The following is a 142,625-nucleotide window of genomic DNA, read 5'->3' as shown; positions in this document are numbered from 1 at the left end:
AAAGGGGGTTGCAACACAAAAGAGGAGCGGCAACTAAAAGTTCCAACAAAAGGTGGGATTTTATTTACAATGATTCAAACCAAGGAAACTAAAGGGTACAACTTAAAACATCCTGTGACAGCAGCAAAACCCACTATTTAACAAAACTCTAAAAGGGATAGCTCAAAACTTCCCAATATGGAAGAGATAACTTTCATAATACAAGAACACAAAACAGCTCTGTAATCACAGACAAAATCACTACAGGTTCTGTAACTCTACAACAAGTCAAAATGATCTAAACTGTTTTAAATTACTGCTTGTAATCAGAAATTACATACCAAACAAGGCTGCCCTCTTGAACATGCATGCAATGATGTTTTCTCATATACCATTCTGCATGACAACAGGGGCCCCGGCTGCTCCACCTGCAACCACACCTGTAGGTTCTCTATATCACAGAGCATTAAAAGTTATGGATTAAAAAAAAACCGTCATCACCTCTGCAATCCAATCTGATGAGCTTTGACAGCTTCATCAATTTCTCCTTAAGTTAATTTACAGATGTATCTATCATTTAGTACCTGAGCCTCTAATGTGGAGAATCCCTCTTGCTAATGTGTGGAGAGACGAAACAGCAGCAGAGTTACCAGAAGTGTGACAAACCACGACAGTAAGATCCCCTATTTTAGGACTAGTTTTGGGCAGACAGCCTTTCCTGTGATGAGTTCTAGGTTATGGACCGCGCTCCCAACAGACCTTAAGACCATACCGGATTTTAAAAAGGTTTACTTCCAGACTGAAGAACTGGATCAAGACACATCAGGCCTGGACTCACCTTTAGGATTGTAATTTTACATGTGGGTGGCAAAACGGTGGTTTAGATTGAATGTATGGACAATGTTCTTATTTCGGACTGAATTTTATTGACATCCTTGAATGTGTTTTATTTAATTTTACATTTTGGTGGAAAGATGCGTATTTGTATTTTGTATGTATATATAAAGGCACATATGTGTAACTTTTAATTTTCGCAATGCAATGTAAACTGTGTAAACTTTCTTAATGTGTGAAAGCCCAACTAGGGACGGGCATCGAACGTTAGCCTGCAGTATGTTCCAACATTCATGGAGCATACTTGTCCCGATCAAATAAAAATGAAATAAAAATAAATGTTTACATGTTTACATGTTTACGTGTTTACATGTTTACATGTTTACGTGTTTACATGTTTACATGTTTACGTGTTTACGTGTTTACATGTTTACGTGTTTACATGTTTACATGTTTACGTGTTTACGTGTTTACATGTTTACGTGTTTACGTGTTTACATGTTTACGTGTTTACATGTTTACGTGTTTACGTGTTTACGTGTACTTGCCAGATGCAACGTCACTATTGGACGACAGACTATTTATTTATTCATCAGAACTTTGAGTTGAAATAAAGTTTTCAGATTTTCACTATTTCTGCTCAAAAGCCTGAACTGGTCTCATGTGAACTGGTCTCATGTGAACTGGTCTCATGTGAACTGATCTCATGTGAACTGGTCTCATGTGAACTGATCTCATGTGAACTGGTCTCATGTGAACTGGTCTCATGTGAACTGGTCTGACGTGAACTGGTCTCATGTGAACTGGTGTCATGTGAACTGGTCTGACGTGAACTGGTCTCATGTGAACTGGTCTCATGTGAACTGGTCTGACGTGAACTGGTCTCATGTGAACTGGTCTCATGTGAACTGGTCTGACGTGAACTGGTCTCATGTGAACTGGTCTCATATGTACTGGTCTCACGTGAACTGGTCTCATGTGAACTGATCTCATGTGAACTGGTCTCATGTGAACTGGTCTGACGTGAACTGGTCTGACGTGAACTGGTCTCATGTGAACTGGTCTGATGTGAACTGGTCTGACATGAACTGGTCTCATGTTAACTGGTCTGATGTGAACTGGTCTGAAGTGAACTGGTCTGATGTGAACTGGTCTCACGTGAACTAGTCTGACGTGAACTGGTCTGGCGTGAACTGGTCTGACGTGAACTGGTCTGATGTGAACTGGTCTGACTTGAACTGGTCTGATGTGAACTGGTCTCACGTGAACTGGTCTCATGTGAACTGGTCTCATGTGAACTGGTCTGATGTGAACCGGTCTGATGTGAACTGGTCTCATGTGAACTGGTCTGACGTGAACAGGTCTGACGTGAACTGGTCTCATGTGAACTGGTCTGACGTGAACTGGTCTGACGTGAACTGGTCTGACGTGAACTGGTCTCATGTGAACTGATCTGACGTGAACTGGTCTGACGTGAACTGGTCTCACGTGAACTGGTCTGACGTGAACAGGTCTGACGTGAACTGGTCTCATGTGAACTGGTCACATGTGAACTTGTCTGACGTGAACTGGTCTCACGTGAACTGGTCTCACGTGAACTGGTCTGACGTGAACTGGTCTGACGTGAACTGGTCTGATGTGAACTGGTCACATGTGAACTTGTCTGACGTGAACTTGTCCCATGTGAACTGGTCTGACGTGAACTGGTCTCACGTGAACTGGTCACATGTGAACTTGTCTGACGTGAACTTGTCCCATGTGAACTGGTCTGACGTGAACTGGTCTGACGTGAACTGGTCTCATGTGAACTGGTGTCATGTGAACTGGTCTGACGTGAACTGGTCTCATGTGAACTGGTCTCATGTGAACTGGTCTGACGTGAACTGGTCTCATGTGAACTGGTCTCATGTGAACTGATCTCATGTGAACTGGTCTGACGTGAACTGGTCTCATGTGAACTGGTCTGACGTGAACTGGTCTCATGTGTACTGGTCTCACGTGAACTGGTCTCAAATGAACTGATCTCATGTGAACTGGTCTCATGTGAACTGGTCTGACGTGAACTGGTCTGACGTGAACTGGTCTGACGTGAACTGGTCTCATGTGAACTGGTCTGATGTGAACTGGTCTGACGTGAACTGGTCTCATGTTAACTGGTCTCATGTGAACTGGTCTGATGTGAACTGGTCTGACGTGAACTGGTCTCATGTGAACTGGTCTGTCGTGAACTGGTCTGACGTGAACTGGTCTGACGTGAACTGGTCTCATGTGAACTGGTCTCATTTGATCTGGTCTGTCGTGAACTGGTCTCTCGTGAACTGGTCGAAGTGAACTGGTCTCATGTGAACTGGTCTGATGTGAACTGGTCTCATGTGAACTGGTCTGTCGTGAACTGGTCTGACGTGAACTGGTCTGACGTGAACTGGTCTGACGTGAACTGGTCTCATGGGAACTGGTCTGACTTGAACTGGTCTCGTGAACTGGTCTGTCATGAACTGGTCTGACGTGAACTGGTCTCATGGGAACTGGTCTCATGTTAACTGGTCTGACGTGAACTGGTCTCATGTGAACTGGTCTCATGTGAACTGGTCTGACGTGAACTGGTCTGACGTGAACTGGTCTCGTGAACTGGTCTGATGTGAACTGGTCTCATGTGAACTGGTCTCATGTTAACTGGTCTGACGTGAACTGGTCTCATGTGAACTGGTCTCATGTGAACTGGTCTGACGTGAACTGGTCTGACGTGAACTGGTCTGGCGTCAACTGGTCTGATGTCAACTGGTCTGATGTCAACTGGTCTGGCGTGAACTGGTCTGACGTGAACTGGTCTGATGTTAACTGGTCTGACGTGAACTGGTCTCATGTGAACTGGTCTGATGTGAACTGGTCTGACGTGAACTGGTCTCATGTGAACTGGTCTCATTTGAACTGGTCTGTCGTGAACTGGTCTGTTGTGAACTGGTCTGACGTGAACTGGTCTGACGTGAACTGGTCTCATGTGAACTGGTCTGACGTGAACTGGTCTCATGTGAACTGGTCTGACGTGAACTGGTCTCATGTGTACTGGTCTCACGTGAACTGGTCTCATGTGAACTGATCTCATGTGAACTGGTCTCATGTGAACTGGTCTGACGTGAACTGGTCTGACGTGAACTGGTCTCATGTGAACTGGTCTGATGTGAACTGGTCTGACGTGAACTGGTCTCATGTTAACTGGTCTGATGTGAACTGGTCTGACGTGAACTGGTCTGATGTGAACTGGTCTGACGTGAATTGTCCTGACGTGAACTTTCCTGACGTGAACTGGTCTGACGTGAACTGGTCTCATGTGAACTGGTCTCATGTGAACTGGTCTCATGTGAACTGGTCTGACGTGAACTGGTCTGACTTGAACTGGTCTGATGTGAACTGGTCTGACGTGAAGTGGTCTCATGTGAACTGGTCTGACGTGAACTGGTCTGAAGTGAACTTGTCTGATGTGAATTGGTCTGACTTGAACTGGTCTCATGTGAACTGGTCTCATGTGAACTGGTCTGACGTGAACTGGTCTCATGTGAACTGGTCTCATGTGAACTGGTCTGACGTGAACTGGTCTGACTTGAACTGGTCTGATGTGAACTGGTCTGACGTGAAGTGGTCTCATGTGAACTGGTCTGATGTGAACTGTCCTGACGTGAACTGTCCTGACGTGAACTGGTCTCATGTGAACTGGTCTGACGTGAACTGGTCTCATGTGAACTGGTCTGACGTGAACTGGTCTCATGTGAACTGGTCTGACGTGAACTGGTCTGACTTGAACTGGTCTGATGTGAACTGGTCTGACGTGAAGTGGTCTCATGTGAACTGGTCTGATGTGAAATGGTCTGACGTGTACTGGTCTGACTTGAACTGGTCTGACTTGAACTGGTCTGACGTGAACTGGTCTCATGTGAACTGGTCTGACGTGTACTGGTCTGACTTGAACTGGTCTCATGTGAACTGGTCTGATGTGAACTGGTCTGACGTGAACTGGTCTCATTTGAACTGGTCTGACGTGAACTGGTCTCATGTGAACTGGTCTCATGTGAACTGGTCTGACGTGAACTGGTCTGAAGTGAACTTGTCTGATGTGAACTGGTCTGATGTGAACTGGTCTGACTTGAACTGGTCTCATGTGAACTGGTCTGACTTGAGCTGGTCTCATGTGAACTGGTGTGACTTGAACTGGTCTCATGTGAACTGGTCTGATGTGAACTGGTCTGACGTGAACTGGTCTCATGTGAACTGGTCTGACGTGTACTGGTCTGACTTGAACTGGTCTCATGTGAACTGGTCTGACTTGAACTGGTCTGACGTGAACTGGTCTGATGTGAACTGGTCTGAAGTGATCTTGTCTCATGTGAACTGGTCTCATGTGAACTGGTCTGATGTGAACTGGTCTGACGTGAACTGGTCTCATGTGAACTGGTCTGACGTGTAATGGTCTGACTTGAACTGGTCTGATGTGACCTGGTCTGACGTGAAGTGGTCTCATGTGAACTGGTCTGATGTGAACTGGTCTGATGTGAACTGGTCTGACGTGTACTGGTCATACTTGAACTGGTCTGACGTGAACTGGTCTGACGTGAACTGTCCTGACGTGAACTGGTCTGACGTGAACTGGTCTCATGTGAACTGGTCTGACGTGAACTGGTCTGACGTGAACTGGTCTGACTTGAACTGGTCTGATGTGAACTGGTCTGACGTGAAGTGGTCTCATGTGAACTGGTCTGACGTGAACTGGTCTGAAGTGAACTTGTCTGATGCGAACTGGTCTGATGTGAACTGGTCTGACTTGAACTGGTCTCATGTGAACTGGTCTGACGTGAACTGGTCTGACGTGAACTGGTCTCATGTGAACTGGTCTCATGTGAACTGGTCTGACTTGAACTGGTCTCATGTGAACTGGTGTCATGTGCACTTGTCCCATGTGAACTGGTCTGATGTGAACTGTCCTGACGTGAACTGTCCTGACGTGAACTGGTCTCATGTGAACTGGTCTGACGTGAACTGGTCTCATGTGAACTGGTCTGACGTGAACTGGTCTCATGTGAACTGGTCTGACGTGAACTGGTCTGACGTGAACTGGTCTGACTTGAACTGGTCTGACGTGAAGTGGTCTGACGTGAAGTGGTCTGATGTGAAATGGTCTGACGTGTACTGGTCTGACTTGAACTGGTCTGACTTGAACTGGTCTGACGTGAACTGGTCTCATGTGAACTGGTCTGACGTGTACTGGTCTGACTTGAACTGGTCTCATGTGAACTGGTCTGATGTGAACTGGTCTGACGTGAACTGGTCTCATTTGAACTGGTCTGACGTGAACTGGTCTCATGTGAACTGGTCTCATGTGAACTGGTCTGACGTGAACTGGTCTGAAGTGAACTTGTCTGATGTGAACTGGTCTGATGTGAACTGGTCTGACTTGAACTGGTCTCATGTGAACTGGTCTGACTTGAGCTGGTCTCATGTGAACTGGTCTTACTTGAACTGGTCTCATGTGAACTGGTCTGATGTGAACTGGTCTGACGTGAACTGGTCTCATGTGAACTGGTCTGACGTGTACTGGTCTGACTTGAACTGGTCTGACTTGAACTGGTCTGACGTGAACTGGTCTGATGTGAACTGGTCTGAAGTGATCTTGTCTCATGTGAACTGGTCTCATGTGAACTGGTCTGATGTGAACTGGTCTGACGTGAACTGGTCTCATGTGAACTGGTCTGACGTGTACTGGTCTGACTTGAACTGGTCTGATGTGACCTGGTCTGACGTGAAGTGGTCTCATGTGAACTGGTCTGATGTGAACTGGTCTGATGTGAACTGGTCTGACGTGTACTGGTCTGACTTGAACTGGTCTGACGTGAACTGTCCTGACGTGAACTTTCCTGACGTGAACTGGTCTGACGTGAACTGGTCTCATGTGAACTGGTCTCATGTGAACTGGTCTGACGTGTACTGGTCTGACTTGAACTGGTCTGATGTGACCTGGTCTGACGTGAACTGGTCTCATGTGAACTGGTCTGACGTGAACTGGTCTCATGTGAACTGGTCTGACGTGAACTGGTCTGACTTGAACTGGTCTGATGTGAACTGGTCTGACGTGAACTTGTCTGATGTGAACTGGTCTGATGTGAACTGGTCTGACGTGAACTGGTCTCATGTGAACTGGTGTGACGTGAACTGGTCTCATGTGAACTGGTCTGACGTGAACTGGTCTGACTTGAACTGGTCTGATGTGAACTGGTCTGACGTGAAGTGGTCTCATGTGAACTGGTCTGACGTGAACTGGTCTGACTTGAAGTGGTCTCATGTGAACTGGTCTGACGTGAACTGGTCTGACTTGAACTGGTCTGATGTGAACTGGTCTGACGTGAAGTGGTCTCATGTGAACTGGTCTGATGTGAACTGGTCTGACTTGAACTGGTCTCATGTGAACTGGTCTGACGTGAACTGGTCTGACGTGAACTGGTCTGACGTGAACTGGTCTCATGTGAACTGGTCTCATGTGAACTGGTCTGACGTGAACTGGTCTCACGTGAACTGGTCTCATGTGAACTGGTCTGACTTGAGCTGGTCTCATGTGAACTGGTCTGACTTGAACTGGTCTCATGTGAACTGGTCTGATGTGAACTGGTCTGACGTGATCTGGTCTCATTTGAACTGGTCTGACGTGAACTGGTCTCATTTGAACTGGTCTGACGTGAACTGGTCTCATGTGAACTGGTCTCATGTGAACTGGTCTCATGTGAACTGGTCTGACGTGAACTTGTCTGATGTGAACTGGTCTGATGTGAACTGGTCTGACTTGAACTGGTCTCATGTGAACTGGTCTGACGTGAACTTGTCTGATGTGAACTGGTCTGATGTGAACTGGTCTGACTTGAACTGGTCTCATGTGAACTGGTCTGACGTGAACTAGTCTGACTTGAACTGGTCTGATGTGAACTGGTCTGACGTGAAGTGGTCTCATGTGAACTGGTCTGATGTGAACTGGTCTGACGTGTACTGGTCTCATGTGAACTGGTCTGATGTGAAATGGTCTGACGTGTACTGGTCTGACTTGAACTGGTCTGACTTGAACTGGTCTGACGTGAACTGGTCTCATGTGAACTGGTCTGACGTGTACTGGTCTGACTTGAACTGGTCTGACGTGAACTGGTCTCATTTGAACTGGTCTGACGTGAACTGGTCTCATTTGAACTGGTCTGACGTGAACTGGTCTCATGTGAACTGGTCTTACTTGAACTGGTCTCATGTGAACTGGTCTGATGTGAACTGGTCTCATGTGAACTGGTCTCATGTGAACTGGTCTGACGTGAACTGGTCTGACTTGAACTGGTCTGATGTGAACTGGTCTGACGTGAAGTGGTCTCATGTGAACTGGTCTGACGTGAACTGGTCTGAAGTGAACTTGTCTGATGCGAACTGGTCTGATGTGAACTGGTCTGACTTGAACTGGTCTGACGTGAACTGGTCTCATGTGAACTGGTCTCATGTGAACTGGTCTGACGTGAACTGGTCTGACGTGAACTGGTCTGACTTGAACTGGTCTGACGTGAAGTGGTCTGACGTGAAGTGGTCTGATGTGAAATGGTCTGACGTGTACTGGTCTGACTTGAACTGGTCTGACTTGAACTGGTCTGACGTGAACTGGTCTCATGTGAACTGGTCTGACGTGTACTGGTCTGACTTGAACTGGTCTCATGTGAACTGGTCTGATGTGAACTGGTCTGACGTGAACTGGTCTCATTTGAACTGGTCTGACGTGAACTGGTCTCATGTGAACTGGTCTCATGTGAACTGGTCTGACGTGAACTGGTCTGAAGTGAACTTGTCTGATGTGAACTGGTCTGATGTGAACTGGTCTGACTTGAACTGGTCTCATGTGAACTGGTCTGACTTGAGCTGGTCTCATGTGAACTGGTCTTACTTGAACTGGTCTCATGTGAACTGGTCTGATGTGAACTGGTCTGACGTGAACTGGTCTCATGTGAACTGGTCTGACGTGTACTGGTCTGACTTGAACTGGTCTGACTTGAACTGGTCTGACGTGAACTGGTCTGATGTGAACTGGTCTGAAGTGATCTTGTCTCATGTGAACTGGTCTCATGTGAACTGGTCTGATGTGAACTGGTCTGACGTGAACTGGTCTCATGTGAACTGGTCTGACGTGTACTGGTCTGACTTGAACTGGTCTGATGTGACCTGGTCTGACGTGAAGTGGTCTCATGTGAACTGGTCTGATGTGAACTGGTCTGACGTGTACTGGTCTGACTTGAACTGGTCTGACGTGAACTGTCCTGACGTGAACTTTCCTGACGTGAACTGGTCTGACGTGAACTGGTCTCATGTGAACTGGTCTCATGTGAACTGGTCTGACGTGTACTGGTCTGACTTGAACTGGTCTGATGTGACCTGGTCTGACGTGAACTGGTCTCATGTGAACTGGTCTGACGTGAACTGGTCTCATGTGAACTGGTCTGACGTGAACTGGTCTGACTTGAACTGGTCTGATGTGAACTGGTCTGACGTGAACTTGTCTGATGTGAACTGGTCTGATGTGAACTGGTCTGACGTGAACTGGTCTCATGTGAACTGGTGTGACGTGAACTGGTCTCATGTGAACTGGTCTGACGTGAACTGGTCTGACTTGAACTGGTCTGATGTGAACTGGTCTGACGTGAAGTGGTCTCATGTGAACTGGTCTGACGTGAACTGGTCTGACTTGAAGTGGTCTCATGTGAACTGGTCTGATGTGAACTGGTCTGACTTGAACTGGTCTCATGTGAACTGGTCTGACGTGAACTTGTCTGATGTGAACTGGTCTGATGTGAACTGGTCTGACTTGAACTGGTCTCATGTGAACTGGTCTGACGTGAACTAGTCTGACTTGAACTGGTCTGATGTGAACTGGTCTGACGTGAAGTGGTCTCATGTGAACTGGTCTGATGTGAACTGGTCTGACGTGTACTGGTCTCATGTGAACTGGTCTGATGTGAAATGGTCTGACGTGTACTGGTCTGACTTGAACTGGTCTGACTTGAACTGGTCTGACGTGAACTGGTCTCATGTGAACTGGTCTGACGTGTACTGGTCTGACTTGAACTGGTCTGACGTGAACTGGTCTCATTTGAACTGGTCTGACGTGAACTGGTCTCATTTGAACTGGTCTGACGTGAACTGGTCTCATGTGAACTGGTCTTACTTGAACTGGTCTCATGTGAACTGGTCTGATGTGAACTGGTCTCATGTGAACTGGTCTCATGTGAACTGGTCTGACGTGAACTGGTCTGACTTGAACTGGTCTGATGTGAACTGGTCTGACGTGAAGTGGTCTCATGTGAACTGGTCTGACGTGAACTGGTCTGAAGTGAACTTGTCTGATGCGAACTGGTCTGATGTGAACTGGTCTGACTTGAACTGGTCTGACGTGAACTGGTCTCATGTGAACTGGTCTGACGTGAACTGGTCTGACGTGAACTGGTCTGACTTGAACTGGTCTGACGTGAAGTGGTCTGACGTGAAGTGGTCTGATGTGAAATGGTCTGACGTGTACTGGTCTGACTTGAACTGGTCTGACTTGAACTGGTCTGACGTGAACTGGTCTCATGTGAACTGGTCTGACGTGTACTGGTCTGACTTGAACTGGTCTCATGTGAACTGGTCTGATGTGAACTGGTCTGACGTGAACTGGTCTCATTTGAACTGGTCTGACGTGAACTGGTCTCATGTGAACTGGTCTCATGTGAACTGGTCTGACGTGAACTGGTCTGAAGTGAACTTGTCTGATGTGAACTGGTCTGATGTGAACTGGTCTGACTTGAACTGGTCTCATGTGAACTGGTCTGACTTGAGCTGGTCTCATGTGAACTGGTCTTACTTGAACTGGTCTCATGTGAACTGGTCTGATGTGAACTGGTCTGACGTGAACTGGTCTCATGTGAACTGGTCTGACGTGTACTGGTCTGACTTGAACTGGTCTGACTTGAACTGGTCTGACGTGAACTGGTCTGATGTGAACTGGTCTGAAGTGATCTTGTCTCATGTGAACTGGTCTCATGTGAACTGGTCTGATGTGAACTGGTCTGACGTGAACTGGTCTCATGTGAACTGGTCTGACGTGTACTGGTCTGACTTGAACTGGTCTGATGTGACCTGGTCTGACGTGAAGTGGTCTCATGTGAACTGGTCTGATGTGAACTGGTCTGACGTGTACTGGTCTGACTTGAACTGGTCTGACGTGAACTGTCCTGACGTGAACTTTCCTGACGTGAACTGGTCTGACGTGAACTGGTCTCATGTGAACTGGTCTCATGTGAACTGGTCTGACGTGTACTGGTCTGACTTGAACTGGTCTGATGTGACCTGGTCTGACGTGAACTGGTCTCATGTGAACTGGTCTGACGTGAACTGGTCTCATGTGAACTGGTCTGACGTGAACTGGTCTGACTTGAACTGGTCTGATGTGAACTGGTCTGACGTGAACTTGTCTGATGTGAACTGGTCTGATGTGAACTGGTCTGACGTGAACTGGTCTCATGTGAACTGGTGTGACGTGAACTGGTCTCATGTGAACTGGTCTGACGTGAACTGGTCTGACTTGAACTGGTCTGATGTGAACTGGTCTGACGTGAAGTGGTCTCATGTGAACTGGTCTGACGTGAACTGGTCTGACTTGAAGTGGTCTCATGTGAACTGGTCTGATGTGAACTGGTCTGACTTGAACTGGTCTGATGTGAACTGGTCTGACGTGAAGTGGTCTCATGTGAACTGGTCTGATGTGAACTGGTCTGACTTGAACTGGTCTCATGTGAACTGGTCTGACGTGAACTGGTCTGACGTGAACTGGTCTGACGTGAACTGGTCTCATGTGAACTGGTCTCATGTGAACTGGTCTGACGTGAACTGGTCTCACGTGAACTGGTCTCATGTGAACTGGTCTGACTTGAGCTGGTCTCATGTGAACTGGTCTGACTTGAACTGGTCTCATGTGAACTGGTCTGATGTGAACTGGTCTGACGTGATCTGGTCTCATTTGAACTGGTCTGACGTGAACTGGTCTCATTTGAACTGGTCTGACGTGAACTGGTCTCATGTGAACTGGTCTCATGTGAACTGGTCTCATGTGAACTGGTCTGACGTGAACTTGTCTGATGTGAACTGGTCTGATGTGAACTGGTCTGACTTGAACTGGTCTCATGTGAACTGGTCTGACGTGAACTTGTCTGATGTGAACTGGTCTGATGTGAACTGGTCTGACTTGAACTGGTCTCATGTGAACTGGTCTGACGTGAACTAGTCTGACTTGAACTGGTCTGATGTGAACTGGTCTGACGTGAAGTGGTCTCATGTGAACTGGTCTGATGTGAACTGGTCTGACGTGTACTGGTCTCATGTGAACTGGTCTGATGTGAAATGGTCTGACGTGTACTGGTCTGACTTGAACTGGTCTGACTTGAACTGGTCTGACGTGAACTGGTCTCATGTGAACTGGTCTGACGTGTACTGGTCTGACTTGAACTGGTCTGACGTGAACTGGTCTCATTTGAACTGGTCTGACGTGAACTGGTCTCATTTGAACTGGTCTGACGTGAACTGGTCTCATGTGAACTGGTCTTACTTGAACTGGTCTCATGTGAACTGGTCTGATGTGAACTGGTCTGACGTGAACTGGTCTCATGTGAACTGGTCTGACGTGTACTGGTCTGACTTGAACTGTTCTCATGTGAACTGGTCTGACTTGAACTGGTCTGACGTGAACTGGTCTGATGTGAACTGGTCTGAAGTGATCTTGTCTCATGTGAACTGGTCTCATGTGAACTGGTCTGATGTGAACTGGTCTGACGTGAACTGGTCTCATGTGAACTGGTCTGACGTGTACTGGTCTGACTTGAACTGGTCTGATGTGACCTGGTCTGACGTGAAGTGGTCTCATGTGAACTGGTCTGATGTGAACTGGTCTGATGTGAACTGGTCTGACGTGTACTGGTCTGACTTGAACTGGTCTGACGTGAACTGTCCTGACGTGAACTTTCCTGACGTGAACTGGTCTGACGTGAACTGGTCTCATGTGAACTGGTCTCATGTGAACTGGTCTGACGTGTACTGGTCTGACTTGAACTGGTCTGATGTGACCTGGTCTGACGTGAACTGGTCTCATGTGAACTGGTCTCATGTGAACTGGTCTGACGTGAACTGGTCTCATGTGAACTGGTCTGACGTGAACTGGTCTGACTTGAACTGGTCTGATGTGAACTGGTCTGACGTGAACTTGTCTGATGTGAACTGGTCTCATGTGAACTGGTCTGACGTGAACTGGTCTCATGTGAACTGGTGTGACGTGAACTGGTCTCATGTGAACTGGTCTGACGTGAACTGGTCTGACTTGAACTGGTCTGATGTGAACTGGTCTGACGTGAAGTGGTCTCATGTGAACTGGTCTGACGTGAACTGGTCTGACTTGAAGTGGTCTCATGTGAACTGGTCTGACGTGAACTGGTCTGACTTGAACTGGTCTGATGTGAACTGGTCTGACGTGAAGTGGTCTCATGTGAACTGGTCTGATGTGAACTGGTCTGACTTGAACTGGTCTCATGTGAACTGGTCTGACGTGAACTGGTCTGACGTGAACTGGTCTGACGTGAACTGGTCTCATGTGAACTGGTCTCATGTGAACTGGTCTGACGTGAACTGGTCTCACGTGAACTGGTCTCATGTGAACTGGTCTGACTTGAGCTGGTCTCATGTGAACTGGTCTGACTTGAACTGGTCTCATGTGAACTGGTCTGATGTGAACTGGTCTGACGTGATCTGGTCTCATTTGAACTGGTCTGACGTGAACTGGTCTCATTTGAACTGGTCTGACGTGAACTGGTCTCATGTGAACTGGTCTCATGTGAACTGGTCTGACGTGAACTGGTCTGACGTGAACTTGTCTGATGTGAACTGGTCTGATGTGAACTGGTCTGACTTGAACTGGTCTCATGTGAACTGGTGTCATGTGCACTTGTCCCATGTGAACTGGTCTGATGTGAACTGGTCTGACGTGAACTGTCCTGACGTGAACTGTCCTGACGTGAACTGGTCTGACGTGAACTGGTCTCATGTGAACTGGTCTGACGTGAACTGGTCTGACTTGAACTGGTCTGATGTGAACTGGTCTGACGTGAAGTGGTCTCATGTGAACTGGTCTGATGTGAACTGGTCTGACGTGTACTGGTCTCATGTGAACTGGTCTGATGTGAAATGGTCTGACGTGTACTGGTCTGACTTGAACTGGTCTGACTTGAACTGGTCTGACGTGAACTGGTCTCATGTGAACTGGTCTGACGTGTACTGGTCTGACTTGAACTGGTCTCATGTGAACTGGTCTGATGTGAACTGGTCTGACGTGAACTGGTCTCATTTGAACTGGTCTGACGTGAACTGGTCTCATGTGAACTGGTCTCATGTGAACTGGTCTGACGTGAACTGGTCTGAAGTGAACTTGTCTGATGTGAACTGGTCTGATGTGAACTGGTCTGACTTGAACTGGTCTCATGTGAACTGGTCTGACTTGAGCTGGTCTCATGTGAACTGGTGTGACTTGAACTGGTCTCATGTGAACTGGTCTGATGTGAACTGGTCTGACGTGAACTGGTCTCATGTGAACTGGTCTGACGTGTACTGGTCTGACTTGAACTGGTCTCATGTGAACTGGTCTGACTTGAACTGGTCTGACGTGAACTGGTCTGATGTGAACTGGTCTGAAGTGATCTTGTCTCATGTGAACTGGTCTCATGTGAACTGGTCTGATGTGAACTGGTCTGACGTGAACTGGTCTCATGTGAACTGGTCTGACGTGTACTGGTCTGACTTGAACTGGTCTGATGTGACCTGGTCTGACGTGAAGTGGTCTCATGTGAACTGGTCTGATGTGAACTGGTCTGATGTGAACTGGTCTGACGTGTACTGGTCTGACTTGAACTGGTCTGACGTGAACTGTCCTGACGTGAACTGTCCTGACGTGAACTGGTCTGACGTGAACTGGTCTCATGTGAACTGGTCTCATGTGAACTGGTCTGACGTGTACTGGTCTGACTTGAACTGGTCTGATGTGACCTGGTCTGACGTGAACTGGTCTCATGTGAACTGGTCTCATGTGAACTGGTCTGACGTGAACTGGTCTCATGTGAACTGGTCTGACGTGAACTTGTCTGATGTGAACTGGTCTGATGTGAACTGGTCTGACGTGAACTGGTCTCATGTGAACTGGTGTGACGTGAACTGGTCTGACGTGAACTGGTCTCATGTGAACTGGTCTCATGTGAACTGGTCTGACGTGTACTGGTCTGACTTGAACTGGTCTGATGTGACCTGGTCTGACGTGAACTGGTCTCATGTGAACTGGTCTCATGTGAACTGGTCTGACTTGAACTGGTCTGATGTGAACTGGTCTGACGTGAACTTGTCTGATGTGAACTGGTCTGATGTGAACTGGTCTGACGTGAACTGGTCTCATGTGAACTGGTGTGACGTGAACTGGTCTCATGTGAACTGGTCTGACGTGAACTGGTCTGACTTGAACTGGTCTCATGTGAACTGGTCTGACGTGAAGTGGTCTCATGTGAACTGGTCTGATGTGAACTGGTCTGACGTGAAGTGGTCTCATGTGAACTGGTCTGATGTGAACTGGTCTGATGTGAACTGGTCTGACTTGAACTGGTCTCATGTGAACTGGTCTGACGTGAACTGGTCTGACGTGAACTGGTCTGACGTGAACTGGTCTCATGTGAACTGGTCTCATGTGAACTGGTCTGACGTGAACTGGTCTCACGTGAACTGGTCTCATGTGAACTGGTCTGACTTGAGCTGGTCTCATGTGAACTGGTCTGACTTGAACTGGTCTCATGTGAACTGGTCTGATGTGAACTGGTCTGACGTGATCTGGTCTCATTTGAACTGGTCTGACGTGAACTGGTCTCATTTGAACTGGTCTGACGTGAACTGGTCTCATGTGAACTGGTCTCATGTGAACTGGTCTGACGTGAACTGGTCTGACGTGAACTTGTCTGATGTGAACTGGTCTGATGTGAACTGGTCTGACGTGAACTGGTCTCATGTGAACTGGTCTCATGTGAACTGGTCTGACGTGAACTGGTCTGACGTGAACTTGTCCCATGTGAACTGGTCTGATGTGAACTGGTCTGACGTGAACTGTCCTGACGTGAACTGTCCTGACGTGAACTGGTCTGACGTGAACTGGTCTCATGTGAACTGGTCTGACGTGAACTGGTCTGACTTGAACTGGTCTGATGTGAACTGGTCTGACGTGAAGTGGTCTCATGTGAACTGGTCTGATGTGAACTGGTCTGACGTGTACTGGTCTGACTTGAACTGGTCTGACGTGAACTGGTCTCATGTGAACTGGTCTGACGTGTACTGGTCTGACTTGAACTGGTCTTATGTGACCTGGTCTGACGTGAAGTGGTCTCATGTGAACTGGTCTGATGTGAACTGGTCTGATGTGAACTGGTCTGACGTATACTGGTCTGACTTGAACTGGTCTGACGTATACTGGTCTGACTTGAACTGTCCTGACGTGAACTGGTCTGACGTGAACTGGTCTCATGTGAACTGGTCTCATGTGAACTGGTCTGACGTGTACTGGTCTGACTTGAACTGGTCTGACGTGAACTGGTCTCATGTGAACTGGTCTGACGTGTACTGGTCTGACTTGAACTGGTCTGATGTGACCTGCTCTGACGTGAACTGGTCTCATGTGAACTGGTCTCATGTGAACTGGTCTGATGTGAACTGGTCTGACGTGTACTGGTCTGACTTGAACTGGTCTGACGTGAATTGTCCTGACGTGAACTGGTCTGACGTGAACTGGTTTCATGTGAACTGGTCTCATGTGAACTGGTCTGACGTGAACTGGTCTGACTTGAACTGGTCTGATGTGAACTGGTCTGACGTGAAGTGGTCTCATGTGAACTGGTCTGACGTGAACTGGTCTGAAGTGAACTTGTCTGATGTGAACTGGTCTGACTTGAACTGGTCTGACTTGAACTGGTCTCATGTGAACTGGTCCCATGTGAACTGGTCTGATGTGAACTGTCCTGACGTGAACTCTCCTGACATGAACTGGTCTCATGTGAACTGGTCTGATGTGAACTGGTCTGACGTGTACTGGTCTGACTTGAACTGGTCTGACGTGAACTGGTCTCATGTGAACTGGTCTGACGTGTACTGGTCTGACTTGAACTGGTCTTATGTGACCTGGTCTGACGTGAAGTGGTCTCATGTGAACTGGTCTGATGTGAAATGGTCTGACGTGTACTGGTCTGACTTGAACTGGTCTGACTTGAACTGGTCTGACGTGAACTGGTCTCATGTGAACTGGTCTGACGTGTACTGGTCTGACTTGAACTGGTCTCATGTGAACTGGTCTGATGTGAACTGGTCTGACGTGAACTGGTCTCATTTGAACTGGTCTGACGTGAACTGGTCTCATGTGAACTGGTCTCATGTGAACTGGTCTGACGTGAACTGGTCTGAAGTGAACTTGTCTGATGTGAACTGGTCTGATGTGAACTGGTCTGACTTGAACTGATCTCATGTGAACTGGTCTGACTTGAGCTGGTCTCATGTGAACTGGTCTTACTTGAACTGGTCTCATGTGAACTGGTCTGATGTGAACTGGTCTGACGTGAACTGGTCTCATGTGAACTGGTCTGACGTGTACTGGTCTGACTTGAACTGGTCTCATGTGAACTGGTCTGACTTGAACTGGTCTGACGTGAACTGGTCTGATGTGAACTGGTCTGAAGTGATCTTGTCTCATGTGAACTGGTCTCATGTGAACTGGTCTGACGTGTACTGGTCTGACGTGAACTGGTCTGATGTGACCTGGTCTGACGTGAACTGGTCTCATGTGAACTGGTCTCATGTGAACTGGTCTGACGTGAACTGGTCTCATGTGAACTGGTCTGACGTGAACTGGTCTGACTTGAACTGGTCTGATGTGAACTGGTCTGACGTGAACTTGTCTGATGTGAACTGGTCTGATGTGAACTGGTCTGACGTGAACTGGTCTCATGTGAACTGGTGTGACGTGAACTGGTCTCATGTGAACTGGTCTGACGTGAACTGGTCTGACTTGAACTGGTCTGATGTGAACTGGTCTGACGTGAAGTGGTCTCATGTGAACTGGTCTGACGTTAACTGGTCTCATGTGAACTGGTCTCATGTGAACTGGTCTGACGTGAACTGGTCTGACTTGAACTGGTCTGATGTGAACTGGTCTGACGTGAAGTGGTCTCATGTGAACTGGTCTGATGTGAACTGGTCTGACTTGAACTGGTCTCATGTGAACTGGTCTGACGTGAACTGGTCTGACGTGAACTGGTCTGACGTGAACTGGTCTCATGTGAACTGGTCTCATGTGAACTGGTCTCACGTGAACTGGTCTCATGTGAACTGGTCTGACTTGAGCTGGTCTCATGTGAACTGGTCTGACTTGAACTGGTCTCATGTGAACTGGTCTGATGTGAACTGGTCTGACGTGATCTGGTCTCATTTGAACTGGTCTGACGTGAACTGGTCTCATTTGAACTGGTCTGACGTGAACTGGTCTCATGTGAACTGGTCTCATGTGAACTGGTCTGACGTGAACTGGTCTGACGTGAACTTGTCTGATGTGAACTGGTCTGATGTGAACTGGTCTGACTTGAACTGGTCTCATGTGAACTGGTGTCATGTGCACTTGTCCCATGTGAACTGGTCTGATGTGAACTGGTCTGACGTGAACTGTCCTGACGTGAACTGTCCTGACGTGAACTGGTCTGACGTGAACTGGTCTCATGTGAACTGGTCTGACGTGAACTGGTCTGACTTGAACTGGTCTGATGTGAACTGGTCTGACGTGAAGTGGTCTCATGTGAACTGGTCTGATGTGAACTGGTCTGACGTGTACTGGTCTGACTTGAACTGGTCTGACGTGAACTGGTCTCATGTGAACTGGTCTGACGTGTACTGGTCTGACTTGAACTGGTCTTATGTGACCTGGTCTGACGTGAAGTGGTCTCATGTGAACTGGTCTGATGTGAACTGGTCTCATGTGAACTGGTCTCATGTGAACTGGTCTGACGTGAACTGTCCTGACGTGAACTGTCCTGACGTGAACTGGTCTGACGTGAACTGGTCTCATGTGAACTGGTCTCATGTGAACTGGTCTGACGTGTACTGGTCTGACTTGAACTGGTCTGACGTGAACTGGTCTCATGTGAACTGGTCTGACGTGTACTGGTCTGACTTGAACTGGTCTGATGTGACCTGCTCTGACGTGAACTGGTCTCATGTGAACTGGTCTCATGTGAACTGGTCTGATGTGAACTGGTCTGACGTGTACTGGTCTGACTTGAACTGGTCTGACGTGAATTGTCCTGACGTGAACTTTCCTGACGTGAACTGGTCTGACGTGAACTGGTTTCATGTGAACTGGTCTCATGTGAACTGGTCTGACGTGAACTGGTCTGACGTGTACTGGTCTGACTTGAACTGGTCTGACGTGAACTGGTCTCATGTGAACTGGTCTCACGTGAACTGGTCTCATGTGAACTGGTCTTATGTGACCTGGTCTGACGTGAAGTGGTCTCATGTGAACTGGTCTGACGTGAACTGGTCTGAAGTGAACTTGTCTGATGTGAACTGGTCTGACTTGAACTGGTCTGACTTGAACTGGTCTCATGTGAACTGGTGTCATGGGCACTTGTCCCATGTGAACTGGTCTGATGTGAACTGTCCTGACGTGAACTCTCCTGACGTGAACTGGTCTCATGTGAACTGGTCTGATGTGAACTGGTCTGACGTGTACTGGTCTGACTTGAACTGGTCTGACGTGAACTGGTCTCATGTGAACTGGTCTGACGTGTACTGGTCTGACTTGAACTGGTCTTATGTGACCTGGTCTGACGTGAAGTGGTCTCATGTGAACTGGTCTGATGTGAAATGGTCTGACGTGTACTGGTCTGACTTGAACTGGTCTGACTTGAACTGGTCTGACGTGAACTGGTCTCATGTGAACTGGTCTGACGTGTACTGGTCTGACTTGAACTGGTCTCATGTGAACTGGTCTGATGTGAACTGGTCTGACGTGAACTGGTCTCATTTGAACTGGTCTGACGTGAACTGGTCTCATGTGAACTGGTCTCATGTGAACTGGTCTGACGTGAACTGGTCTGAAGTGAACTTGTCTGATGTGAACTGGTCTGATGTGAACTGGTCTGACTTGAACTGGTCTCATGTGAACTGGTCTGACTTGAGCTGGTCTCATGTGAACTGGTCTTACTTGAACTGGTCTGACGTGAACTGGTCTCATTTGAACTGGTCTGACGTGAACTGGTCTCATGTGAACTGGTCTCATGTGAACTGGTCTGACGTGAACTGGTCTGAAGTGAACTTGTCTGATGTGAACTGGTCTGATGTGAACTGGTCTGACTTGAACTGGTCTCATGTGAACTGGTCTGACTTGAGCATGTCTCATGTGAACTGGTCTGACGTGAACTGGTCTGACGTGAACTGGTCTGACGTGAACTGGTCTCATGTGAACTGGTCTCATGTAAACTGGTCTGACGTGAACTGGTCTCACGTGAACTGGTCTGACGTGAACTGGTCTGACTTGAACTGGTCTGATGTGAACTGGTCTGACGTGAAGTGGTCTCATGTGAACTGGTCTGATGTGAACTGGTCTGACGTGTACTGGTCTCATGTGAACTGGTCTGATGTGAAATGGTCTGACGTGTACTGGTCTGACTTGAACTGGTCTGACTTGAACTGGTCTGACGTGAACTGGTCTCATGTGAACTGGTCTGACGTGTACTGGTCTGACTTGAACTGGTCTCATGTGAACTGGTCTGATGTGAACTGGTCTGACGTGAACTGGTCTCATTTGAACTGGTCTGACGTGAACTGGTCTCATGTGAACTGGTCTCATGTGAACTGGTCTGACGTGAACTGGTCTGAAGTGAACTTGTCTGATGTGAACTGGTCTGATGTGAACTGGTCTGACTTGAACTGGTCTCATGTGAACTGGTCTGACTTGAGCTGGTCTCATGTGAACTGGTCTTACTTGAACTGGTCTCATGTGAACTGGTCTGATGTGAACTGGTCTGACGTGAACTGGTCTCATGTGAACTGGTCTGACGTGTACTGGTCTGACTTGAACTGGTCTCATGTGAACTGGTCTGACTTGAACTGGTCTGACGTGAACTGGTCTGATGTGAACTGGTCTGACGTGAACTGGTCTCATGTGAACTGGTCTCATGTGAACTGGTCTGACGTGAACTGGTCTGACGTGAACTTGTCTGATGTGAACTGGTCTGATGTGAACTGGTCTGACTTGAACTGGTCTCATGTGAACTGGTGTCATGTGCACTTGTCCCATGTGAACTGGTCTGATGTGAACTGGTCTGACGTGAACTGTCCTGACGTGAACTGTCCTGACGTGAACTGGTCTGACGTGAACTGGTCTCATGTGAACTGGTCTGACGTGAACTGGTCTGACTTGAACTGGTCTGATGTGAACTGGTCTGACGTGAAGTGGTCTCATGTGAACTGGTCTGATGTGAACTGGTCTGACGTGTACTGGTCTGACTTGAACTGGTCTGACGTGAACTGGTCTCATGTGAACTGGTCTGACGTGTACTGGTCTGACTTGAACTGGTCTTATGTGACCTGGTCTGACGTGAAGTGGTCTCATGTGAACTGGTCTGATGTGAACTGGTCTCATGTGAACTGGTCTCATGTGAACTGGTCTGACGTGAACTGTCCTGACGTGAACTGTCCTGACGTGAACTGGTCTGACGTGAACTGGTCTCATGTGAACTGGTCTCATGTGAACTGGTCTGACGTGTACTGGTCTGACTTGAACTGGTCTGACGTGAACTGGTCTCATGTGAACTGGTCTCATGTGAACTGGTCTGATGTGAACTGGTCTGACGTGTACTGGTCTGACTTGAACTGGTCTGACGTGAATTGTCCTGACGTGAACTTTCCTGACGTGAACTGGTCTGACGTGAACTGGTTTCATGTGAACTGGTCTCATGTGAACTGGTCTGACGTGAACTGGTCTGACGTGTACTGGTCTGACTTGAACTGGTCTGACGTGAACTGGTCTCATGTGAACTGGTCTCACGTGAACTGGTCTCATGTGAACTGGTCTTATGTGACCTGGTCTGACGTGAAGTGGTCTCATGTGAACTGGTCTGACGTGAACTGGTCTGAAGTGAACTTGTCTGATGTGAACTGGTCTGACTTGAACTGGTCTGACTTGAACTGGTCTCATGTGAACTGGTGTCATGGGCACTTGTCCCATGTGAACTGGTCTGATGTGAACTGTCCTGACGTGAACTCTCCTGACGTGAACTGGTCTCATGTGAACTGGTCTGATGTGAACTGGTCTGACGTGTACTGGTCTGACTTGAACTGGTCTGACGTGAACTGGTCTCATGTGAACTGGTCTGACGTGTACTGGTCTGACTTGAACTGGTCTTATGTGACCTGGTCTGACGTGAAGTGGTCTCATGTGAACTGGTCTGATGTGAAATGGTCTGACGTGTACTGGTCTGACTTGAACTGGTCTGACTTGAACTGGTCTGACGTGAACTGGTCTCATGTGAACTGGTCTGACGTGTACTGGTCTGACTTGAACTGGTCTCATGTGAACTGGTCTGATGTGAACTGGTCTGACGTGAACTGGTCTCATTTGAACTGGTCTGACGTGAACTGGTCTCATGTGAACTGGTCTCATGTGAACTGGTCTGACGTGAACTGGTCTGAAGTGAACTTGTCTGATGTGAACTGGTCTGATGTGAACTGGTCTGACTTGAACTGGTCTCATGTGAACTGGTCTGACTTGAGCTGGTCTCATGTGAACTGGTCTTACTTGAACTGGTCTGACGTGAACTGGTCTCATTTGAACTGGTCTGACGTGAACTGGTCTCATGTGAACTGGTCTCATGTGAACTGGTCTGACGTGAACTGGTCTGAAGTGAACTTGTCTGATGTGAACTGGTCTGATGTGAACTGGTCTGACTTGAACTGGTCTCATGTGAACTGGTCTGACTTGAGCTGGTCTCATGTGAACTGGTCTGACGTGAACTGGTCTGACGTGAACTGGTCTGACGTGAACTGGTCTCATGTGAACTGGTCTCATGTGAACTGGTCTGACGTGAACTGGTCTCACGTGAACTGGTCTGACGTGAACTGGTCTGACTTGAACTGGTCTGATGTGAACTGGTCTGACGTGAAGTGGTCTCATGTGAACTGGTCTGATGTGAACTGGTCTGACGTGTACTGGTCTCATGTGAACTGGTCTGATGTGAAATGGTCTGACGTGTACTGGTCTGACTTGAACTGGTCTGACTTGAACTGGTCTGACGTGAACTGGTCTCATGTGAACTGGTCTGACGTGTACTGGTCTGACTTGAACTGGTCTCATGTGAACTGGTCTGATGTGAACTGGTCTGACGTGAACTGGTCTCATTTGAACTGGTCTGACGTGAACTGGTCTCATGTGAACTGGTCTCATGTGAACTGGTCTGACGTGAACTGGTCTGAAGTGAACTTGTCTGATGTGAACTGGTCTGATGTGAACTGGTCTGACTTGAACTGGTCTCATGTGAACTGGTCTGACTTGAGCTGGTCTCATGTGAACTGGTCTTACTTGAACTGGTCTCATGTGAACTGGTCTGATGTGAACTGGTCTGACGTGAACTGGTCTCATGTGAACTGGTCTGACGTGTACTGGTCTGACTTGAACTGGTCTCATGTGAACTGGTCTGACTTGAACTGGTCTGACGTGAACTGGTCTGATGTGAACTGGTCTGAAGTGATCTTGTCTCATGTGAACTGGTCTCATGTGAACTGGTCTGATGTGAACTGGTCTGACGTGAACTGGTCTCATGTGAACTGGTCTGACGTGTACTGGTCTGACTTGAACTGGTCTGATGTGACCTGGTCTGACGTGAAGTGGTCTCATGTGAACTGGTCTGATGTGAACTGGTCTGATGTGAACTGGTCTGACGTGTACTGGTCTGACTTGAACTGGTCTGACGTGAACTGTCCTGACGTGAACTGTCCTGACGTGAACTGGTCTGACGTGAACTGGTCTCATGTGAACTGGTCTCATGTGAACTGGTCTGACGTGTACTGGTCTGACTTGAACTGGTCTGATGTGACCTGGTCTGACGTGAACTGGTCTCATGTGAACTGGTCTCATGTGAACTGGTCTGACGTGAACTGGTCTCATGTGAACTGGTCTGACGTGAACTTGTCTGATGTGAACTGGTCTGATGTGAACTGGTCTGACGTGAACTGGTCTCATGTGAACTGGTGTGACGTGAACTGGTCTGACGTGAACTGGTCTCATGTGAACTGGTCTCATGTGAACTGGTCTGACGTGTACTGGTCTGACTTGAACTGGTCTGATGTGACCTGGTCTGACGTGAACTGGTCTCATGTGAACTGGTCTCATGTGAACTGGTCTGACTTGAACTGGTCTGATGTGAACTGGTCTGACGTGAACTTGTCTGATGTGAACTGGTCTGATGTGAACTGGTCTGACGTGAACTGGTCTCATGTGAACTGGTGTGACGTGAACTGGTCTCATGTGAACTGGTCTGACGTGAACTGGTCTGACTTGAACTGGTCTCATGTGAACTGGTCTGACGTGAAGTGGTCTCATGTGAACTGGTCTGATGTGAACTGGTCTGACGTGAAGTGGTCTCATGTGAACTGGTCTGATGTGAACTGGTCTGATGTGAACTGGTCTGACTTGAACTGGTCTCATGTGAACTGGTCTGACGTGAACTGGTCTGACGTGAACTGGTCTGACGTGAACTGGTCTCATGTGAACTGGTCTCATGTGAACTGGTCTGACGTGAACTGGTCTCACGTGAACTGGTCTCATGTGAACTGGTCTGACTTGAGCTGGTCTCATGTGAACTGGTCTGACTTGAACTGGTCTCATGTGAACTGGTCTGATGTGAACTGGTCTGACGTGATCTGGTCTCATTTGAACTGGTCTGACGTGAACTGGTCTCATTTGAACTGGTCTGACGTGAACTGGTCTCATGTGAACTGGTCTCATGTGAACTGGTCTGACGTGAACTGGTCTGACGTGAACTTGTCTGATGTGAACTGGTCTGATGTGAACTGGTCTGACTTGAACTGGTCTCATGTGAACTGGTGTCATGTGCACTTGTCCCATGTGAACTGGTCTGATGTGAACTGTCCTGACGTGAACTGGTCTGACGTGAACTGGTCTCATGTGAACTGGTCTGACGTGAACTGGTCTGACTTGAACTGGTCTGATGTGAACTGGTCTGACGTGAAGTGGTCTCATGTGAACTGGTCTGATGTGAACTGGTCTGACGTGTACTGGTCTGACTTGAACTGGTCTGACGTGAACTGGTCTCATGTGAACTGGTCTGACGTGTACTGGTCTGACTTGAACTGGTCTTATGTGACCTGGTCTGACGTGAAGTGGTCTCATGTGAACTTGTCTGATGTGAACTGGTCTGATGTGAACTGGTCTGACGTATACTGGTCTGACTTGAACTGGTCTGACGTATACTGGTCTGACTTGAACTGTCCTGACGTGAACTTTCCTGACGTGAACTGGTCTGACGTGAACTGGTCTCATGTGAACTGGTCTCATGTGAACTGGTCTGACGTGTACTGGTCTGACTTGAACTGGTCTGACGTGAACTGGTCTCATGTGAACTGGTCTGACGTGTACTGGTCTGACTTGAACTGGTCTGATGTGACCTGCTCTGACGTGAACTGGTCTCATGTGAACTGGTCTCATGTGAACTGGTCTGATGTGAACTGGTCTGACGTGTACTGGTCTGACTTGAACTGGTCTGACGTGAATTGTCCTGACGTGAACTGGTCTGACGTGAACTGGTTTCATGTGAACTGGTCTCATGTGAACTGGTCTGACGTGAACTGGTCTGACTTGAACTGGTCTGATGTGAACTGGTCTGACGTGAAGTGGTCTCATGTGAACTGGTCTGACGTGAACTGGTCTGAAGTGAACTTGTCTGATGTGAACTGGTCTGACTTGAACTGGTCTGACTTGAACTGGTCTCATGTGAACTGGTGTCATGGGCACTTGTCCCATGTGAACTGGTCTGATGTGAACTGTCCTGACGTGAACTCTCCTGACATGAACTGGTCTCATGTGAACTGGTCTGATGTGAACTGGTCTGACGTGTACTGGTCTGACTTGAACTGGTCTGACGTGAACTGGTCTCATGTGAACTGGTCTGACGTGTACTGGTCTGACTTGAACTGGTCTTATGTGACCTGGTCTGACGTGAAGTGGTCTCATGTGAACTGGTCTGATGTGAAATGGTCTGACGTGTACTGGTCTGACTTGAACTGGTCTGACTTGAACTGGTCTGACGTGAACTGGTCTCATGTGAACTGGTCTGACGTGTACTGGTCTGACTTGAACTGGTCTCATGTGAACTGGTCTGATGTGAACTGGTCTGACGTGAACTGGTCTCATTTGAACTGGTCTGACGTGAACTGGTCTCATGTGAACTGGTCTCATGTGAACTGGTCTGACGTGAACTGGTCTGAAGTGAACTTGTCTGATGTGAACTGGTCTGATGTGAACTGGTCTGACTTGAACTGGTCTCATGTGAACTGGTCTGACTTGAGCTGGTCTCATGTGAACTGGTCTTACTTGAACTGGTCTCATGTGAACTGGTCTGATGTGAACTGGTCTGACGTGAACTGGTCTCATGTGAACTGGTCTGACGTGTACTGGTCTGACTTGAACTGGTCTCATGTGAACTGGTCTGACTTGAACTGGTCTGACGTGAACTGGTCTGATGTGAACTGGTCTGAAGTGATCTTGTCTCATGTGAACTGGTCTCATGTGAACTGGTCTGACGTGTACTGGTCTGACTTGAACTGGTCTGATGTGACCTGGTCTGACGTGAACTGGTCTCATGTGAACTGGTCTCATGTGAACTGGTCTGACGTGAACTGGTCTCATGTGAACTGGTCTGACGTGAACTGGTCTGACTTGAACTGGTCTGATGTGAACTGGTCTGACGTGAACTTGTCTGATGTGAACTGGTCTGATGTGAACTGGTCTGACGTGAACTGGTCTCATGTGAACTGGTGTGACGTGAACTGGTCTCATGTGAACTGGTCTGACGTGAACTGGTCTGACTTGAACTGGTCTGATGTGAACTGGTCTGACGTGAAGTGGTCTCATGTGAACTGGTCTGACGTTAACTGGTCTCATGTGAACTGGTCTCATGTGAACTGGTCTGACGTGAACTGGTCTGACTTGAACTGGTCTGATGTGAACTGGTCTGACGTGAAGTGGTCTCATGTGAACTGGTCTGATGTGAACTGGTCTGACTTGAACTGGTCTCATGTGAACTGGTCTGACGTGAACTGGTCTGACGTGAACTGGTCTGACGTGAACTGGTCTCATGTGAACTGGTCTCATGTGAACTGGTCTCACGTGAACTGGTCTCATGTGAACTGGTCTGACTTGAGCTGGTCTCATGTGAACTGGTCTGACTTGAACTGGTCTGACTTGAACTGGTCTCATGTGAACTGGTCTGATGTGAACTGGTCTGACGTGATCTGGTCTCATTTGAACTGGTCTGACGTGAACTGGTCTCATTTGAACTGGTCTGACGTGAACTGGTCTCATGTGAACTGGTCTCATGTGAACTGGTCTGACGTGAACTGGTCTGACGTGAACTGGTCTGACGTGAACTGGTCTGACGTGAACTTGTCTGATGTGAACTGGTCTGATGTGAACTGGTCTGACTTGAACTGGTCTCATGTGAACTGGTGTCATGTGCACTTGTCCCATGTGAACTGGTCTGATGTGAACTGGTCTGACGTGAACTGTCCTGACGTGAACTGTCCTGACGTGAACTGGTCTGACGTGAACTGGTCTCATGTGAACTGGTCTGACGTGAACTGGTCTGACTTGAACTGGTCTGATGTGAACTGGTCTGACGTGAAGTGGTCTCATGTGAACTGGTCTGATGTGAACTGGTCTCATGTGAACTGGTCTGACTTGAACTGGTCTGACGTGAACTGGTCTCATGTGAACTGGTCTGACGTGTACTGGTCTGACTTGAACTGGTCTTATGTGACCTGGTCTGACGTGAAGTGGTCTCATGTGAACTGGTCTCATTTGAACTGGTCTGACGTGAACTGGTCTCATGTGAACTGGTCTCATGTGAACTGGTCTGACGTGAACTGGTCTGAAGTGAACTTGTCTGATGTGAACTGGTCTGACGTGATCTGGTCTCATTTGAACTGGTCTGACGTGAACTGGTCTCATTTGAACTGGTCTGACGTGAACTGGTCTCATGTGAACTGGTCTCATGTGAACTGGTCTGACGTGAACTGGTCTGACGTGAACTGGTCTGACGTGAACTGGTCTGACGTGAACTGGTCTGATGTGAACTGGTCTGACTTGAACTGGTCTCATGTGAACTGGTGTCATGTGCACTTGTCCCATGTGAACTGGTCTGATGTGAACTGGTCTGACGTGAACTGTCCTGACGTGAACTGTCCTGACGTGAACTGGTCTGACGTGAACTGGTCTCATGTGAACTGGTCTGACGTGAACTGGTCTGACTTGAACTGGTCTGATGTGAACTGGTCTGACGTGAAGTGGTCTCATGTGAACTGGTCTGATGTGAACTGGTCTCATGTGAACTGGTCTGACTTGAACTGGTCTGACGTGAACTGGTCTCATGTGAACTGGTCTGACGTGTACTGGTCTGACTTGAACTGGTCTTATGTGACCTGGTCTGACGTGAAGTGGTCTCATGTGAACTGGTCTGATGTGAACTGGTCTGATGTGAACTGGTCTCATGTGAACTGGTCTCATGTGAACTGGTCTGACGTGAACTGTCCTGACGTGAACTTTCCTGACGTGAACTGGTCTGACGTGAACTGGTCTCATGTGAACTGGTCTCATGTGAACTGGTCTGACGTGTACTGGTCTGACTTGAACTGGTCTGACGTGAACTGGTCTCATGTGAACTGGTCTGACGTGTACTGGTCTGACTTGAACTGGTCTGATGTGACCTGCTCTGACGTGAACTGGTCTCATGTGAACTGGTCTCATGTGAACTGGTCTGACGTGTACTGGTCTGACTTGAACTGGTCTGACGTGAATTGTCCTGACGTGAACTTTCCTGACGTGAACTGGTCTGACGTGAACTGGTTTCATGTGAACTGGTCTCATGTGAACTGGTCTGACGTGAACTGGTCTGACGTGTACTGGTCTGACTTGAACTGGTCTGACGTGAACTGGTCTCATGTGAACTGGTCTCACGTGAACTGGTCTCATGTGAACTGGTCTTATGTGACCTGGTCTGACGTGAAGTGGTCTCATGTGAACTGGTCTGACGTGAACTGGTCTGAAGTGAACTTGTCTGATGTGAACTGGTCTGACTTGAACTGGTCTGACTTGAACTGGTCTCATGTGAACTGGTGTCATGGGCACTTGTCCCATGTGAACTGGTCTGATGTGAACTGTCCTGACGTGAACTCTCCTGACGTGAACTGGTCTCATGTGAACTGGTCTGATGTGAACTGGTCTGACGTGTACTGGTCTGACTTGAACTGGTCTGACGTGAACTGGTCTCATGTGAACTGGTCTGACGTGTACTGGTCTGACTTGAACTGGTCTTATGTGACCTGGTCTGACGTGAAGTGGTCTCATGTGAACTGGTCTGATGTGAAATGGTCTGACGTGTACTGGTCTGACTTGAACTGGTCTGACTTGAACTGGTCTGACGTGAACTGGTCTCATGTGAACTGGTCTGACGTGTACTGGTCTGACTTGAACTGGTCTCATGTGAACTGGTCTGATGTGAACTGGTCTGACGTGAACTGGTCTCATTTGAACTGGTCTGACGTGAACTGGTCTCATGTGAACTGGTCTCATGTGAACTGGTCTGACGTGAACTGGTCTGAAGTGAACTTGTCTGATGTGAACTGGTCTGATGTGAACTGGTCTGACTTGAACTGGTCTCATGTGAACTGGTCTGACTTGAGCTGGTCTCATGTGAACTGGTCTTACTTGAACTGGTCTCATGTGAACTGGTCTGATGTGAACTGGTCTGACGTGAACTGGTCTCATGTGAACTGGTCTGACGTGTACTGGTCTGACTTGAACTGGTCTCATGTGAACTGGTCTGACTTGAACTGGTCTGACGTGAACTGGTCTGATGTGAACTGGTCTGAAGTGATCTTGTCTCATGTGAACTGGTCTCATGTGAACTGGTCTGATGTGAACTGGTCTGACGTGAACTGGTCTCATGTGAACTGGTCTGACGTGTACTGGTCTGACTTGAACTGGTCTCATGTGAACTGGTCTGACGTGAACTGGTCTGATGTGAACTGGTCTGAAGTGATCTTGTCTCATGTGAATTGGTCTCATGTGAACTGGAGACCAGACAACTGGAACTGCAGTTGTTGTTTCTCTTTTACCCCCCCCCCCCCCCCCATAACAGTGTAGCATCATTAACATGTATGTCTCCTGTCTCAGCAGGTCTCCCTGGCCGGGAGCAGCAGTTCCTGTTGTCTGTTGTCTTTCTGTCCTCTTCCCCCCACACAGCAGAGGCAGATGGCTGCCTGTCCTGAGCCGGGTTCTGCCGGAGGTTTCCTTCCTGTTAAAAGGGAGTTTTTTCCTTCCCACTGTCGCCAGTGTGCTTGCTCAGGATGGGAGATTGAGTTGGACTCAACTCAATCTGTTGGTTTCCTTATATAGGCTGTTATGAATTGGCTTTCATTATGTTTTCTTCTCTGTCTGTAAAGCGTCTTGAGATGGCATTGCCGTGATTTGACGCGATATAAATAAAGTTGAATTGAATTGAAAAGTTGAATGTCTCTGAACAACATTGCCTGCTGTAGCTTTAAAAATTCCTCTCACCTGTAAAGTGAAGTAAAATGTTCAGGCTATCATTGATATTTCATTTGTTACAAATGATAAAAGACCACCAAAAAAATATTATTTTTTTAATTATCCATTGTCACGGCACCGCCCAGGTAAGTTTGGCTGTCATGCTGTGGTGGGTGAGGCCAGGTGGGATTGGCAATCAAAATGATATATGCCGTTCCAGTGTGAGAGGTGCAGTGGATGCCAGGGACTCCCCCTGAAACTTCATGTGGATTTTTTAGTTTTCGTCTTTGTCCTAAATAAATTAGCTGATTGCATAATGGGCTGAGGTCTGCCGTCATAGCTAGCTGGAGTCAGCTCATTCGGATCCCATACCGGGAGGGGATTCAGAGAACGGACTCCCCGGAGAGGCACCTGCCACGACAGCTCTTGGAACCCCAGGTAGGCCCTTACCCTCCGCCGCAGTTGACAGCCAGACTTTTGTATGCATGGCATCAGCCCTAGACCAGGCCAGTGGCTAAAAAGCAGTTGACATGCCGGTGGAATGGAGTCGTGACACCATCCATCCATTTTTCGATCTGCTTGGACCAGCAGGAAGCTGGAGCCTATCCCATCATTATCAGCTATCATTGGGTGAGAGGTAGGGTACACCATGGACAGGTTGCCAGTCCATCACAGGGCTGTTTATTCATTATTTATATTGTTTTAAATTAATCGTCTGATAAAATCAGTTCATACGTTTTTATTCTCCCGAATATCACAACTGGCCTAAAATAATCCATATTCTTTGGGCCATATTATTAACATCACTACATTCTATATTAAAATTATTCCTATCAATTTTATAGCTTTGTATTAATATTGTTTAAATGTGTATTATTGTTTACTGCTGTAGATGTTTAATGTTGAGATCATTTGAAATGAATTAATATATTGTTGGGCAGTTTTAGCATTTGTCATATATTTGCATCTCAAGTCTTTCCTGTGACATGCAATCTGTTTTCAGCCTTTTCATGATGCATTTTCCGGCTGGGCATAGACGAGTTTTGGCTTAAGAAGTCACCCTTCAAAGGAAGACTCTTTATCACACATATTACCATAAATGGGGGGCACTTGGTTTCCACTCAGCAGGAAGGGTTTGAAATATGTAAGCAGCAATATAAAAAATGGACAGTAGCGGAGTAGAAAGTGGAGTATTCATCATAGGGCCCCATGCCTGCCTTCGCCCTGGGCCCAAAATGTCTTAAATCCGCCACTGGAGGTGCAGCCCCATTGCTGACCACCTAGTGGCGGAAACGCGCCAGATCTTCGCGTCCCAGCCGCCGAAAGGAGAAGAAGAAGAAGAAAGCGAAGAAGTAGTAGAAGAAAGCTAAGCAGCAGCTAGCCAGCTAGCGGAGCACGCGCTGCTTTGTTTGTTTGTTTATCTGTGAATGTTTCCGAGTTTCAGCAACAATGTCTTCAGTTCAGCATCTGAGAGAGTTTATCAGCGCGCGACTAACTGCTGCTGCTGAAGAAATATTCACAGAGTTTGAAAAAACCATCGTTCAGTACGAAGAAGAGATCGATCGTCAGCGCAGACTGCTGGACGTCACCTGGAAACCTCACGCGCACCTGCGCACAGGTGAGTCACGCGCCAGCTGCCGCAGAAACAGCAGCTTTCTGTCCGGGCCCTCTGGTTCTGTTTCTGGTTCTGGTCGAGCGGAACAGAATCTCAATGACGTCAACTTCCGGTCATGTTGGGACGTTTGGAAGAAAAAAAGACAGGAACCACAACCAGGTCCTCAACCAGGACCAGGTCCACAACCAGGATCAGGTCCACAACCAGGTCCTCAACCAGGTCCAGGTCCACAACCAGGATCAGGTCCACAACCAGGTCCTCAACCAGGACCAGGTCCACAACCAGGTCCTCAACCAGGTCCAGGTCCACAACCAGGACCCGGTCTGGAACCAAGACCAGAACCAGGTCCAAGACAGGTTCTGACCCCAGCAACCCGAACCAAACCCAACGTTTACAAACCGCTGGTTCCTCCGTGTCCCCGCCGGGTTGCCAGGTCCTCCGTGTCCCCGCCGGGTTGCCAGGTCCTCCGTGTCCCCGCCGGGTTGCCAGGTCCTCCGTGTCCCCGCCGGTTTGCCAGGTCCTCCGTGTCCCCGCCAGTTTGCCAGGTCCTCCGTGTCCCCGCCGGGTTGCCAGGTCCTCCGTGTCACCGCCGGGTTACCAGGTCCTCCGTGTCCCCGCCGGGTTGCCAGGTCCTCCGTGTCACCGCCGGTTTGCCAGGTCCTCCGTGTCCCCGCCGGGTTGCCAGGTCCTCCGTGTCACCGCCGGTTTGCCAGGTCCTCCGTGTCCCCGCCGGGTTGCCAGGTCCTCCGTGTCCCCGCCGGGTTGCCAGGTCCTCCGTGTCCCCGCCGGGTTGCCAGGTCCTCCGTGTCCCCGCCGGGTTGCCAGGTCCTCCGTGTCCCCGCCGGGTTGCCAGGTCCTTTGCAGAAAAATATTTAATAAATGCAACAATTGAACTAAAAGAGAAGTAAAACATGGAAGGCCTCCTCCTTCCACTCCTCCTGCTGTTCTCCACTTAATACTGTTCTCCTGCTGTTCTCCTACTGTTCTCCTCCTCCTGCAGGAGGTCTCAGTTCAGTGAGGAGGGGACTACCTTCAACAGGTCTCCAGGAGTCCTCCATTCTGCTGCTGGTGGTGTCCCGTCATGAGGACTCCCTTCCTTTTTCACCTCCAGCATCTCCTCCATGACTCCTCATTTTGTCTCCTCTGTGTCCTCGATGTGGTTCCTCCTCCAGGAGCCAGCAGGCTGCTGATGAACGTTCTGGTAGGAACGTTGATCTGGCTTTCTCCTGGAGAACTCTGCTCGTCTTCAGCTTGGAGCTCGATGTCAGTCCTCCTCTGGTGGACACTTCCAGTCGGGAGTTTCAGGACAGGTTTATCTGATGACACATAGTTCTCGCTGGACAGCAGATTGCTGAATTCAGCCGCAGGTTTAAAGCCGCGGCGACGGACTCGAGGACCGCGGCGTCGCAGGCGGACTCGAGGACTGCGGCGTCGCAGGCGGACTCGAGGACCCGGGGCGTCGCAGGCGGACTACAGGACCGCGGCGTCGCAGGCGGACTCGAGGACCCGCGGCGTCGCAGGCGGACTCGAGGACCCGCGGCGTCGCAGGCGGACTCGAGGACCGCGGCGTCGCAGGCGGACTACAGGACCGCGGCGTCGCAGGCGGACTCGAGGACCCGGGGCGTCGCAGGCGGACTACAGGACCGCGGCGTCGCAGGCGGACTCGAGGACCCGGGGCGTCGCAGGCGGACTCGAGGACCCGGGGCGTCGCAGGCGGACTCGAGGACCGCGGCGTCGCAGGCGGACTCGAGGACCGCGGCGTCGCAGGCGGACTCGAGGACCGCGGCGTCGCAGGCGGACTCGAGGACCGCGGCGTCGCAGGCGGACTCGAGGACCGCGGCGTCGCAGGCGGACTCGAGGACCCGCGGCGTCGCAGGCGGACTCGAGGACCGCGGCGTCGCAGGCGGACTCGAGGACCGCGGCGTCGCAGGCGGACTCGAGGACCGCGGCGTCGCAGGCGGACTCGAGGACCGCGGCGTCGCAGGCGGACTCGAGGACCCGCGGCGTCGCAGGCGGACTCGAGGACCGCGGCGTCGCAGGCGGACTCGAGGACCCGCGGCGTCGCAGGCGGACTCGAGGACCCGCGGCGTCGCAGGCGGACTCGAGGACCCGCGGCGTCGCAGGCGGACTCGAGGACCCGCGGCGTCGCAGGCGGACTCGAGGACCGCGGCGTCGCAGGCGGACTCGAGGACCGCGGCGTCGCAGGCGGACTCGAGGACCGCGGCGTCGCAGGCGGACTCGAGGACCCGCGGCGTCGCAGGCGGACTCGAGGACCGCGGCGTCGCAGGCGGACTCGAGGACCCGCGGCGTCGCAGGCGGACTCGAGGACCCGCGGCGTCGCAGGCGGACTCGAGGACCGCGGCGTCGCAGGCGGACTCGAGGACCGCGGCGTCGCAGGCGGACTCGAGGACCGCGGCGTCGCAGGCGGACTCGAGGACCGCGGCGTCGCAGGCGGACTCGAGGACCCGGGGCGTCGCAGGCGGACTCGAGGACCCGGGGCGTCGCAGGCGGACTCGAGGACCGCGGCGTCGCAGGCGGACTCGAGGACCGCGGCGTCGCAGGCGGACTCGAGGACCGCGGCGTCGCAGGCGGACTCGAGGACCCGGGGCGTCGCAGGCGGACTCGAGGACCCGGGGCGTCGCAGGCGGACTCGAGGACCCGGGGCGTCGCAGGCGGACTCGAGGACCTGCACAGAGCATCTCCTGTTAGATTTAGACTGAATTTTCTGGCCGTGCGATCTTCAACGCTTGTCGTTGCGTTCGTCACTGCCATGACCTTTTAGCCAAGGCAACTTCAACCTTTTCCTGTGATGTTTGCCCCGTTATCCGTAGTGATGCAGGCCAGCTTCTTCTCATCCCGGCAGAGAGCTTCTGACGTATGGTCAGACGTTTGGTTCTGGGGAACGAACACCGTTTCGAGGCATCGTGAAGATTCCAGTCCGTGGTCAGATACCGCACCGTTAGGCGCGTATAAGGAGTCATATTGACACTTGACCACATGTCAGTCGTGGCAGAGAAATACTCCAGATCTATGAGCTGGCTTTTCACCGATGCTCTTACCATGTTGTACATTTTTGGGACAGCAGTATCGGAGCTTTCAGCTTGTCAATAGCGCGGTTATTGTGACAGCACTAGTTAGGAGTCCCGTATCCAGGATTACTCTGGTTTATGTCGTGGTTGTCTCCTCAGGTCAAACGATCAGCTGATCTACTAAAGTCCCGTTTCTTTGCATATTTCCTTTGGCTCGTCTGGAGGCCGACCAACAAGATGCTGCGGCGTGATCGGTCCACCAGCGACCTCGATGCCGGGATTTTCTCCGTATGTCTGACCCCAGCGAGACGAAAGCTGTCTCACCTCTTCCTCGCCATAACAAGCTGGCCGTGGAGGTGGCCGAGCTGGAAGCACTTCTGTTTATTCAGAAAGTACCGTGTGGTGTTTGGTCAGCTGCCTGAATGCAGCGTGGTCCTGCAGGGAGTTGGCTGACTGGGAAAATGTCAGTTTCCCTTCAACCAGGTGCACAGCTCGGGTCTTCTGGCTCCTCCAAGGTTTGCAGTTAGATCAGCCGAAGCGCTCTGAATCCTGAGCTGTAAAATGTGAATAAAGTGCTTCAGACTGTCCAGAGTTTACTGTCCTGGAAGATGATGCCACCCATCGTACACCAAGGACATGAATACCAAGACCTGTGGCGGCAGCATCAAGGTCCCTCTGATTCTGATGGCTGCATAATTTGAGAAGAGGTTAACCTCAACACATTTCCAACAGCAGGACCAACTGGGAGCTGGAGTCTGGGTTAAACCACCCAGTGAGATTGGGAAAGTGGTTTGGTGTGGAAGCTTTTCTGCCTTCCAGCAGATCGCTGCTCAAACCAGCCAAGTACTCCCAGAGGAAGGTATGGTAAGGACCAGGAGCTGTTCAGCATGTTTAACAGTGCCTCAGTTTTCCCTTCTGCGTTGTCGGACTCACCAGGTCTAAGAGGAATCTGGATCTGAGTTATTGCCGGAGAAAGTCTCCAATCAGACACGGCTCCTTCCTTCAGGCGGTGCCATTGTCAAGAACAGAAAGCAGAGACCTCGGAGGCCTTCGGCATTTCATTAGAGATTTAATGTCTTATCGGCCTGTCGCACTTTCTGCCATGCTGTCAGTTGTCTGTGAGGCGTACGGCTGCAGGATACCTGCCAAGAGGAAACGTCTATACTGACGCCTCTAAAGGTTCTGCAACAACATATTCAGGGTTCCATCGTTTCTGTTTTGAGTTTATTTTTATTTAATTTTTGTTGAAGCTTGAAAAGCGGCGCCTGACTTCCATTTCATAGAATTTTTATTTATGACTTGTCTTATTTCTAGAACTGTTGTTTTTCTGTAAGCGACGCCCCTCACGGCGACGATGCTGCTGGTCTAGTTCATGAAACATAATCTCAGATGTTTACCTGGTTTTTGTCCCCTTGTCTTTGCAGACCTCTCCCAGGAACATGAGGCCAAGGAGGATGAGGAGATTCTACCTGTCCTGCAGAACACCTCCATTCTAGACCAGGAGGAACCAGAACATCCGCAGATTAAATGGGAAGAGGAAGAACGTTGCACTGGTCGGGAGGAGGAGCTTGTTCTGAAGGAGGAGACGGACGCCTTCATGGTGACTGTCGACTACGATGAGAACAAACCAGAACTGAACCAAGACCACCACCTCTATCAGGACCCTCCTCTCACCGAGGACCAAGAGGGAACTGAACCAGAAGCTTTGGCATCGATGAGCAAACTTCCCAGAAACGGAAGAGATGGTGATAATGTGGACGACTGTCCTGTGTCGGAGAGTCCAGGTAACAACGCTGGTAAAAAGCCGATAAAATGCGACTTCTGTGGGAAAGACTTTAAGTACCGATACCTGATGAGGATCCACCAGAGAGTCCACACCGGAGAAAAGCCCTATTCTTGTCAAATGTGTGACAAGAGCTTCTCCCAGCACAGTAACTTCAGCCACCACATGAGGATCCACACAGGTGAGAAGCCTTATACCTGCAACACCTGTGGGCGGAGCTTCAGTCAGAGCGGAACACTGACGGCCCACATCCGCACCCACACAGGTGAGCGCCCGTATCCCTGCCAGATGTGTGGGAAAAGCTTCCAGCGTAGCGATGACTTGCTGAATCATGTCCGCATCCACTCGGGCGAGAAGCCGTACTCCTGCAAAATGTGCGATAAAAGCTTCAACAAGCGATGCAACCTGAAGGTTCACATGCGAAACCACACAGGTGAGAGGCCGTACACCTGCCAGGTGTGTGGGCAGAGCTTCAAACGTAGCGACGACCTGCTCAGCCACACCAGGAACCATACCGGAGAGAAGCCGCACTCCTGCACCACCTGTGGGAAAAGTTTCACCCGCGGCTACCATCTAAATGCCCACATGAGGACCCACACCGGAGAGAAGCCGTACACCTGCAACACCTGCGGGAGAAGTTTCTCTGAAAACCGCATTCTGACTGCACACATGAGAACGCACACGGGAGAACGGCCTTATTCCTGCAAAATCTGCGGGAGGCGTTTCAGCCAGAGCGGAAACCTCAGCGTCCACATGAGAACTCACGAAGGACAGAAGCTGGACAACAGCAGCGCGTAGGACGTGTTTGTCGGGTGTTGTACGACATCCAGTAGGACGTCTCCGTGTCAGGTGTTGTACGAAGTCCGGTAGGACATCTCCATGTCGGGTGTTGTACAACGTCCGGTAGGACGTCTTTGTGTCGAGTGTTGTACGACGTCCAGTAGGACGTCTCCATGTCAGGTGTTGTACAACTTCCGGTCAGACGTGTCTGTGTCGGGTGTTGTACGACGTCTGGTAGGACGTGTTCGTGTCAGGTGTTGTACGACGTCTGGTAGGACGTGTTCGTGTCAGGTGTTGTATGACTTCTGGTAGGACGTCTCCGTGTCGGGTGTTGTACGAAGTCCGTTAGGACGTCTCCATGTCGGGTGTTGTACGACGTCTGGTAGGACGTGTCCGTGTCGGGTGTTGTACGACGTCTGGTAGGACGTCTCCGTGTCGGGTGTTGTACGACGTCTGGTAGGACGTCTCCGTGTCAGGTGTTGTATGACTTCTGGTAGGACGTCTCCGTGTCGGGTGTTGTACGACGTCTGGTAGGACGTGTTCGTGTCGGGTGTTGTATGACTTCTGGTAGGACGTCTCCGTGTCGGGTGTTGTACGACGTCTGGTAGGACGTCTCCATGTCAGGTGTTGTACAACTTCCGGTCAGACGTGTCTGTGTCGGGTGTTGTACGACGTCTGGTAGGACGTGTTCGTGTCAGGTGTTGTACGACGTCTGGTAGGACGTGTTCGTGTCAGGTGTTGTATGACTTCTGGTAGGACGTCTCCGTGTCGGGTGTTGTACGACGTCCAGTAGGACGTCTCCATGTCAGGTGTTGTACAACTTCCGGTCAGACGTGTCTGTGTCGGGTGTTGTACGACGTCTGGTAGGACGTGTTCGTGTCAGGTGTTGTACGACGTCTGGTAGGACGTGTTCGTGTCAGGTGTTGTATGACTTCTGGTAGGACGTCTCCGTGTCGGGTGTTGTACGAAGTCCGTTAGGACGTCTCCATGTCGGGTGTTGTACGACGTCTGGTAGGACGTGTCCGTGTCGGGTGTTGTACGACGTCTGGTAGGACGTCTCCGTGTCGGGTGTTGTACGACGTCTGGTAGGACGTCTCCGTGTCAGGTGTTGTATGACTTCTGGTAGGACGTCTCCGTGTCGGGTGTTGTACGACGTCTGGTAGGACGTCTCCGTGTCAGGTGTTGTATGACTTCTGGTAGGACGTCTCCGTGTCAGGTGTTGTATGACTTCTGGTAGGACGTCTCCGTGTCGGGTGTTGTACGACGTCTGGTAGGACGTGTTCGTGTCGGGTGTTGTATGACTTCTGGTAGGACGTCTCCGTGTCGGGTGTTGTACGACGTCTGGTAGGACGTGTTCGTGTCGGGTGTTGTACGACGTCTGGTAGGACGTGTTCGTGTCGGGTGTTGTATGACTTCTGGTAGGACGTCTCCGTGTCGGGTGGTGTACGACGTCCAGTAGGACGTGTCCGTCCTACTGGAAATCTTCAGCTTGCTGCCATGTTGCAAACAGATGAATCTTGCCACCGTAGAGTATCCTCTACGGAATACTGTAGAGGTAGGACGTCTCCGTGTCGGGTGTTGTACGACGTCTGGTAGGACGTGTTCGTGTCGGGTGTTGTACGACGTCTGGTAGGACGTGTTCGTGTCGGGTGTTGTACGACGTCTGGTAGGACGTCTCCGTGTCAGGTGTTGTATGACTTTTGGTAGGACGTCTCCGTGTCAGGTGTTGTATGACTTCTGGTAGGACGTCTCCGTGTCGGGTGTTGTACGACGTCTGTTAGGACGTCTCCGTGTCAGGTGTTGTATGACTTCTGGTAGGACGTCTCCGTGTCAGGTGTTGTATGACTTCTGGTAGGACGTCTCCGTGTCGGGTGTTGTACGACGTCTGGTAGGACGTGTTCGTGTCGGGTGTTGTACGACGTCTGGTAGGACGTCTCCGTGTCAGGTGTTGTATGACTTCTGGTAGGACGTCTCCGTGTCAGGTGTTGTATGACTTCTGGTAGGACGTCTCCGTGTCGGGTGTTGTACGACGTCTGGTAGGACGTCTCCGTGTCAGGTGTTGTATGACTTCTGGTAGGACGTCTCCGTGTCAGGTGTTGTATGACTTCTGGTAGGACGTCTCCGTGTCGGGTGTTGTACGACGTCTGGTAGGACGTCTCCGTGTCAGGTGTTGTATGACTTCTGGTAGGACGTCTCCGTGTCAGGTGTTGTATGACTTCTGGTAGGACGTCTCCGTGTCGGGTGTTGTACGACGTCTGGTAGGACGTCTCCGTGTCAGGTGTTGTATGACTTCTGGTAGGATATCTCCGTGTCGGGTGTTGTACGACGTCTGGTAGGACGTGTTCGTTTCTGGTGTTGTACGACGTCTGGTAGGACGTCTCCGTGTCGGGTGTTGTACGACATCCGGTAGGACGTCTCCGTGTCGGGTGTTGTACGAAGTCCGTTAGGACGTCTCCATGTCGGGTGTTGTACGACGTCTGGTAGGACGTGTCCGTGTCGGGTGTTGTACGACGTCTGGTAGGACGTCTCCGTGTCAGGTGTTGTATGACTTCTGGTAGGACGTCTCCGTGTCAGGTGTTGTATGACTTCTGGTAGGACGTCTCCGTGTCAGGTGTTGTATGACTTCTGGTAGGACGTCTCCGTGTCGGGTGTTGTACGACGTCTGGTAGGACGTGTTCGTGTCGGGTGTTGTACGACGTCTGGTAGGACGTGTTCGTGTCGGGTGTTGTATGACTTCTGGTAGGACGTCTCCGTGTCGGGTGTTGTACGACGTCCAGTAGGACGTGTCCGTGTCGGGTGTTGTACGAAGTCCAATAGGACGTCTCCGTGTGGGGTGTTGTAATACATCTGGTAGGACGTGTTCGTGTCAGGGGTTGTACGAAGTCCGGTAGGACGTCTCCGTGTCGGGTGTTGTACGAAGTCCGGTAGGACATCTCCGTGTCGGGTGTTGTACGACGTCTGGTAGGACGTCTCCGTGTCGGGTGTTGTACGACGTCTGGTAGGACGTGTTCGTTTCTGGTGTTGTACGACGTCTGGTAGGACGTCTCCGTGTCGGGTGTTGTACAAAGTCCGGTAGGATATCTCCGTGTCGGGTGTTGTACAAAGTCCGGTAGGACATCTCCGTGTCGGGTGTTGTACGACGTCTGGTAGGACATCTCCGTGTCGGGTGTTGTACGACGTCTGGTAGGACGTCTCCGTGTCAGGTGTTGTACGACGTCTGGTAGGACGTCTCCGTGTCGGGTGTTGTACGACATCCGGTAGGACGTGTTCGTGTCGGCTGTTGTACGAAGTCCGTTAGGACGTCTCCATGTCGGGTGTTGTACGACGTCTGGTAGGACGTGTTCGTTTCTGGTGTTGTACGACGTCTGGTAGGACGTCTCCGTGTCGGGTGTTGTACGACATCCGGTAGGACGTGTTCGTGTCGGCTGTTGTACGAAGTCCGTTAGGACGTCTCCATGTCGGGTGTTGTACGACGTCTGGTAGGACGTGTCCGTGTCGGCTGTTGTACGAAGTCCGTTAGGACGTCTCCATGTCGGGTGTTGTACGACGTCTGGTAGGACGTGTTCGTTTCTGGTGTTGTACGACGTCTGGTAGGACGTCTCCGTGTCGGGTGTTGTACGACATCCGGTAGGACGTGTTCGTGTCGGCTGTTGTACGAAGTCCGTTAGGACGTCTCCATGTCGGGTGTTGTACGACGTCTGGTAGGACGTGTCCGTGTCGGGTGTTGTACGACGTCTGGTAGGACGTCTCCGTGTCAGGTGTTGTATGACTTCTGGTAGGACGTCTCCGTGTCAGGTGTTGTATGACTTCTGGTAGGACGTCTCCGTGTCAGGTGTTGTATGACTTCTGGTAGGACGTGTTCGTGTCGGGTGTTGTATGACTTCTGGTAGGACGTCTCCGTGTCGGGTGTTGTACGACGTCTGGTAGGACGTGTCCGTGTCGGGTGTTGTACGGCATCTGGTAGGACGTGTCCGTGTCGGGTGTTATACGACTTTCTGTTGGAAATTATTTACGTATATGTAAGCAAAAGTTGTTTTTCAGTTGTGAATGTTTTCCTTAATAAAACAATAAAATTTGCGTAAACAAAGGAGTGGATGTCGTCATTGCATCAGAAGGAAGTCGCACACAAACCAGCGAATCAGAGCACATATTTCGGTGAGACGTGAGCAGGTATGTGGTCGACACATGACAAAGATTCTGACACCTGAAAGGTGGATTTCTGAATATTTTGACTCTAAATAAGTTCATATGAAGTGGTTTCATCAGGCCGTAATAAACCACGTTGCTTTTTGATAAGGGACTGAATGAATCTGATTTAAATGACTTCCACCAGGATTATTAAGAAGAAACCTGTTAAACTGTCTGTACCTGCGGAAAGGTCTTCATAAAAACGAATAATTTCACTGTAATTGGGATGATTCATCTTGTACATCTGGGAAATCCTTCTGGTTTGGAATCCTGAAGTAATGGAAGAGTAAAACCAAAGCGAACCGTAGCCTCCTCTTACATCTACAGGTAGATTCAGCCTCTTAATTTTGTGTCCAATTCAGTTTTATTTCTCCTGCTTGACTGAAAGTCATGTTTCTCATGTGAGCTGCCTCTGATCACGATCGTGAGTTTTTCTCTGTGACCGGTATCAAACGGTGGTCGGTGTAGTCAGCATCAGGCAGACTGGTGAAGAGAGATGTTAGGGTTGGGTTGTTCTGATTGGCTGTTAGATCCATTCAGTTAGTCAGGTGTGTTGGAGCTGGGATACGTGGAAACCTGAGGCCAGATCAGTCTCAATACTCGGGAAGGCACACACTCTGGTTCACAAATATAATATATTCAAATATAATATATAATTGGAATATAATCAAATCCAATTTCCAATTGTCTATTTTTTCTTGACTGTAAAGAAAAAATAATTACAAACCTCAAAAATTCTTTTTCCAAAAGTCTTCTATTGCAGTCAGGCTGGGAGTTTATCTGAATGTAAAAGTGCAACCAGACAAGTTTGTAGAAAGAGATGCAGGAGCTGCCGCTGTAAACATGTTTGCTTTTCGAGCTTCTCCACACTGAACTAGATTTTTAGTTTTCAACATGCATTTAAGAACACATTCACTTCACGTGTGTAACTTTATTCTAACATTAAAGAAAAAAATTAAATAAATCCAAGTGCTGGAAGAAAAGTAGTGACTCCTGTAGAGTATTTTGACAATAAATAACCAAAACAATTTCCCATTTTCGTAATGAGGTAATAAGATTAAAGTTTGATCACACTTGATAGGTTCCAGGTCACGTGACCAAGATTGCAGCTTAGCAGACTCTCCAAGACCGTGTATCTCTTTTTCTAACAAAACCCTTAATAAGCGGCCAACATTTTCTAAAAGCTACGAGCTAAAGCTATGTCCAAACCTACGGTTGTAAAACAGTGTGACATTTTCACCCGTGCAAACAAAAAACAAAAACGTAGCTGTCAACTTATTAACTTCTTTTTTCTTTCTTTTTCTTCCTCCCCTTCCTTTCTTCCCCTTTCCTTCTCTTCTTCCCCCTTTCTTTTCCTTTTTTCCTGTCCAATTACAACTTTTCAAAAACCGAACAGAGATGGTATATTGCATAAAAATTAAACTAAAAATAATGGCTGTCCATTATAAACTCTGAAATATCTGTTAACAACAGGTATAGCCTAACCTCTTTAATGTCTATAAATATACACCTTACTGCACCGTTCATTCCCTTGTAGCGTCCTGCGTCTCTCATGAAATTTCTTTGTAGAAATCTTCAGCTTGCTGCCATGTTGCAAACAGATGAATCTTGCCACCGTAGAGTATCCTCAATCTGCATGGTCCTGCGGCAAGACGACCAAAACATCTCCGCTAAGTCCTTCGGACACGAGTTCTAGCATGACAAATGCTAAGAAGGCTAGCATAGAAGAAGTTATGTGTGAACTCAAGTCACTACGATCAGATTATGGGACATGCTGGAGGGCATTGATCAAAAGCTCACGTGTATGATTACCACTCTTACAACGTTAGCGGGTAAAGTCACTGAGGTGAAACAAGAAGTTGTGCATAATGCAACAGGCATTGAACAGGCTGACGCCTGTATTGACCAAACCGAAGTCCGCATTGATGAGATGGAAACTGTGCAAGAGGAAAACGGGACTGCTCTGAAGCGAACCTCTGCTTTGGAAACCAAAACAGATGACCTGGAGAATCAAGGAAAGAGAAAAAACTTAAGAATATTTGGCATACGCGAAAGAGCAGAAGGAACGTGACCACTCATCGATTTTATACAGGAAAAGCTAACAACATGGCTTTAACTGCCACCTAAACGAAAGTTTACACTGGAGTGGGTTCACCGCACGCTGGCCAAAACCACCACCAACTGGAAGCCAAACACACATGGCGCTGTTTTGGTACGGTTTTTGAAATTTCAAGAAAAAGCTTGTCTACAGAGAGACGAGGAAGAAGGAAATCAAGCATGATGGGCTGAGGATCACGTTTACACAGGACCTTTTAGCAGAAACTTTACGTGTCCGCAAAGGGTTCCAACCGGTGATCAAACGCTTTGTTGACATCAACGCCTTCCATGGATTTCAGTACAATCCATGCAGATTGAGGATACTCTACGGTGGCAAGATTCATCTGTTTGCAACATGGCAGCAAGCTGAAGATTTCTACAAAGAAATTTCATGAGAGACGCAGGACGCTACAAGGGAATGAACGGTGCAGTAAGGTGTATATTTATAGACATCAAAGAGGTTAGGCTATACCTGTTGTTAACAGATATTTCAGAGTTTATAATGGACAGCCATTATTTTTAGTTTAATTTTTATGCAATATACCATCTCTGTTCGGTTTTTGAAAAGTTGTAATTGGACAGGAAAAAAGGAAAAGAAAGGGGGAAGAAGAGAAGGAAAGGGGAAGAAAGGAAGGGGAGGAAGAAAAAGAAAGAAAAAAGAAGTTAATAAGTTGACAGCTACGTTTTTGTTTTTTACTATATTCTTTATTGATAAGGGTTGAGTGAAATATTTTTCAATAACAAGGTCACGAGATGCTATTTTTGTTGGTTGGTCATGTTGAATAGTTGCTCCTCATTTTTGTGGATCAACATCCTGGTAACCCATTGTACATTAAGGGAAGGGGGGTGCTTCACTAGATGAAGTACAAATGTTCAGATTAGGTTTTATGTAGAATGAATGTGTATATGAGTGTTTTCTAGCATGCACTGTTGTTATTGTACCTTGCATTTTTTCAGGTTTCAAATTACTAAGATTTATGGAAAAGACAAAAGAAAAAAGGCATTCTGAAGTGATAATTACTAGTTGGAATGTCAGGGGAATGAGAAAGCTTATTAAATTAAAATGGGTACTAAACAGGGTAAAATACTTAAAATCCAAAATAGTCTTTATACAGGAGTCGCATTTACCTGCAACAGATGTTAAAATGTTGACTAAAAGATGGCCAGGCCAGGTTTTCCACGCTCCATTTATGAATCATGCAAGAGGGGTTATTATCTTAATACGCAAATCAATACCATTTCAGAAATCAAAGCTTATAGTAGATACAGGTGGTAGATATATTATGGTACAAGGAAATGTCCTGTCACAGAAAATCAGTTTCATTAATGTTTAATGGTCCCATTGAAGACTCACCATCTTTTTTGAAAAATTATTCTTAGATATTTCCAATTTAGAGGGACAATATGTTATAGGTGGAGATTTCAACTGGACCTTGGATCCAACACTAGATAGGTCTTCTCAAAAAGATAATACACATGTCAAAACCAGAAAACAACTTAATAACTATTTTCGAGATCTTAGATTAATAGAGAATTGGAGGGTTTTTAATCCAAACAACAGGCAGCTTTTCTCAAGAATCTCGAAAACACAGTCTCGTATTGATTACTTTATAATAACAATTGAATTGCAGTCTCGTGGAAAAATGTTGGTATAACAGCATTAACTTAAGCTATCATGCACCGGTCTCTATGAAAATACAATTGGATAAGGGAAATAGATATTCAAAAAGATGGAAATTGCAAACCTTTATGTTAAAAGACAAGACTTTTGTTAATTTTGTTGAAAATTGTATTGATTATTTTGAGCTTAATAAGAACGAAACATCGGCTTGTATCAGATGGGAAGCTTTCAAAGCATGTATTAGATGAGAAATTATTAGTTACACCAGTACCCAAGATAAAAAATATAATCAAGAAATTATCCAATTAAATAGTCAAATAAAATTGCTAGAAAATGAACTTTCTGAATGCAGTGATCCTGAAAAATTAAAACAATTACTGGTTATGAGAGCAAAATATAATAAACTAACAACTGACAAAGTAGCTAAAAGTCTAATGTGGACAAAACAAATGTTTTATGACCAGGGAGAAAAAGCAGGCAAACTATTGGCTTGGAGAATTAAAAAACAACAGGCTGAAAGAGTAATATTTAGTATAAAATCAACTGGAGGTAAAATTCCTAATGACCCAGTAGAGATCAATGAAAGCTTTTGAGAGTTTTATAAATTATTATACCAATCAGAATGTAGTCCAAATGAGGAAACCCAGAATTTATCAAATAAGTTATGATTTCGGACACTCTCAGAAGACAACAAGGTACTTCTTGACAGCCTTCTTACAACCAAAGAATTAATAGAAGCTATAGGAGAAATGAATAGTGGTAAAGCTCCTGGACCAGATGGGCTGCCGGCCGAATTTTACAAATTGTTTAAAAATAAATCAGCACAACCACTCCTTAATATGTTTAGAGATTCCTTTGATAGGGGTATACTTCCGGACACATTAAGACTAGCCACTATAACGTTCATTTTAAAACCAAACAAACCACCTACAGAATGTTCATCATACAGGGGGATCAGTTTAATGGGATGTGACATGAAAATTTTATCATCTTTTATATACAGTCTATGCTCTGAACTCATACAGGATTCTGTTTTTGACTTTCGAGTTCATAGACAGTTGCAACGCTGTTTATTTAACCAATTAGCATTGAGCTAGACTGATAACGATCCTGCAGCACATACTCAGTTGGCCCCTCCTACTTTCTGGAAGACAGTAGCCTCTTGCCATCATTCCTTCAGGGAGAACTCAAACACAAAGTAAAAAAGTATTTTTTTAAATGATTATTTTTTTGTGATAGCATCCAAACAGTGTGCATGAAGAACTTTACAGGTATAGTTTGAATATGCAGCTTCTTAGCTTCTAAAAGCCATTGGCAACATGTGCCAAAGCTAATGTTTTAAGCTAGCAGAGCTGGTTTTAAGATGGTCGTCAGGCAGAGGGACAGTTGCAACGCACTGTCAGGTCTCATGACCACAGTGGTAAAGACGGGACAGGAAACAAAACATAAGCTGTCTTAAAGAATGCAGCAGACTATTTTTCATGTGTCAGGTGGTTCTTTACATCAAATTGATCTTTATAGACTTAAACCAAGTTGCAGTTTATTCTTCATCTTCTGTTCCGTTTTGTTCCAGTAGTAGGCCACGAGACAGGAAAAAGTCAGAACGTTCTGTCCTTAGCGGCAGAGAGAGACAGAGAGCAGGACAGTGAGAAGTGTTGCAAAACAATTTGATATTTGCCACACCACCCTGTAACGCTTGATAAAAAAGAGCGAGTGGCTAGGACCAGGAGAGGAGATGAAGTCAGGGTACTGGGTTTTCTCTAGCCAGCAGGAGTATCACTGCAGACTATCTGCAAAAGGCAGCAGACCTATTCTATGGTCTTAGTACCAAAGAGGTAAGGAAGAAGAAGGTATGCAGCAAAGTGTAGCACCACATGTGAGCAATTAGGAAATGATGTAGGTCTATGTGAGTGTTGAGACTGATAAGGAGAATTACAAGTGCAGAGTGATAAAAAAGAAGAAATTGACATGTTTAACGTGAGAAATTAAGATTTTAGTTTTAGGATTTTCAGTTTCAGTAAATTGTCATTTCCCCTCTCTTTCTCAGGTCCGTTGCTTGGCTTTCCAGTTGACTACGCACCACAACTGCTAATTCCCTGACAGTTGGCGTCAATCCTCCTTGACAGGCCATGACTGGTTCTCGGGGTTTATGAAACCAAATCCAACCCTTCCCATACGGCGCCCTGAAGCTACAAGCCTCGGAGCATAAGTTTGAACCAACACAATGTTTCTCCATTTTTTGAAAACTTTGTCGAGGTGTTAGACAAATGTAAATTTGATGCAAAAGATGTGTGGAACATGGAGGAGACTGGTCTCCACAGTACAAGAGCCACAGCATTGTAGTTGCCAAGCACGGCATCAGACCGGTGGGGTCAGCAACATCTGGAGAGAGAGGGTCACTTGGGACAAGTGTGCAGCCAATGCATTGGGGAGCATGTTTCCACCTCGCTTCATCTTTGTCCGTGTCCATTTTAAAGATAATTTCATTCGTAATGGCCCACATGGATCCATCGTGATGGCCCGAGCCCTCCTAGTCCTCTTGGTCCTCTGCGTCCTCCGAGTCTTCCAGGTCCATTGAGCCTATCTTGGTTTTATTCCGGAACTGGGTCCGGAAACAGACGTTACTTTGTGACAGAAACCATGAAAACAGTTTAATTTAAAATCAAGTGTTTTTATTGGAAAGCAAAGCCCTGAGTCAGCGTGCTGCGTTCACTTCCCCTGGGAATTATCACCATTTCACATTAGAAGCTACAAAACAGCACTAACACTGTCCTCTCAGCTGATTGGCTCCCTGAGATCAGACCTGTTCGACCAATCAGAAGGGCACGACAACGCAGGCGCATCAACTCCCCACAGGAAGCGAACGCAGCGTGATTACACAGAAGAAGAAAACAGACGCTGAGAGGGAGACGTTCTCCAGCTACATGTTGCTACGGTTACTCTTATCCAAAGCCAATCAGGAGGCGTTCTTCTACAGTGGGCGGAGCCTAGCTGAGTATTTTGTGGTATGGGTAGAGCGGGAGGGAGGAGCTGAACGCTCTGATGTCACTAATGAAAGTGGCGTCCTGCAGCCGTGGCGACGAGGCCGGTAGAAAGGTCAGCTGACTGACTTCGCTATAAGCCGAGGAGGGGGTGGAGTCGGAAGTCTGGTCGGGGGGGTCGTTCTCCTCCACGCCGAAGCCCACCACCTGCAGAGAGCCGACGTGATGGATGCTGGAGAACAGCTGGAGAACAGCTGGATGTCTACTCACGTGCACGCTCAGCTTCCTGCTGCTGTCTCCTCGCTGCTCCAGGAACCAGGAGACCAGGTCCTCCTGAGTGAAGACCTTCAGAACCTCAATCTGCAACCGGACCGCAGTGGATCAGAACCAGAACCATGAGAAGCCTCGACCGTCCACAGACCTGGCGTCTCCATGGAAACCCACCTCTTTGCTCAGCCGGTCGAAGACATATTGCTGCGTCACCACCTCGAACCAGTTGCGGTCGACTTCTTCTCCCAGGTGAGCGTCCTCGCACTCCTTCAGCTTGATGAGGGCCGTCACCTGAGTCCGGAAGGCGTCCTCGCTCAGCGCCGCCAGACGCTCACCGAAGCTCAGCAGGAAGTCCTCGATCTTCGTCTCCACCAGCTCCGAGCTGCAAGCAGCCAGTTCAGTCTGCGAAAAAACCAGACCACACCTGCACAGCGGCCAGCTCACCTGAACTTGGTGGCCTGCGTTTCCACGGTGACGGAGAATCCCAGAACCCCCGAGGTGTTCCTGCAGGTCGGGTACACCTGGTACCTGTAAATGGCGTGTTAGTAGCGGCCTAAACAGCGGGTTCTGCTGGGTACCGGGGGAAGTTCTCACCCCAGCATCTGCTTGGTCCTCAGGAAGTCGAAGCAGGGCTCCTCCATGTGCATCTGGACACAAACAGAAGGTCAGCTGATGGTTCTGATGGTTCTGACTCGGCCCAAACATCAAGACTCACCACCATCAGCTCCATCAACGTGTGCTCTCTGAGCCTCTTTAGCCCTGACTGCAACACAAACACAGGGTTACATGTTGGGGGGGGGGGGGGGGGGGGGGGGGGAGGCGTGGCCTCGATGTGGGGGCGTGGTCAGCATGCGCCCACGCGGTCTCACCTGGAAGTAGACGGTGACCTCAGAGTTGGCGTCTCCTTTGTTGAGGGACTTGACCCTGCAGAGGTGGTGTCTGGGAGGCAGCTCCACCACCTGGAAGGAAACGGGGACCTCTGCAGTTGGGTGCTGGAACTGCAGCTTCCTGCAAACAGGAAATGCTGATCTGCGCCTGAACAGGTAAGGCGGACACCTAGACCAATCAGAAGCACCGATACTCACGCTGTGAGGAACTGCAGGAACTCTGTGGACTCCTGTTGAAGCAAAGACACAGGTGAGAAACAGACACCTGAAACGGGCGGGACCGTGGTGAGGAAGCTGCGGCGTCTCACCACGCTGGTGAAGTTTCCCTGCACCAGCCCTTCGGCGTAAAGTTCCGCCTTCAGCGCCGCGACGAACGCCATCAGGTCGTAAACAGCCAGCCCATCCGTCAGGACCCGGTACTTCTGGACGACCGACCACCGGCGGGGCTCCAGGATCATCAGACGGACGTCTCTGCGAACACACACACACACACACACACATCTGCCTTTTCACAACAAGCCCCGCCCCTGTCCTCCCATTGGTCACGGCGGTGTGCACTCCTGCCGCGTGTACGTACCTGGCGAGCCTGCCGGGGTTGATGAGGATGTTGAAGTAGGTTTTCCTGAGCTGCTCCGAGAACATGCTGAACACATCCGGGTCGGTCCTGAAGTCCGCCAGGTGGTCCACCACCAGATCCAGCAGCAGCTGTAACGGCCCACAGAAGTTAAGAGGACCTCCGGGTCCTGGTCCAGACCCAGACTGGTCCAGATCCTCGTCTATACCGAGACTGGTCCATGTTCAGGTCCTGGTCCTGTTCCAGGTCCTAATCCTGGACCAGGATGATGTTTTTTTCAGACTTTTGTATTTGTCTGTATTTTTAGTGGTTAAATTATGAGCTTTAAAATAGAAAAAATCTCTATTTGAAACTAATTTCTGTTTCTTCAATCTGGTGAGGAGCTGTCCTCCTCATTCAAAGCCCTTTTCACAGCTTTTGGTTCAGGATTGGTTAACTAAAACTCTCTCACACACACATTCTGATTTAACATGACTTTGTTGGCAGCTGGCTCGATTCTTCGTTCTGGTGTCGGACGTTAAAGGGACGGACGTTAAAGGGACGGAGGTGAAAGGGACGGACGTTAAAGGGACGGACGTTAAAGGGACGGACGTTAAAGGGACGGAGGTGAAAGGGACGGACGTGGAAGGGACGGAGGTGAAAGGGACGGACGTTAAAGGGACGGACGTTAAAGGGACGGGCGTTAAAGGGACGGACGTGGAAGGGACGGAGGTGAAAGGGACGGAGGTGAAAGGGACGGAGGTGAAAGGGACGGAGGTGAAAGGGACGGACGTTAAAGGGACGGACGTTAAAGGGACGGGCGTTAAAGGGACGGACGTGGAAGGGACGGAGGTGAAAGGGACGGAGGTGAAAGGGACGGACGTTAAAGGGACGGACGTTAAAGGGACGGACGTTAAAGGGACGGAGGTGAAAGGGACGGGCGTTAAAGGGACGGACGTTAAAGGGACGGACGTTAAAGGGACGGAGGTGAAAGGGACGGGCGTGAAAGGGACGGGCGTGAAAGGGACGGAGGTGAAAGGGACGGACGTGGAAGGGACGGAGGTGAAAGGGACGGACGTTAAAGGGACGGGCGTTAAAGGGACGGACGTGGAAGGGACGGACGTGAAAGGGACGGGCGTTAAAGGGACGGACGTGGAAGGGACGGACGTGGAAGGGACGGACGTGGAAGGGACGGACGTGAAAGGGACGGGCGTTAAAGGGACGGACGTGGAAGGGACGGACGTGAAAGGGACGGACGTGAAAGGGACGGAGGGTGAAACGGACGGACGTGAAAGGGACGGAGGTGAAAGGGACGGACGTGAAAGGGACGGAGGTGAAAGGGACGGACGTGAAAGGGACGGAGGTGAAAGGGACGGACGTGGAAGGGACGGACGTGAAAGGGACGGAGGTGAAAGGGACGGAGGTGAAAGGGACGGAAGTGAAAGGGACGGAGGTGAAAGGGACGGAGGTGAAAGGGACGGACGTGAAAGGGACGGAGGTGAAAGGGACGGACGTGAAAGGGACGGAGGTGAAAGGGACGGACGTTAAAGGGACGGGCGTGAAAGGGACGGACGTGAAAGGGACGGAGGTGAAAGGGACGGACGTGAAAGGGACGGACGTGAAAGGGACGGACGTTAAAGGGACGGAGGTGAAAGGGACGGACGTTAAAGGGACGGACGTTAAAGGGACGGGCGTGAAAGGGACGGGCGTTAAAGGGACGGACGTGGAAGGGACGGACGTGGAAGGGACGGACGTGGAAGGGACGGAGGTGAAAGGGACGGAGGTGAAAGGGACGGAGGTGAAAGGGACGGAAGTGAAAGGGACGGAAGTGAAAGGGACGGACGTGAAAGGGACGGAGGTGAAAGGGACGGACGTGAAAGGGACGGAGGTGAAAGGGACGGAGGTGAAAGGGACGGACGTGAAAGGGACGGACGTGAAAGGGACGGACGTGAAAGGGACGGAGGTGAAAGGGACGGACGTGAAAGGGACGGAGGTGAAAGGGACGGACGTGAAAGGGACGGACGTGAAAGGGACGGAGGTGAAAGGGACGGACGTGAAAGGGACGGACGTGAAAGGGACGGACGTGAAAGGGACGGAGGTGAAAGGGACGGACGTGAAAGGGACGGACGTGAAAGGGACGGACGTGAAAGGGACGGAGGTGAAAGGGACGGACGTGAAAGGGACGGAGGTGAAAGGGACGGACGTGAAAGGGACGGAGGTGAAAGGGACGGACGTGAAAGGGACGGACGTGAAAGGGACGGACGTGAAAGGGACGGAGGTGAAAGGGACGGACGTGAAAGGGACGGACGTGAAAGGGACGGACGTGAAAGGGACGGAGGTGAAAGGGACGGAGGTGAAAGGGACGGACGTGAAATGGACGGACGTGGAAGGGACGGACGTGAAAGGGACGGAGGTGAAAGGGACGGAGGTGAAAGGGACGGACGTGAAAGGGACGGACGTGAAATGGACGGACGTTAAAGGGACGGAGGTGAAAGGGACGGACGTGAAAGGGACGGAGGTGAAAGGGACGGACGTGAAAGGGACGGAGGTGAAAGGGACGGACGTGAAAGGGACGGAGGTGAAAGGGACGGAGGTGAAAGGGACGGAGGTGAAAGGGACGGGCGTGAAAGGGACGGGCGTGAAAGGGACGGACGTGGAAGGGACGGACGTGGAAGGGACGGACGTGGAAGGGACGGACGTGGAAGGGACGGGCGTTGAAGGGACGGAGGTGAAAGGGACGGACGTTAAAGGGACGGGCGTGAAAGGGACGGACGTGGAAGGGACGGACGTGGAAGGGACGGACGTGGAAGGGACGGACGTGGAAGGGACGGGCGTTAAAGGGACGGACGTGGAAGGGACGGACGTGGAAGGGACGGACGTGAAAGGGACGGACGTGAAAGGGACGGAGGTGAAAGGGACGGACGTGAAAGGGACGGAGGTGAAAGGGACGGACGTGGAAGGGACGGACGTGGAAGGGACGGACGTGGAAGGGACGGAGGTGAAAGGGACGGAGGTGAAAGGGACGGAGGTGAAAGGGACGGACGTGGAAGGGACGGAGGTGAAAGGGACGGAGGTGAAAGGGACGGACGTGAAAGGGACGGACGTGAAAGGGACGGAGGTGAAAGGGACGGACGTGAAAGGGACGGAGGTGAAAGGGACGGAGGTGAAAGGGACGGACGTGAAAGGGACGGAGGTGAAAGGGACGGACGTGAAAGGGACGGAGGGTGAAAGGGACGGAGGTGAAAGGGACGGGCGTGAAAGGGACGGACGTGAAAGGGACGGAGGTGAAAGGGACGGACGTGAAAGGGACGGACGTGAAAGGGACGGACGTGAAAGGGACGGAGGTGAAAGGGACGGACGTGAAAGGGACGGAGGTGAAAGGGACGGAGGTGAAAGGGACGGACGTGAAAGGGACGGACGTGAAATGGACGGACGTGAAAGGGACGGAGGTGAAAGGGACGGAGGTGAAAGGGACGGACGTGAAAGGGACGGACGTGAAAGGGACGGAGGTGAAAGGGACGGAGGTGAAAGGGACGGACGTGAAAGGGACGGACGTGAAAGGGACGGAGGTGAAAGGGACGGAGGTGAAAGGGACGGACGTGAAAGGGACGGACGTGAAAGGGACGGAGGTGAAAGGGACGGACGTGAAAGGGACGGAGGTGAAAGGGACGGAGGTGAAAGGGACGGACGTGAAAGGGACGGACGTGAAATGGACGGACGTTAAAGGGACGGAGGTGAAAGGGACGGACGTGAAAGGGACGGAGGTGAAAGGGACGGAGGTGAAAGGGACGGACGTGAAAGGGACGGACGTGAAAGGGACGGAGGTGAAAGGGACGGAGGTGAAAGGGACGGACGTGAAAGGGACGGACGTGAAAGGGACGGAGGTGAAAGGGACGGACGTGAAAGGGACGGACGTGAAAGGGACGGACGTGAAAGGGACGGAGGTGAAAGGGACGGACGTGAAAGGGACGGAGGTGAAAGGGACGGACGTGAAAGGGACGGACGTGAAAGGGACGGAGGTGAAAGGGACGGACGTGAAAGGGACGGAGGTGAAAGGGACGGAGGTGAAAGGGACGGACGTTAAAGGGACGGAGGTGAAAGGGACGGGCGTTAAAGGGACGGACGTTAAAGGGACGGACGTTAAAGGGACGGGCGTGAAAGGGACGGGCGTGAAAGGGACGGGCGTTAAAGGGACGGACGTGGAAGGGACGGACGTGGAAGGGACGGAGGTGAAAGGGACGGAGGTGAAAGGGACGGAAGTGAAAGGGACGGACGTGAAAGGGACGGAGGTGAAAGGGACGGACGTGAAAGGGACGGAGGTGAAAGGGACGGACGTGAAAGGGACGGACGTGAAAGGGACGGACGTGAAAGGGACGGACGTGAAAGGGACGGAGGTGAAAGGGACGGACGTGAAAGGGACGGACGTGAAAGGGACGGAAGTGAAAGGGACGGAGGTGAAAGGGACGGAGGTGAAAGGGACGGAGGTGAAAGGGACGGACGTTAAAGGGACGGAGGTGAAAGGGACGGACGTGAAAGGGACGGACGTGAAAGGGACGGAGGTGAAAGGGACGGACGTGAAAGGGACGGACGTGAAAGGGACGGACGTGAAAGGGACGGAGGTGAAAGGGACGGAGGTGAAAGGGACGGACGTTAAAGGGACGGACGTGAAAGGGACGGAGGTGAAAGGGACGGAGGTGAAAGGGACGGACGTGAAAGGGACGGAGGTGAAAGGGACGGACGTTAAAGGCACGGACGTGAAAGGGACGGAGGTGAAAGGGATGGACGTGAAAGGGACGGACGTGAAAGGGACGGAGGTGAAAGGGACGGAGGTGAAAGGGACGGACGTGAAAGGGACGGACGTGAAAGGGACGGAGGTGAAAGGGACGGACGTGAAAGGGACGGACGTGAAAGGGACGGAAGTGAAAGGGACGGACGTGAAAGGGACGGAGGTGAAAGGGACGGACGTGAAAGGGACGGACGTGAAAGGGACGGAGGTGAAAGGGACGGAGGTGAAAGGGACGGACGTGAAAGGGACGGACGTGAAAGAGACGGACGTGAAAGGGACGGAGGTGAAAGGGACGGACGTGAAAGGGACGGAGGTGAAAGGGACGGACGTGAAAGGGACGGACGTGAAAGGGACGGACGTGAAAGGGACGGAGGTGAAAGGGACGGACGTGAAAGGGACGGAGGTGAAAGGGACGGAGGTGAAAGGGACGGACGTGAAAGGGACGGACGTGAAATGGACGGACGTTAAAGGGACGGAGGTGAAAGGGACGGACGTGAAAGGGACGGAGGTGAAAGGGACGGACGTGAAAGGGACGGACGTGAAAGGGACGGAGGTGAAAGGGACGGAGGTGAAAGGGACGGACGTGAAAGGGACGGACGTGAAAGGGACGGAGGTGAAAGTGACGGAGGTGAAAGGGACGGACGTGAAAGGGACGGAGGTGAAAGGGACGGGCGTTAAAGGGACGGAGGTGAAAGGGACGGACGTGAAAGGGACGGACGTTAAAGGGACGGGCGTGAAAGGGACGGGCGTTAAAGGGACGGGCGTTAAAGGGACGGACGTGAAAGGGACGGACGTGAAATGGACGGACGTTAAAGGGACGGAGGTGAAAGGGACGGACGTTAAAGGGACGGACGTGAAAGGGACGGACGTTAAAGGGACGGAGGTGAAAGGGACGGAGGTGAAAGGGACGGACGTTAAAGGGACGGACGTGAAAGGGACGGAGGTGAAAGGGACGGAGGTGAAAGGGACGGACGTGAAAGGGACGGAGGTGAAAGGGACGGAGGTGAAAGGGACGGACGTGAAAGGGACGGAGGTGAAAGGGACGGACGTGAAAGGGACGGACGTGAAAGGGACGGAGGTGAAAGGGACGGACGTGAAAGGGACGGACGTGAAAGGGACGGACGTGAAAGGGACGGACGTGAAAGGGACGGAGGTGAAAGGGACGGACGTGAAAGGGACGGAGGTGAAAGGGACGGGCGTTAAAGGGACGGAGGTGAAAGGGACGGACGTGAAAGGGACGGACGTTAAAGGGACGGGCGTGAAAGGGACGGGCGTTAAAGGGACGGGCGTTAAAGGGACGGACGTGAAAGGGACGGACGTGAAATGGACGGACGTTAAAGGGACGGAGGTGAAAGGGACGGACGTTAAAGGGACGGACGTGAAAGGGACGGACGTTAAAGGGACGGAGGTGAAAGGGACGGAGGTGAAAGGGACGGACGTTAAAGGGACGGACGTGAAAGGGACGGAGGTGAAAGGGACGGAGGTGAAAGGGACGGACGTGAAAGGGACGGAGGTGAAAGGGACGGAGGTGAAAGGGACGGACGTGAAAGGGACGGACGTGAAAGGGACGGACGTGAAAGGGACGGAGGTGAAAGGGACGGACGTGAAAGGGACGGAGGTGAAAGGGACGGACGTGAAAGGGACGGACGTGAAGGGACGGAGGTGAAAGGGACGGAGGTGAAAGGGACGGAGGTGAAAGGGACGGACGTGAAAGGGACGGACGTGAAAGGGACGGAGGTGAAAGGGACGGACGTGAAAGGGACGGAAGTGAAAGGGACAGACGTGAAAGGGACGGAGGGTGAAACGGACGGGCGTGAAAGGGACGGAGGTGAAAGGGACGGGCGTGAAAGGGACGGAGGTGAAAGGGACGGAGGTGAAAGGGACGGAGGTGAAAGGGACGGAGGTGAAAGGGACGGACGTGAAAGGGACGGAAGTGAAAGGGACAGACGTGAAAGGGACGGAGGTGAAAGGGACGGACGTGAAAGGGACGGACGTGAAAGGGACGGACGTGAAAGGGACGGAGGTGAAAGGGACGGACGTGAAAGGGACGGAAGTGAAAGGGACAGACGTGAAAGGGACGGAGGGTGAAACGGACGGGCGTGAAAGGGACGGAGGTGAAAGGGACGGACGTGAAAGGGACGGAGGTGAAAGGGACGGACGTGAAAGGGACGGAGGTGAAAGGGACGGAGGTGAAAGGGACGGACGTGAAAGGGACGGAAGTGAAAGGGACAGACGTGAAAGGGACGGAGGGTGAAACGGACGGGCGTGAAAGGGACGGAGGTGAAAGGGACAGACGTGAAAGGGACGGAGGTGAAAGGGACGGACGTGAAAGGGACGGAGGTGAAAGGGACGGAGGTGAAAGGGACGGACGTGAAAGGGACGGAGGTGAAAGGGACGGACGTGAAAGGGACGGACGTGAAAGGGACGGACGTGAAAGGGACGGAGGTGAAAGGGACGGACGTGAAAGGGACGGACGTGAAAGGGACGGAGGTGAAAGGGACGGAGGTGAAAGGGACGGACGTGAAAGGGACGGAGGTGAAAGGGACGGACGTGAAAGGGACGGAGGTGAAAGGGACGGACGTGAAAGGGACGGAAGTGAAAGGGACGGAGGTGAAAGGGACGGACGTGAAAGGGACGGAAGTGAAAGGGACGGACGTGAAAGGGACGGAGGGTGAAACGGACGGAGGTGAAAGGGACGGAGGTGAAAGGGACGGAGGTGAAAGGGACGGACGTGAAAGGGACGGACGTGAAAGGGACGGAGGTGAAAGGGACGGAGGTGAAAGGGACGGACGTGAAAGGGACGGAGGTGAAAGGGACGGAGGTGAAAGGGACGGACGTGAAAGGGACGGAGGTGAAAGGGACGGACGTGAAAGGGACGGAGGGTGAAACGGACGGGCGTGAAAGGGACGGACGTGAAAGGGACGGAGGGTGAAACGGACGGAGGTGAAAGGGACGGACGTGAAAGGGACGGAGGGTGAAACGGACGGAGGTGAAAGGGACGGAGGTGAAAGGGACGGACGTGAAAGGGACGGACGTTAAAGGGACGGACGTGAAAGGGACGGACGTGAAAGGGACGGAGGTGAAAGGGACGGACGTGAAAGGGACGGAGGTGAAAGGGACGGACGTTAAAGGGACGGACGTGAAAGGGACGGACGTTAAAGGGACGGAGGTGAAAGGGACGGACGTTAAAGGGACGGAGGTGAAAGGGATGGAGGTGAAAGGGACGGACGTGAAAGGGACGGAGGTGAAAGGGACGGACGTGAAAGGGACGGAGGTGAAAGGGACGGAGGTGAAAGGGACGGAGGTGAAAGGGACGGGCGTTAAAGGGACGGAGGTGAAAGGGACGGACGTGAAAGGGACGGAGGTGAAAGGGACGGGCGTTAAAGGGACGGGCGTGAAAGGGACGGACGTGAAAGGGACGGAGGTGAAAGGGACGGAGGTGAAAGGGACGGAGGTGAAAGGGACGGACGTGAAAGGGACGGACGTGAAAGGGACGGAGGTGAAAGGGACGGACGTGAAAGGGACGGAAGTGAAAGGGACAGGCGTGAAAGGGACGGAGGTGAAAGGGACGGACGTGAAAGGGACGGAGGTGAAAGGGACGGACGTGAAAGGGACGGAGGTGAAAGGGACGGACGTGAAAGGGACGGAGGTGAAAGGGACGGACGTGAAAGGGACGGAAGTGAAAGGGACAGACGTGAAAGGGACGGAGGGTGAAACGGACGGGCGTGAAAGGGACGGAGGTGAAAGGGACGGAGGTGAAAGGGACAGACGTTAAAGGGACGGAGGTGAAAGGGACGGACGTGAAAGGGACGAAGGTGAAAGGGACGGAGGTGAAAGGGACGGACGTGAAAGGGACGGAGGTGAAAGGGACGGACGTGAAAGGGACGGACGTGAAAGGGACGGACGTGAAAGGGACGGAGGTGAAAGGGACGGAGGTGAAAGGGACGGACGTGAAAGGGACGGACGTGAAAGGGACGGAGGTGAAAGGGACGGAGGTGAAAGGGACGGACGTGAAAGGGACGGACGTGAAAGGGACGGAGGTGAAAGGGACGGACGTGAAAGGGACGGAGGTGAAAGGGACGGACGTGAAAGGGACGGAAGTGAAAGGGACGGAGGTGAAAGGGACGGACGTGAAAGGGACGGAAGTGAAAGGGACGGACGTGAAAGGGACGGAGGGTGAAACGGACGGAGGTGAAAGGGACGGAGGTGAAAGGGACGGACGTGAAAGGGACGGACGTGAAAGGGACGGAGGTGAAAGGGACGGAGGTGAAAGGGACGGACGTGAAAGGGACGGACGTGAAAGGGACGGAGGGTGAAACGGACGGAGGTGAAAGGGACGGAGGTGAAAGGGACGGACGTGAAAGGGACGGAGGGTGAAACGGACGGAGGTGAAAGGGACGGAGGTGAAAGGGACGGACGTGAAAGGGACGGACGTTAAAGGGACGGACGTGAAAGGGACGGACGTGAAAGGGACGGAGGTGAAAGGGACGGACGTGAAAGGGACGGAGGTGAAAGGGACGGAGGTGAAAGGGACGGACGTGAAAGGGACGGAGGTGAAAGGGACGGACGTGAAAGGGACGGAGGTGAAAGGGACGGAGGTGAAAGGGACGGGCGTTAAAGGGACGGAGGTGAAAGGGACGGACGTGAAAGGGACGGAGGTGAAAGGGACGGGCGTTAAAGGGACGGGCGTTAAAGGGACGGGCGTGAAAGGGACGGACGTGAAAGGGACGGAGGTGAAAGGGACGGAGGTGAAAGGGACGGAGGTGAAAGGGACGGAGGTGAAAGGGACGGACGTGAAAGGGACGGAAGTGAAAGGGACAGGCGTGAAAGGGACGGAGGTGAAAGGGACGGACGTGAAAGGGACGGAGGTGAAAGGGACGGACGTGAAAGGGACGGAGGTGAAAGGGACGGACGTGAAAGGGACGGAGGTGAAAGGGACGGACGTGAAAGGGACGGAAGTGAAAGGGACAGACGTGAAAGGGACGGAGGTGAAAGGGACGGAGGTGAAAGGGACAGACGTTAAAGGGACGGAGGTGAAAGGGACGGACGTGAAAGGGACGAAGGTGAAAGGGACGGAGGTGAAAGGGACGGACGTGAAAGGGACGGAGGTGAAAGGGACGGACGTGAAAGGGACGGACGTGAAAGGGACGGACGTGAAAGGGACGGAGGTGAAAGGGACGGACGTGAAAGGGACGGACGTGAAAGGGACGGAGGTGAAAGGGACGGAGGTGAAAGGGACGGACGTGAAAGGGACGGACGTGAAAGGGACGGAGGTGAAAGGGACGGACGTGAAAGGGACGGAGGTGAAAGGGACGGACGTGAAAGGGACGGAAGTGAAAGGGACGGAGGTGAAAGGGACGGACGTGAAAGGGACGGAAGTGAAAGGGACGGACGTGAAAGGGACGGAGGGTGAAACGGACGGAGGTGAAAGGGACGGAGGTGAAAGGGACGGACGTGAAAGGGACGGACGTGAAAGGGACGGAGGTGAAAGGGACGGAGGTGAAAGGGACGGACGTGAAAGGGACGGACGTGAAAGGGACGGAGGTGAAAGGGACGGACGTGAAAGGGACGGAGGTGAAAGGGACGGACGTGAAAGGGACGGAGGGTGAAACGGACGGGCGTTAAAGGGACGGACGTGAAAGGGACGGAGGGTGAAACGGACGGAGGTGAAAGGGACGGAGGTGAAAGGGACGGACGTGAAAGGGACGGAGGGTGAAACGGACGGAGGTGAAAGGGACGGACGTTAAAGGGACGGACGTGAAAGGGACGGAGGTGAAAGGGACGGACGTGAAAGGGACGGACGTGAAAGGGACGGAGGTGAAACGGACGGGCGTTAAAGGGACGGACGTGAAAGGGACGGACGTGAAAGGGACGGACGTGAAAGGGACGGAGGTGAAAGGGACGGACGTGAAAGGGACGGAGGTGAAAGGGACGGACGTTAAAGGGACGGACGTGAAAGGGACGGACGTTAAAGGGACGGAGGTGAAAGGGACGGACGTTAAAGGGACGGAGGTGAAAGGGATGGAGGTGAAAGGGACGGACGTGAAAGGGACGGAGGTGAAAGGGACGGACGTGAAAGGGACGGAGGTGAAAGGGACGGAGGTGAAAGGGACGGGCGTTAAAGGGACGGAGGTGAAAGGGACGGACGTGAAAGGGACGGAGGTGAAAGGGACGGGCGTTAAAGGGACGGGCGTGAAAGGGACGGACGTTAAAGGGACGGAGGTGAAAGGGACGGACGTTAAAGGGACGGACGTGAAAGGGACGGACGTGAAAGGGACGGAGGTGAAAGGGACGGGCGTTAAAGGGACGGACGTGAAAGGGACGGACGTGAAATGGACGGACGTTAAAGGGACGGAGGTGAAAGGGACGGACGTTAAAGGGACGGACGTGAAAGGGACGGACGTTAAAGGGACGGAGGTGAAAGGGACGGAGGTGAAAGGGACGGACGTTAAAGGGACGGAGGTGAAAGGGACGGAGGTGAAAGGGACGGACGTGAAAGGGACGGACGTGAAAGGGACGGAGGTGAAAGGGACGGAGGTGAAAGGGACGGAGGTGAAAGGGACGGACGTGAAAGGGACGGACGTGAAAGGGACGGACGTGAAAGGGACGGACGTTAAAGGGACGGAGGTGAAAGGGACGGAGGTGAAAGGGACGGACGTGAAAGGGACGGACGTGAAAGGGACGGAGGTGAAAGGGACGGACGTGAAAGGGACGGAGGTGAAAGGGACGGAGGTGAAAGGGACGGACGTGAAAGGGACGGAGGTGAAAGGGACGGACGTGAAAGGGACGGAGGGTGAAACGGACGGGCGTTAAAGGGACGGACGTGAAAGGGACGGACGTGAAAGGGACGGACGTGAAAGGGACGGAGGTGAAAGGGACGGAGGTGAAAGGGACGGACGTGAAAGGGACGGACGTGAAAGGGACGGAGGTGAAAGGGACGGACGTGAAAGGGACGGACGTGAAAGGGACGGAGGTGAAAGGGACGGAGGTGAAAGGGACGGAGGTGAAAGGGACGGACGTGAAAGGGACGGAGGTGAAAGGGACGGACGTGAAAGGGACGGACGTGAAAGGGACGGAGGTGAAAGGGACGGAGGTGAAAGGGACGGACGTGAAAGGGACGGACGTGAAAGGGACGGAAGTGAAAGGGACGGAAGTGAAAGGGACGGACGTGAAAGGGACGGAGGGTGAAACGGACGGAGGTGAAAGGGACGGAGGTGAAAGGGACGGAGGTGAAAGGGACGGACGTGAAAGGGACGGACGTGAAAGGGACGGACGTGAAAGGGACGGAGGTGAAAGGGACGGACGTGAAAGGGACGGACGTGAAAGGGACGGAGGTGAAAGGGACGGACGTGAAAGGGACGGAGGTGAAAGGGACGGACGTGAAAGGGACGGACGTGAAAGGGACGGAGGTGAAAGGGACGGAGGTGAAAGGGACGGAGGTGAAAGGGACGGACGTGAAAGGGACGGAGGTGAAAGGGACGGACGTGAAAGGGACGGACGTGAAAGGGACGGAGGTGAAAGGGACGGAGGGTGAAAGGGACGGAGGGTGAAAGGGACGGACGTGAAAGGGACGGACGTGAAAGGGACGGAGGGTGAAACGGACGGACGTTAAAGGGACGGACGTGAAAGGGACGGGCGTGAAAGGGACGGAGGTGAAAGGGACGGAGGGTGAAAGGGACGGACGTGAAAGGGACGGAGGGTGAAAGGGACGGAGGGTGAAAGGGACGGACGTGAAAGGCCAGACCGGGGGTCACGAGGCCCAGCATTGATAGCAAGTAACGGCGGCGTTGGCCAGGGAGGGCGGTCCTTTCGCGGACGCCGTCATAACTTCTTCAGTTCTAATTTAATTTATGTGTTTTAATTTTTTTAAAATTTATTTTATTGTTTATTTCACCTTTTTCTAAATCATTGTGTATTTGCTCGCTTTATTCTTTTTTTGTTTTCTGCAGACCGAGTTGTGCTGATGGAAGAAAACCAGGTTTAATAATGGTTCTGTTTCTGGTATGGAGTCTCATGGATCCTGTATCACCTGACCTGAACACACCTGTGTGTGTGTGTGTGTGTGTGTGTGTGTGTGTGTGTGTCCTCACCGGCAGCTTGTGATTGAAGCCCTTCAGTCGGATCATCAGACCGTGTTCTCCAGCTACCAGCTTGTACTCCAGCTGGGCCACGTTGGCATCGTAGGCCGGTTCTGCCAGGTTGTGGGCCAAGATGTTGACCAAGAGGTCGAACAGAACCAGACTGAGGAGGAGGAAGAGGAGGAAGCATAATCTTCACCCAGCAGCATCATTGTGTCCCTGAACCGGACCTGAATCAGGACTAACCAACCCAGTTATCTCCCCGTTATCTGGTTAACCAAGACATAAGGTAGCTGCAATATAAGTAAATGTAGAAATGAATTTGAGTCTAACATGTTTGATTGTTTATTAATGCATTTGGATTTATCTATTTTTTTCTTATTTTTTACATTTATTAATTTATCACTACATACAGTAGGACAAAATATAAAAAATAAAGTATTTTACCAAAACTGTAATTCAGAAGTTACCCAGAAAAACACTCGATCAGCGTAAACCTCCACCAAGACCTTCCTGGATCCAAATGGTGATAACCTCCTTGATTCTGTTCTGGACTCTGGTCTGGTCTCTGGTCTTGATTCTGTTCTGGACTCTGGTCTGGTCTCTGGTCTTGATTCTGTTCTGGACTTTGGTCTGGTCTCTTGTCTTGATTCGGGTCTGGACTTTGGTCTGGTCTCTGGTCTTGATTCTGTTCTGGACTCTGGTCTGGTCTCTGGTCTTGATTCTGTTCTGGACTCTGGTCTGGTCTCTGGTCTTGATTCGGGTCTGAACTTTGGTCTGGTCTCTTGTCTTGATTCGGGTCTGGACTCTGGTCTGGTCTCTGGTCTTGATTCTGTTCTGGTCTCTGGTCTGGTCTTCTTGATTCGGGTCTGGACTCTGGTCTGGTCTCTGGTCTTGATTCTGTTCTGGACTCTGGTCTGGTCTCTGGTCTTGATTCTGTTCTGGACTCTGGTCTGGTCTCTGGTCTTGATTCTGTTCTGGTCTCTGGTCTGGTCTTTGGATCTAAAACCCCGTGAACGTTTTCCACTTCTGTTCTGGACATGAACTGGTCTGGGATTCTGTAGACCACCAGCAGGGTTTTAGGGTCTCCCACTGAAAGCTGGTGTAAAGATGGTAAACTAGTCTTTAGTTCCAGTTAAAACCAGCAGCATCTGGATCAGCTGCAGATGTTACTGGTCTTACTGGGAATTGGATGGAGTAGGTGTTGACATAACGCTGTGCGTTTAATTCCTAATTAATTACCTGATATGCGCATCATCAGACGTTTTCCCATCAGTTTAGTATAAAACGATTAGCTTTGATTAGCGCAGTCTGCTACATCTCAGGGTGACGTTATAAAGATGTCGCTGGACATTTTGTCCTCACGACGACAAATATTTAGGTTATTGATCACCATAGAAATAGTTTCATTCCACGTCAGGCTTATTTTGATAGTTAGGTGGTGAGAAAAATACTTTTATGCTCCTGGAAAAAAAACTTTATTTTGGAGAAGAGAATTTTCCATCTATACTATATGAAAAAGACTATCTGAAAAATCAAACCATCACCCAGAGTTGAAGCAACACCGTTGCCATGGCAACAGCAGGAAGTCTTCGTCTATGACATAGTTAACACCATTACTTCATCATTATTAATTATTAATTATAATTATAATTAAACCACTTCCTATCTTAAGCTCCTCCCACAACCAACCTGGATGGGATCTCATTGGTCAGGAGGTGAGCAGAACATAACCAGCTCTGAAGCTGGTTAAACGTTAAGCGGAAGTAACCATGGTGATTTACCCGGGAACAAACCCTGAAGTTACGTTGATCAGGGAAAATCCAGCTTCCTGTTTAGTGTCTATGATGTGTGTGTGTGTGTGTGTGTGTGTGTGTGTGTGTGTGTGTGTGTGTGTGTGTTCAGGTGTGTGTCCTACTTCTCAGGACTTTTCTGGACCGTCGGCGAGATCAGGTGGAAGCGGATGTACGCTGGAAAACACCGAAACATAAACAGAGGTCACACAGAGAAAGCAGCTGCTCCCACAATGTTCCCAAGTGTCGGGACGACGTTCCCACGTGACGGGACGACGTTCCCGTTGGGACGACATTCCCACGCGACGGGACGACGTTCCCTTTGGGACGACATTCCCACGCGTCGGGACGACATTCCCACGCGACGGGACGACGTTCCCGTTGGGACGACATTCCCACGCGTCAGGACGACATTCCCACGCGACGGGACGACGTTCCCTTTGGGACGACGTTCCCTTTGGGACGACATTCCCACGCGTCGGGACGACATTCCCACGCGTCGGGACAACATTCCCACGTGACGGGACAACGTTCCCACGCGTCGGGACGACGTTCCCACGTGACGGGACAACGTTCCCACGCGTCGGGACGACGTTCCCGTTGGGACGACATTCCCACGCGACGGGACGACGTTCCCACGCGACGGGACAACGTTCCCACGCGTCGGGACGACGTTCCCGTTGGGACGACATTCCCGTTGGGACGACATTCCCACGCGACGGGACGACGTTCCCACGCGACGGGACAACATTCCCACGTGTCGGGACGACGTTCCCGTTGGGACGACATTCCCACGCGACGGGACGACGTTCCCACGCGACGGGACAACATTCCCACGCGTCGGGACGACGTTCCCGTTGGGACGACATTCCCACGCGACGGGACAACGTTCCCACGCGACGGGGCAACGTTCCCACGCGTCAGGACGACGTTCCCGTTGGGACGACGTTCCCACGCGTCGGGACGACGTTCCCGTTGGGACGACATTCCCACGCGACGGGACGACGTTCCCACGCGACGGGACAACGTTCCCACGCGTCAGGACGACGTTCCCGTTGGGACGACAGTCCCACGCGTCGGGACGACGTTCCCACGCGTTGGGATGACGTTCCCACACGTTGGGACAACGCTCCGAAGATGGAGATTGTAGGAATCGCCCAATGAGCTTCAATTCAGCTCTTCAGAAAGCTACAGGTTCCTCACGAAGGCTCCGCCCATCTTTTGTTTACAGTCTATGAAGAAATCAGAATAAACTTTTCCGATTGATCAATGAATCAATTGATTATAGCATCTAATTAATCAATTGCAATCGATAGCTGCAGCGTTAGTGGGGACAAAGCTTCCAGATGTCCTCTAGACCTCAGGTGAGGACTCACCTTTTGGGATCTTGAACTTGTTGTCCTTCTTGTACCACAGAGAGCCGCGCTCGTCGTCCACAATACGAAGCGGAAACTCCGAGTCGGGACAGTCGGATGTCTTCAGGGTGAAGTCCGTCGCTGTGGAAACGAGAATTAAAGATTCAATTCAATTCAATTCAACTTTATTTATATAGCGTCAAATCACGGCAATGCCATCTCAAGACGCTTTACAGACAGAGAAGAAAACATAATGAAATTCATAACAGCCTATATAAGGAAACCAACAGATTGAGTTGAGTCCAACTCAATCTCCCATCCTGAGCAAGCACACTGGCAACAGTGGGAAGGAAAAAACTCCCTTTTAACAGGAAGGAAACCTCCGGCAGAACCCGGCTCAGGACAGGCAGCCATCTGGGGGGGGGGGGGGGGGGGGATAAAGAGAAAAAGAAAGAAGTCTTCAGCCTAGCAAGATAAGTACGGACACAAGTCCTTTGTCTGAGGCCATAAGAAGGTCATTAGTAACTTTCACCAATGCCGTCTCAGTGCTATGATGAGCTCTAAATCCTGACTGAAACTCCTCGCATAAATTATTTCTGCTCAGGTGGGCATGTAGCTGAGCTGAAACTATTTTCTCCAGAATTTTGGACATAAACGGGAGGTTAGATATAGGTCTATAATTTGCTATCACCTCTGGATCCAGAGATTGCTTTTTAAGTAAAGGCTTGATTACAGCAGTTTTAAATGATTGTGGTACATATCCTGTCACTAAAGACATATTGATAAGATTTAGTAGTGATGTATTAATTAAAGGGAAAATGTCCTTAAAGAGGCTCGTTGGGAGAGGGTCTAAGATACAGGTGGATGGTTTAGATGAAGCTATTATTTTAGTTAATTCAGAGGGTTGGACAGGACAGAAACTATTGAGACACAAGTCAGATCCTGGTTCTAAGGATGCTTCGGAGACCACAACAGACTCAACATTATAAGTAGAAGGAAGAATATTGTGAATTTGATCTCTAATAGTATCAATTTTATTCCTGAAAAAATACATGAAATCATCACAGCTAAGTGAGAAAGGAATACATGGCTCCACAGCTCTCCGGCTCCTAGTAAGCCTAGCTACAGTGCTGAAAAGAAACCGAGGGTTGTTTTTGTTTTCCTCTATCAATGATGAATAATAAGCTGTTCTTGCCGTACGTAAGGCTTTTTTGTATACAATTAAACTTTCTTTCCAGGTTAAGTGAGACTCCTCTAATCCTGATGAACGCCATCTGTTTTCCAAACGCCTTGATGCCTGTTTTAGAGCTCGAAGCTGGGAATTAAACCAGGGAGCCTTCATAATCTTACCTAATTTCTTCTTCTTTAGGGGAGCAACATTATCCAAGGTTGTACGCATTGAAGCTGTTATAGTATCAGCATGTTGATCAATCTGAGCAGGAGTAAGGCTTAAAGGGGGACTCTCAGTCATGCTAACACATGGTAGAGGGGAAAAAATTGATTCAATTGATTGTTTAAATTTTGTAATAATATTGTCTGATAAACATCTACTATAGTAGAATTTATTTTTGGTCAGTGAGTAATCAAATGAAGTGAATTCAAAGGTTAATAAGAAGTGATCGGACAAGACAGGGTTTTGAGGAAATACTTTGAGCTTATCAGTCTCAATACCAGATGTTAGAACCAGATCAAGAGTATGACCATGAGAGTGAGTGGCTCCATGGACATTTTGTGAAAACCCAACTGAGTTTAGAATAGAGCTAAAGGAAATGTTTAAACTATCATTTTCATGGTCAACATGAATATTAAAATCACCTAGTACAATGACTTTATCAGTAGTCAGCACTAACTCAGACAAGAGATCAGAGAATTGGGTCAGAAACTCGGAGTAAGGTCCAGGTGGGCGATACACTAATGCTAAAAGGAGCGGTTTCTCTCAATTCCATTTTGGATGAGATAAATTTAATGTCAGGAATTCAAAGGATTTATAGTTAGTTTTGAGCTTAGGACTAATTAATAATTCTGACTGAAAAATAGCTGCAACACCTCCTCCTCTGCCTGTAGTTCTAGGAATGTGAAAGTTTAAATAGTTAGCTGGCGTAGCTTCATTAATACTAACATAATCCTCTTGCTGTAACCAGGTTTCCGTAAGACAGAATAAATCAATGTGGTGATCACCTATCAAGTCATTGACTAATAAAGACTTATTTGGGAGGGATCTAATATTCAGTAGGCCACACTTTATTGTCTTATTTTCAGATTTTATTAGATCCATTGTTTTTATTTTTATGAGGTTTTTACGATTAACCCCAGAAGTGTTTTTGTGTTGTTTAATTCTTACTGCTGGGAAGTTGTATAAGGTCGGATGGAGGCTGTTCAGGACGGGTGCTTCCAGCTTTACCTGCGACAGATTCAGCTCTTCTAAACGTCATGAACTCCACGCTAGAAGAGTCGAACGGTCAGTGAAAGACCGGGAACCGGAGGAGAACTTACCGATGAACTGGTTCTCTGCAGGAAGGTGGAGATCCGGGTGCAGAGGGAAGTCTCCCGTCCAGCGCCGGGTCCACTCCTCTGGGAGATCTGCAGAGACCAGCCTTTATAACAGGAGAACTGGACCGGTAGACTGGACCTGGACCAGAGAGCTGGACCAGCAGGGTTGGTGGGGTCGTACCCTCGCAGCTGTAGCTGGTACCGAACCACTTCTCCCTCAGAGGACAGAGACCGTGGTTCTCCGGAGACAACAGCAGCAGGTTGCACCTGTCTGGAGTCAGCAGGGACAGGACCGCTCCGATCACCTGAAGCCACCGTTTACAAGGGAAACACAACCAGAACCTGGATCAGAACCTGGACCAGAATCGGGAGCAGAACCTGGACTGGACTCACTCCTACGCACCTCTGGGTTGTACTGGAACATGAGCTGGTCTCCGGTCAGGAAATCCTGTTTGGGGAACAGCTGCATGTTCTCGCAGATGTTCTCCACGAACTCAACGGGGTCGGTCTGTTGGACAGAGAGGGCACCATGTGACGCTCAGCGACCAATCAGAAAGCTGGCAGTGTGTCTCTGAACACACACCTGCTCCTGGTAGCGAAACTCGTTGGCTTCAATCTTCTGAATCTCCTCATAGATCCTGAAACCACACACACCTGTGAATGGCCGTTTCCACGGCAACAGATTCAGACAAGTGAAACTGGATCGGGAAGTGGCTGAACCCGATCTACAGCGGTGTACGCCACGGTGGTCTCTGACCTCTGCTGGGGTCCCAGAGCCTGCAGCATCTTCAGGTACTGGAACACAAAGTGGACCACCTGCACATAGGACCGCAACAGGATCAAGACTGACATACCTGCTGTTGCCATGGCAGCCAGCATCCTGCAACCACCTGGCTGCTTTACCTGGTAGAAGTTCTGGAAGCCCTGGTCGGTGAGCGTTACGGAGATGGAGAAGATGGAGTACGTAGAGTTCTGGTCAAAGCCCGTCTCGCTGTTCCCTCCAAACAGGGCCAGAGCCCAGCACCTAGAAAAACACAAGGACCCGGTCTGACCCGGTCTGATCTGGTCCAACCCAGTCTGACCCGGTCCAGAACTTACTTCTTCCTGAGCAGAGAGAGGATGCTTCCAGCTCCTTCGTGTCCGATCAGCCAGGAGATGTAATGAAGAGGTTTCACTCTGACGGAGACACAGACGTCAGCGGACATCACCCCTGATCTGGAACCAGAACCGGGCCGGACTCACCTGTAGTGTTTCCCTTGTGGTGGTACGGCCCAGCTGATGGTCAGAGCATGAACCTTCCTCACAGGAACCACTGAAACACAGGCAGACAGTCTTCATCACGCTGTGGTGAAGAGGAGGAGCGTCGCTACGTAACGTCAACAGACCTCTGTAGAGCCTGGTGAAGGAGGGCGTGTCGAAGGGCTGCTGCAGGTGGGAGAAGTCTGGCTGGAGTTCCCCACTGGAGAGAGACCGCAGGTTAGATCCCCCCTGTCCTCCCCCTGTCCTCCCCCTGTCCTCCCATTATCCTCCCATTACACACCCACTGTCCTCCCCCTTTTCATCCCATTACACTCCCCCTGTCCTCCCCCTGTCATCCCATTACACTCCCCCTGTCCTCCCATTATCCTCCCATTACACTCCCACTATCTTCTCAATGTCCTCCCCCTGTCCTCCCATTACACTCCCCCTGTCCTCCCCCTGTCATCCCATTACACTCCCCCTGTCCTCCCCCTGTCATCCCATTACACTCCCCCTGTCCTCCCCCTGTCCTCCCATTACACTCCCCCTGTCCTCCCATTATCCTCCCATTACACTCCCACTATCTTCTCAATGTCCTCCCCCTGTCCTCCCATTATCCTCCCATTACACTCCCACTATCTTCTCAATGTCCTCCCCCTGTCCTCCCATTACACTCCCCCTGTCCTCCCCCTGTCCTCCCATAAATTAAACAACACAAAAACACTTCTGGGGTTAATCGTGAGAACCTCATAAAAATAAAAACAATGGATCTAATAAAATCTGAAAATAAGACAATAAAGTGTGGCCTACTGAATATTAGATCCCTCCCAAATAAGTCTTTATTAGTCAATGACTTGATAGGTGATCACCACATTGATTTATTCTGTCTTACGGAAACCTGGTTACAGCAAGAGGATTATGTTAGTATTAATGAAGCTACGCCAGCTAACTATTTAAACTTTCACATTCCTAGAACTACAGGCAGAGGAGGAGGTGTTGCAGCTATTTTTCAGTCAGAATTATTAATTAATCCTAAGCACAAAACTAACTATAAATCCTTTGAATTCCTGACATTAAATTTATCTCATCCAAAATGGAATTGAGAGAAACCGCTCCTTTTAGCATTAGTGTATCGCCCACCTGGACCTTACTCCGAGTTTCTGACCCAATTCTCTGATCTCTTGTCTGAGTTAGTGCTGACTACTGATAAAGTCATTGTACTAGGTGATTTTAATATTCATGTTGACCATGAAAATGATAGTTTAAACATTTCCTTTAGCTCTATTCTAAACTCAATTGGGTTTTCACTAAATGTCCATGGAGCCACTCACTCTCATGGTCACACTCTTGATCTGGTTCTAACATCTGGTATTGAGACTGATAAGCTCAAAGTATTTCCTCAAAACCCTGTCTTGTCCGATCACTTCTTATTAACCTTTGAATTCACTTTATTTGATTACTCACTGACCAAAAATAAATTCTACTATAGTAGATGTTTATCAGACAATAATATTACAAAATTTAAACAATCAATTGAATCAATTTTTTCCCCTCTACCATGTGTTAGCATGACTGAGAGTCCCCCTTTAAGCCTTACTCCTGCTCAGATTGATCAACATGCTGATACTATAACAGCTTCAATGCGTACAACCTTGGATAATGTTGCTCCCCTAAAGAAGAAGAAATTAGGTAAGATTATGAAGGCTCCCTGGTTTAATTCCCAGCTTCGAGCTCTAAAACAGGCATCAAGGCGTTTGGAAAACAGATGGCGTTCATCAGGACTAGAGGAGTCTCACTTAACCTGGAAAGAAAGTTTAATTTTATACAAAAAAGCCTTACGTACGGCAAGAACAGCTTATTATTCATCATTGATAGAGGAAAACAAAAACAACCCTCGGTTTCTTTTCAGCACTGTAGCTAGGCTTACTAGGAGCCGGAGCGCTGTGGAGCCATGTATTCCTTTCTCACTTAGCTGTGATGATTTCATGTATTTTTTCAGGAATAAAATTGATACTATTAGAGATCAAATTCACAATATTCTTCCTTCTACCTATAATGTTGAGCCTGTTGTGGTCTCCGAAGCATCCTTAGAACCAGGATCTGACTTGTGTCTCAATAGTTTCTGTCCTGTCCAACCCTCTGAATTAACTAAAATAATAGCTTCATCTAAACCATCCACCTGTATCTTAGACCCTCTCCCAACGAGCCTCTTTAAGGACATTTTCCCTTTAATTAATACATCACTACTAAATCTTATCAATATGTCTTTAGTGACAGGATATGTACCACAATCATTTAAAACTGCTGTAATCAAGCCTTTACTTAAAAAGCAATCTCTGGATCCAGAGGTGATAGCAAATTATAGACCTATATCTAACCTCCCGTTTATGTCCAAAATTCTGGAGAAAATAGTTTCAGCTCAGCTACATGCCCACCTGAGCAGAAATAATTTATGCGAGGAGTTTCAGTCAGAATTTAGAGCTCATCATAGCACTGAGACGGCATTGGTGAAAGTTACTAATGACCTTCTTATGGCCTCAGACAAAGGACTTGTGTCCGTACTTATCTTGCTAGGCTGAAGACTTCTTTCTTTTTCTCTTTATCCCCCCCCCCCCCCCAGATGGCTGCCTGTCCTTGAGCCGGGTTCTGCCGGAGGTTTCCTTCCTGTTAAAAGGGAGTTTTTTCCTTCCCACTGTCGCCAGTGTGCTTGCTCTGGATGGGAGATTGAGTTGGACTCAACTCAATCTGTTGGTTTCCTTATATAGGCTGTTATGAATTTCATTATGTTTTCTTCTCTGTCTGTAAAGCGTCTTGAGATGGCATTGCTGTGATTTAACGCTATATAAATAAAGTTGAATTGAACTGAATCATCCTTCCACCCTCCTCCCATCACACACTGATGTGTGTGACTGTGTGTTCTTACTTGTTGGGGATCTTGATGAAAATGTCCTTCACCCAGTCCTCCAGTGTGTCCAGAGTCTCTGAGGACACAGTCAACTTTTTCACCAAATAACATTGGTGTAGTTCTGTCGGGTTCTGGTGGTGTGTGGTGTGGTTCTGTAGGGTTCTGGTGGTGTGTGGTGTGGTTCTGTAGGGTTCTGATGGTGTGTGATGTGGTTCTGTAGGGTTCTGGTGGTGTGTGGTGCGGTTCCATTGGGTTCTGGTGGTGTCTGATGTGGTTCTATTGGGTTCTGGTGGTGTCTGATGTGGTTCTATTGGGTTCTGGTGGTGTGTGATGTTGTTCTATTGGGTTCTGGTGGTATGTGGTGTGGTTCTATAGGGTTCTGGTGGTATGTGGTGTGGTTCTGTTGGGTTCTGGTGGTGTGGTTCTGTGGGGTTCTGGTGGTGTGTGATGTGGTTCTGGTGGTATGTGGTGTAGTTCTGTAGGGTTCTGGTGGTGTGTGATGTGGTTCTGTTGGGTTTTGGTGGTGTGTGATGTGGTTCTGTAGGATTCTGGTGGTATGTGGTGTGTTTCTGTCGGGTTCTGGTGGTATTTGGTGTGGTTCTGTAGGGTTCTGGTGCTATTTGGTGTGGTTCTGTAGGGTTCTGGTAGTATTTGGTGTGGTTCTGTAGGGTTCTGGTGGTATTTGGTTTGGTTCTGTAAGGTTCTGGTGGTATTTGGTGTGGTTCTGTCGGGTTCTGTAGGGTTCTGGTGGTATTTGGTGTGATTCTGTAGGGTTCTGGTGGTGTGTGGTGTGGTTCTGTAGGGTTCTGATGGTGTGTGATGTGGTTCTGTTGGGTTTTGGTGGTGTGTGATGTGGTTCTGTTGGGTTCTGGTGGTATTTGGTGTAGTTCTGTAGGGTTATGGTGGTATGTGGTATGGTCCTGTAGGCTTCTGATGGTGTGTGATGTGGTTCTGTTGTGTTTTGGTGGTGTGTGATGTGGTTCTGTAGGGTTCTGGTGGTGTGTGATGTGGTTCTGTTGGGTTCTGGTTGTTTGTGGTTCTGTAGGGTTCTGGTGGTGTGTGATGTGGTTCTGGTGGTATGTGGTGTAGTTCTGTAGGGTTCTGGTGGTGTGTGATGTGGTTCTGTAGGGTTCTGGTGTTGAAGTTCTGTAGGGTTCTGGTGGTGTGTCATGTGGTTCTGTAGGGTTCTGGTGGTGTGTGTGGAGTGAGAAACCTTGGAGTAATATTTGACCCTGACCTGTCCTTTGGTCCACATATTAAGCAGGTTACTAAAACAGCCTTCTTTCATTTACGTAATATAGCCAAAATTAGGGACATTCTGTCTCAGAGTGATGCAGAAAAACTGGTTCACGCTTTTGTTACTTCGAGACTAGATTACTGTAACTCTCTATTACTGGGCTGTCCTAAATATGCCCTGAAAAGCCTTCAGCTGATCCAGAATTCTGCAGCCAGAGTCCTGACCAGAACCAGCAGGAGAGATCATATTTCTCCAGTTTTAGCCTCTCTTCATTGGCTGCCTGTTGAATCTAGAATAGAATTTAAAATCCTTCTCCTTACATATAAAGCCCTCCACAACCAGGCACCACTATATATCAAAGACCTCATAGTTCCTTATATACCAAGCAGAGTACTTCGTTCGCAGACTGCAGGCTTACTTGTGGTTCCTAGAGTCTCAAAGAGCCGAGCAGGAGGCAGAGCCTTTGGTTATCAGGCCCCTCTCTTATGGAATAAGCTCCCAGTTAGTGTTAGGGAAGCAGACACCCTCCCCACCTTTAAGACTAGGCTGAAGACTTATCTTTTTGATAAGTCCTATAGCTAGGGATGGTTAGCATCCCTTAGTTATGCTGCTATAGGTTTAGACTGCTGAGGGACATTTCCTGATACACTGAGCTTCTTTCTTTTTATCTTTCTCTTTTATCCCCCCCCCCCCCCCCCCCCATAACAGTGTTGCATCATTACCATGTATGTCTCCTGTCTCAGCAGGTCTCCCTGGCCGGGAGTAGCAGTTCCTGTTGTCTGTTGTCTTTCTGTCCTCTTCCCCCCACACAGCAGAGGCAGATGGCTGCCTGTCCTGAGCCGGGTTCTGCCGGAGGTTTCCTTCCTGTTAAAAGGGAGTTTTTTCCTTCCCACTGTCGCCAGTGTGCTTGCTCAGGGTGGGAGATTGAGTTGGACTCAACTCAATCTGTTGGTTTCCTTATATAGGCTGTTATGAATTGGCCTTCATTATGTTTTCCCCTCTGTCTGTAAAGCGTCTTGAGATGGCATTGCCGTGATTTGACGCTATATAAATAAAGTTGAATTGAATTGAATTGAGTGTGATGTGGTTCTGTAGGGTTCTGGTGGTGTGTGATTTGGTTCTGTTGGGTTCTGGTGGTGTGTGGTTCTGTAGGGTTCTGGTGGTGTGTGGTTCTGTAAGGTTCTGGTGGTGTGGTTATGTAGGGTTCTGGTGGTATTTGGTGTGGTTCTGTAGGGTTCTGGTAGTATTTGGTGTGGTTCTTTCGGGTTCTGGTGGTATTTGGTTTGGTTCTGTAAGGTTCTGGTGGTATTTGGTGTGATTCTGTAGGGTTCTGGTGGTGTGTGATGTGGTTCTGTTGTGTTTTGGTGGTGTGTGATGTGGTTCTGTAGGGTTCTGATGGTGTGTGATGTGGTTCTGTAGGGTTTTGGTGGTGTGTGATGTGGTTCTGTTGTGTTCTGGTGGTGTGTGATGTGGTTCTGTAGGGTTCTGGTGGTGTGTGATGTGGTTCTGTTGGGTTCTGGTTGTTTGTGGTTCTGTTGGGTTCTGGTGGTATTTGGTGTAGTTCTGTAGGGTTATGGTGGTATGTGGTATGGTCCTGTAGGCTTCTGATGGTGTGTGATGTGGTTCTGTTGGGTTTTGGTGGTGTGTGATGTGGTTCTGTAGGGTTCTGGTGGTGTGTCATGTGGTTCTGTAGGATTCTGGTGGTGTGTGATTTTGTTGGGTTCTGGTGGTGTGTGATGTGATTCTGTTGGGTTTTGGATGTGTGTGATGTGGTTCTGTTGGGTTTTGGATGTGTGTGATGTGGTTCTGTTGGGTTCTGGTTGTTTGTGGTTCTGTAGGGTTCTGGTGGTGTGTGATGTGGTTTTGTTGGGTTCTGGTGGTGTGTGGTTTTGTTGGGTTCTGGTGGTGTGTGATGTGGTTCTTTTGGGTTTTGGTGGTGTGTGATTTGGTTCTGTTGGGTTTTGGTGGTGTGTGATGTGGTTCTGTAGGGTTCTGGTGGTTTGTGGTTCTGTTGGGTTCTGGTGGTGTGTGGTTCTGTAAGGTTCTGGTGGTGTGTGGTTCTGTAGGGTTCTGGTGGTGTGTGGTTTTGTTGGGTTCTGGTGGTGTGTGATGTGGTTCTTTTGGGTTTTGGTGGTGTGTGATTTGGTTCTGTTGGGGTTTTGGTGGTGTGTGATGTGGTTCTGTAGGGTTCTGGTGGTGTGTGATGTGGTTCTGTAGGGTTCTGGTGGTGTGTGATGTGGTTCTGTTGGGTTCTGGTTGTTTGTGGTTCTGTTGGGTTCTGGTGGTATTTGGTGTAGTTCTGTAGGGTTATGGTGGTATGTGGTATGGTCCTGTAGGCTTCTGATGGTGTGTGATGTGGTTCTGTTGGGTTTTGGTGGTGTGTGATGTGGTTCTGTAGGGTTCTGGTGGTGTGTCATGTGGTTCTGTAGGATTCTGGTGGTGTGTGATTTTGTTGGGTTCTGGTGGTGTGTGATGTGGTTCTGTTGGGTTTTGGATGTGTGTGATGTGGTTCTGTTGGGTTTTGGATGTGTGTGATGTGGTTCTGTTGGGTTCTGGTTGTTTGTGGTTCTGTAGGGTTCTGGTGGTGTGTGATGTGGTTTTGTTGGGTTCTGGTGGTGTATGGTTTTGTTGGGTTCTGGTGGTGTGTGATGTGGTTCTTTTGGGTTTTGGTGGTGTGTGATTTGGTTCTGTTGGGTTTTGGTGGTGTGTGATGTGGTTCTGTAGGGTTCTGGTGGTTTGTGGTTCTGTAGGGTTCTGGTGGTTTGTGGTTCTGTTGGGTTCTGGTGGTGTGTGGTTCTGTAAGGTTCTGGTGGTGTGTGGTTCTGTAGGGTTCTGGTGGTGTGTGGTTTTGTTGGGTTCTGGTGGTGTGTGATGTGGTTCTTTTGGGTTTTGGTGGTGTGTGATTTGGTTCTGTTGGGGTTTTGGTGGTGTGTGATGTGGTTCTGTAGGGTTCTGGTGGTGTGTGATGTGGTTCTGTAGGGTTCTGGTGGTGTGTGGTTCTGTAAGGTTCTGGTGGTGTGTGGTTCTGTAGGGTTCTGGTGGTGTGTGGTTCTGTTGGGTTCTGGTGGTGTGTGGTTCTGTAAGGTTCTGGTGGTGTGTGGTTCTGTAAGGTTCTGGTGGTGTGTGGTTCTGTAGGGTTCTGGTGGTGTGTGTTTTGTTGGGTTCTGGTGGTGTGTGATGTGGTTCTTTTGGGTTTTGGTGGTGTGTGATTTGGTTCTGTTGGGTTTTGGTGGTGTGTGATGTGGTTCTGTAGGGTTCTGGTGGTGTGTGATGTGGTTCTGTAGGGTTCTGGTGGTTTGTGGTTCTGTTGGGTTCTGGTGGTGTGTGGTTCTGTAAGGTTCTGGTGGTGTGTGGTTCTGTAAGGTTCTGGTGGTGTGTGGTTCTGTAGGGTTCTGGTGGTGTGTGGTTCTGTAAGGTTGTGGTGGTGTGTGATGTGGTTCTGTTGGGTTTTGGTGCTATGTGGTGTGGTTCTGTAGGATTCTGGTGTTATTTGATGTGGTTCTGTAGGATTCTGGTGGTATGTGATGTGGTTCTGTAGGGTTCTGGTGCTGTGTGGTTCTGTTGGGTTCTGGTGGTGTGTGGTTTTGTTGGGTTTTGGTGGTGTGTTGTTCTGTAAGGTTCTGGTGGTGTGTGGTTCTGTACGGTTCTGGTGGTGTGTGGTTTTGTTGGGTTTTGGTGGTGTGTTGTTCTGTAAGGTTCTGGTGGTGTGTGGTTCTGTAAGGTTCTGGTGGTGTGTGGTTCTGTAGGGTTCTGGTGGTGTGTGGTTCTGTAGGGTTCTGGTGATGTGTGGTTTTGTAAGGTTCTGGTGGTGTGTGGTTTATTTGAGTTCTGGTGGCGTTTGGTTTTGTTGGGTTCTGGTGGGGTGTGGTTTTATTGGGTTCTGGTGGCGTTTGGTTTTGTTGGGTTCTGGTGGGGTGTGGTTTTATTGGGTTCTGGTGGCGTTTGGTTTTGGTGTTTGGTTTTGTTGGGTTCTGGTGGTGTGTGGTACCTCTGGATTGCACGGCAAGGGTCATGTAATGAGCAGAGTAGAACCTCTTCCAGAAGTCTCGCAGTCTCTGGTAGGTGTTGATCTGGTTCTGTTTGGGTTCATGTTTTAACGTCTGAGCATTACCTGTCATGAAAACACACAAACCTGTGAGGAACCACACACACCTGGGCTGCAGAACCTTCTGTAGCTCCATCAGCTGACAAACAGAACCATTTAAAGGCGTCCATCTTACCCCAGCAGAATTTACTCATTGGGTGACCCGGTTTGGCAAGACTCCCAAACAGCATCTCCTTCCGATGGGAGTCCGACGGTCTAGCTAGCTGATACTCTGAGGAGACCACAGACAGAAGATCCAGTTTGAGTTCTGACCAGAACAAGAACCCGGTCTGAGTTCTGACCATCTGGACTCACCACTGTCCACAGCCTCCACCTCTCTGTCAATGGCGTCCTCAATCATTAGAGGACAGATGAAGAACTGAGCCCACCTGGAAGAACAGTACCGAGTCAGAACAAACCGGAGCATGCAAGGATGTTGCCATGGTAACAAAACCCTTTGGTTTGTGGGTGGAGCCAGACATTATAAACCCTAACTGTCAGTCACAGCACAGCCCCGCCCACGAGTACAATGACCTAATTTAATCCTATACTATAATATACTAGTACTGTCAAACTTATACAGTTTGCCTGTACTTTCTGACTTGTAACTTTACAAGTACTTTTTGATTTGTTAAACAAAAAACCAATTACATGTAATTACTGTTAAAAATACGAATGTGTCTTACTTCTGAACACCTCCTTCAACAGCTCCCATTGCTTCTGACCATAGACTGTATATAAAAGAGATGGGCGGAGCCTCCGAGACCCCCACCCCCAAAGGTTTCTGAAGAGCAGAATTGAAGCTCGGTGGCAAGCTAAGAGCTAACGCGGACCTAACAGCAGCTAACCAGCGAACGGAGGTAAGCGGGCTAAAGCTAAGTCACGTTGTTAACCAGCTAAAAACCACGGTTGTTCTACGTTCTTCTGATTTAAAGAGGGAGATCGGGTACCTGTCAATCAAAAGGACACGCCCCTAAATATGCAGAGTTTCAAGATGAAATTACTTTTAAACGGGCGAGTGAGAAAAGAATTCACTCCTCCCACAGTTGTCATGAAGGTAAAAGCTGACCTATTAAACTTAAAATGGATTTTTGTACCAGGCTGTAAACATGTTTATTTCTGCCGTAAACATGTTTATTCCTGCTGTAAACATGTTTATTCCTTCTGTAAACATGTTTATTTCTGCCGTAAACGTGTTTATTTCTGCCGTAAACATGTTTATTACTGCTGTAAAAATGTTTATTTCTGCTGTAAACATGTTTATTTCTGCCATAAACATGTTTATTACTGCTGTAAAAATGTTTATTTCTGCTGTAAACATGTTTATTTCTGCCATAAACATGTTTATTTCTGCCATAAACATGTTTATTTCTACTGTAAACATGTTTATTCCTGCTGTAAACCTGTTTATACCTTCTGTAAACATGTTTATTTCTGCCATAAACATGTTTATTTCTGCTGTAAACATGTTTATTCCTGCTATAAACCTGTTTATTCCTTCTGTAAAAATGTTTATTTCTGCTGTAAACATGTTTATTTCTGCCTTAAACATGTTTATTTCTGCTGTAAACATGTTTATTCCTGCTGTAAACCTGTTTATTCCTTCTGTAAAAATGTTTATTTCTGCTGTAAACATGTTTATTTCTGCCATAAACATGTTTATTTCTGCTGTAAACATGTTTATTCCTGCTGTGAACATGTTTATTTCTGCTGTAAACATGTTTATTCCTGCTGTGAACATGTTTATTTCTCCATGTTTCCTGCAGATGGCGCTCACCTATCCAGGGCCTCTCTGAAGTACTTCCTCTGGACGTCAAACTGGAAGATGGTTCTCTCGCAGTCCGTCGAAGCGTTGTCGCTTCCTCCGTGTTTCTTCAGAAAGGCATCAAATCCGTTCTCGGCCGGGTATTTTTCACTGCCCATAAACACCACTGGAAGAGGACAATCAAGATCAGGAAGCAGATCCGGATCAGCAGCATGCAGACTCGGAAAACCGGGGACTCACTGTGCTCCAGGAAGTGGGCCAGACCAGGAAGCTCATCCGGGTCGCTGAAGCTGCCGACACCGATGCAGAGCGCGGCAGCGGCCTGGAAACACATCCACAGCGTTCCACAGACACCTTCCAACATCCCCGTCCCCATGACAACCGTTTCACCATAACCAAGAGCTTCATCACTCCTCTTCCTCCTACCTGCTTTTCAGAGCTCTTCATCTTCTGTGCTGTATTTTCCTCGTTCGGATCATCAAAGTCACTTCCCTGATCTTCCTCTCCCTCTTCCTCCTCCGAGCCATCACCAGAGTCTTCCTCCTCCTCCTTCTGTTCCTCCTCCTGCTCCTCACTACATTCCTTCCTGTCGCTGCCACTGAAGTCAGAGATGAGGAGCGCTCGCAGACCGTTGCTCAGCTCGATGTACCTGCAGAGAGAAGAACTGTGAACACCTGGACTCCAGGTAAAACCCAGACCTGGACTCCAGGTAAAACCCAGACCTGGACTCCAGGTAAAACCCAGACCTGGACTCCAGGTAAAACCCAGACCTGGACTCCAGGTAAAATCCAGACCTGGACTCCAGGTAAAACCCAGACCTGGACTCCAGGTAAAACCCAGACCTGGAATCCAGGTAAAACCCAGACCTGGACTCCAGGTAAAATCCAGACCTGGACTCCAGGTAAAACCCAGACCTGGACTCCAGGTAAAACCCAGACCTGGACTCCAGGTAAAACCCAGACCTGGACTCCAGGTAAAACCCAGACCTGGACTCCAGGTAAAGCCCACACCTGGACTCCACGTAAAACCCAGACCTGGACTCCAGGTAAAACCCAGACCTGGACTCCAGGTAAAACCCAGACCTGGACTCCAGGTAAAACCCAGACCTGGACTCCAGGTAAAACCCACACCTGGAATCCAGGTAAAACCCAGACCTGGACTCCAGGTAAAACCCACACCTGGACTCCAGGTAAAACCCAGACCTGGACTCCAGGTAAAACCCACACCTGGAATCCAGGTAAAACCCACACCTGGACTCCAGGTAAAACCCACACCTGGACTCCAGGTAAAACCCAGACCTGGACTCCAGGTAAAACCCAGACCTGGACTCCAGGTAAAACCCAGACCTGCACTCCAGGTAAAACCCAGACCTGGACTCCAGGTAAAACCCACACCTGGACTCCAGGTAAAACCCACACCTGGACTCCAGGTAAAACCCACACCTGGACTCCAGGTAAAACCCACACCTGGACTCCAGGTAAAACCCACACCTGGACTCCAGGTAAAACCCAGACCTGCACTCCAGGTAAAACCCAGACCTGGACTCCAGGTAAAACCCAGACCTGGACTCCAGGTAAAACCCACACCTGGACTCCAGGTAAAACCCAGACCTGCACTCCAGGTAAAACCCACACCTGGACTCCAGGTAAAACCCACACCTGGACTCCAGGTAAAACCCAGACCTGCACTCCAGGTAAAACCCAGACCTGGACTCCAGGTAAAACCCAGACCTGCACTCCAGGTAAAACCCAGACCTGGACTCCAGGTAAAACCCAGACCTGCACTCCAGGTAAAACCCAGACCTGCACTCCAGGTAAAACCCACACCTGGACTCCAGGTAAAACCCAGACCTGGACTCCACGTAAAACCCATACCTGGACTCCAGGTAAAACCCAGACCTGGACTCCAGGTAAAACCCACACCTGGACTCCAGGTAAAACCCACACCTGGACTCCAGGTAAAACCCAGACCTGGACTCCAGGTAAAACCCAGACCTGGACTCCAGGTAAAACCCACACCTGGACTCCAGGTAAAACCCAGACCTGCACTCCAGGTAAAACCCAGACCTGCACTCCAGGTAAAACCCAGACCTGCACTCCAGGTAAAACCCACACCTGGACTCCAGGTAAATCCCACACCTGGACTCCAGGTAAAACCCAGACCTGGAATCCAGGTAAAACCCAGACCTGGACTCCAGGTAAAACCCAGACCTGGACTCCAGGTAAAACCCACACCTGGACTCCAGGTAAAACCCACACCTGGAATCCAGGTAAAACCCACACCTGGAATCCAGGTAAAACCCAGACCTGGACTCCAGGTAAAACCCACACCTGGACTCCAGGTAAAACCCACACCTGGACTCCAGGTAAAACCCACACCTGGACTCCAGGTAAAACCCACACCTGGACTCCAGGTAAAACCCACACCTGGACTCCAGGTAAAACCCAGACCTGGAATCCAGGTAAAACCCAGACCTGGACTCCAGGTAAAACCCACACCTGGACTCCAGGTAAAACCCACACCTGGACTCCAGGTAAAACCCACACCTGGACTCCAGGTAAAGCCCAGACCTGCACTCCAGGTAAAACCCACACCTGGACTCCAGGTAAAACCCAGACCTGCACTCCAGGTAAAACCCAGACCTGGACTCCAGGTAAAACCCAGACCTGGACTCCAGGTAAAACCCAGACCTGCACTCCAGGTAAAACCCACACCTGGACTCCAGGTAAAACCCAGACCTGGACTCCAGGTAAAACCCAGACCTGGACTCCAGGTAAAACCCACACCTGGACTCCAGGTAAAACCCAGACCTGCACTCCAGGTAAAACCCACACCTGGACTCCAGGTAAAACCCAGACCTGCACTCCAGGTAAAACCCACACCTGGACTCCAGGTAAAACCCACACCTGGACTCCAGGTAAAACCCAGACCTGCACTCCAGGTAAAACCCACACCTGGACTCCAGGTAAAACCCACACCTGGACTCCAGGTAAAACCCAGACCTGCACTCCAGGTAAAACCCAGACCTGGACTCCAGGTAAAACCCAGACCTGGACTCCAGGTAAAACCCACACCTGGACTCCAGGTAAAACCCACACCTGGACTCCAGGTAAAACCCAGACCTGCACTCCAGGTAAAACCCAGACCTGGACTCCAGGTAAAACCCACACCTGGACTCCAGGTAAAACCCAGACCTGCACTCCAGGTAAAACCCAGACCTGCACTCCAGGTAAAACCCACACCTGGACTCCAGGTAAAACCCAGACCTGCACTCCAGGTAAAACCCACACCTGGACTCCAGGTAAAACCCACACCTGGACTCCAGGTAAAACCCACACCTGGACTCCAGGTAAAACCCAGACCTGCACTCCAGGTAAAACCCACACCTGGACTCCAGGTAAAACCCAGACCTGGACTCCAGGTAAAACCCAGACCTGGACTCCAGGTAAAACCCACACCTGGACTCCAGGTAAAACCCACACCTGGACTCCAGGTAAAACCCACACCTGCACTCCAGGTAAAACCCACACCTGCACTCCAGGTAAAACCCACACCTGGACTCCAGGTAAAACCCACACCTGGACTCCAGGTAAAACCCACACCTGCACTCCAGGTAAAACCCACACCTGGACTCCAGGTAAAACCCAGACCTGCACTCCAGGTAAAACCCAGACCTGCACTCCAGGTAAAACCCACACCTGGACTCCAGGTAAAACCCACACCTGGACTCCAGGTAAAACCCACACCTGCACTCCAGGTAAAACCCACACCTGCACTCCAGGTAAAACCCAGACCTGGACTCCAGGTAAAACCCACACCTGCACTCCAGGTAAAACCCAGACCTGCACTCCAGGTAAAACCCAGACCTGGACTCCAGGTAAAACCCAGACCTGCACTCCAGGTAAAACCCAGACCTGGACTCCAGGTAAAACCCACACCTGGACTCCAGGTAAAACCCACACCTGGACTCCAGGTAAAACCCAGACCTGCACTCCAGGTAAAACCCAGACCTGGACTCCAGGTAAAACCCAGACCTGCACTCCAGGTAAAACCCAGACCTGCACTCCAGGTAAAACCCAGACCTGGACTCCAGGTAAAACCCACACCTGGACTCCAGGTAAAACCCACACCTGGACTCCAGGTAAAACCCACACCTGGACTCCAGGTAAAACCCAGACCTGCACTCCAGGTAAAACCCAGACCTGCACTCCAGGTAAAACCCAGACCTGCACTCCAGGTAAAACCCACACCTGGACTCCAGGTAAATCCCACACCTGGACTCCAGGTAAAACCCAGACCTGGAATCCAGGTAAAACCCAGACCTGGACTCCAGGTAAAACCCACACCTGGACTCCAGGTAAAACCCAGACCTGGAATCCAGGTAAAACCCACACCTGGAATCCAGGTAAAACCCACACCTGGACTCCAGGTAAAACCCACACCTGGACTCCAGGTAAAACCCAGACCTGGACTCCAGGTAAAACCCAGACCTGGACTCCAGGTAAAACCCACACCTGGACTCCAGGTAAAACCCAGACCTGGAATCCAGGTAAAACCCACACCTGGACTCCAGGTAAAACCCACACCTGGACTCCAGGTAAAACCCAGACCTGCACTCCAGGTAAAACCCAGACCTGCACTCCAGGTAAAACCCACACCTGGACTCCAGGTAAAACCCAGACCTGGACTCCAGGTAAAACCCAGACCTGGACTCCAGGTAAAACCCAGACCTGCACTCCAGGTAAAACCCAGACCTGCACTCCAGGTAAAACCCACACCTGGACTCCAGGTAAATCCCACACCTGGACTCCAGGTAAAACCCAGACCTGGAATCCAGGTAAAACCCAGACCTGGACTCCAGGTAAAACCCAGACCTGGACTCCAGGTAAAACCCACACCTGGACTCCAGGTAAAACCCAGACCTGCACTCCAGGTAAAACCCACACCTGGACTCCAGGTAAACCCCACACCTGGACTCCAGGTAAAACCCAGACCTGCACTCCAGGTAAAACCCACACCTGGACTCCAGGTAAAACCCACACCTGGACTCCAGGTAAAACCCAGACCTGCACTCCAGGTAAAACCCAGACCTGCACTCCAGGTAAAACCCACACCTGGACTCCAGGTAAAACCCAGACCTGGACTCCAGGTAAAACCCAGACCTGGACTCCAGGTAAAACCCAGACCTGCACTCCAGGTAAAACCCAGACCTGCACTCCAGGTAAAACCCACACCTGGACTCCAGGTAAATCCCACACCTGGACTCCAGGTAAAACCCAGACCTGGAATCCAGGTAAAACCCAGACCTGGACTCCAGGTAAAACCCAGACCTGGACTCCAGGTAAAACCCACACCTGGACTCCAGGTAAAACCCAGACCTGCACTCCAGGTAAAACCCACACCTGGACTCCAGGTAAAACCCACACCTGGACTCCAGGTAAAACCCAGACCTGGACTCCAGGTAAAACCCAGACCTGGACTCCAGGTAAAACCCACACCTGGACTCCAGGTAAAACCCACACCTGGACTCCAGGTAAAACCCACACCTGGACTCCAGGTAAAACCCAGACCTGGACTCCACGTAAAACCCACACCTGGACTCCAGGTAAAACCCACACCTGGACTCCAGGTAAAACCCACACCTGGACTCCAAGTAAAACCCACACCTGGACTCCAAGTAAAACCCACACCTGGACTCCAGGTAAAACCCAGACCTGGACTCCAGGTAAAACCCACACCTGGACTCCAGGTAAAACCCACACCTGCACTCCAGGTAAAACCCAGACCTGCACTCCAGGTAAAACCCACACCTGGACTCCAGGTAAAACCCACACCTGGACTCCAGGTAAAACCCACACCTGGACTCCAGGTAAAACCCAGACCTGGACTCCAGGTAAAACCCAGACCTGGACTCCAGGTAAAACCCACACCTGGACTCCAGGTAAAACCCACACCTGGACTCCAGGTAAAACCCACACCTGGACTCCAGGTAAAACCCAGACCTGCACTCCAGGTAAAACCCAGACCTGGACTCCAGGTAAAACCCAGACCTGGACTCCAGGTAAAACCCAGACCAGGTTTCTATGCCAATTAAATGGTGTTGGAGCGTTTCTGCAGCATCTCTAGTGAGTAATGGGGGGGGGAGGGGGGGCTCTGTAATATATTTCTGGAGGATCTCTCCAGAAAGCTGACAGAATGTAAACCAGGATGGAAAATGAGTAATTGTCTTATTAATCATGTGAGGTCTTCTCCTGTCTGCTTCCAGTTCAGGTCTACAGCAGCCGCTTGGGGTCTGAGCAGGTTCTGGTGAGCAGCATGACGTGGTGTATGATCCTGTCAGGGAGCTGGAAGCACCGAGGATCACTAAGCAGAGCAGGAGTCTCATGTGGTGAACAGAGTAAAATATCTGGGCCATATAATCAGAAACGATGATGATGATGATGATGATGATGAAGATAAGGTGGGAAATATTCTGGCGGGAAGGTTGAACGTGCTTGTAGATGTTGCTTCCAGGATGGGCGAGTGCACGTCACGTGCTTGTTCCTGCCTCTCATGCTGTGGAGGAAGTCCACGTACAGTTTCATGTGTCTGTTCAGGTTCATGGAAAACTGGAGGAGTAAAGTACGGGACACAACGTGTTCCTCCGCTTTCAGGAATCAATGTCCGTCTCTACGGACGCTTTGAGAGTAATGATGTGTGTTTTCCTCTTTTATTATTAACTGCTGATATGGAGCGATGTGTGGAGGAGGCTCCTGGACTGCAGGGAGAACCCAGACCCCCCCCACCCCTCAGACAAGAAGAAAGTGTCTTACCTGTACTCCTTTGGGTCGCTGGGTGACTTGGTGATCTCTGGGTCTCCCTGGTCTTGTCCATTGTCCCGTCTGTCTCCATCAGCCGTCCTCCTGTCCTGAGGATGCAGGGAGTCGTCCTGGTCCGGGACGGGAACCTGACCTGGAGTCCCAGCGCTGCTCACGGACATGTTGGTCTGAAGCATCGGATGGAGGGATGGAGGGATGGAGGGATGGAGGGATGGAAGGATGGAAGGATGGAGGGATGCAGGGATGGAGGGATGGAAGGATGGAAGGATGGAGGGATGGAGGGATGGAAGGATGGAAGGATGGAGGGATGGAAGGATGGAGGGATGGAGGGATGGAGGGATGGAAGGATGGAGGGATGGAAGGATGGAGGGATGGAGGGATGGAAGGATGGAGGGATGGAGGGATGGAAGGATGGAGGGATGCAGGGATGGAGGGATGGAAGGATGGAAGGATGGAGGGATGGAGGGATGGAAGGATGGAAGGATGGAGGGATGGAGGGATGGAGGGATGGAGGGATGGAAGGATGGAGGGATGGAGGGATGGAAGGATGGAGGGATGCAGGGATGGAGGGATGGAAGGATGGAGGGATGGAGGGATGGAGGGATGCAGGGATGGAGGGATGGAAGGATGGAGGGATGCAGGGATGGAAGGATGGAGGGATGGAAGGATGGAGGGATGCAGGGATGGAAGGATGGAAGGATGGAGGGATGCAGGGATGGAAGGATGGAAGGATGGAGGGATGCAGGGATGGGGGGATGGAAGGATGGAGGGATGGAGGGATGGAAGGATGGAAGGATGGAGGGATGCAGGGATGGGGGGATGGAAGGATGGAGGGATGGAGGGATGCAGGGATGGAGGGATGGAAGGATGGAAGGATGGAAGGATGGAGGGATGGAAGGATGGAGGGATGGAGGGATGGAGGGATGGAAGGATGGAGGGATGGAAGGATGGAGGGATGGAGGGATGGAGGGATGCAGGGATGGAGGGATGGAAGGATGGAGGGATGCAGGGATGGAAGGATGGAGGGATGGAAGGATGGAGGGATGCAGGGATGGAAGGATGGAAGGATGGAGGGATGCAGGGATGGAAGGATGGAAGGATGGAGGGATGCAGGGATGGGGGGATGGAAGGATGGAGGGATGGAGGGATGGAAGGATGGAAGGATGGAGGGATGCAGGGATGGGGGGATGGAAGGATGGAGGGATGGAGGGATGCAGGGATGGAGGGATGCAGGGATGGAAGGGTGGAGGGATGGAAGGATGCAGGGATGGAGGGATGGAAGGATGGAGGGATGCAGGGATGGAAGGATGAAGAGATGGAGGGATGCAGGGATGGAGGGATGGAAGGATGCAGGGATGGAGGGATGGAGGGATGCAGGGATGGAGGGATGGAAGGATGGAGGGATGGAGGGATGCAGGGATGGAGGGATGGAAGGATGCAGGGATGGAGGGATGGAAGGATGGAGGGATGCAGGGATGGAAGGATGGAAGGATGGAAGGATGGAGGGATGGAAGGATGGAGGGATGGAAGGATGCAGGGATGGAGGGATGGAAGGATGGAAGGATGGAGGGATGCAGGGATGGAAGGATGGAGGGATGGAAGGATGCAGGGATGGAGGGATGGAAGGATGGAAGGATGGAGGGATGCAGGGATGGAGGGATGGAAGGATGGAGGGATGGAAGGATGAAAGGATCGAGGGATGGAAGGATGGAGGGATGGAAGGATGGAGGGATGCAGGGATGGAAGGATGGAGGGATGGAGGGATGGAGGGATGCAGGGATGGAGGGATGGAAGGATGGAGGGATGCAGGGATGGAGGGGTGGAAGGATGGAGGGATGGAAGGATGGAGGGATGCAGGGATGGAAGGATGGAGGGATGGAGGGATGGAGGGATGCAGGGATGGAAGGATGGAAGGATGGAGGGATGGAAGGATGGAGGGATGCAGGGATGGAAGGATGGAGGGATGCAGGGATGGAAGGATGGAGGGATGGAAGGATGGAGGGATGGAAGGATGGAAGGATGGAGGGATGGAAGGATGGAGGGATGGAAGGATGGAGGGATGGAGGGATGGAGGGATGGAAGGATGGAGGGATGGAGGGATGGAAGGATGGATGGATGGAGGGATGGAGGGATGGAAGGATGGAGGGATGCAGGGATGGAAGGATGGAGGGATGGAAGGATGGAGGGATGCAGGGATGGAAGGATGGAGGGATGCAGGGATGGAGGGATGGAAGGATGGAGGGATGGAGGGATGGAAGGATGGATGGATGGAGGGATGGAAGGATGGAGGGATGGAGGGATGGAAGGATGGAGGGATGGAGGGATGGAGGGATGGAAGGATGGAGGGATGGAAGGATGCAGGGATGGAGGGATGGAAGGATGGAAGGATGGAGGGATGGAGGGATGGAAGGATGGAGGGATGGAAGGATGGAAGGATGGAGGGATGGAAGGATGCAGGGATGGAGGGATGGAAGGATGGAGGGATGGAAGGATGGAGGGATGCAGGGATGGAGGGATGGAAGGATGGAGGGATGGAAGGATGGAGGGATGGAGGGATGCAGGGATGGAAGGATGGAGGGATGGAAGGATGGAGGGATGCAGGGATGGAAGGATGGAGGGATGGAAGGATGGAGGGATGCAGGGATGGAAGGATGCAGGGATGAAGGATGGAGGGATGGAAGGATGGAGGGATGCAGGGATGGAAGGATGCAGGGATGGAAGGATGGAGGGATGCAGGGATGGAGGGATGCAGGGATGGAAGGATGGAGGGATGCAGGGATGGAGGGATGCAGGGATGGAAGGATGGAGGGATGCAGGGATGGAGGGATGGAAGGATGGAGGGATGCAGGGATGGAAGGATGGAGGGATGCATGGATGGAAGGATGGAGGGATGCAGGGATGGAAGGATGGGGGGATGGAAGGATGGAGGGATGGAAGGATGGAGGGATGCAGGGATGGAAGGATGGAGGGATGCAGGGATGGAAGGATGGAGGGATGCAGGGATGGAGGGATGGAAGGATGGAGGGATGGAGGGATGCAGGGATGGAGGGATGGAAGGATGGAGGGATGGAGGGATGCAGGGATGGAAGGATGGGGGGATGGAAGGATGGAGGGATGCAGGGATGGAAGGATGGAGGGATGCAGGGATGGAGGGATGGAGGGATGCAGGGATGGAAGGATGGAGGGATGGAGGGATGGAAGGATGGAGGGATGCAGGGATGGAAGGATGGGGGGATGCAGGGATGGAAGGATGGAGGGATGCAGGGATGGAAGGATGGGGGGATGGAGGGATGGAAGGATGGAGGGATGGAGGGATGGAAGGATGGAGGGATGCAGGGATGGAAGGATGGAGGGATGGAGGGATGGAAGGATGCAGGGATGGAAGGATGGAGGGATGCAGGGATGGAAGGATGGAGGGATGGAGGGATGGAAGGATGGAGGGATGCAGGGATGGAGGGGTGGAAGGATGGAGGGATGGAAGGATGGAGGGATGCAGGGATGGAGGGATGGAGGGATGGAAGAATGGAGGGATGGAGGGATGGAAGGATGGAGGGATGGAAGGATGGAGGGATGCAGGGATGGAGGGATGGAGGGATGGAAGAATGGAGGGATGGAGGGATGGAAGGATGGAGGGATGGAAGGAGGGATGGAAGGATGCAGGGATGGAGGGATGGAAGGATGAAAGGATGGAGGGATGCAGGGATGGAGGGATGGAGGATGGAAGGATGGAGGGATGGAGGGATGGAAGGATGGAGGGATGGAAGGATGCAGGGATGGAAGGATGGAGGGATGGATGGATGGAAGGATGGAGGGATGGATGGATGGAAGGATGGAGGGATGGAAGGATGGAGGGATGGAGGGATGGAAGGATGGAGGGATGCAGGGATGGAAGGATGGAGGGATGCAGGGATGGAGGGATGGAAGGATGGAGGGATGGAGGGATGCAGGGATGGAAGGATGGAGGGATGCAGGGATGGAAGGATGGAGGGATGGAGGGATGCAGGGATGGAAGGATGGAGGGATGCAGGGATGGAAGGATGGAGGGATGGAGGGATGGAAGGATGGAGGGATGCAGGGATGGAAGGATGGAGGGATGCAGGGATGGAAGGATGGAGGGATGCAGGGATGGAGGGATGGAAGGATGGAGGGATGGAGGGATGGAAGGATGGAGGGATGCAGGGATGGAAGGATGGAGGGATGCAGGGATGGAGGGATGGAAGGATGGAGGGATGGAGGGATGGAAGGATGGAGGGATGCAGGGATGGAAGGATGGAGGGATGCAGGGATGGAAGGATGGAGGGATGCAGGGATGGAGGGATGGAAGGATGGAAGGATGCAGGGATGGAAGGATGGAGGGATGGAAGGATGGAGGGATGCAGGGATGGAGGGATGCAGGGATGGAAGGATGGAGGGATGGAAGGATGGAGGGATGCAGGGATGGAGGGATGGAGGGATGGAGGGATGCAGGGATGGAAGGATGGGGGGATGGAGGGATGGAAGGATGGAGGGATGCAGGGATGGAAGGATGGAGGGATGCAGGGATGGAGGGATGGAAGGATGGAGGGATGGAAGGATGGAGGGATGGAGGGATGGAAGGATGGAGGGATGCAGGGATGGAGGGATGGAAGGATGGAGGGATGCAGGGATGGAGGGATGGAAGGATGAAGGGATGCAGGGATGGAAGGATGGAGGGATGCAGGGATGGAGGGATGGAGGGATGGAAGGATGGAGGGATGCAGGGATGGAGGGATGGAAGAATGGAGGGATGGAGGGATGGAAGGATGGAGGGATGGAAGGAGGGATGGAAGGATGGAGGGATGGAGGGATGGAAGGAGGGATGGAAGGATGGAGGGATGCAGGGATGGAGGGATGGAAGGATGGAAGGATGGAGGGATGGAGGGATGGAAGGATGGAAGGATGGAGGGATGCAGGGATGGAAGGATGGAGGGATGGAAGGATGGAGGGATGGAAGGATGGAGGGATGCAGGGATGGAGGGATGGAAGGATGGAAGGATGGAGGGATGCAGGGATGGAAGGATGGAGGGATGGAAGGATGGAGGGATGCAGGGATGGAAGGATGGAAGGATGCAGGGATGGAGGGATGGAAGGATGGAGGGATGCAGGGATGGAAGGATGGAAGGATGGAGGGATGCAGGGATGGAAGGATGGAAGGATGGAGGGATGGAAGGATGGAGGGATGCAGGGATGGAAGGATGGAAGGATGGAGGGATGCAGGGATGGAAGGATGGAGGGATGCAGGGATGGAAGGATGCAGGGATGGAAGGATGGAAGGATGGAAGGATGGAGGGATGGAAGGATGGAGGGATGCAGGGATGGAAGGATGGAAGGATGGAGGGATGCAGGGATGGAGGGATGGAAGGATGGAGGGATGCAGGGATGGAAGGATGGAGGGATGCAGGGATGGAAGGATGGAGGGATGGAGGGATGGAGGGATGGAAGGATGCAGGGATGGAAGGATGGAGGGATGGAAGGATGGAGGGATGGAAGGATGGAGGGATGGAGGGATGGAGGGATAAAATAGTTTTACTGATACTAAACAATAATTACACCATAAAAACATCAGTTATTTAAATCCTTGTTTGGTTCATTTTTCATATGAAAATAAATAAATAAAAGATGTTTTAGTTTAACAGGGAATGAAAACTGGTTTTACTGCTGGACAGGAATCCTGTTTCTGTTCAGAAAAACCTGAAGATGTGGATCCAAACGGATCCGGACCTCCTTCTGGTTTCACAGCGTTTCTAGTCAATCTGTGGGATTCAGGCTTTCCAGGACTGAGCAGAAGTTCTGGTGTTCAGCAGGACGGACCGGATCTGCTGCCCAGACCCAGATCCCACCTGGTGACCAGAGCTGGAAACCAGCTGGTAGCTCTGGAAACTGGTTAGCCGGCCGTTAACCTGGTTAACTAACCCAGTGAAGGGAAACTGGTTAGCCGGCCGTTAACCTGGTTAACTAACCCAGTGATGGGAAACTGGTTAGCCGGCCGTTAACCTGGTTAACTAACCCAGTGAAGGGAAACTGGTTAGCCGGCCGTTAACCTGGTTAACTAACCCAGTGAAGGGAAACTGGTTAGCCGGCCGTTAACCTGGTTAACTAAGCAGCTAATCCTGCTAATGTCTGGCTCTGCTCTACCTCCCGGTCCGGTTCGGTTCTGCCAACAGATGAGCCGGTCCACCTCAGCCCGGGCACGCGCCGTTGTTCGGACTGTTGGCAGGTCAGCTGCAGGTCGCGCGCGTGCGTGTCGGACAGGTGTTGCTGAAATTTGGCGCTAAAGCAGCTTCTCTGCAGCCAAACTGCATCTGGTCAGAGCCGAGAATCTGATTGGCCGAGAGCCCGTCAATCACAGCGCCATGGGCTTCCTGATTGGTTGGATTTTTGACAACAACGTGAGGAATCAGTTCTACAATAAAGTCAACAAAGATGTCTGCTTCAAAGTCTGTCCTCGTGCTTCTGTGATGGACTGGACCTGTTCAGGGTTCTCCGCTTCCCCACGACCCTGAAGCGTTCCCACGACCTCTGGTCCAATAAATGTGTTGTGAGATGTTCCGCACTCATGCGCAGGTTATGCAGCTCAGTCTGTGCAGTATGTATTAACGAGATGTGCTTAAGCGCGACCGGATGTTCATGACCGGAAGTGTGTGTGTGTTTGTGTGTGTGTGTGTGTGTCTATGTAGGCGTGTAGTTCGCGGTGAGTGAACTACACGCCTTCCTCCTAAGAACGGAGTGAGGACCCGAGGAAGTTACTTCCGGAGTTCTGGAACATCCACTAGCCACGTCAGTCGGCCCGAGAAGTCACGGATCTTCTTTTTCCTCCGACCGCAGCTGGAAGAGAATCCGAGAACGCTTAACACCTGGATAACCTTCCTGGTTCTGGTCCTGATGGAGGTTTTCCTTCCCGGTTCTGGTCCAGATGGAGGTTTTCCTTCCCGGTTCTGGTCCCGATGGAGGTTTTCCTTCCCGGTTCTGGTCCCGATGGAGGTTTTCCTTCCCGGTTCTGGTCCAGATGGAGGTTTTCCTTCCCGGTTCTGGTCCAGATGGAGGTTTTCCTTCCCGGTTCTGGTCCCGATGGAGGTTTTCCTTCCCGGTTCTGGTCCTGATGGAGGTTTTCCTTCCCGGTTCTGGTCCCGATGGAGGTTTTCCTTCCCGGTTCTGGTCCCGATGGAGGTTTTCCTTCCCGGTTCTGGTCCAGATGGAGGTTTTCCTTCCCGGTTCTGGTCCAGATGGAGGTTTTCCTTCCCGGTTCTGGTCCAGATGGAGGTTTTCCTTCCCGGTTCTGGTCCCGATGGAGGTTTTCCTTCCCGGTTCTGGTCCAGATGGAGGTTTTCCTTCCTGGTTCTGGTCCTGATGGAGGTTTTCCTTCCCGGTTCTGGTCCTGATGGAGGTTTTCCTTCCCGGTTCTGGTCCAGATGGAGGTTTTCCTTCCCGGTTCTGGTCCAGATGGAGGTTTTCCTTCCTGGTTCTGGTCCTGACAGAGGTTCTGATGGCTGTGGACTCCATCTGGACCTAATTCACTGTAAAACTGCATGCTATCAAGTATAGAACAAAAATAGATAAACATTAATATTGTGTTATAGGCCGATTTCCAAGTTGCCTTTTTTTATCTAAAGTCTTGGAAAGAATAGTTTATAATCAGATAATTGTCCACCTGCAGCAGCGTGATGTTCTTGAGACTTTCCAGTCAGGTTTTAAATCAATGCACAGTACTGAATCCGCACTTCTGAGAGTTTTTAATGATATTCTTTCATCATGTGACTCCGGTAACTGTGTGATCCTTATTTTATTGAACTTAACTGCTGCATTTGATACGGTCGATCATGATATTTTAATCTCACGTTTGGAACATTGTGTCGGCATAAAAGGTGTGGCTCTGGATCGGTTCAGGTCCTCTTTAAATGACCGAAGTTTTTCAGTTTGTCTCGGGGACTATGAGTCCTCCAGTGCGCCACTAGCATAAGGAGTCCCACAGGGATCCATTCTGGGCCCAGTTCTGTTTTCTTTATATTTACTCCCTTTGGGCTCCATTCTTAGGAGACATGGCATCTCCTTTCATTGTTACACCGATGACTGCCAGATTTATCTCCCTATTAAGAATGATGGGTTTTCTCTCGATTCTCTTCAAACATGTCTGAAGGACGTCAAATCTTGGATGGCAATGAACTTTCTTAACCTAAATGACTCCAAAACAGGGATGGTGGTGTTGGGTTCTGGGTCTGCTAATGTACCACCTATCGATCTGGACCATTTTAATTCATTTTACAAGCCAGAAATTATGAGCCTGGGTTTAAAATGGATTCTGAATTAAAGCTTGAAGCCAGATTCGGTCAGTGGTGAAAACAGGTTTCTTCCATCTGAGGCAGCTGGTGGAAGTTAAACACTTTTTAGCACGTCTGCACTTTGAGGCAATAATCCATGCCTTTGTAACGACCCGGCTGGATTACTGCAACGCACTTTATTTTGGGGTGAGTCAGTCGTTTTCATCTCGACTGTAGCTGGTACAAAATGCAGCTTCACGTCTTTTATCTGGAACACGTAGATATGAGCACATCACCCCGGTTTTATCACCTCTTCACTGGCTGCCCGTGCACTTTAGGATCCATTCTAAGCTGCTTTTATCTGTTTTTAAATGCGTGAATGGCGCTGCCCCGCGGTACCTCTCTGAGCTCCTCCATCCCTACACACCCTCTGGTCTCTCAGGTCGGCTGACCAGCTGCTTCCATCAGTACCGAGGAGGAAACGGAAGCTCAGAGGGGACCGGGCCTTTACACCTAAATTGTGGAATGTTTGTTTCAGCTGCTTTCTGCACAATAAGTTGACTTTTTACATCTGATTTTATTTAGATTGTTTTCATTTGATTGCTTTTATTTTTTTATTGTTTTTAGATGTCTGAAATTTTTTTTAAGTTGTCCTGATGTATGTTATTTGTTCTGTTCTTTTTAACCCCCACAATGTGGCACTTTGGTCAACATTGTTTTTAATGTGCCTTATAAATAAAGTTGTATTGTTTTTACACATGTGGGACTAAGAGCTTTGATATCATTTGACTCATTACTTTCTAATTAGGGATCATTAAATATGCTTTTGAAATGACAAAATGTTTCAAACTGAAGAAAATGTCCGTTCTGGAATCAGAAAAGAATAAATTAGAAACGTGAAGTCAGATACGAAGAAAACAGACGTGATTGAGATTTTCATTTTATTAAATTGAATCTATTAGATACAAACTTCTCTGTCTGGAGCGAAGACAACAAGTTTACAGAAAAATAAACCAACGGGTCTACTTCTATCATTTACAAATTCACATCAGTATCACCACGTGGATATTATGGGATGTTTCATCAAGATGGACACACACAAACGTGCGCTGCAGTGGAGGCGGTTCTACAGTCTTGATATCAAATGTTCCTCACAGTCTCACGATAAATATCTTCACCACATAAACAACAACACACACACATTACTACACCTGCTAGGGGCGGGGGGGCCTGGACTCCTGGGCTATGAATGGACAACGCAGGACTGGTGGACCAGACCAGACCAGACTATACTGGACCAGACCAGACTATGCTGGGCCAGACCATACTGGGCCAGACCAGACCATACTGGGCCAGACCGGACTATACTGGGCCAGACCAGACTATACTGGACCAGACTGGTCTATACTGGACCAGACCAGACCAGACTATACTGGACCAGACTGGTCTATACTGGACCAGACCAGACTATGCTGGACCAGACTGGTCTATACTGGACCAGACCAGACCAGACTATACTGGACCAGACTGGTCTATACTGGACCAGACCAGACCAGACTATGCTGGACCAGACTGGTCTATACTGGACCAGACCAGACCAGACTATACTGGACCAGACTGGTCTATACTGGACCAGACCAGACTATGCTGGACCAGACTGGTCTATACTGGACCAGACCAGACCAGACTATACTGGACCAGACTGGTCTATACTGGACCAGACCAGACTATGCTGGGCCAGACCATACTGGGCCAGACCAGACCATACTGGGCCAGACCAGACTATACTGGGCCAGACCAGACTTTACTGGGCCAGACTGGACTATACTGGGCCAGACCAGACTATACTGGACCAGACTGGTCTATACTGGACCAGACCAGACTATGCTGGACCAGACCATACTGGGCCAGACCAGACCATACTGGGCCAGACCAGACTATACTGAGCCAGACCAGACTTTACTGGGCCAGACTGGACTATACTGGGCCAGACCAGACTATACTGGACCAGACTGGTCTATACTGGACCAGACCAGACTATGCTGGACCAGACTGGTCTATACTGGACCAGACCAGACCAGACTATACTGGACCAGACTGGTCTATACTGGACCAGACCAGACTATGCTGGGCCAGACCATACTGGGCCAGACCAGACTATACTGGGCCAGACCAGACTTTACTGGGCCAGACTGGACTATACTGGGCCAGACCAGACTATACTGGACCAGACTGGTCTATACTGGACCAGACCAGACTATGCTGGACCAGACTGGTCTATACTGAACCAGACCAGACTATGCTGGGCCAGACCATACTGGGCCAGACCAGACCATACTGGGCCAGACCAGACTATACTGGGCCAGACCAGACTTTACTGGGCCAGACTGGACTATACTGGGCCAGACCAGACTATACTGGACCAGACTGGTCTATACTGGACCAGACCAGACTATGCTGGACCAGACTGGTCTATACTGGACCAGACCAGACCAGACTATACTGGACTAGACTGGTCTATACTGGACCAGACCAGACTATGCTGGGCCAGACCATACTGGGCCAGACCAGACCATACTGGGCCAGACCGGACTATACTGGGCCAGACCAGACTATACTGGACCAGACCAGACTATACTGGACCAGACTGGTCTATACTGGACCAGACCAGACTATGCTGGGCCAGACCAGACTATACTGGACCAGACTGGTCTATACTGGGCCAGACTAGACTTTACTGGGCCAGACCGGACTATACTGGACCAGACTGGTCTATACTGGGCCAGACTAGACTTTACTGGGCCAGACCGGACTATACTGGGCCAGACCAGACTATACTGGACCAGACTGGTCTATACTGGACCAGACCAGACTATGCTGGGCCAGACCAGACTATACTGGACCAGACTGGTCTATACTGGGCCAGACTAGACTTTACTGGGCCAGACCGGACTATACTGGACCAGACTGGTCTATACTGGGCCAGACTAGACTTTACTGGGCCAGACCGGACTATACTGGGCCAGACCGGACTATACTGGACCAGACTGCTCTATACTGGACCAGACCAGACTATGCTGGGCCAGACCAGACTATACTGGACCAGACTGGTCTATACTGGACCAGACCAGACTATGCTGGGCCAGACCAGACCATACTGGGCCAGACCGGACTGTACTGGGCCAGACCAGACTATGCTGGGCCAGACCAGACTATACTGGACCAGACTGGTCTATACTGGGCCAGACTAGACTTTACTGGGCCAGACCAGACCATACTGGGCCAGACCGGACTATACTGGGCCAGACCAGACTATACTGGGCCAGACCAGACTATACTGGACCAGACCAGACTATACTGGACCAGACCAGACTATGCTGGGCCAGACCAGACTATACTGGACCAGACTGGTCTATACTGGACCAGACCAGACTATGCTGGGCCAGACCAGACTATACTGGACCAGACTGGTCTATACTGGGCCAGACTAGACTTTACTGGGCCAGACCAGACCATACTGGGCCAGACCGGACAATACTGTACCAGACCGGACTATACTGGGCCAGACCAGACTATACTGGGCCAGACCGGACTATACTGGGCCAGACCAGACTTTACTGGGCCAGACCAGACTTTACTGGGCCAGACCGGACTTTACTGGGCCAGACCAGACCATACTGGACCAGACTGGTCTATACTGGACCAGACCAGACTATGCTGGGCCAGACCAGACTATACTGGACCAGACTGGTCTATACTGGACCAGACTAGACTATGCTGGGCCAGACCAGACTATACTGGACCAGACTGGTCTATACTGGACCAGACCAGACTATGCTGGGCCAGACCAGACTATACTGGACCAGACCAGACTATACTGGACCAGACTGGTCTATACTGGACCAGACCAGACTATGCTGGGCCAGACCAGACTATACTGGACCAGACTGGTCTATACTGGGCCAGACTAGACTTTACTGGGCCAGACCGGACAATACTGTACCAGACCGGACTATACTGGGCCAGACCGGACTATACTGGGCCAGACCGGACTATACTGGGCCAGACCAGACTTTACTGGGCCAGACCAGACTATACTGGGCCAGACCGGACTATACTGGGCCAGACCAGACTTTACTGGGCCAGACCAGACTTTACTGGGCCAGACCGGACTATACTGGGCCAGACCAGACTTTACTGGGCCAGACCAGACTTTACTGGGCCAGACCGGACTATACTGGGCCAGACCGGTCTATACTGGACCAGACCAGACTTTACTGGGCCAGACCGGACTATACTGGGCCAGACCAGACTTTACTGGGCCAGACCAGACTTTACTGGGCCAGACCGGACTATACTGGGCCAGACCAGACTTTACTGGGCCAGACCAGACTTTACTGGGCCAGACCGGACTGTACTGGGCCAGACCAGACTATACTGGGCCAGACCAGACTGGAGTAAAAGAATCTCACCTGTAAACAGTGAGGAAAGTGGCACCTTCAGAAGCAGGAGACTGTAACATCTGCACCGGAACTGGAACATCTGAATCGGATCTGGAACATCAGAACCAAACCGGAACATCAGAACCTGATCTGGAGTCCCACATATGTTGAAAACACATTTCACCATTTGAAGACCTGCTCTGAACAGAACAAGATTGGAGCAACATCTAGACCAGATCAAAATCAGAAATCAATTTAGAACCACATCAGAAACCAGATCAGTACCTGATGAAGATTTTAGTTCTGACCAGGCCGGTTCTGTTTGATCACAACTGGACCAATTCTTCATCCTGTCATTGGATCAACTAACCCGCAGTCCGCCAGCATACTTTCTGCCAGCTTCCCAACCTCAGACTGAACCGAGATAACAGACATTCGCAGAGATTACTGACATGACTGAAGTTGGGGGAGGGGCCAATGTACAGCTGGGGCAGGGCGGGGCTTATATGGGCGGAGCCACTGTACAGCTGAGACAGGGCGGGGCTTATATGGGCGGAGCCACTGTACAGCTGGGACAGGGCGGGGCTTATATGGGCGGAGCCACTGTACAGCTGGGGCAGGGCGGGGCTTATATGGGCGGAGCCACTGTACAGCTGGGGCAGGGCGGGGCTTATATGGGCGGAGCCACTGTACAGCTGAGACAGGGCGGGGCTTATATGGGCGGAGCCACTGTACAGCTGGGGCAGGGCGGGGCTTATATGGGCGGAGCCACTGTACATCTGAGATGGGGCGGGGCTTATATGGGCGGAGCCACTGTTCAGCTGGGACAGGGCGGGGCTTAAATGGACCAGGCTTCATTTTGCCAAGGTCTCATTTGAAGGATGGCTCTAAGGGCAGGGCTTTACTACAATAAGGACTATCCGGGGCAGGCCTTCACCAGGATGATGGTTCTGTGGAGGCCGGTCAACACCAGGAGCCTCATTTATCAACCTGTACGTAGCAACGCTGACTACAGGTGGCGTACGTTCGGAAAACAGGAAATACGGAGCAAAGAAACTTCCCGATTTACAAAGTGGTGCGCACGTCCTACGCCTGTTTCCTTCATAAATCAGGATCAACACTAAATGTTGCCACGTGAGGAAACATCTGGCCACGCCCACATGTTGGCCATAAAAGGTCAGGCCGACGCCCTGATAAATATTAATCCATCTCATTTCCATGACGGTTCTGCAGGAAAAAAGAGGAATTTTCTGGAAAATGAGGAAGAAATTCTAACAGATAAAGTTGTAAAATGTAAAAGTATTTTATCTGGTGGAGACGGGATGGACATCACCACCACCAGAAAGACAGAGGAGGTCAGCAGGGGACAGATGCTGTCAGCGTCTCATCAGACCACCGGACTTATCCAGAAAGGACAAATAAAGTGGTCAGACAATAAAATGTAGGGAGAAAGTGCATCTTGGTCCACAGGAGGAGGAAGGGGGGCGCTGCCCACTCCCACAGATTAGAAGCTGGCGGGAAAATGAAGGAGTCCAGAGATACGCTGGAACAAAATGCTCCAGATGATGCTGGAAGTGCTTCATTCCTTTGTTTCAGATTATAAAATGAACGGACATAAATGAGACGTCTCTGACTCCAGTTTATTTACTGGGAACATACTGGTGTTCCTGTGTGTCCCAGCTGGGTTGCAGCGCTGCAGATGTGGTCGGAGAGGGGGGGGGCAGTGGGTCCACCTTGTCCCCCCAGCAGGCGTGTCCTGGCAGAGGAGGAGGTGCAGGAGACGGAGACATGAAGACAGAAATGAGACTAAACCTGTGAATAAATGAGAATTGTCCACCTCTGATGTGTTGCATCACTTCTAGACGTTTGGCAGCAGCGTTTGGTTCCAACATGATGGTTGGAGGTCGGGGACAACAGCGCTGGTCGCAGCTGAACGGGACACGTTACCATTTAGTAGCATGTTATGTAGCGTCTCCACTATCTGCACACATCTGCAGCTGTACAACAGGTTTCCTCCTGGGCATGGAGGCACCTCCACCTGCCTCCATCTGCCCGATGGCCGCTACACCACGTCTGGCTGTGGAGAACATCGTTCTGTTCCTCTGCTCTGGGTTGGGAAAAGGAGCGGACCCGACCGGTCAGTCCCTTCCCTTTGGAAGGTGCCGGACTGGAGTCCAGAGTCTCCATGTTCCATGTCCACCAGCAGGGACAGATAAGCCACGTTGGGGAGCATTTTATATCCAACCATCACTTCATGTTCTGTATCTGCAGGTGGAGGAAACACCTGAGCAGCCTGATGATGGGCTGTTGTCATGGCGACACATCATTTTAATGCAATTATTCATTTCAACTTTTATTATTAATGCAGCTTCTGTACGACTTAACTGTGTGAAATGGTTTTTATAACACATAGAACTGCTTGGTTTCAGAACAGATTTTAGTGGTTGATGTTTTACGTGCTGGAGGAACGATATCAAACGTGCGTTTTTTTTGTTTTTTTTGCAAATGCTGTTTATGTACGGCGTTCTGCATAAAGGTTTATATTGGATTTTGAACAAATGTCTCAAATTTCCCACCATTTCTTTGCTTTTATTTCCTGCCTTTGGTGTCGCCGTTTCCCGTTTCTCCAGATGTTGTGCGTAGGGTCAGAGTTGGCGTGGAGGTCGGGACGTTTTACTGCCAAGTCCTGGTTTGACTATAAGTGGACTATAATCGGTGGACGGCGGGTTTTGTGCGACAGCTTCGTAAATGAGGCCCCTGGTCCTGGTTTATGTAGAAGCTGAGTTTCAGGGGGTGAGGGCGCTGTAGGGGCGGTGTCTAATTGGCATGAAATGTGGGGTGGGATTTCATTGAAATAAGGGCTCTGAAGGGGTGGGGTTTATTGGTTTATTTGGAATAAGGGTTCTGATAGTAGGGCTTCATTAGGTTGTGGGTTATGGGAGTGCAGGGTTTAGGGGCGGCGAGGGTTTGAAGGGAGGGGGCAGACGATCAGCAGCACTTCTGAGGTAGCTGGGCGGGCTTGTCGGTCAGTCTGGTGGTCTTATTTCCAGGAGCTGTCGGCACCTCCACGTCCACACGCTCAGACATCTTCACACAGATGATGTCCACCAGGCGCTCAAAGACCTGCCGGACATTGATGTTCTCCTTGGCGCTCGCTTCGTAGTACTCGAAGCCTGCAGCAGGAAGAGAAGCTTCACATGACCAAATATGGAAACAATCTGTTCTGTTTGGTCAATAAGAGAAGACGAGATTTCCAGTTTCATCTAAAACATTTTTCTGAGCCTTTGACGAGGAACATCTACATGTTCCTGTGCTGGTGAACCTCACAGTTCTGCACTGGGTCCGTTTTGATTGGGTTTAAAGTGACCCGTTCTACAGAAAAGTCGTTGCTTTGATGTTTGGAGAGGGTCTCACCGAGCTGGTCCGCTAGGTGTTTTCCTTTCTCCGGAGGTACGACTCGCTCCTCGTCCATGTCGCACTTGTTTCCCACCATGATGACCTGAGCGTTGTCCCAGGAGTACGTCTTGATCTGCGTTGCCCTGCAGACGGAAAGATTCTGCTCATTGTGTTTCTCTCTGTCTTTGTATTCAGCCAGTTTTCCTCTGAAGATCCTTGTCCGGATCTTTCAGACGCGTAAATCAAAACAACATTAAACACCTAAAAACAGGTCAGTTATTACTTCACATGTTTTTACTTTAAATGCAAATATTATGATTCTAGATATTATATCTAAATATAAATGTTGCACGTCAAGTGTTTTATCTAAATCTAAATATTTCACATGAATCTACATGTTATTTGTTAAAGCTGAATATTTAAGATGTTGGAAATATAAATATTTTACTTTCAAATCAAATATTTTTATTTTCCAAATAAAATTTTGGTTTTGAACTCGGTTTATATGAGAATAAACGCAGTTAATCAGCTGATTTATCCTTAGTCCTTCCAACCAATCACGTACCAGTCCTGGACAGCGTTAAACGACTCCTCGTTGGTGATGTCATACATGAGAATGAAGCCCATGGCGCCGCGGTAGTAGGCAGTGGTGATGGTCCGGTAACGCTCCTGTCCTGCCGTGTCCTGAAAAAAAACACACTTCAGAACCAGACCAGGGTCCAACAAGAACCAGAACCAGAGCTGAGACCCAACTGGGACTCCTCAGGTGGAAACTCAGACATCAGAGCTGCTTTCGTTTCCATGGCAACAAACCGCCTTAAAGCTGCCTGCCTTGTACTTTCATGTTGCTGTTCATCCTCCTCTTCCTCATTATCTGGTTCTACAGAGCCACAGAAGAACCAGAACATCAAGAAGAACCAACCAGCTCGTCTGCTCAGCTGATGGTTACCGCGGTGACGGGTTCACCTTGAGTATTTCTTCTGTTGATTTATTGCATGTGACAAACATGTTTGAACTGAATGAAACCACATTTGATGGTTGATCCGGATCAGGTTCTGAAGACCCTGCTCAGGTTTTGTTGGACCCAGATCGTGTTGTGTGGGACCGAGATCAGGTTCTGAATACACAGATCAGCTTCCATTGGACCAAGTTTTATTGGACCCAAATCAGGTTCTGTTGAAACCAGATCAGGTTCTGAAGACCTGAATCACGTTTCTGAGAACCCAGGTTAGGTTTCTGAACCTGAAGGTTGACCCGGATCAGGTTCTGTTGAACCAGACTGTCTGCAGACTGGTGTTTCTGTCATTGGGGAGATGAAAACATGGAGTCATGCAGATCAGGTCTGGATCCAAGCCATGATTTGATCAGTTGGTTGAACTAAACTATTGATTATATAAATTGATGTCTTTATAAAATGTGGCAAGAGGACGTTGTTGTGAAGTGGCGCTGTAAATCTGAATTGAAATGGACAACAATGATGTGAACAACAGTGGGTCGTATAACTCCAGGTGAGCAAATCCGAACCTCAGTGTGTGGCATAACGACATGACGTCAGCTGGCGGAAATGCTCTCATGTCCGAACACTCTCTCTCTGTTTCTCCAAAGTCAAAGACACAGACTGTCTTTGACTTCAGGTGATGACAGAATAACTACAGCTCCCATGATGCTCTGCTGCAGGAGAAGCTGCACCTCCTCCACACAGCTGAGCTTGTAAGTTGAGTCTATTTTTACACTTCTCCCTGTTTGAATCTCACACACACATTCCCGTTTAAACGCTGAGGGCTGAATTAATGTGCCTGCGGAGTTAGAACCTCCCTGTGCTGCACCGTTGACTTTATTGAGTCACATTAACACAGTGTTTATACGTGCGAAGGCATGTGTGGTATGTAGCTGCTGATATCTGGAAGCCATTAGAATTAAATCAAAACATGTCCTCGCTTTGCAAAACTGTCCCTACTTTACCAGTAGAGAACATTCGGTGGTCCCTATGGTGATAGCAAGACAAACACATCCGCTTGCACACACACACACACACACACACACTCCAGCTGCGTCTCTTCACCCTGAGGCGTCCTTTAATGTCCACCAGAGATGACGTTGTGAGGGTGCATGTGTGTGTGTGTGTGTGTGTGTGTGTGTGTGTGTTAAACTGAGCGAGAGTGAAAAGCTGTTGCCATGGAAACATCTCCACTGACAAATAGAGCGGCAGTCAGAGCCAAATGCATGACTGTGTGTTATAACACACATATTCTGACGTCACACCTGCTTCACATCCACTGGTTCCCACCACCAACCCACCAAGGCACCGTCCCGGTCCACCAGGACCAGAACCATCCCCTGGTGTTTGTCCTCACCCAGATCTGCAGTTTGATCCTCTTGTCGTTGCGATAAACCGTCTTCACCTTGAAGTCGATACCAACGGTGCTGACGAAGGAGTTGCTGAAAGAGTCGTCGGCGTAGCGGAACAGGAAGGACGTCTTCCCCACGCTGCTGTTCCCGATGATCAGTAATTTGAACATGTAGTCGAAGTTCTGGTCTGACCCGTCCCGCTGCCCGAAACGCTGGTCTGCCTTCGCCATCTGAGGGGGACGAGAAGACATGCAGCAATAGGAAGGTCTGACCCGACCATCCGGGTCTGGCTCAGACCAGAACCCGACTAAAACCAGAACTTCCAGACACGGTTTGCCTCCAGGTCCTGGTCTAGAACGCGCTCTGTCCGTCAGAACCTGGATTTATCTAAAAACCCGGTTCCGTTTATGACCCGGTTGTGTGTCTATCCTCTTCCTCGTTTAGCTCTCTGTGTGTGATGGACTCAGCACCGGTTCTGCTAATGTGAGGTTCTGCCATGGGGGTTCTGGTGTCAGACATCATCAGATCCATCAGTCTAATCATCAGGAAGAAGCACATTTTTACACCACAGTCACCATGGTGACGGGTCCAGCATCGGTTCCCATGGCGACAGCTGAAATCCTGATTAAACTGGACTACATGTTGGACTTGGGTCAGGTAGGAGGGCAGGATCAAGTTGTAGTCCAGCGTGTCCCACAGAGGCAACGATGTGAAAAACTGAAACGGTTATTTAAACCTCAGCAGGTCTAGTCAGTGAACGCACCATGTGGAAGTTATTTTTTCCTGACAGATCAGTGAACGCACCATGTGGAAGTTATTTTTTCCTGACAAATCAGTGAACGCGCCATGTGGAAGTTATTTTTTCCTGACAAATCAGTGAACGCACCATGTGGAAGTTATTTTTTCCTGACAGATCAGTGAACGCACCATGTGGAAGTTATTTTTTCCTGACAAATCAGTGAACGCACCATGTGGAAGTTATTTTTTCCTGACAGATCAGTGAACGCACCATGTGGAAGTTATTTTTTCCTGACAGATCAGTGAACGCACCATGTGGAAGTTATTTTTTCCTGACAGATCAGTGAACGCACCATGTGGATGTTATTTTTTCCTGACAGATCAGTGAACGCACCATGTGGAAGTTATTTTTTCCTGACAGATCAGTGAACGCACCATGTGGAAGTTATTTTTTCCTGACAGATCAGTGAACGCACCATGTGGAAGTTATTTTTTCCTGACAGATCAGTGAACGCACCATGTGGAAGTTATTTTTTCCTGACAGATCAGTGAACGCACCATGTGGATGTTATTTTTTCCTGACAGATCAGTGAACGCACCATGTGGATGTTATTTTTTCCTGACAGATCAGTGAACGCACCATGTGGAAGTTATTTTTTCCTGACAGATCAGTGAACGCACCATGTGGATGTTATTTTTTCCTGACAGATCAGTGAACGCACCATGTGGATGTTATTTTTTCCTGACAGATCAGTGAACGCACCATGTGGAAGTTATTTTTTCCTGACAGATCAGTGAACGCACCATGTGGAAGTTATTTTTTCCTGACAGATCAGTGAACGCACCATGTGGAAGTTATTTTTCCTGACAGATCAGTGAACGCACCATGTGGAAGTTATTTTTTCCTGACAGATCAGTGAACGCACCATGTGGAAGTTATTTTTTCCTGACAGATCAGTGAACGCACCATGTGGAAGTTATTTTTTCCTGACAGATCAGTGAACGCACCATGTGGATGTTATTTTTTCCTGACAGATCAGTGAACGCACCATGTGGAAGTTATTTTTTCCTGACAGATCAGTGAACGCACCATGTGGAAGTTATTTTTTCCTGACAGATCAGTGAACGCACCATGTGGAAGTTATTTTTCCTGACAGATCAGTGAACGCACCATGTGGAAGTTATTTTTTCCTGACAGATCAGTGAACGCACCATGTGGAAGTTATTTTTCCTGACAGATCAGTGAACGCACCATGTGGAAGTTATTTTTTCCTGACAGATCAGTGAACGCACCATGTGGAAGTTATTTTTTCCTGACAGATCAGTGAACGCACCATGTGGAAGTTATTTTTTCCTGACAGATCAGTGAACGCACCATGTGGATGTTATTTTTTCCTGACAGATCAGTGAACGCACCATGTGGATGTTATTTTTTCCTGACAGATCAGTGAACGCACCATGTGGATGTAATTTTTTCCTGACAGATCAGTGAACGCACCATGTGGATGTTATTTTTTCCTGACAGATCAGTGAACGCACCATGTGGATGTAATTTTTTCCTGACAGATCAGTGAACGCACCATGTGGATGTAATTTTTTCCTGACAGATCAGTGAACGCACCATGTGGAAGTTATTTTTTCCTGACAGATCAGTGAACGCACCATGTGGAAGTTATTTTTTCCTGACAGATCAGTGAACGCACCATGTGGAAGTTATTTTTTCCTGACAGATCAGTGAACGCACCATGTGGAAGTTATTTTTTCCTGACAGATCAGTGAACGCACCATGTGGATGTAATTTTTTCCTGACAGATCAGTGAACGCACCATGTGGAAGTTATTTTTTCCTGACAGATCAGTGAACGCACCATGTGGAAGTTATTTTTTCCTGACAGATCAGTGAACGCACCATGTGGATGTTATTTTTTCCTGACAGATCAGTGAACGCACCATGTGGATGTTATTTTTTCCTGACAGATCAGTGAACGCACCATGTGGATGTAATTTTTTCCTGACAGATCAGTGAACGCACCATGTGGATGTTATTTTTTCCTGACAGATCAGTGAACGCACCATGTGGATGTTATTTTTTCCTGACAGATCAGTGAACGCACCATGTGGATGTTATTTTTTCCTGACAGATCAGTGAACGCACCATGTGGAAGTTATTTTTTCCTGACAGATCAGTGAACGCACCATGTGGATGTTATTTTTTCCTGACAGATCAGTGAACGCACCATGTGGAAGTTATTTTTTCCTGACAGATCAGTGAACGCACCATGTGGAAGTTATTTTTTCCTGACAGATCAGTGAACGCACCATGTGGAAGTTATTTTTTCCTGACAGATCAGTGAACGCACCATGTGGATGTAATTTTTTCCTGACAGATCAGTGAACGCACCATGTGGATATTATTTTTTCCTGACAGATCAGTGAACGCACCATGTGGAAGTTATTTTTTCCTGACAGATCAGTGAACGCACCATGTGGAAGTTATTTTTTCCTGACAGATCAGTGAACGCACCATGTGGATATTATTTTTTCCTGACAGATCAGTGAACGCACCATGTGGATGTAATTTTTTCCTGACAGATCAGTGAACGCACCATGTGGAAGTTATTTTTTCCTGACAGATCAGTGAACGCGCCATGTGGAAGTTATTTTTTCCTGACAGATCAGTGAACGCACCATGTGGATGTTATTTTTTCCTGACAGATCAGTGAACGCACCATGTGGAAGTTATTTTTTCCTGACAGATCAGTGAACGCACCATGTGGAAGTTATTTTTCCTGACAGATCAGTGAACGCACCATGTGGAAGTTATTTTTTCCTGACAGATCAGTGAACGCACCATGTGGATGTTATTTTTTCCTGACAGATCAGTGAACGCACCATGTGGATGTTATTTTTTCCTGACAGATCAGTGAACGCACCATGTGGATGTAATTTTTTCCTGACAGATCAGTGAACGCACCATGTGGAAGTTATTTTTTCCTGACAGATCAGTGAACGCACCATGTGGATGTTATTTTTTCCTGACAGATCAGTGAACGCACCATGTGGAAGCTATTTTTTCCTGACAGATCAGTGAACGCACCATGTGGAAGTTATTTTTTCCTGACAGATCAGTGAACGCACCATGTGGAAGTTATTTTTTCCTGACAGATCAGTGAACGCACCATGTGGAAGTTATTTTTTCCTGACAGATCAGTGAACGCACCATGTGGATGTTATTTTTTCCTGACAGATCAGTGAACGCACCATGTGGATGTTATTTTTTCCTGACAGATCAGTGAACGCACCATGTGGAAGTTATTTTTTCCTGACAGATCAGTGAACGCACCATGTGGAAGTTATTTTTTCCTGACAGATCAGTGAACGCACCATGTGGATGTTATTTTTTCCTGACAGATCAGTGAACGCACCATGTGGATGTTATTTTTTCCTGACAGATCCTGACAGAAGCTGCAGCTGAAGATGATCTGAGACAGAAAACTGGATCTCTGAGAACTGAACAAAGTCCTCTGTGGATCCTGGAGAACTGTTCCTGAAACATTGTTGATCCTGGATGGTACAAGGACCAGGCTCTGTTTCAGAACCTGTGGATGGAGGCTAAGGGGTCCACAGTGGTTCTGCAGACACATCTGGGTCCAGGTCCCGCCAGGAGACGAGTACAGAACGGACGGGAAGTTTGTCCATTTTTCAGTGAAAACATTCCTCAGAACTGGACTTGGTTCTGGTTCTGACCCAGATACTGGATGGAGGAGCATGTTGCTAACCTGTTGTCATGGAGATGAACAGAGGACCATCTGTGCGCACATCAGTGACGTGCGCTGTGATGTCAGAGCATGTTGTAGCACACATACATGTACAGTGGGTGTGATGAGGAGCAGGAACGTCACGTGACCAGGTCTAATCGACGTTCCTGAATCTGCATCTGTGAGCGCGTGCATCTCACCTCTGCTGGGCGGGTCTGATCCTCCCTGTCTGAGCACCTGCTGAATGCCCTGCTCCCGGTCCTGCTCCCAGTCCTCCCTCTGGTCCTGGTCTTGGACCCGGTCCTGGTTCTGGTCGGATTCGGGAATCCGGGAATCGGTGGCGGTTTAGTCGCGCGCGTCAGCCGTGTAGCTGCTCACGCGGACATGGTGAAGATGATGAGCGAGATGAAGAGGTGGAGACCGTGGACCTGCTGTCTCCTCTTCCTCTCTGTGAATGGACCGAAACGCAGCGGCCAATCACGGCACGTTCTGCAGACGCCACGAGCGCACGATGACTCATATCTGCTCAACACCAGAACGCGCACACATGCGCGCACGGGTTTATATTACCTGTTGGGACTCCAGGTTCACCAGAACCAGAAACAGGTTTATGTGACGTCATATTTCATGATTCACATGTTTTATATGAAATACTGAAAATGTAAAAACCCCTGGTCTGGTATCTGGTCTGGTCTGGACTCTGGTCTGGTCAATGGTCTGGTCTGGACTCTGGTCTGGTCAATGGTCTGGTCTGGACTCTGGTCTGGTCAATGGTCTGGTCCCTGGTCTGGTCCCTGGTCTGGTCTCTGGTCTGGTCTGGTCAATGGTCTGGTCTCTGGTCTAGACTGTGGTCTGGAACCTGGTCTGGTCTCTGGTCTGGTCTGGTCAATGGTCTGGTCTCTGGTCTAGACTGTGGTCTGGAACCTGGTCTGGTCTCTGGTCTGGTCTCTGGTCTGGTCTGGACTCTGGTCTGGTCTCTGGTCTAGACTGTGGTCTGGTTCCTGATCTGGTCTCTGGTCTGGTCCCTGGTCTGGTCCCTGGTCTGGGCTCTGGTCTGGTACCTGGTCTGGTCTGGACTCTGGTCTGGTCTCTGGTCTAGACTGTGGTCTGGTTCCTGGTCTGGTCTCTGGTGTGGTCCCTGGTCTGGTACCTGGTCTGGTCTCTGGTCTGGTACCTGGTCTGGTCTCTGGTCTGGTACCTGGTCTGGTCTCTGGTCTCGTCCCTGGTCTAGGCTCTGGTCTGGTCTCTGGTCTGGTCCCTGGTCTTGTCTGTGGTCTGGTCCCTGGTCTGGTCTCTGGTCTGGTCTGGACCCCTGTCTGGTCCCTGTTCTATTCTCTGGTCTGGACTCTGGTCTGGTCCCTGGTCTGGACCCTAGTCTGGTCTCTGGTCATGTCCCTGGTCTGGTCTCTGGTCTGATCTGGACTCTGGTCTGGTCCGTGGTTTGGTCTCTGGTCTGGACCCTGGTCTGGTCTCTGGTCTAGTCTCTGGTCTGGTCTGAACTTTGGTCTGGTCCGTGGTCTGGTCTCTGGTCTGGTCTCTGGTGTGGTCCCTGGTCTGGTATCTGGTCTGGTACCTGGTCTGGTCTCTGGTCTGGTCTCTGGTCTGGTCTCTGGTCCCTGGTCTCGTCCCTGGTCTGGGCTCTGGTCTGGTCTCTGGTCTGGTCCCTGGTCTTGTCTGTGGTCTGGTCCCTGGTCTGGTCTCTGGTCTGGTCTCTGGTCTGGTCTGGACCCCTGTCTGGTCCCTGTTCTATTCTCTGGTCTGGTCTCTGGTCTGGTCCCTGATCTGGTCTCTGGTCTGGTATGGACTCTGGTCTGGTCTCTGGTCTGGTATCTGGTCTGGTATCTGGTCTGGTCTGGTATCTGGTCTGGTACCTGGTCTGGTACCTGGTCTGGTCTCTGGTCTGGTACCTGGTCTGGTACCTGGTCTGGTCTCTGGTCTGGTCTGGACTCTTGTCTGGACCTTGGTCTGGACTCTGGTCTGGACTCTGGTCTGGACTCTGGTCTCGTCCCTGGTCTCTGGTCTGGACTCTGGTCTGGTATGGACTCTGGTCTGGTCCCTGTTCTATTCTCTGGTCTGGTCTCTGGTCTGGTCTCTGGTCTGGTATGGACTCTGGTCTGGTCTCTGGTCTGGTCTCTGGTCTGGTCCCTGGTCTGGTCTCTGGTCTGGTATCTGGTCTGGACTCTGGTCTGGACTCTGGTCTGGACTCTGGTCTCGTCCCTGGTCTTGTCTGTGGTCTGGTCCCTGGTCTGGTATGGACTGTGGTCTGGTCTCTGGTCTGGTCTCTGGTCTGGTATCTGGTCTGGTCTCTGGTCTGGACCCTGGTCTGGACCCTGGTCTGGACCCTGGTCTGGTCTCTGGTCTGGTCTCTGGTCTGGTCTCTGGTCTGGTACCTGGTCTGGTCTCTGGTCTGGTCTGGACTCTGGTCTGGACTCTGGTCTGGTCCCTGGTCTCGTCCCTGGTCTTGTCCCTGGTCTGGTCCCTGGTCTCGTCCCTGGTCTTGTCTGTGGTCTGGTCCCTGGTCTGGTCTCTGGTCTGGTCCCTGTTCTGTTCTCTGGTCTGGTCTCTGGTCTGGTCCCTGGTCTGGTCTCTGGTCTGGTATCTGGTCTGGACCTTGGTCTGGACTCTGGTCTGGACTCTGGTCTGGTCCCTGGTCTGGTCCCTGGTCTCGTCCCTGGTCTTGTCTGTGGTCTGGTCCCTGGTCTGGTCTCTGGTCTGGTCTGGACCCCTGTCTGGTCCCTGGTCTGGTCTCTGGTCTGGTCCCTGTTCTGTTCTCTGGTCTGGTCTGTGGTCTGGTCCCTGGTCTGGTCTGTGGTTTGGTCCCTGGTCTGGTCTGGTCAATGGTCTGGTCAATGGTCTGGACTCTGGTCTGGACTCTGGTCTGGACTCTGGTCTGGACCCTGGTCTGGGCTCTGGTCTGGTCTCTGGTGTGGTCCCTGGTCTGGTACCTGGTCTGGTACCTGGTCTGGTCTCTGGTCTGGTACCTGGTCTGGTCTCTGGTCTGGTCTCTGGTCCCTGGTCTCGTCCCTGGTCTGGGCTCTGATCTGGTCTCTGGTCTGGTCTCTGGTCTGGTCCCTGGTCTGGTCTCTGGTCTGGTATGGACTCTGGTCTGGTCCCGGGTCTGGACCCTGGTCTGGTCCCTGGTCTGGTCCCTGGTCTGGGCTCTGGTCTGGTCTCTGGTCTGGTCTGGACCTTGGTCTGGACCTTGGTCTGGACTCTGGTCTGGACTCTGGTCTGGACTCTGGTCTCGTCCCTGGTCTCGTCTGTGGTCTGGTCCCTGGTCTGGTCCCTGGTCTGGTCTCTGGTCTGGTCTGGACCCCTGTCTGGTCCCTGGTCTGGTCTGGACCCCTGTCTGGTCCCTGGTCTGGTCTCTGATCTGGTCCCTGTTCTGGTCTCTGGTCTGGTCTGGACTCTGGTCTGGTCAATGGTCTGGTCTCTGGTCTAGTCTCTGGTCTGGACTCTGGTATGGACTCTGGTCTGGACTCTGGTCTGGTCTGGACCCCTGTCTGGTCCCTGTTCTATTCTCTGGTCTGGTCTCTGGTCTGGTCCCTGATCTGGTCTCTGGTCTGGTATGGACTCTGGTCTGGTCTCTGGTCTGGTCTCTGGTGTGGTATCTGGTCTGGTCTGTGGTTTGGTCCCTGGTCTGGTCTCTGGTCTGGTATCTGGTCTGGTACCTGGTCTGGTCTCTGGTCTGGTCTCTGGTCTGGTCTCTGGTCTGGTCTGGACTCTGGTCTGGACCTTGGTCTGGACTCTGGTCTGGACTCTGGTCTGGACTCTGGTCTCGTCCCTGGTCTTGTCTGTGGTCTGGTCCCTGGTCTGGTCTCTGGTCTGGTCTCTGGTCTGGTATGGACTCTGGTCTGGTCCCTGTTCTATTCTCTGGTCTGGTCTCTGGTCTGGTCCCTGGTCTGGTCTCTGTTCTGGTATGGACTCTGGTCTGGTCTCTGGTCTGGTCTCTGGTCTGGTCTGTGGTTTGGTCTCTGGTCTGGTCTCTGGTCTGGTACCTGGTCTGGTCTCTGGTCTGGTACCTGGTCTGGACCTTGGTCTGGACTCTGGTCTGGACCTTGGTCTGGACTCTGGTCTGGACTCTGGTCTCGTCCCTGGTCTCGTCCCTGGTCTGGTCCCTGGTCTGGTCTCTGGTCTGGTATGGACTCTGGTCTGGTCTCTGGTCTGGACCCTGGTCTGGACCCTGGTCTGGACCCTGGTCTGGTCTCTGGTCTGGTCTCTGGTCTGGTCTCTGGTCTGGTACCTGGTCTGGTCTCTGGTCTAGACCTGCTCTGGACCTGGTCTGGACTCTGGTCTTGACTCTGGTCTGGACTCTGGTCTGGACTCTGGTCTGGACTCTGGTCTGGACTCTGGTCTGGTCCCTGGTCTGGACCCTAGTCTGGTCTCTGGTCATGTCCCTGGTCTGGTCTCTGGTCTGATCTGGACTCTGGTCTGGTCAGTGGTCTGGTGTCTGGTCTGATCTGGACTCCGGTCTTGATCTTGGTCTGGACTCTGGTCTGGTACCTGGTCTGGACACTGGTCTGGTCTCTGGTATAGACCTGGTCTGGACCTGATCTGGACTCTGGTCCTGTCCCTGGTCTGGACTCTGGTCTGGTCCCTGTTTTGGACTCTGGTCTGGCGTTTGGTCTGGTCCCTGGTCAGGATTCTGGTCTGGTCTCTGGTCTGGATTCTGGTCTGGACTTTGGTCTGGTCCCTGGTCTGGTCCCTGGTCTGGACCCTAGTCTGGTCTCTGGTCATGTCCCTGGTCTGGTCTCTGGTCTGATCTGGACTCTGGTCTGGTCAATGGTCTGGGCTCTGGTCTGATCTGGACTCCGGTCTTGATCTTGGTCTGGTCTGTGGTCTGGACCCTGGTCTGGTTTTTGGTCTGGTCACTGATCTGGTCTCTTGCCTGGACTTTGGTCTGGTCCCTGGTCTGGACTCTAGTCTGGTTTTTGGTCTGGTCTCAGGTCTGGTCTCTGGTCTGCACCCTGGTCTGGTCTCTGGTGTGGACCCTGGTCTGGTCTCTGGTCTGGTCTGGACTTTTTTTGGTCCCTGGTCTGGTCTCTGGTCTGGACCCTGGTCTGGTCTCTGGTCTGGACCCTCGTCTGGACTCTGGTCTGGTCCCTGTTTTGGACTCTGGTCTGGACTCTGGTCTAGACCTGGTCTGGACCTGGTCTGGACTCTGGTCTGGTCCCATTTTTGGACTCTGGTCTGGTCCCATTTTTGGACTCTGGTCTGGACTCTGGTCTGGACTCTGGTCCGGTCCCTGGTCTGGATTCTGGTCTGGTCTCTGGTCAGGACTCTTGTCTGGTTTTTGGGCTGGTCTCAGGTCTGGTCTGTGGTCTGGTCTCTGGTCTGGACCTTGGTCTGGACTCTGGTCTCGTACCTGGTCTGGTCCCTGGTCTGGTCTCTGGTCTGGTCTGGACTTTGGTTTGGTCCCTGGTCTGCACCCTGGTCTGGTCTCTGGTCTGGACCCTGGTCTGGTCTCTGGTCTAGACCTGCTCTGGACTCTGGTCTTGACTCTGGTCTTGACTCTGGTTTGGACTCTGGTCTGGACTCTGGTCTGGACTTTGGTCTGGACTTTGGTCTGGTCCCTGGTCTGGACCCTAGTCTGGTCTCTGGTCATGTCCCTGGTCTGGTCTCTGGTCTGATCTGGACTCTGGTCTGGTCAGTGGTCTGGTCTCTGGTCTGATCTGGACTCCGGTCTTGATCTTGGTCTGGACTCTGGTCTGGTACCTGGTCTGGACACTGGTCTGGTCTCTGGTATAGACCTGGTCTGGACCTGATCTGGACTCTGGTCCTGTCCCTGGTCTGGACTCTGGTCTGGTCCCTGGTCTGGACTCTGGTCTGGACTTTGGTCTGGTCCCTGGTCTGGACCCTAGTCTGGTCTCTGGTCATGTCCCTGGTCTGGTCTCTGGTCTGATCTGGACTCCGGTCTTGATCTTGGTCTGGTCTGTGGTCTGGACCCTGGTCTGGTTTTTGGTCTGGTCACTGATCTGGTCTCTTGCCTGGACTTTGGTCTCGTCCCTGGTCTGGTCTCTGGTCTGGTCTGGACCCCTGTCTGGTCCCTGTTCTATTCTCTGGTCTGGTCCCTGGTCTGGTCCCTGGTCTGGTATGGACTCTGGTCTGGTCTCTGGTCTGGTCCCTGGTCTGGTCCCTGGTCTGGACCCTGGTCTGGTCCCTGGTCTGGGCTCTGGTCTGGTCTCTGGTCTGGTCTGGACTCTGGTCTGGACCTTGGTCTGGACCTTGGTCTGGACTCTGGTCTGGACTCTGGTCTGGTCCCTGGTCTCGTCCCTGGTCTTGTCTGTGGTCTGGTCCCTGGTCTGGTCTGGACCCCTGTCTGGTCCCTGGTCTGGTCTCTGGTCTGGTCCCTGTTCTGGTCTCTGGTCTGGACTCTGGTCTGGTCTGGTCTCTGGTCTGGTCTCTGGTCTGGTCTCTGGTCTGGACTCTGGTCTGGACTCTGGTCTGGTCTGGACTCTGGTCTGGTCAATGGTCTGGTCTCTGGTCTAGTCTCTGGTCAGGTCTCTGGTCTGGTATCTGGTCTGGTATCTGGTCTGGTACCTGGTCTGGTCTGGACTCTGGTCTGGACCTTGGTCTGGTCTCTGGTCGGGACCCTGGTCTGGTCCCTGGTCTCGTCCCTGGTCTTGTCTGTGGTCTGGTCCCTGGTCTGGTCTCTGGTCTGGTCTGGACCCCTGTCTGGTCCCTGGTCTGGTCCCTGTTCTGTTCTCTGGTCTGGTCTGTGGTTTGGTCTCTGGTCTGGTCTGGTCTCTGGTCTGGACTCTGGTCTGGACTCTGGTCTGGACTCTGGTCGATTACCTGGTCTGGTCCCTGGTCTCGCCCCTGGTCTCGCCCCTGGTCTGGACTCTGGTCTGGACCCTGGTCTGGTCCCTGGTCTGGTCTCTGGTCTGGTCCCTGTTCTGTTCTCTGGTCTGGTCTGTGGTTTGGTCCCTGGTCTGGTCTCTGGTCTGGTCTGGACTCTGGTCTGGACTCTGGTCTGGACTCTGGTCTGGACCCTGGTCTGGTCCCTGGTCTGGTCTCTGGTCTGGTCTCTGGTCTGGTCCCTGGTCTGATCTCTGGTCCCTGGTCTGATCTCTGGTCTGGTCAATGTTCTGGTCTCTGGTCTGGTCTCTGGTCTATTACCTGGTCTGGTCCCTGGTCTCGTCTCTGGTCTGGTCCCTGGTCTGGTCTCTGGTCTGGTCTCTGGTCTGGTCTCTGGTCAATGGTCTGGTCTCTGGTCTGGTCTCTGGTCTGTTCTCTGGTCTGGACTCTGGTCTGTTCCCTGGTCTGGACTCTGGTCTGTTCCCTGGTCTGGACTGTGGTCTAGTCCGTGGTCTGGTCTCTGGTCTGGACCCTGGTCTGGTCTCAGGTCTGGTCTGTGGTCTGGACCCTGGTCTGGTTTTTGGTCTGGTCTCTGGTCTGCACCCTGGTCTGGTCTCTGGTCTAGTCTCTGGTCTGGTCTGATCTTTGGTCTGGTCCGTGGTCTGGTCTCTGGTGTGGACCCTGGTCTGGTCTCTGGTCTGGTCTGGACTTTCTTTGGTCCCTGGTCTGGACCCTGGTCTGGGCTCTGGTCTGGACCCTGGTCTGGTCTCTGTTCAAGACCTGGTCTGGACCTGGTCTGGACTGTGGTCTGGACCTGGTCTGGACTCTGGTCTGGTCCCTGGTCTGGACTCTGGTCTGGTCCCTGGTCTGGACTCTGGTCTGGACTCTGGTCTGGACTCTGGTCTGGACTCTGGTCTGGTCCCTGTTTTGGACTCTGGTCTGGCGTTTGGTCTGGTCCCTGGTCAGGATTCTGGTCTGGTCTCTGGTCTGGATTCTGGTCTGGGCTTTGGTCTGGACTTTGGTCTGGTCCCTGGTCTGGACCCTAGTCTGGTCTCTGGTCATGTCCCTGGTCTGGTCTCTGGTCTGATCTGGACTCTGGCCTGGTCAATGGTCTAGTCTCTGGTCTGATCTGGACTCCGGTCTTGATCTTGGTCTGGTCTGTGGTCTGGACCCTGGTCTGGTCTCTGGTCTAGTCTCTGGTCTCTGGTCTGATCTTTGGTCTGGTCTGTGGTCTGGTCTCTGGTGTGGACCCTGGTCTGGTCTCTGGTCTGGTCTGGACTTTTTTGGTCCCTGGTCTGGTCTCTGGTCTGGACCCTGGTCTGGTCTCTGGTCTGGACCCTGGTCTGGACTCTGGTCTGGTCCCTGTTTTGGACTCTGGTCTGGACTCTGGTCTAGACCTGGTCTGGACCTGGTCTGGACTCTGGTCTGGTCCCTGGTCTGGACTCTGGTCTGGTCCCTGTTTTGGACTCTGGTCTGGACTCTGGTCTAGACCTGGTCTGGACCTGGTCTGCACCCTGGTCTGGTCTCTGGTCTAGTCTCTGGTCTGGTCTGATCTTTGGTCTGGTCCGTGGTCTGGTCTCTGGTGTGGACCCTGGTCTGGTCTCTGGTCTGGTCTGGACTTTCTTTGGTCCCTGGTCTGGACCCTGGTCTGGGCTCTGGTCTGGACCCTGGTCTGGTCTCTGTTCAAGACCTGGTCTGGACCTGGTCTGGACTGTGGTCTGGTCCCTGGTCTGGACTCTGGTCTGGTCCCTGGTCTGGACTCTGGTCTGGTCCCTGGTCTGGACTCTGGTCTGGACTCTGGTCTGGACTCTGGTCTGGACTCTGGTCTGGTCCCTGTTTTGGACTCTGGTCTGGCGTTTGGTCTGGTCCCTGGTCAGGATTCTGGTCTGGTCTCTGGTCTGGATTCTGGTCTGGGCTTTGGTCTGGACTTTGGTCTGGTCCCTGGTCTGGACCCTAGTCTGGTCTCTGGTCATGTCCCTGGTCTGGTCTCTGGTCTGATCTGGACTCTGGCCTGGTCAATGGTCTAGTCTCTGGTCTGATCTGGACTCCGGTCTTGATCTTGGTCTGGTCTGTGGTCTGGACCCTGGTCTGGTCTCTGGTCTAGTCTCTGGTCTCTGGTCTGATCTTTGGTCTGGTCTGTGGTCTGGTCTCTGGTGTGGACCCTGGTCTGGTCTCTGGTCTGGTCTGGACTTTTTTGGTCCCTGGTCTGGTCTCTGGTCTGGACCCTGGTCTGGTCTCTGGTCTGGACCCTGGTCTGGACTCTGGTCTGGTCCCTGTTTTGGACTCTGGTCTGGACTCTGGTCTAGACCTGGTCTGGACCTGGTCTGGACTCTGGTCTGGTCCCTGGTCTGGACTCTGGTCTGGTCCCTGTTTTGGACTCTGGTCTGGACTTTGGTCTGGTCCCTGGTCTGGACTCTGGTCTGGACTCTGGTCTGGACTCTGGTCCGGTCCCTGGTCTGGATTCTGGTCTGGTCTCTGGTCAGGACTCTTGTCTGGTTTTTGGGCTGGTCTCAGGTCTGGTCTCTGGTCTGGACCCTGGTCTGGTCTCTGGTCTGGTTCCTGGTCTGGTCTCTGGTCTGATCTGGACTCTGGTCTGGTCAGTGGTCTGGTCTCTGGTCTGGACCTTGGTCTAGACTCTGGTCTCGTACCTGGTCTGGTCCCTGGTCTGGTCTCTGGTCTGGTCTGGACTTTGGTTTTGTCCCTGGTCTGCACCCTGGTCTGGTCTCTGGTCTGGACCCTGGTCTCGTCTCTGGTCTAGACCTGCTCTGGACCTGGTCTGGACTCTGGTCTTGACTCTGGTCTTGACTCTGGTCTGGACTTTGGTCTGGTCCCTGGTCTGGACCCTAGTCTGGACCCTAGTCTGGTCTCTGGTCATGTCCCTGGTCTGGTCTCTGGTCTGATCTGGACTCTGGTCTGGTCAGTGGTCTGGTGTCTGGTCTGATCTGGACTCCGGTCTTGATCTTGGTCTGGACTCTGGTCTGGTACCTGGTCTGGACACTGGTCTGGTCTCTGGTATAGACCTGGTCTGGACCTGATCTGGACTCTGGTCCTGTCCCTGGTCTGGACTCTGGTCTGGTCCCTGGTCTGGACTCTGGTCTGGACTCTGGTCTGGTCCCTGTTTTGGACTCTGGTCTGGTCCCTGTTTTGGACTCTGGTCTGGTCCCTGTTTTGGACTCTGGTCTGGACTCTGGTCTGGCGTTTGGTCTGGTCCCTGGTCAGGATTCTGGTCTGGTCTCTGGTCTGGATTCTGGTCTGGACTTTGGTCTGGTCCCTGGTCTGGACCCTAGTCTGGTCTCTGGTCATGTCCCTGGTCTGGTCTCTGGTCTGATCTGGACTCCGGTCTTGATCTTGGTCTGGTCTGTGGTCTGGACCCTGGTCTGGTTTTTGGTCTGGTCACTGATCTGGTCTCTTGCCTGGACTTTGGTCTGGTCCCTGGTCTGGACTCTAGTCTGGTTTTTGGTCTGGTCTCAGGTCTGGTCTCTGGTCTGCACCCTGGTCTGGTCTCTGGTGTGGACCCTGGTCTGGTCTCTGGTCTGGTCTGGACTTTTTTTGGTCCCTGGTCTGGTCTCTGGTCTGGACCCTGGTCTGGTCTCTGGTCTGGACCCTCGTCTGGACTCTGGTCTGGACTCTGGTCTGGTCCCTGTTTTGGACTCTGGTCTGGACTCTGGTCTGGACTCGGTCTGGACTCTGGTCTGGACTCTGGTCTGGACTCTGGTCTGGACTCTGGTCTGGACTCTGGTCCGGTCCCTGGTCTGGATTCTGGTCTGGTCTCTGGTCAGGACTCTTGTCTGGTTTTTGGGCTGGTCTCAGGTCTGGTCTGTGGTCTGGACCCTGGTCTGGACCCTGGTCTGGTCTCTTGTCTGGTCCCTGGTCTGGTCTCTGGTCTGATCTGGACTCTGGTCTGGTCAGTGGTCTGGTCTCTGGCCTGGACCTTGGTCTGGACTCTGGTCTCGTACCTGGTGTGGTCCCTGGTCTGGTCTCTGGTCTGGTCTGGACTTTGGTTTGGTCCCTGGTCTGCACCCTGGTCTGGTCTCTGGTCTGGACCCTGGTCTGGTCTCTGGTCTAGACCTGCTCTGGACCTGGTCTGGACTCTGGTCTTGACTCTGGTCTTGACTCTGGTCTGGACTTTGGTCTGGTCCCTGGTCTGGACCCTAGTCTGGTCTCTGGTCATGTCCCTGGTCTGGTCTCTGGTCTGATCTGGACTCTGGTCTGGTCTCTGGTCTGATCTGGACTCCGGTCTTGATCTTGGTCTGGACTCTGGTCTGGTACCTGGTCTGGACACTGGTCTGGTCTCTGGTATAGACCTGGTCTGGACCTGATCTGGACTCTGGTCCTGTCCCTGGTCTGGACTCTGGTCTGGTCCCTGGTCTGGACTCTGGTCTGGACTTTGGTCTGGTCCCTGGTCTGGACCCTAGTCTGGTCTCTGGTCATGTCCCTGGTCTGGTCTCTGGTCTGGACCCTGGTCTGGTCTCTGGTCTGGACCCTCGTCTGGACTCTGGTCTGGTCCCTGTTTTGGACTGTGGTCTGGACTCTGGTCTAGACCTGGTCTGGACTCTGGTCTGGTCCCTGGTCTGGACTCTGGTCTGGTCCCTGTTTTGGACTCTGGTCTGGACTCTGGTCTGGACTCTGGTCCGGTCCCTGGTCTGGATTCTGGTCTGGTCTCTGGTCAGGACTCTTGTCTGGTTTTTGGGCTGGTCTCAGGTCTGGTCTGTGGTCTGGACCCTGGTCTGGACCCTGGTCTGGTCTCTGGTCTGGTCCCTGGTCTGGTCTCTGGTCTGGTCCCTGGTCTGGTCTCTGGTCTGATCTGGACTCTGGTCTGGTCAGTGGTCTGGTCTCTGGCCTGGACCTTGGTGTGGACTCTGGTCTCGTACCTGGTCTGGTCCCTGGTCTGGTCTCTGGTCTGGTCTGGACTTTGGTTTGGTCCCTGGTCTGCACCCTGGTCTGGTCTCTGGTCTGGACCCTGGTCTGGTCTCTGGTCTAGACCTGCTCTGGACCTGGTCTGGACTCTGGTCTTGACTCTGGTCTGGACTCTGGTCTGGTCCCTGGTCTGGACCCTAGTCTGGTCTCTGGTCATGTCCCTGGTCTGGTCTCTGGTCTGATCTGGACTCTGGTCTGGTCAGTGGTCTGGTCTCTGGTCTGATCTGGACTCCGGTCTTGATCTTGGTCTGGACTCTGGTCTGGTACCTGGTCTGGACACTGGTCTGGTCTCTGGTATAGACCTGGTCTGGACCGGATCTGGACTCTGGTCTGGTCCCTGGTCTGGACTCTGGTCTGGACTTTGGTGTGGTCCCTGGTCTGGATTCTGGTCTGGTCTCTGGTCAGGACTCTTGTCTTGTTTTTGGGCTGGTCTCTGGTCTGGTCTCTGGTCTGGACCCTGGTCTGGACTCTGGTCTGGACTCCAGTCTTGATCTTGGTCTGGACTCTGGTCTGGTCCCTGGTCTGGACTCTGGTCTGGACTTTGGTGTGGTCCCTGGTCTGGATTCTGGTCTGGTCTCTGGTCAGGACTCTTGTCTTGTTTTTGGGCTGGTCTCTGGTCTGGTCTCTGGTCTGGACCCTGGTCTGGACCCTGGTCTGGACTCTGGTCTGGACTCTGGTCTGGACTCCAGTCTTGATCTTGGTCTGGACTCTGGTCTCGTACCTGGTCTGGTCCCTGGTCTGGTCTCTGGTCTGGTCTTGACTTTGGTTTGGTCCCTGGTCTGGTCTCTGGTCTGGACCCTGGTCTGGTCTCTGGTCTGGTCTGGACTCTGGTCTGGTCAATGTTCTGGTCTCTGGTCTGGTCTCTGGTCTGGACTCTGGTCTGGACTCTGGTCTATTACCTGGTCTGGTCCCTGGTCTGGTCTCTGGTCTGGTCTGGTCTCTGGTCTGGACTCTGTTCTGGACTCTGGTCTGGACTCTGGTCTATTACCTGGTCTGGTCCCTGGTCTCGCCCCTGGTCTCGCCCCTGGTCTGGACCCTGGTCTGGTCCCTGGTCTGGTCCCTGGTCTGGTCCCTGGTCTGGTCCGTGGTCTGGTCCGTGGTCTGGTCTCTGGTCTGGACTCTGGTCTGGTCTCAGGTCTGGTCTGTGGTCTGGACCCTGGTCTGGTTTTTGGTCTGGTCTCTGATCTGGTCTCTGGTCTGCACCCTGGTTTGGTCTCTGGTCTAGTCTCTGGTCTGGTCTGATCTTTGGTCTGGTCCGTGGTCTGGTCTCTGGTGTGGACCCTGGTCTGGTCTCTGGTCTGGCCTGGACTTTTTTTGGTCCCTGGTCTGGACCCTGGTCTGGTCTCTGGTCTGGACCCTGGTCTGGTCTCTGGTCAAGACCTGGTCTGGACCTGGTCTGGACCTGGTCTGGTCCCTGGTCTGGACTCTGGTCTGGACTCTGGTCTGGACTCTGGTCTGGACTCTGGTCTGGTCCCTGGTCTGGACTCTGGTCTGGTTCCTGTTTTGGACTCTGGTCTGGACTTTGGTCTGGTCCCTGGTCAGGATTCTGGTCTGGTCTCTGGACTGGATTCTGGTCTGGACTCCGGTCTGGACTTTGGTCTGGTCCCTGGTCTGGACCCTAGTCTGGTCTCTTGTCATGTCCCTGGTCTGGTCTCTGGTCTGATCTGGACTCTGGTCTGGTCAATGGTCTGGTCTCTGGTCTGATCTGGACTCCGGTCTTGATCTTGGTCTGGTCTGTGGTCTGGACCCTGGTCTGGTCACTGATCTGGTCTCTTGTCTGGACTCTGGTCTTCTCCCGTGTCTGGTCTCAGGTCTGGACTCTGGTCTTGACTCTGGTCTTGACTTTGGTCTGGTCCCTGGTCTGGACCCTAGTCTGGTCTCTGGCCTTGTCCCTGGTCTGGTCTCTGGTCTGATCTGGACTCTGGTCTGGTCAGTGGTCTGGTCTCTGGTCTGATCTGGACTCCGGTCTTGATCTTGGTCTGGACTCTGGTCTGGTACCTGGTCTGGACACTGGTCTGGTCTCTGGTCTAGACCTGGTCTGGACCTGGTCTGGTCCCTTGTCTGGACTCTGGTCTGGTCCCTGGTCTGGACTCTGGTCTGGACTTTGGTCTGGTCCCTGGTCTGGATTCTGGTCTGGTCTCTGGTCAGGACTCTTGTCTTGTTTTTGGGCTGGTCTCAGGTCTGGTCTGTGGTCTGGACCCTGGTCTGGACTCTGGTCTGGTCACTGATCTGGTCTCTTGCCTGGACTTTGGTCTGGTCCGTGGTCTGGACTCTAGTCTGGTTTCTGGTCAGGACCCTTGTCTGGACTTTGGTCTGGTCCCTGGTCTGGATTCTGGTCTGGTCTCTGGTCAGGACTCTTGTCTTGTTTTTGGGCTGGTCTCAGGTCTGGTCTGTGGTCTGGACCCTGGTCTGGTTTTTGGTCTGGTCACTGATCTGGTCTCTTGCCTGGACTTTGTTCTGGTCCCTGGTCTGGTCTCTGGTCTTGTCCCTGGTCTGGTCTCTGGTCTGATCTGGACTCTGGTCTGGTCAATGGTCTGGTCTCTGGTCTGGACTCTGGTCTGGACTTATGTCTGGTCCCCGGTCTGGACCCTAGTCTGGTCTCTGGTCATGTCCCTGGTCTGGTCTCTGGTCTGATCTGAACTCTGGTCTGGTCAATGGTCTGGTCTCTGGTCTTGTCTCTGGTCTGGACTCTGGTCTGGTCCCTGGTCATGTCCCTGGTCTTGGTCTGTGGTCTAGACCCTGGTCTGATCTGGACTCTGGTCATGTCCCTGGTCTGGTCTCTGGTCTGATCTGGACTCTGGTCTGGTCCGTGGTCTGGTCTCTGGTCTGGACCCTGGTCTGGTCTCTGGTCTAGTCTCTGGTCTGGTCTGAACTTTGGTCTGGTCCGTGGTCTGGTCTCTGGACTGGTCCCTGGTCATGTCCCTGGTCTGGTACCTGGTCTGGTCTCTAGTCTGGTCCCCGGTCTGGTCTCTGGTCTGGTACCTGGTCTGGTCTCTGGTCTGGTCTGGACTCTGGTCTGGACTCTGGTCTGGTCCCTGGTCTCGTCCCTGGTCTTGTCCCTGGTCTGGTCCCTGGTCTCGTCCCTGGTCTTGTCTGTGGTCTGGTCCCTGGTCTGGTCTCTGGTCTGGTCCCTGTTCTGTTCTCTGGTCTGGTCTCTGGTCTGGTCCCTGGTCTGGTCTCTGGTCTGGTATCTGGTCTGGACCTTGGTCTGGACTCTGGTCTGGAGTCTGGTCTGGACTCTGGTCTGGTCCCTGGTCTCGTCCCTGGTCTTGTCTGTGGTCTGGTCCCTGGTCTGGTCTCTGGTCTGGTCTGGACCCCTGTCTGGTCCCTGGTCTGGACTCTGGTCTCGTCCCTGGTCTTGTCTGTGGTCTGGTCCCTGGTCTGGTCTCTGGTCTGGTCTCTGGTCTGGTATGGACTCTGGTCTGGTCCCTGTTCTATTCTCTGGTCTGGTCTCTGCTCTGGTCCCTGGTCTGGTCTCTGGTCTGGTATGGACTCTGGTCTGGTCTCTGGTCTGGTCTCTGGTCTGGTCTGTGGTTTGGTCTCTGGTCTGGTCTCTGGTCTGGTACCTGGTCTGGTCTCTGGTCTGGTACCTGGTCTGGACCTTGGTCTGGACTCTGGTCTGGACCTTGGTCTGGACTCTGGTCTGGACTCTGGTCTGGACTCTGGTCTCGTCCCTGGTCTCGTCCCTGGTCTGGTCCCTGGTCTGGTCTCTGGTCTGGTATGGACTCTGGTCTGGTCTCTGGTCTGGACCCTGGTCTGGACCCTGGTCTGGACCCTGGTCTGGTCTCTGGTCTGGTCTCTGGTCTAGACCTGCTCTGGACCTGGTCTGGACTCTGGTCTTGACTCTGGTCTGGACTCTGGTCTGGACTCTGGTCTGGTCCCTGGTCTGGACCCTAGTCTGGTCTCTGGTCATGTCCCTGGTCTGGTCTCTGGTCTGATCTGGACTCTGGTCTGGTCAGTGGTCTGGTGTCTGGTCTGATCTGGACTCCGGTCTTGATCTTGGTCTGGACTCTGGTCTGGTACCTGGTCTGGACACTGGTCTGGTCTCTGGTATAGACCTGGTCTGGACCTGATCTGGACTCTGGTCCTGTCCCTGGTCTGGACTCTGGTCTGGTCCCTGTTTTGGACTCTGGTCTGGCGTTTGGTCTGGTCCCTGGTCAGGATTCTGGTCTGGTCTCTGGTCTGGATTCTGGTCTGGACTTTGGTCTGGTCCCTGGTCTGGTCCCTGGTCTGGTCCCTGGTCTGGTCCCTGGTCATGTCCCTGGTCTGGTCTCTGGTCTGATCTGGACTCTGGTCTGGTCAATGGTCTGGTCTCTGGTCTGATCTGGACTCCGGTCTTGATCTTGGTCTGGTCTGTGGTCTGGACCCTGGTCTGGTTTTTGGTCTGGTCACTGATCTGGTCTCTTGCCTGGACTTTGGTCTGGTCCCTGGTCTGGACTCTAGTCTGGTTTTTGGTCTGGTCTCAGGTCTGGTCTCTGGTCTGCACCCTGGTCTGGTCTCTGGTGTGGACCCTGGTCTGGTCTCTGGTCTGGTCTGGACTTTTTTTGGTCCCTGGTCTGGTCTCTGGTCTGGACCCTGGTCTGGTCTCTGGTCTGGACCCTCGTCTGGACTCTGGTCTGGTCCCTGTTTTGGACTCTGGTCTGGACTCTGGTCTAGACCTGGTCTGGACCTGGTCTGGACTCTGGTCTGGTCCCATTTTTGGACTCTGGTCTGGTCCCATTTTTGGACTCTGGTCTGGACTCTGGTCTGGACTCTGGTCCGGTCCCTGGTCTGGATTCTGGTCTGGTCTCTGGTCAGGACTCTTGTCTGGTTTTTGGGCTGGTCTCAGGTCTGGTCTGTGGTCTGGTCTCTGGTCTGGACCTTGGTCTGGACTCTGGTCTCGTACCTGGTCTGGTCCCTGGTCTGGTCTCTGGTCTGGTCTGGACTTTGGTTTGGTCCCTGGTCTGCACCCTGGTCTGGTCTCTGGTCTGGACCCTGGTCTGGTCTCTGGTCTAGACCTGCTCTGGACTCTGGTCTTGACTCTGGTCTTGACTCTGGTCTTGACTCTGGTTTGGACTCTGGTCTGGACTCTGGTCTGGACTTTGGTCTGGACTTTGGTCTGGTCCCTGGTCTGGACCCTAGTCTGGTCTCTGGTCATGTCCCTGGTCTGGTCTCTGGTCTGATCTGGACTCTGGTCTGGTCAGTGGTCTGGTCTCTGGTCTGATCTGGACTCCGGTCTTGATCTTGGTCTGGACTCTGGTCTGGTACCTGGTCTGGACACTGGTCTGGTCTCTGGTATAGACCTGGTCTGGACCTGATCTGGACTCTGGTCCTGTCCCTGGTCTGGACTCTGGTCTGGTCCCTGGTCTGGACTCTGGTCTGGACTTTGGTCTGGTCCCTGGTCTGGACCCTAGTCTGGTCTCTGGTCATGTCCCTGGTCTGGTCTCTGGTCTGATCTGGACTCCGGTCTTGATCTTGGTCTGGTCTGTGGTCTGGACCCTGGTCTGGTTTTTGGTCTGGTCACTGATCTGGTCTCTTGCCTGGACTTTGGTCTCGTCCCTGGTCTGGTCTCTGGTCTGGTCTGGACCCCTGTCTGGTCCCTGTTCTATTCTCTGGTCTGGTCCCTGGTCTGGTCCCTGGTCTGGTATGGACTCTGGTCTGGTCTCTGGTCTGGTCCCTGGTCTGGTCCCTGGTCTGGACCCTGGTCTGGTCCCTGGTCTGGGCTCTGGTCTGGTCTCTGGTCTGGTCTGGACTCTGGTCTGGACCTTGGTCTGGACCTTGGTCTGGACTCTGGTCTGGACTCTGGTCTGGTCCCTGGTCTCGTCCCTGGTCTTGTCTGTGGTCTGGTCCCTGGTCTGGTCTGGACCCCTGTCTGGTCCCTGGTCTGGTCTCTGGTCTGGTCCCTGTTCTGGTCTCTGGTCTGGACTCTGGTCTGGTCTGGTCTCTGGTCTGGTCTCTGGTCTGGTCTCTGGTCTGGACTCTGGTCTGGTCTGGACTCTGGTCTGGTCTGGACTCTGGTCTGGTCAATGGTCTGGTCTCTGGTCTAGTCTCTGGTCTAGTCTCTGGTCTAGTCTCTGGTCTGGTATCTGGTCTGGTATCTGGTCTGGTACCTGGTCTGGTACCTGGTCTGGTACCTGGTCTGGTCTGGACTCTGGTCTGGACCTTGGTCTGGTCTCTGGTCGGGACCCTGGTCTGGTCCCTGGTCTCGTCCCTGGTCTTGTCTGTGGTCTGGTCCCTGGTCTGGTCTCTGGTCTGGTCTGGACCCCTGTCTGGTCCCTGGTCTGGTCCCTGTTCTGTTCTCTGGTCTGGTCTGTGGTTTGGTCTCTGGTCTGGTCTGGTCTCTGGTCTGGACTCTGGTCTGGACTCTGGTCTGGACTCTGGTCTGGACTCTGGTCGATTACCTGGTCTGGTCCCTGGTCTCGCCCCTGGTCTCGCCCCTGGTCTGGACTCTGGTCTGTTCCCTGGTCTGGACCCTGGTCTGGTCCCTGGTCTGGTCTCTGGTCTGGTCCCTGTTCTGTTCTCTGGTCTGGTCTGTGGTTTGGTCCCTGGTCTGGTCTCTGGTCTGGTCTGGACTCTGGTCTGGTCTCTGGTCTGGACTCTGGTCTGGACTCTGGTCTGGACCCTGGTCTGGTCTCTGGTCTGGTCCCTGGTCTGATCTCTGGTCCCTGGTCTGATCTCTGGTCTGGTCAATGTTCTGGTCTCTGGTCTGGTCTCTGGTCTATTACCTGGTCTGGTCCCTGGTCTCGTCTCTGGTCTGGTCCCTGGTCTGGTCTCTGGTCTGGTCTCTGGTCTGGTCTGGTCAATGGTCTGGTCTCTGGTCTAGTCTCTGGTCTGTTCTCTGGTCTGGACTCTGGTCTGTTCCCTGGTCTGGACTGTGGTCTAGTCCGTGGTCTGGTCTCTGGTCTGGACCCTGGTCTGGTCTCAGGTCTGGTCTGTGGTCTGGACCCTGGTCTGGTTTTTGGTCTGGTCTCTGGTCTGCACCCTGGTCTGGTCTCTGGTCTAGTCTCTGGTCTGGTCTGATCTTTGGTCTGGTCCGTGGTCTGGTCTCTGGTGTGGACCCTGGTCTGGTCTCTGGTCTGGTCTGGACTTTCTTTGGTCCCTGGTCTGGACCCTGGTCTGGGCTCTGGTCTGGACCCTGGTCTGGTCTCTGTTCAAGACCTGGTCTGGACCTGGTCTGGACTGTGGTCTGGACCTGGTCTGGACTCTGGTCTGGTCCCTGGTCTGGACTCTGGTCTGGTCCCTGTTTTGGACTCTGGTCTGGACTCTGGTCTGGTCCCTGTTTTGGACTCTGGTCTGGCGTTTGGTCTGGTCCCTGGTCAGGATTCTGGTCTGGTCTCTGGTCTGGATTCTGGTCTGGGCTTTGGTCTGGACTTTGGTCTGGTCCCTGGTCTGGACCCTAGTCTGGTCTCTGGTCATGTCCCTGGTCTGGTCTCTGGTCTGATCTGGACTCTGGCCTGGTCAATGGTCTAGTCTCTGGTCTGATCTGGACTCCGGTCTTGATCTTGGTCTGGTCTGTGGTCTGGACCCTGGTCTGGTCTCTGGTCTAGTCTCTGGTCTCTGGTCTGATCTTTGGTCTGGTCTGTGGTCTGGTCTCTGGTGTGGACCCTGGTCTGGTCTCTGGTCTGGTCTGGACTTTTTTGGTCCCTGGTCTGGTCTCTGGTCTGGACCCTGGTCTGGTCTCTGGTCTGGACCCTGGTCTGGACTCTGGTCTGGTCCCTGTTTTGGACTCTGGTCTGGACTCTGGTCTAGACCTGGTCTGGACCTGGTCTGGACTCTGGTCTGGTCCCTGGTCTGGACTCTGGTCTGGTCCCTGTTTTGGACTCTGGTCTGGACTTTGGTCTGGTCCCTGGTCTGGACTCTGGTCTGGACTCTGGTCTGGACTCTGGTCCGGTCCCTGGTCTGGATTCTGGTCTGGTCTCTGGTCAGGACTCTTGTCTGGTTTTTGGGCTGGTCTCAGGTCTGGTCTCTGGTCTGGACCCTGGTCTGGTCTCTGGTCTGGTTCCTGGTCTGGTCTCTGGTCTGATCTGGACTCTGGTCTGGTCAGTGGTCTGGTCTCTGGTCTGGACCTTGGTCTAGACTCTGGTCTCGTACCTGGTCTGGTCCCTGGTCTGGTCTCTGGTCTGGTCTGGACTTTGGTTTGGTCCCTGGTCTGCACCCTGGTCTGGTCTCTGGTCTGGACCCTGGTCTCGTCTCTGGTCTAGACCTGCTCTGGACCTGGTCTGGACTCTGGTCTTGACTCTGGTCTTGACTCTGGTCTGGACTTTGGTCTGGTCCCTGGTCTGGACCCTAGTCTGGACCCTAGTCTGGTCTCTGGTCATGTCCCTGGTCTGGTCTCTGGTCTGATCTGGACTCTGGTCTGGTCAGTGGTCTGGTGTCTGGTCTGATCTGGACTCCGGTCTTGATCTTGGTCTGGACTCTGGTCTGGTACCTGGTCTGGACACTGGTCTGGTCTCTGGTATAGACCTGGTCTGGACCTGATCTGGACTCTGGTCCTGTCCCTGGTCTGGACTCTGGTCTGGTCCCTGGTCTGGACTCTGGTCTGGACTCTGGTCTGGTCCCTGTTTTGGACTCTGGTCTGGTCCCTGTTTTGGACTCTGGTCTGGTCCCTGTTTTGGACTCTGGTCTGGACTCTGGTCTGGCGTTTGGTCTGGTCCCTGGTCAGGATTCTGGTCTGGTCTCTGGTCTGGATTCTGGTCTGGACTTTGGTCTGGTCCCTGGTCTGGACCCTAGTCTGGTCTCTGGTCATGTCCCTGGTCTGGTCTCTGGTCTGATCTGGACTCCGGTCTTGATCTTGGTCTGGTCTGTGGTCTGGACCCTGGTCTGGTTTTTGGTCTGGTCACTGATCTGGTCTCTTGCCTGGACTTTGGTCTGGTCCCTGGTCTGGACTCTAGTCTGGTTTTTGGTCTGGTCTCAGGTCTGGTCTCTGGTCTGCACCCTGGTCTGGTCTCTGGTGTGGACCCTGGTCTGGTCTCTGGTCTGGTCTGGACTTTTTTTGGTCCCTGGTCTGGTCTCTGGTCTGGTCTCTGGTCTGGACCCTCGTCTGGACTCTGGTCTGGTCCCTGTTTTGGACTCTGGTCTGGACTCTGGTCTAGACCTGGTCTGGACCTGGTCTGGACTCTGGTCTGGACTCTGGTCTGGACTCTGGTCTGGACTCTGGTCCGGTCCCTGGTCTGGATTCTGGTCTGGTCTCTGGTCAGGACTCTTGTCTGGTTTTTGGGCTGGTCTCAGGTCTGGTCTGTGGTCTGGACCCTGGTCTGGACCCTGGTCTGGTCTCTGGTCTGGTCCCTGGTCTGGTCTCTGGTCTGATCTGGACTCTGGTCTGGTCTGTGGTCTGGTCTCTGGCCTGGACCTTGGTCTGGACTCTGGTCTCGTACCTGGTGTGGTCCCTGGTCTGGTCTCTGGTCTGGTCTGGACTTTGGTTTGGTCCCTGGTCTGCACCCTGGTCTGGTCTCTGGTCTGGACCCTGGTCTGGTCTCTGGTCTAGACCTGCTCTGGACCTGGTCTGGACTCTGGTCTTGACTCTGGTCTGGACTTTGGTCTGGTCCCTGGTCTGGACCCTAGTCTGGTCTCTGGTCATGTCCCTGGTCTGGTCTCTGGTCTGATCTGGACTCTGGTCTGGTCTCTGGTCTGGTCTCTGGTCTGATCTGGACTCCGGTCTTGATCTTGGTCTGGACTCTGGTCTGGTACCTGGTCTGGACACTGGTCTGGTCTCTGGTATAGACCTGGTCTGGACCTGATCTGGACTCTGGTCCTGTCCCTGGTCTGGACTCTGGTCTGGTCCCTGGTCTGGACTCTGGTCTGGACTTTGGTCTGGTCCCTGGTCTGGACCCTAGTCTGGTCTCTGGTCATGTCCCTGGTCTGGTCTCTGGTCTGGACCCTGGTCTGGTCTCTGGTCTGGACCCTCGTCTGGACTCTGGTCTGGTCCCTGTTTTGGACTGTGGTCTGGACTCTGGTCTAGACCTGGTCTGGACTCTGGTCCGGTCCCTGGTCTGGATTCTGGTCTGGTCTCTGGTCAGGACTCTTGTCTGGTTTTTGGGCTGGTCTCAGGTCTGGTCTGTGGTCTGGACCCTGGTCTGGACCCTGGTCTGGTCTCTGGTCTGGTCCCTGGTCTGGTCTCTGGTCTGATCTGGACTCTGGTCTGGTCAGTGGTCTGGTCTCTGGTCTGGACCTTGGTCTGGACTCTGGTCTCGTACCTGGTCTGGTCCCTGGTCTGGTCTCTGGTCTGGTCTGGACTTTGGTTTGGTCCCTGGTCTGCACCCTGGTCTGGTCTCTGGTCTGGACCCTGGTCTGGTCTCTGGTCTAGACCTGCTCTGGACCTGGTCTGGACTCTGGTCTTGACTCTGGTCTGGACTCTGGTCTGGTCCCTGGTCTGGACACTGGTCTGGTCTCTGGTATAGACCTGGTCTGGAACGGATCTGGACTCTGGTCTGGTCCCTGGTCTGGACTCTGGTCTGGACTTTGGTGTGGTCCCTGGTCTGGATTCTGGTCTGGTCTCTGGTCAGGACTCTTGTCTTGTTTTTGGGCTGGTCTCTGGTCTGGTCTCTGGTCTGGACCCTGGTCTGGACTCTGGTCTGGACTCCAGTCTTGATCTTGGTCTGGACTCTGGTCTGGTCCCTGGTCTGGACTCTGGTCTGGACTTTGGTGTGGTCCCTGGTCTGGATTCTGGTCTGGTCTCTGGTCAGGACTCTTGTCTTGTTTTTGGGCTGGTCTCTGGTCTGGACCCTGGTCTGGACCCTGGTCTGGACTCTGGTCTGGACTCCAGTCTTGATCTTGGTCTGGACTCTGGTCTCGTACCTGGTCTGGTCCCTGGTCTGGTCTCTGGTCTGGTCTTGACTTTGGTTTGGTCCCTGGTCTGGTCTCTGGTCTGGACCCTGGTCTGGTCTCTGGTCTGGTCTGGACTCTGGTCTGGTCAATGTTCTGGTCTCTGGTCTGGTCTCTGGTCTGGACTCTGGTCTGGACTCTGGTCTATTACCTGGTCTGGTCCCTGGTCTGGTCTCTGGTCTGGTCTGGTCTCTGGTCTGGACTCTGGTCTGGACTCTGGTCTATTACCTGGTCTGGTCCCTGGTCTCGCCCCTGGTCTCGCCCCTGGTCTGGACCCTGGTCTGGTCCCTGGTCTGGTCCCTGGTCTGGTCCGTGGTCTGGTCCGTGGTCTGGTCCGTGGTCTGGACTCTGGTCTGGACTCTGGTCTGGTCTCAGGTCTGGTCTGTGGTCTGGACCCTGGTCTGGTTTTTGGTCTGGTCTCTGATCTGGTCTCTGGTCTGCACCCTGGTTTGGTCTCTGGTCTAGTCTCTGGTCTGGTCTGATCTTTGGTCTGGTCCGTGGTCTGGTCTCTGGTGTGGACCCTGGTCTGGTCTCTGGTCTGGCCTGGACTTTTTTTGGTCCCTGGTCTGGACCCTGGTCTGGTCTCTGGTCTGGACCCTGGTCTGGTCTCTGGTCAAGACCTGGTCTGGACCTGGTCTGGACTGTGGTCTGGACCTGGTCTGGTCCCTGGTCTGGACTCTGGTCTGGACTCTGGTCTGGACTCTGGTCTGGTTCCTGTTTTGGACTCTGGTCTGGACTTTGGTCTGGTCCCTGGTCAGGATTCTGGTCTGGTCTCTGGACTGGATTCTGGTCAGGATTCTGGTCTGGTCTCTGGACTGGATTCTGGTCTGGACTCCGGTCTGGACTTTGGTCTGGTCCCTGGTCTGGACCCTAGTCTGGTCTCTGGTCATGTCCCTGGTCTGGTCTCTGGTCTGATCTGGACTCTGGTCTGGTCAATGGTCTGGTCTCTGGTCTGATCTGGACTCCGGTCTTGATCTTGGTCTGGTCTGTGGTCTGGACCCTGGTCTGGTCACTGATCTGGTCTCTTGTCTGGACTCTGGTCTTCTCCCGTGTCTGGTCTCAGGTCTGGACTCTGGTCTTGACTCTGGTCTTGACTTTGGTCTGGTCCCTGGTCTGGACCCTAGTCTGGTCTCTGGCCTTGTCCCTGGTCTGGTCTCTGGTCTGATCTGGACTCTGGTCTGGTCAGTGGTCTGGTCTCTGGTCTGATCTGGACTCCGGTCTTGATCTTGGTCTGGACTCTGGTCTGGTACCTGGTCTGGACACTGGTCTGGTCTCTGGTCTAGACCTGGTCTGGACCTGGTCTGGTCCCTTGTCTGGACTCTGGTCTGGTCCCTGGTCTGGACTCTGGTCTGGACTTTGGTCTGGTCCCTGGTCTGGATTCTGGTCTGGTCTCTGGTCAGGACTCTTGTCTTGTTTTTGGGCTGGTCTCAGGTCTGGTCTGTGGTCTGGACCCTGGTCTGGACTCTGGTCTGGTCACTGATCTGGTCTCTTGCCTGGACTTTGGTCTGGTCCGTGGTCTGGACTCTAGTCTGGTTTCTGGTCAGGACCCTTGTCTGGACTTTGGTCTGGTCCCTGGTCTGGATTCTGGTCTGGTCTCTGGTCAGGACTCTTGTCTTGTTTTTGGGCTGGTCTCAGGTCTGGTCTGTGGTCTGGACCCTGGTCTGGTTTTTGGTCTGGTCACTGATCTGGTCTCTTGCCTGGACTTTGTTCTGGTCCCTGGTCTGGTCTCTGGTCTTGTCCCTGGTCTGGTCTCTGGTCTGATCTGGACTCTGGTCTGGTCAATGGTCTGGTCTCTGGTCTGGACTCTGGTCTGGACTTATGTCTGGTCCCCGGTCTGGACCCTAGTCTGGTCTCTGGTCATGTCCCTGGTCTGGTCTCTGGTCTGATCTGAACTCTGGTCTGGTCAATGGTCTGGTCTCTGGTCTTGTCTCTGGTCTGGACTCTGGTCTGGTCCCTGGTCATGTCCCTGGTCTTGGTCTGTGGTCTGGACCCTGGTCTGATCTGGACTCTGGTCATGTCCCTGGTCTGGTCTCTGGTCTGATCTGGACTCTGGTCTGGTCCGTGGTCTGGTCTCTGGTCTGGACCCTGGTCTGGTCTCTGGTCTAGTCTCTGGTCTGGTCTGAACTTTGGTCTGGTCCGTGGTCTGGTCTCTGGACTGGTCCCTGGTCATGTCCCTGGTCAAGTACCTGGTCTGGTCTCTAGTCTGGTCCCCGGTCTGGTGTCTGGTCTGGTCTGGACTTTGGTCTGGTCCGTGGTCTGGTCTCTGCTCTGGACCCTGGTCTGGTCTCTGGTCTGGTCTGGACTTTTTTTGGTCCCTGTTCTGGATTCTGGCCTGGTCTCTGGTAAGGACTCTTGTCTGGTTTTTGGGCTGGTCTCAGGTCTGGTCTGTGGTCTGGACCCTGGTCTGGTTCTTGGTCTGGTCTCTGGTCTGGACTCTTGTTTGGACCCTGGTCTGGACCTGGTCTGGAATCTGGTCTGGACGCTGGTCTTGTCTCTGGTCTGGACGCTGGTCTTGTCTCTGGTCTGGACCCTGGTCTGGTCTCTGGTATGGTCTCTGGTCTGGACTCTGGTCTGGACTTTGGTCTGGTCCCTGGTCTGGACCCTGGTCGGGTCTCTGGTCTGGTCCCTGGTCTGGTCTCTGGTCTGATCTGGACTCTGGTCTGGTCAATCGTGTGGTCTCTGATGTGGTCTCTGGTCTGGTCCCTGGTCTGGACCTGGTCTGGAATCTGGTCTGGACTCTGGTCTGGTCTCTGGTCTGTTCCCTGGTCTGGTCTCTGGTCTAGTCTCTCATCTGGTCTGAACTTTCGTCTGGTCCGTGGTCTGGTCTCTGGTCAGGACTCTTGTCTTGTTTTTGGGCTGGTCTCAGGTCTGGTCTGTGGTCTGGACCCTGGTCTGGTTTTTGGTCTGGTCTCTGATCTGGTCTCTGGTCTGGACCCTGGTCTGGTCTCTGGTCTAGTCTCTCATCTGGTCTGAACTTTCGTCTGGTCCGTGGTCTGGTCTCTGGTGTGGACCCTGGTCTGGTCTCTGGTCTGGTCAGTGGTCTGGTCTCTGGTCTGGACCTTGGTCTGGACTCTGGTCTCGTACCTGGTCTGGTCCCTGGTCTGGTCTCTGGTCTGGTCTGGACTTTGGTTTGGTCCCTGGTCTGCACCCTGGTCTGGTCTCTGGTCTGGACCCTGGTCTGGTCTCTGGTCTAGACCTGCTCTGGACCTGGTCTGGACTCTGGTCTTGACTCTGGTCTGGACTCTGGTCTGGTCCCTGGTCTGGACCCTAGTCTGGTCTCTGGTCATGTCCCTGGTCTGGTCTCTGGTCTGATCTGGACTCTGGTCTGGTCAGTGGTCTGGTCTCTGGTCTGATCTGGACTCCGGTCTTGATCTTGGTCTGGACTCTGGTCTGGTACCTGGTCTGGACACTGGTCTGGTCTCTGGTATAGACCTGGTCTGGACCTGATCTGGACTCTGGTCTGGTCCCTGGTCTGGACTCTGGTCTGGACTTTGGTGTGGTCCCTGGTCTGGATTCTGGTCTGGTCTCTGGTCAGGACTCTTGTCTTGTTTTTGGGCTGGTCTCTGGTCTGGTCTCTGGTCTGGACCCTGGTCTGGTCTCTGGTCTGGTCTGGACTTTTTTTGGTCCCTGTTCTGGATTCTGGCCTGGTCTCTGGTCAGGACTCTTGTCTGGTTTTTGGGCTGGTCTCAGGTCTGGTCTGTGGTCTGGACCCTGGTCTGGTTCTTGGTCTGGTCTCTGGTCTGGACTCTTGTTTGGACCCTGGTCTGGACCTGGTCTGGAATCTGGTCTGGACGCTGGTCTTGTCTCTGGTCTGGACGCTGGTCTTGTCTCTGGTCTGGACCCTGGTCTGGTCTCTGGTATGGTCTCTGGTCTGGACTCTGGTCTGGACTTTGGTCTGGTCCCTGGTCTGGACCCTGGTCGGGTCTCTGGTCTGGTCCCTGGTCTGGTCTCTGGTCTGATCTGGACTCTGGTCTGGTCAATCGTGTGGTCTCTGATGTGGTCTCTGGTCTGGTCCCTGGTCTGGACCTGGTCTGGAATCTGGTCTGGACTCTGGTCTGGTCTCTGGTCTGTTCCCTGGTCTGCTCTCTGGTCTAGTCTCTCATCTGGTCTGAACTTTCGTCTGGTCCGTGGTCTGGTCTCTGGTCAGGACTCTTGTCTTGTTTTTGGGCTGGTCTCAGGTCTGGTCTGTGGTCTGGACCCTGGTCTGGTTTTTGGTCTGGTCTCTGATCTGGTCTCTGGTCTGGACCCTGGTCTGGTCTCTGGTCTAGTCCCTCATCTGGTCTGAACTTTCGTCTGGTCCGTGGTCTGGTCTCTGGTGTGGACCCTGGTCTGGTCTCTGGTCTGGACCCTGGTCTGGTCTCTGGTCTGATCTGGACTCTGGTCTGGTCAGTGGTCTGGTCTCTGGTCTGGACCTTGGTCTGGACTCTGGTCTCGTACCTGGTCTGGTCCCTGGTCTGGTCTCTGGTCTGGTCTGGACTTTGGTTTGGTCCCTGGTCTGCACCCTGGTCTGGTCTCTGGTCTGGACCCTGGTCTGGTCTCTGGTCTAGACCTGGTCTGGACCTGGTCTGGACTCTGGTCTTTACTCTGGTCTGGACTCTGGTCTGGTCCCTGGTCTGGACCCTAGTCTGGTCTCTGGTCATGTCCTTAGTCTGGTCTCTGGTCATGTCCCTGGTCTGGTCTCTGGTCTGATCTGGACTCTGGTCTGGTCAGTGGTCTGGTCTCTGGTCTGATCTGGACTCCGGTCTTGATCTTGGTCTGGACTCTGGTCTGGTACCTGGTCTGGACACTGGTCTGGTCTCTGGTATAGACCTGGTCTGGACCTGGTCTGGACTCTGGTCTGGTCCCTGGTCTGGACTCTGGTCTGGACTTTGGTGTGGTCCCTGGTCTGGATTCTGGTCTGGTCTCTGGTCAGGACTCTTGTCTTGTTTTTGGGCTGGTCTCTGGTCTGGTCTCTGGTCTGGACCCTGGTCTGGTCTCTGGTCTGGACTTTTTTTGGTCCCTGTTCTGGATTCTGGCCTGGTCTCTGGTCAGGACTCTTGTCTGGTTTTTGGGCTGGTCTCAGGTCTGGTCTGTGGTCTGGACCCTGGTCTGGTTCTTGGTCTGGTCTCTGGTCTGGACTCTTGTTTGGACCCTGGTCTGGACCTGGTCTGGAATCTGGTCTGGACGCTGGTCTTGTCTCTGGTCTGGACGCTGGTCTTGTCTCTGGTCTGGACCCTGGTCTGGTCTCTGGTATGGTCTCTGGTCTGGACTCTGGTCTGGACTTTGGTCTGGTCCCTGGTCTGGACCCTGGTCGGGTCTCTGGTCTGGTCCCTGGTCTGGTCTCTGGTCTGATCTGGACTCTGGTCTGGTCAATCGTGTGGTCTCTGATGTGGTCTCTGGTCTGGTCCCTGGTCTGGACCTGGTCTGGAATCTGGTCTGGACTCTGGTCTGGTCTCTGGTCTGTTCCCTGGTCTGGTCTCTGGTCTAGTCTCTCATCTGGTCTGAACTTTCGTCTGGTCCGTGGTCTGGTCTCTGGTCAGGACTCTTGTCTTGTTTTTGGGCTGGTCTCAGGTCTGGTCTGTGGTCTGGACCCTGGTCTGGTTTTTGGTCTGGTCTCTGATCTGGTCTCTGGTCTGGACCCTGGTCTGGTCTCTGGTCTAGTCTCTCATCTGGTCTGAACTTTCGTCTGGTCCGTGGTCTGGTCTCTGGTGTGGACCCTGGTCTGGTCTCTGGTCTGGACCCTGGTCTGGTCTCTGGTCTGATCTGGACTCTGGTCTGGTCAGTGGTCTGGTCTCTGGTCTGGACCTTGGTCTGGACTCTGGTCTCGTACCTGGTCTGGTCCCTGGTCTGGTCTCTGGTCTGGTCTGGACTTTGGTTTGGTCCCTGGTCTGCACCCTGGTCTGGTCTCTGGTCTGGACCCTGGTCTGGTCTCTGGTCTAGACCTGCTCTGGACCTGGTCTGGACTCTGGTCTTGACTCTGGTCTGGACCCTAGTCTGGTCTCTGGTCATGTCCCTGGTCTGGTCTCTGGTCTGATCTGGACTCTGGTCTGGTCAGTGGTCTGGTCTCTGGTCTGATCTGGACTCCGGTCTTGATCTTGGTCTGGACTCTGGTCTGGTACCTGGTCTGGACACTGGTCTGGTCTCTGGTATAGACCTGGTCTGGACCTGATCTGGACTCTGGTCTGGTCCCTGGTCTGGACTCTGGTCTGGACTTTGGTGTGGTCCCTGATCAGGACTCTTGTCTTGTTTTTGGGCTGGTCTCTGGTCTGGACCCTGGTCTGGACTCTGGTCTGGACTCCAGTCTTGATCTTGGTCTGGACTCTGGTCTGGTACCTGGTCTGGACACTGGTCTGGTCTCTGGTATAGACCTGGTCTGGACCTGATCTGGACTCTGGTCTGGTCCCTGGTCTGGACTCTGGTCTGGACTTTGGTGTGGTCCCTGGTCTGGATTCTGGTCTGGTCTCTGGTCAGGACTCTTGTCTTGTTTTTGGGCTGGTCTCTGGTCTGGACTCTGGTCTGGACTCTGGTCTGGACTCTGGTCTGGACTCTGGTCTGGACTCCAGTCTTGATCTTGGTCTGGACTCTGGTCTCGTACCTGGTCTGGTCCCTGGTCTGGTCTCTGGTCTGGTCTTGACTTTGGTTTGGTCCCTGGTCTGGTCTCTGGTCTGGACCCTGGTCTGGTCTCTGGTCTGGTCTGGACTCTGGTCTGGTCAATGTTCTGGTCTCTGGTCTGGTCTCTGGTCTGGACTCTGGTCTGGACTCTGGTCTATTACCTGGTCTGGTCCCTGGTCTGGTCCGTGGTCTGGTCTCTGGTCTGGTCTGGTCTCTGGTCTGGACTCTGGTCTGGACTCTGGTCTATTACCTGGTCTGGTCCCTGGTCTCGCCCCTGGTCTCGCCCCTGGTCTGGACCCTGGTCTGGACCCTGGTCTGGACCCTGGTCTGGTCCCTGGTCTGGACTGTGGTCTGGTCCGTGGTCTGGTCCGTGGTCTGGTCCGTGGTCTGGTCTCTGGTCTGGACCCTGGTCTGGTCTCAGGTCTGGTCTGTGGTCTGGACCCTGGTCTGGTTTTTGGTCTGGTCTCTGATCTGGTCTCTGGTCTGCACCCTGGTCTGGTCTCTGGTCTAGTCTCTGGTCTGGTCTGATCTTTGGTCTGGTCCGTGGTCTGGTCTCTGGTGTGGACCCTGGTCTGGTCTCTGGTCTGGCCTGGACTTTTTTTGGTCCCTGGTCTGGACCCTGGTCTGGTCTCTGGTCTGGACCCTGGTCTGGTCTCTGGTCAAGACCTGGTCTGGACCTGGTCTGGACTGTGGTCTGGACCTGGTCTGGTCCCTGGTCTGGACTCTGGTCTGGACTCTGGTCTGGTCCCTGGTCTGGACTCTGGTCTGGTCCCTGTTTTGGACTCTGGTCTGGACTTTGGTCTGGTCCCTGGTCAGGATTCTGGTCTGGTCTCTGGACTGGATTCTGGTCTGGACTCCGGTCTGGACTTTGGTCTGGTCCCTGGTCTGGACCCTAGTCTGGTCTCTGGTCATGTCCCTGGTCTGGTCTCTGGTCTGATCTGGACTCTGGTCTGGTCAATGGTCTGGTCTCTGGTCTGATCTGGACTCCGGTCTTGATCTTGGTCTGGTCTGTGGTCTGGACCCTGGTCTGGTCACTGATCTGGTCTCTTGTCTGGACTCTGGTCTTCTCCCTGGTCTGGTCTCAGGTCTGGACTCTGGTCTTGACTCTGGTCTTGACTTTGGTCTGGTCCCTGGTCTGGACCCTAGTCTGGTCTCTGGCCTTGTCCCTGGTCTGGTCTCTGGTCTGATCTGGACTCTGGTCTGGTCAGTGGTCTGGTCTCTGGTCTGATCTGGACTCCGGTCTTGATCTTGGTCTGGACTCTGGTCTGGTACCTGGTCTGGACACTGGTCTGGTCTCTGGTCTAGACCTGGTCTGGACCTGGTCTGGTCCCTTGTCTGGACTCTGGTCTGGTCCCTGGTCTGGACTCTGGTCTGGACTTTGGTCTGGTCCCTGGTCTGGATTCTGGTCTGGTCTCTGGTCAGGACTCTTGTCTTGTTTTTGGGCTGGTCTCAGGTCTGGTCTGTGGTCTGGACCCTGGTCTGGACTCTGGTCTGGTCACTGATCTGGTCTCTTGCCTGGACTTTGGTCTGGTCCCTGGTCTGGACTCTAGTCTGGTTTCTGGTCAGGACCCTTGTCTGGACTTTGGTCTGGTCCCTGGTCTGGTCTCTGGTCTTGTCCCTGGTCTGGTCTCTGGTCTGATCTGGACTCTGGTCTGGTCAATGGTCTGGTCTCTGGTCTGGACTCTGGTCTGGACTTATGTCTGGTCCCCGGTCTGGACCCTAGTCTGGTCTCTGGTCATGTCCCTGGTCTGGTCTCTGGTCTGATCTGGACTCTGGTCTGGTCAATGGTCTGGTCTCTGGTCTTGTCTCTGGTCTGGACTCTGGTCTGGTCCCTGGTCATGTCCCTGGTCTTGGTCTGTGGTCTGGACCCTGGTCTGATCTGGACTCTGGTCATGTCCCTGGTCTGGTCTCTGGTCTGATCTGGACTCTGGTCTGGTCCGTGGTCTGGTCTCTGGTCTGGACCCTGGTCTGGTCTCTGGTCTAGTCTCTGGTCTGGTCTGAACTTTGGTCTGGTCCGTGGTCTGGTCTCTGGACTGGTCCCTGGTCATGTCCCTGGTCTGGTACCTGGTCTGGTCTCTAGTCTGGTCCCCGGTCTGGTGTCTGGTCTGGTCTGGACTTTGGTCTGGTCCGTGGTCTGGTCTCTGCTCTGGACCCTGGTCTGGTCTCTGGTCTGGTCTGGACTTTTTTTGGTCCCTGTTCTGGATTCTGGCCTGGTCTCTGGTCAGGACTCTTGTCTGGTTTTTGGGCTGGTCTCAGGTCTGGTCTGTGGTCTGGACCCTGGTCTGGTTCTTGGTCTGGTCTCTGGTCTGGACTCTTGTTTGGACCCTGGTCTGGACCTGGTCTGGAATCTGGTCTGGACGCTGGTCTTGTCTCTGGTCTGGACGCTGGTCTTGTCTCTGGTCTGGTCCCTGGTCTGGTCTCTGGTCTGATCTGGACTCTGGTCTGGTCAATCGTGTGGTCTCTGATGTGGTCTCTGGTCTGGTCCCTGGTCTGGACCTGGTCTGGAATCTGGTCTGGACTCTGGTCTGGTCTCTGGTCTGTTCCCTGGTCTGGTCTCTGGTCTAGTCTCTCATCTGGTCTGAACTTTCGTCTGGTCCGTGGTCTGGTCTCTGGTCAGGACTCTTGTCTTGTTTTTGGGCTGGTCTCAGGTCTGGTCTGTGGTCTGGACCCTGGTCTGGTTTTTGGTCTGGTCTCTGATCTGGTCTCTGGTCTGGACCCTGGTCTGGTCTCTGGTCTAGTCTCTCATCTGGTCTGAACTTTCGTCTGGTCCGTGGTCTGGTCTCTGGTGTGGACCCTGGTCTGGTCTCTGGTCTGGACCCTGGTCTGGTCTCTGGTCAAGACCTGGTCTGGACCTGGATGGACTCTGGTCTGGACCTGGTCTGGACTCTGGTCTGGTCCCTGGTCTGGACTCTGGTCTGGTCCCTGGTCTGGACTCAGGTCTGGTCTGTGGTCTGGACCCTGGTCTGATCTGGACTCTGGTCTGGTCAGTGGTCTTGTCTCTGGTCTGGTCTCTGGTATGGACCTTGGTCTGGACCCTGGTCTGGTCTCTGGTCAAGACCTGGTCTGGACCTGGATGGACTCTGGTCTGGACCTGGTCTGGACTCTGGTCTGGTCCCTGGTCATGTCCCTGGTCTTGGTCTGTGGTCTGGACCCTGGTCTGATCTGGACTCTGGTCATGTCCCTGGTCTGGTCTCTGGTCTGATCTGGACTCTGGTCTGGTCCGTGGTCTGGTCTCTGGTCTGGACCCTGGTCTGGTCTCTGGTCTAGTCTCTGGTCTGGTCTGAACTTTGGTCTGGTCCGTGGTCTGGTCTCTGGACTGGTCCCTGGTCATGTCCCTGGTCTGGTACCTGGTCTGGTCTCTAGTCTGGTCCCCGGTCTGGTGTCTGGTCTGGTCTGGACTTTGGTCTGGTCCGTGGTCTGGTCTCTGCTCTG

General features: G+C 51.8%; 3 protein-coding genes across 3 annotated transcripts; 1 reads left to right on the top strand and 2 right to left on the bottom strand.

The window, feature by feature from the left end:
* Positions 1-32,131: 32,131 nt before the first annotated feature.
* LOC306759825 (uncharacterized protein) lies at positions 32,132-38,318 on the top strand. The gene is made up of 2 exons (XM_079245566.1): positions 32,132-32,396; positions 36,847-38,318. The coding sequence occupies exons 1-2, from the start codon at positions 32,228-32,230 to the stop codon at positions 38,001-38,003; spliced, it is 1,326 nt and encodes a 441-aa protein (XP_079101692.1). The 5' UTR covers positions 32,132-32,227; the 3' UTR covers positions 38,004-38,318.
* A 10,560-nt stretch (positions 38,319-48,878) lies between these two features.
* Positions 48,879-93,407, bottom strand: nrd1b (nardilysin b (N-arginine dibasic convertase); the record flags this gene model as incomplete). The annotated part of the gene is made up of 31 exons (XM_079244723.1): positions 93,286-93,407; positions 87,127-87,299; positions 80,741-80,963; positions 80,555-80,636; positions 80,327-80,480; positions 78,865-78,938; positions 78,686-78,781; positions 78,454-78,576; positions 73,247-73,304; positions 70,470-70,543; positions 70,327-70,396; positions 70,183-70,260; positions 69,988-70,108; positions 69,842-69,900; positions 69,668-69,722; positions 69,488-69,592; positions 69,266-69,389; positions 69,088-69,174; positions 66,616-66,735; positions 65,365-65,416; positions 63,459-63,609; positions 50,607-50,734; positions 50,338-50,500; positions 50,228-50,259; positions 50,012-50,150; positions 49,858-49,905; positions 49,737-49,789; positions 49,587-49,670; positions 49,317-49,524; positions 49,143-49,232; positions 48,879-49,079 (listed from the first exon to the last, which is right to left on the bottom strand). Exons 2-31 carry the CDS (start codon positions 87,291-87,293, stop codon positions 48,879-48,881), a joined length of 3,219 nt encoding a protein of 1,072 aa, XP_079100849.1. The 5' UTR covers positions 87,294-87,299; positions 93,286-93,407.
* Positions 93,408-102,835: 9,428 nt separating this feature from the next.
* Positions 102,836-105,822, bottom strand: rab3b (RAB3B, member RAS oncogene family; the record flags this gene model as incomplete). The annotated part of the gene is made up of 4 exons (XM_079245481.1): positions 102,836-103,020; positions 103,262-103,386; positions 103,809-103,927; positions 105,598-105,822. The coding sequence occupies 4 exons, from the start codon at positions 105,820-105,822 to the stop codon at positions 102,836-102,838; spliced, it is 654 nt and encodes a 217-aa protein (XP_079101607.1).
* Between the last annotated feature and the right edge of the window lie 36,803 nt (positions 105,823-142,625).

The sequence above is a fragment of the Telmatherina bonti genome (genome assembly GCF_933228915.1).
Source record: "Telmatherina bonti genome assembly, chromosome: 8".
Taxonomy (NCBI): Eukaryota; Metazoa; Chordata; class Actinopteri; order Atheriniformes; family Telmatherinidae; genus Telmatherina; species Telmatherina bonti.
This window is presented reverse-complemented; position numbering and strand designations above follow the sequence as displayed.

Coding starts and splice junctions, on each gene's coding strand:
- LOC306759825 (XM_079245566.1), top strand. CDS start 32,228: ATGTCTTCAGTTCAGCATCTGAGAGAGTTTATCAGCGCGCGACTAACT. Junction 32,397..36,846: donor TCACGCGCACCTGCGCACAG/GTGAGTCACGCG, acceptor TTGTCTTTGCAG/ACCTCTCCCAGGAACATGAG.